Source organism: Carcharhinus amblyrhynchos, chromosome 4 (genome assembly GCF_965287045.1).
Source record: "Carcharhinus amblyrhynchos chromosome 4, sCarAmb.v2.hapA, whole genome shotgun sequence".
In the NCBI taxonomy this organism is placed as follows: Eukaryota; Metazoa; Chordata; class Chondrichthyes; order Carcharhiniformes; family Carcharhinidae; genus Carcharhinus; species Carcharhinus amblyrhynchos.
In genome coordinates this window covers 140,092,742-140,236,920 of record NC_137327.1, presented here as the reverse complement: position 1 = coordinate 140,236,920, position 144,179 = coordinate 140,092,742, and the positions used below count along the sequence as shown (strand labels likewise).

The 144,179-nt window shown below is 44.5% G+C and overlaps 2 protein-coding genes across 5 annotated transcripts; both read left to right on the top strand.

Moving 5' to 3' along the window:
• The first annotated feature begins 11,154 nt into the window (after positions 1-11,154).
• On the top strand, positions 11,155-27,137 carry ccdc160 (coiled-coil domain containing 160). The gene is made up of 2 exons (XM_080187976.1): positions 11,155-11,252; positions 25,682-27,137. Exon 2 carries the CDS (start codon positions 25,694-25,696, stop codon positions 26,660-26,662), a length of 969 nt encoding a protein of 322 aa, XP_080044102.1. The 5' UTR covers positions 11,155-11,252; positions 25,682-25,693; the 3' UTR covers positions 26,663-27,137.
• Positions 27,138-47,846: 20,709 nt separating this feature from the next.
• Positions 47,847-141,446, top strand: phf6 (PHD finger protein 6). 4 transcript variants are annotated; one of them, XM_080187973.1, is made up of 14 exons: positions 47,847-47,909; positions 48,255-48,387; positions 66,698-66,854; positions 69,465-69,566; positions 85,597-85,730; positions 85,842-85,888; positions 89,898-90,058; positions 112,334-112,477; positions 114,183-114,287; positions 114,961-115,094; positions 128,606-128,714; positions 129,959-130,027; positions 130,114-130,182; positions 139,320-141,446. In XM_080187973.1, exons 3-12 carry the CDS (start codon positions 66,717-66,719, stop codon positions 129,974-129,976), a joined length of 1,092 nt encoding a protein of 363 aa, XP_080044099.1. In that variant the 5' UTR covers positions 47,847-47,909; positions 48,255-48,387; positions 66,698-66,716; the 3' UTR covers positions 129,977-130,027; positions 130,114-130,182; positions 139,320-141,446. The 4 variants fall into 4 exon arrangements, with proteins under 4 accessions (XP_080044099.1, XP_080044100.1, XP_080044098.1 ...); XM_080187974.1 differs by lacking the exon at positions 130,114-130,182; XM_080187972.1 differs by lacking the exon at positions 139,320-141,446 and having other exon boundaries at positions 130,114-133,077.
• Positions 141,447-144,179: the final 2,733 nt, after the last annotated feature.

Below are 144,179 nucleotides of genomic sequence, written 5' to 3'. Positions count from 1 at the left end.
CCTCATAAATCTTTTCTGCGCTCTTTCAAGGGAAGGTCAGGGGACATGGAGTTGGGGGTAGGGTGTTAGCGTGGATAGAGGATTGGTTGTCAAATAGGAGGCAGAGAGTGGGGGTCAATGGGTGCTATTCGGATTGGCGGTTGGTGACTAGTGGGGTGCCCCAGGTGTCGGTGCTGGGGCCTCAGCTATTTACCATTTATATAGATGATCTGGAGGAGGGAACCGAGTGTAGGGTGTCGAAATTTGCTGATGACACCAAGATTGGGGGAAAGGCAAATTGTGCGGAGGGTGTGGAGAGTCTGCAGAAGGATCTAGATAGGCTGGGCGAATGGGCCAGGAAATGGCAAATGGAATTTAATGTTGGCAAGTGTGAGGTGGTCCACTTTGGTAGGAATAATGGTAGGAAGGACTATTACTTACGTGGCGAAAAACTGCAGCAGGCGACAGTGCAGAGGGACCTCGGGGTCCTTGTGCATGAGTCGCAAAAACCCAGCTTGCAGGTGCAGCAGGTGGTCAGGAAGGCGAATGGGATGCTGGCCTTCATAGCGAGGGGGATTGAATATAAAAGTAGGGAGGTCTTGCTGCAGCTGTATAGGGCATTGGTGAGGCCGCAGCTGGAGTACTGTGTGCAGTTTTGGGCGCCGCACCTGCGCAAGGATATTTTGGCCCTGGAGGGAGTGCAGAGGAGGTTTACTAGGCTGATACCGGAGTTGAGGGGGTTGAGCTATGAGGAGAGGCTGAATAAACTAGGCTTGTACTCGCTAGAGTTTAGAAGAATGAGGGGAGATCTCATTGAGACGTATAAGATGATGAATGGGATGGATAGGATAGAGGTGGAGAGACTCTTCCCGCTCAAAAAAGACAGTAGGACTAGGGGGCACAGCCTCAAGATAAAGGGGAGGCGGTTTAGAACGGAGTTGAGGAGGAACTTCTTCACTCAAAGGGTGGTGAATCTCTGGAATTCTCTGCCCGTTGAAGTGGTGGAGGCTGCCTCGCTAAATATTTTTAAGAAGCGGGTTGATGGGTTTTTGATAAGAGAGGGGATTAAGGGTTATGGGGAGAGGGCGGGAAAGTGGAACTGAGCCACAACAGATCAGCCATGATCTTATTGAATGGCGGGGCAGGCTCGAAGGGCTAGATGGCCTACTCCTGCTCCTATTTCTTATGTTCTTATGTTCTTATGTTTTCCATAATGGGATGACCAGAACCGCGCTCAGTATTCCAAGTCTGGCCTTACCAATGTCCTGTAAAACTTTAATAAGGCGTCCCAACTCTTGCATTCAATATTCTGACCAATGAAACCAAGCATGCTCAATGCCTTTTTCACCACTCTTTCCACCTGTGACTCCACTTTCAAGGAGCTATGAACATGTACTCTTGGATCTCTTTACTCTACAACTCTCCCCAAAGCCCTATCATGAACTGAATAAGTCCTGCCCTGATTCAATCGACCAAAATTAATCACTTCACATTTATCTAAATTAAACTCCATCTGCCATTCGCCAGCCCACTGGCCCAATTGATCAAGATCCCGTTGTAATTGAAGATGACCTTCTTCACTGTCCACTATGCCACCAATCTTGGTATCATCTGCAAACTTACTAACCATGCCTCCTATATTCTCATCCAAATCATTAATATAAATGACAAATAACAGTGGACCCAACACTGATCCCTGAGGCACACCACTGGTCACAGGCCTCCACTTTGAAAAATAGCCCTCTACAACCACCTTCTGGCTTCTGTTATCAAGATGTGGACGTGCCGGCGTTGGACTGGGGTAAACACAGTAAAAAGTCTGACAACACCAGGTTTTAGTCCAACCGATTTATTTGATAGTCAAATAAATCGGTTGGACTAAAACCTGGTGCTGTCAGACTTTATTCTGTTATCAAGCCAATTTTATATCCATTTAGATACCTCACCCTGGATTCTGTGAGATTTAACCTTATGCAACAACCTATCATGCGGTACCTTGTAAAAGACCTTGCTAAAGTCCATGCGGAGAATATCAACTGCACTGCCCTCATCTACCTTCTTGGTTACCCCTTCAAAAAACTCAATCAAATTTGTGAAACATGATTTTCCACTCACAATGCCATGCTGACTGTCTCTAATCAGTCCTTGCTTCTCTAAATGTTTGTTGATTCTGCCTCTCAAAATACTTTCCAACAACTTAGAAAGGGTCCTGAGGGATAGGATTTATGACCATTTGAAAAGATACAGCTTAATCCGGGATAGTCAGCACGGTTTTGTGAGGGGTAAGCCCTGCCTCACAAATTTGTTTGAATTCTTTGAGGACGTAACTAAGTGTGTAGATGAAGGTAGAACAGTTGATGTCGTATACATGGATTTTAGTAAGGGGTTTAATAAGGTTCCCCATGGTAGGCTCATGAAGAAAGTAAGGAGGTGTGGGATTGAAGGAAATTTGGTCGACTGGATAAGTAACTGACTGTCTCATAGGAAAAAGTCTGACAACACCAGGTTTTAGTCCAACCTATTTATTTGATAATATTCTCACAAGCTTTCGAGGGGTTACCCTCTTCGTCAGGTGAATGGAGAGTTCTGGCCTCAGACAGGGCCTCAGCAGACGGTCTCAACAGGGATCTTGGGTTCATGTCGCACTATCTGTAACCCCCGTGACTTGCCTGGGTTTGCAAAACCTCACTTACTGTACTGTCTGGAGACAATACACATCTCTTTAAACTGTGATCAGTGCTCCTACCACTCACATTATCAGCCACTTCAGGTCTTGAACAGCAGGTTAGGTGTAAGGATTCGCATTTTAATCAGTAATCTCTAAACTGTCTGTGCTTTATATGCTCTGTCTGAGGCCAGAACTCTCCATTCACCTGACGAAGAGGGTAACCCCTCGAAAGCTTGTGAGAATATTATCAAATAAATAGGTTGGACTAAAACCTGGTGTTGTCAGACTTTTTACTGTGTTTACACCAGTCCAACGCCGGCATACCCACATCATGTCTCATAGGAGACAGAGGGTGGTGGTGGAAGGAAAATTTTCAGACTGGAGGCCAGTTACCAGCGATGTACCACAGGGATCAGTGCTGAGTCCTCTGCTATTTGTGATTTTTATCAATGACTTGGAAGAGGGGGCTGAAGGGTGGGTTAGTAAATTTGCTGATGGCACCAAGATTGGTGCAGTAGTGGATGAGGTAGGGGGCTCTTGCAGGCTGCAAAGAGACATTGACAGGATGCAGAGCTGGGCCGAAAAGTGGCAGATGGAGTTTAACCCTGATAAGTGCGAGGTGATTCATTTTGGTAGGACAAACTTGAATGCGGATTACAGGGTCAAAGGCAGGGTTCTGAGGAATGTGGAGGAACAGAGAGATCTTGGGGTTCATATTCTCAGATCTCTGAAGGTTGCCACTCAAGTGGATAGAGCCGTGAAGAAGGCTTATAGTGTGTTAGTGTTTATTAACAGGAGGTTTGAGTTTAAGAGCTGTGGGCTTATGCTGCAACTGTACTGGATGTTGGTGAGGCCATATTTGGAATATTGTGTTCAGTTCTGGTCACCTCACTATAAGAAGGATGTGGAAGCATTGGAGAGAGTGCAGAGGAGATTTACCAGGATGCTGCCTGGTTTGGAGGGTAGGTCTTATGAGCAAAGGTTGAGGGAGCTGGGGCTTTTCTCTTTAGAGCGGAGGAGGATGAAAGCGACTTAACAGAGGTTTATAAGATGATGAGAGGGATTGATAGAGTGGACGTTCAGAGACTATTTCCTCGAGTGGATGTAGCTGTTACTGGGGGGCATAACTATAAGGTTCATGGTGGGAGATATAGGAGGGATGTTCGAGGAAGATTCTTTACTCAGAGAGTGGTTGGGGTGTGGAATGCACTGCCTGCTGTGATCGTGGAGTTGGGCACTTTAGGAACTTTCAAGCAGTTATTGGATAGGCACATGGAGCACACCAGAATGAAAGGGAATTGGACAGCTTGATTTTGAGTTTGGACATAGCTCAGCACAACATCTAGGGCTGAAGGGTCTGTACTGTGTTGTACTGTTCTATGTTCTAATTTACCCGCCACAGATGTGACGCTTACCAGCCTGTAGTCCCCAGGCTTTTTCCTGCAGCCCTTTTTAAACAAAGGCACAACATTTGCCACCCACCAATCTTCAGGCACCGCAGATGTAACTATTGATGATTCAAATATCTCTACTAGGGGACCTGCAATTTCCTCCCTAGTCTCCCACAATGTTCTGCAATACACTTCATTAGGTTCCAGGGATTTATCTACCTTGATGCACTTTAAGACTTCCAGCACCTCTTCCTCTGTAGCACGCACACTCCTCAAGACATCACTATTTATTTCCACAAGTTCCCTAACATCTATGTTTTTCTCAACAGTAAATATTGATGAGAAATATTCATTTTGGATCTCATCTATCTCTTGTGGATCTGAACACATAGGTCACCTTGTTGATCCTTCCTTAAGAGGCCCTACTCTCTCCCTTATTACTCTTTTGGCCTTTATGTATTTGTAGAAGCTCTCTGGATTCTCCTTTGCCTTATCTGCCAGAACAATCTTGGTCCCTTTTCTGCCCTCCTGATTTCTCCCTTAACTCTATTCCTACACACCCTATACTCTTTAAGGGACCCACTTGATCCCAGCTGCTCATGCATGTCATGTGCTCCCCTCTTCTTCTTGGCCAGGGCCTCAATATCCCGAGTGATCCAGGGTTCCCTACTTCTGCCAGCCTTCCCCTTCACTCTAAGAGGAATGGGCTTACCCTGAACCTTGGTTATCACACTTTTGAAAGCCTCCCACTCACCAGATGTCCCTTTGCCCTCCCACAGAATCCTCCAATTAACTTTTGAAAGTTAACATAAAAAACATAAGAAATAGGAGCAGGAGTAGGCCATCTAGCCCTTCGAGCCTGCCCCGCCATTCAATAAGATCATGGCTGATCTGAAGTGGATCAGTTCCACTTTCCCGCTTTCTCCCCATAACCCTTAATTCCCCTGTCTATCAGAAACCTATCTACCCATGACTGAAATATTTTCAGCGAGGTAGCCTCCACCACTTCAACGGGCAGAGAATTCCAGAGATTCACCACCCTTTGAGTGAAGAAGTTCCTCCTCAACTCCGATCTAAACTGCAACCTCCCCCCACCCACCTGCTTATTTTGAGGCTGTGTCCTCTAGTCCTGCTGTCCTTTCTAAGCGGGAAGAATCTCTCTACCTCTACCCTATCTATCCCCTTCATTATCTTATATGTTTCTATAAGAAGTTTGATGAGGACTTGTCTGTTGAGGTAGTATGGGCAGAGATTAGAAATAGAGGAGAGGTCACCCTGTTGGGAGTCTTTTATAGACCTCCTAAAAGTTCTAGAAAGGTTGAGGAAAGGATTGCGGAGACGATCCTGGTTAGGAGTGAAAGTAATAGGGTAATTGTTATGGGGGACTTTAACTTTACTAATATTGATTGGAATTGCTATAGCTCTAGCTCGTTAGAGGGGTCAGTTTTTGTACAAAGCGTGCAGGAAGGTTTTTTGACTCAGTATGTAGATAGGCCAACTAGAGGTGAGGCTATATTGGATTTGGTGCTGGGAAATGAGCCAGACCAGGTGCTAGACTTGGAAGTTGGTGTGCATTTTGGTGATAGTGACCACAATTCGGTTACGTTCACCTTAGTGATGGAAAGGGATAGGCATGAACCTCGGGTCAGTAGTTTCAGCTGGGGGAAGGGTAATTATGAGGCTATTAGGAGAGAATTAGGAAGCATAGGTTGGACTAGGAGATTACAGGGACTGGGAACGTCCGAAATGTGGAGTTTTTTCAAGGAGCAGCTACTGCGAGTCCGTGATAGGTATGTCCCTGTCAGGCAAGGAGGATTTGGTAGGGCTAGGGAACCGTGGTGCACTAAAAAAGTTGATTCGTTGGTTAAAAAGAAAAAGGAGGCTTATGTTCGGATGAGACTTGAGGGCTCAGGTAGTGCACTAGAAAGCTTTAGATTGGCTAGGAGGGAGTTAGAACATAGAACATAGAACACTACAGCACAAACAGGCCCTTCAGCCCACGAGTTGCGCCGATCACATCAAACCTACCAACGTACAGACCTATCTATAACCCTCAATCTCATAAAACCCCATATACTCATCCAGAAGTCTTTTAAAAGACCCCAGCGAGTTCGCCTCCACCACCACTGACGGCAGCCGATTCCATTCACTCACCACCCTCTGAGTGAAAAACTTACCCCTAACATCACTTCTGTACTTTCCTCCCCGCACCTTAAACCTGTGTCCTCTCGTAGCGACCATTTCAACCCGGAGAAATAGCCTCTGAGAATCCACCCTATCTATTCCTCTCAACATTTTATAAACTTCTATCAGGTCGCCTCTCAACCTTCGTCTCTCCAGGGAAAAGAGACCCAGTTCCCTCAACCTAACTTCATAAGGCATGCCTCCCAGTCCAGGCAACATCCTTGTAAATCTCCTCTGTACCCTTTCAATAGCTTCTACGTCTTTCCTATAGTGAGGCGACCAGAACTGCGCACAGTACTCCAAATGAGGCCTGACAAGGGTCTTATAAAGTTGCAGCATTACCTCCCGACTCCTAAACTCAATCCCTCGATTAATGAAGGCCAGTACACCATACGCCTTCTTGACCACCTCCTCCACCTGCGAGGCCGATTTAAGAGTCCTGTGGACCCGGACCCCAAGATCCTTCTGCTCCTCAACACTACTCAGACTTCTGCCCTTGATAGTGTACTCGTTCATCCCGTTGGTTCTGCCAAAATGGACGACTACACATTTATCCGCGTTGAAGTCCATCTGCCACTTCTCCGCCCAGTCCTGCATCCTATTTATGTCCTGCTGCAACTTTTGCCATCCTTCCAGACCATCCACAACACCACCGACCTTCGTGTCATCAGCGAACTTACTTACCCATCCCTCCACTTCCTCATCCAGGTCATTTATGAAAATGACAAACAACAAGGGTCCCAGAACAGATCCTTGAGGCACTCCGCTGGTGACTGACCTCCATTCAGAAAAAGCCCCATCCACAACCACTCTCTGCCTTCTGCAGGCAAGCCAGTTCTGAATCCACAAGGCCAAAGGCCCTTGGATCCCTTGGAGTTGAAGAGTGAGTTAAGAAGGGCTAAAAGAGGACATGAGAAGACTTTGGCTGATAGGATTAAGGAGAATCCTAAGGCGTTCTATAGGTATGTCAAGAACAGAAGGTTGGTTAGGGCAAGATTAGGGCCAGTTACAAACAGTAGAGGGAAGTTGTGTGTGGAACCGGAAGAGATTGGAGAGGCATTGAACCAATACTTCTCTTCGGTGTTCACGCAGGGGGAAATGAATATAGCTGAGGAGGACACTGGGTTGCAGGGGTGTAAAATAGACAGTATTGCAGTTGATAAGGGGGATGTGCTGGATATTCTAGAGGGTTTGAAAATAGATAAGTCTCCTGGTCCGGATGGGATTTACCCTAAGATTCTCTGGGAGGCAAGAGAGGTGATTGCAGAGCCTCTGGCTCTGATCTTCAGGTCATCGTTGGCCTCTGGTATAGTACCGGAAGATTGGAGGTTAGCGAATGTTGTCCCATTGTTTAAGAAGGGGAACAGAGACTTCCCTGGGAATTATAGACCGGTGAGTCTCACTTCTGTTGTGGGCAAGGTTTTAGAAAAAATTATTAGGGATAGGATTTATAGTTATTTAGAGAGTAATGAATTGATTGGAGATAGTCAGCATGGTTTTGTGGCGGGTAGGTCGTGCCTTACTAACCTTATTGAGTTTTTTGAAAAAGTGACCAAAGAGGTGGATGGGGGTAAGGCAGTTGACCTGGTATATATGGATTTTAGTAAGGCGTTTGATAAGGTTCACCACGGTAGGCTTCTGCAGAAAATGCAGATGTATGGGATTGAGGGTAATCTAGGAAATTGGATCAGGAATTGGCTAGCAGATAGGAGATAGAGGGTGGTGGTTGATGGTAAATATTCGTCATGGAGTTCGGTTACGAGTGGTGTGCCTCAGGGATCTGTTTTGGGGCCACTGCTGTTTGTAATTTTTATTAATGATCTGGATGAGGGTATAGTTGGGTGGATTAGTAAGTTTGCTGATGACACCAAAGTCGGAGGTGTGGTAGATTGTGAGGAAGGGTGTCATAGTTTGCAGGGAGACTTAGACAGGTTGCAGAGCTGGGCCGCGAGGTGGCGGATGGAGTTTAATGTGGAGAAGTGTGAGGTAATTCACTTTGGTAGGAATAACGGATGTGTCGAGTATAGGGCTAACGGGAGGACTCTGAATAGTGTGGATGAACAGAGGGATCTAGGTGTATGTGTACATAGATCCCTGAAAGTTGGGAATCAAGTAGATAAGGTTGTTAAGAAGGCATACGGTGTCTTGGTGCTTATTGGTAGGGGGATTGAATTTAGGAGTCGCAGCGTCATGTTGCAACTGTACACAACTCTGGTGCGGCCGCACTTGGAGTACTGTGTGCAGTTCTGGTCCCCACATTACAGGAAGGATGTGGAGGCTTTGGAGAGGGTGCAGAGGAGGTTTACCAGGATGTTGCCTGGTATGGAGGGGAGGTCCTATGAGGAGAGACTGAGGGATTTGGGGTTGTTTTCGCTAGAAAGAAGGCGGCTAAGAGGGGATCTTATTGAAACATATAAGATGATTAGAGGTTTAGATAGGGTGGACAGTGATAGCCTTTTTCCTCAGATGGAGAAAGCTAGCACGAGGGGGCATGGCTTTAAATTAAGGGGTGGTAGTTATAGGACGGATGTCAGGGGTAGGTTCTTTACCCAGAGGGTGGTGAGGGATTGGAATGCCCTGCCTGCTGCGGTTGTAAATGCGCCTAGTTTGGGGGCGTTTAAGAGATCCGTGGATAGGTTTATGGACGAAAAGGGATTGGTTTAGATTAGTGGGTCATTGTTTTTTAACTGGTCGGCGCAACATCGTGGGCCGAAGGGCCTGTTCTGCGCTGTAATGTTCTATGTTCTATGTCCTAAGATTCCCCCCTCAGCCTTCTAAACTCCAACGAGTACAGACCCAGTCTATTCAGTCTCTCTTCATAGGCCAACCCCCTCATCTCTGGTATCAGCCTGGTGAACCTTCTCTGCACTCCCTCCAAGGCCAATATATCTTTCCGCAAGTGCGGCGACCAAAACTGCACACAGGCAAGTTCCTGCCTGATACCATCAAAATTGGCCTTGCCCCAATTTAGAATATTAACTTTTGGGCCAGACCTATCATTCTCCATAGCTATCTTAAAACTAATGGAATTATGGTCACTGGTCCCAAAGTGATCCCTCACTAACACTTCTGTCACTTGTGTTCCTTATTTCCCAAGAGGAGGTCAAGTTTTAGCCTCTCTCCAGTTGAGTATCCACATAGTGAATGAGAAATTCCTCCTGAATACGCTCAACAATTTTTCTCCAACCAACCCTCTACTATTATGGCTGTTCCAGTCAATGTTGGGCAAGTTAAAATCCCCGACTATTACCATCCTACTTTTCTTGGAGCTATCTGTAATCTCCTTGCATATTTGTTCCTCAATTTGCCGCTGTATTGGAACATCATTCATGGATGTTAATGTTTGGACAATATCATGGCTTTATTTTGTTGTTTGTAATTGATGAAAGTTATTGCTACTTGCCTTATTATATATTAACTTTATTCTTGAATAAACTTTGATAAAATCTTCCTTTTGTCACTTGAATCATACCTGGAGTGAAACATCTTATGCTTACCCATGCCAAAATTCAAAGCGGAAAACTTATGGTCTAGGCTGACTTCACAAAACATTTGGAGTTTCTGACCTGCATTACAATACCAGGTATGACTCCAATCAGCAGAAAGTTTTCTCCCCAATTCTGATTGACTCCAGTTTTGCTCGGGCTCCTCGGTACCACACTCAGTCAAATGGTGCCTTGGTGTCAAAGGCCGTCACTCTCACCTCACCTCTGGAGTTCAACTCTTTTGTCCATGTTTAAACCAAAGTTGTAATGAGGTCAGGAGCTGAGTGATCCGGGATGAACCCAAACTAAGGGTGCTATTTTACAATCTCGCTCGGGCGAGGCCTATAAAATTCTGCCTGAAGCCAACAAAAAATTCTGTTCTGCAAGCCTCGCCCGTCCCAATTCCAGGGTGGGCAAGTTGATAAAATTCCAGCCTGTGTTGATCTGTATGTTGGGGCATACCCCTTTAAGAGAACAGGTAGAGATGACCTCACCAGCCTTTTGCTGACTGTCCTAGAGAACAGATGTGTTAATAAACAGCTCCAGTTAGTATATTTCCACTGACATTGTGGTCTTTTATATCAGATCTCAAAGGTAATAAGTGTCAGTGGGCAGGTTATTGCTGAATTAGAGCTGGCTTTTGGCTCAGAGTAAAGGGTGCTATCCTCTCCATAAGACCTAAATAAAAGCAAAATACTGCAAATGTGAGCTAAAAACATCAACTGCCAGAGATATTCAAGACCTTAGCAACACTGTTTCACAGTGATTAGCACTGCTGCCTCACAGTGCCAGGGACCCGGGTTCAATTGTGGCCTTGGGTCACTGTCTGTGCTGAGTTTGCACATTCTCCCCATGTATGTGTGGGTTTCCTCCGGGTGCTCCGGTTTCCTTCCACAGTCCAAAAGATACGCAGCTTAGGTGGATTTGTCAAGCTGAATTGCCCGAGTGTCGGGGGACTAGCAGGGTAAGTACTTGAGGTCCAAAAAGGAAAATGCTGGAAAATCTCAGCAGGTGTGGCAGCATCTATAAGGAGAAAGAAGACTGGTGTTTCGAGTCCAAAGCTGTCTAAATATATGAGGTTGGGTCTGGGTGGGATTGTTGTTGGTGTAGGCTCCATGGGCTGAATAGTCTCTTTTCTGGACCGTTGATTTTCTGATCTCCAATACAACTTTTCATCTGAATTAAAAAGTCGCCGGGTTTTATTGTGTTAATGCTGTATAATGTCCATTCCCTGATTGACGAGGATGAGACTCGAACCTACGGCGCTGGGCTTCTAACCCAGCATCTTAACCACTCACCTACTATAATCAATGACGTCATGCACCACCCAATTGTACAAAAGAATCACAATCGCCCTGTCTCTCTGCGCATGGAAGTTGGTTGTGGTCATCTCCATGGTACCTGAGGCGAGAACTTCCGGAGCAACCGAAGGGAAGCGCCGAGCGAGCTGAGGTCTCTGTGTATTTAATCTTCATGTTGGACGGGGATCAATTCCCACCAAGTTACTTGAGGAGGTTGTACAGAACATTAAAATCTCGGAGCCAGGTTGGTCTGATGGGTGGGAGATGAAATTTAATGGCCAGAATTACGAAATGTTTATTTTGGCTGGGAGAATGTGGAGAGAGAATGGTTCAGAAAGGGTCATGATTCTCAGGGAAGCAGAAGAACCTGTTTCATCCCGAGAATAGTGGAAAAGGAGGGACCAAAAGAGGACACAGTTATGGTCAGTGGAGAAAAAGCACTCAGACTGAATGTGACCAAAAGTAAAGCATTGATAGAACCATAGAAAATTACAGCTCAGAAACAGGCCTTTTGGCCCTTCTTGTCTGTGCGGAACCATTTTCTGCCTAGTCCCACTGACCCGCACTTGAACCAAATCCCTCCACACCCCTCTCATCCATGAACCCGTCCAAGATTTTATGTTAAAAGTGACCCTACATTTACCACTTTATCCAGCAGCTCATTCCACATTCCCACCACTCTCTGTGTGAAGAATCCCCCCTAAAATAAGAACATAAGAAATAGGAGCAGGAGTCGGCCATCTAGCCCTTTGGGCCTGCCCCGCCATTCAATAAGATCATGGCTGATCTGAAGTGGATCAGTTCCACTTTCCCGCTTTCTCCCCATAACCCTTAATTCCCCTGTCTATCAAAAACCTGTCTACCTGTGACTTAAATATATTTAGCGAGGTAGCCTCCACCACTTCAACGGGCAGAGAACTCGAGATTCACCACCCTTTGAGTGAAGAAGTTCCTCCTCAACTCTGTTCTAAACTGCCCCCCCTTTATCTTGAGGCTGTGCCCTCTAGTCCTGCTGTCCTTTCTGAGCAGGAAGAATCTCTCTTCCCATCCATCCCTTTCATTATCTTATACTTCTCTATAAGATCCCCCCTCATCCTTCTAAACTCCAGTGAGTACAGACCCAGTCTATTTAGTCTCTCTTTGTTGTCTAACCGCCTCATCTCCGGTATCAGCCTAATGAACCTCCTCTGCACTCCCTCCAAGGCCAAAATATCCTTGCGCAAGTGTGGCAACCAAAACTGCACACAGTACTCCAGCTGCGGCCTCACCAGTGCCCTGTACAGTTGCAGCAAGACCTCCCTACTTTTATATTCTATCCCCTTCGCTATAAAGGCCAGCAACCCATTTGCCTTCCTGATCACCTGCTGCACCTGCAGGCTGGGTTTTTGCGATTCATGCACAAGGACCCCCAGGTCCCTCTGCACCGTAGCATGCTGCAGCTTTTCTCCCTTTAAATAGTAATCCCTCCTACTATTATTCCTGCCAAAGTGGATAACCTCGCACTTGCTAACATTGTACTCCATCTGCCAGGTCCTCGCCCACTCGCTCAGCCTATCCAGATCCCTCTGCAGACTTTCCACACCCTCTGCACAATTTGCTTTTCCACTCATCTTTGTGTCATCAGCAAATTTCGTCACCCTACACTCAGCCCCCTCCTCAAGATCATCTATATAAATGGTAAATAGCTGAGGCCCCAGCACTGATCCCTGCAGCACTCCACTAGTCACCAACCGCCAATCCGAATAGCACCCATTGATGCTTACTCTTTGCCTCCTATTAGACAACCAATCCTCAATCCACGCTAACACCTTACCCTAACTCCATGCCCCCTAACCTTCTGAAGCAACCTTTTGTGCGGCACCTTATCAAACGCCTTTTGAAAATCGAGGAAATACCACATCCACTGGTTCCCCTCTGTCTACCGCACTACTCACATCCTCATAAAAATCCAATAAATTCGTCAAACACAGCTTCCCCTTCACGAATCCGTGCTGCGTCTGCTCTATCAAACCATTCTTTTCTAGGTGCCTCGCTATTTCTTCTTTGATGACAGATTCAAGCATTTTTCCAACTACAGACGTTAAACTAACCGGCCTATAATTCCCTGCCTTTTGCGTGCTACCTTTTTTGAACAGCGGCGTAACATTAGCCGTTTTCCAATCTTCCGGCATTTCCCCGGAATCCAGCAAAGTTTGGTAAATAATCACTGAGGCATCTACTATCACCTCTGCCATTTCCTTCAGAACGCTGGGATGCATTCCATCCGGTCCTGGCGACTTGTCCACCATCAGTTCCGTTAGTCTGTCCAGCACTACCTCTCTAGTGACAGTAATCGCATTCAGGCCCTCAGCTCCTGCCATCCTTCTATCTTTAATATCCGGCAAACTATTCGCGTCCTCCTCCGTGAAGACCGAGGCAAAAAACTTATTTAAGGCCTGCGCCATTTCCTCATCTCCCACCACTAAATCCCCCCCTCTCATCCTCTAAGGGTCCAACATTCACTCTAGCCAGCCTCCTCTTCTTTATATATTTGTAAAAACTCTTACTGTCCTTTCTTATATTTAGTGCTAGTTTAGCTTCATAGTCTATCCTTCCTTTCTTTATCAACTTCTTAGTCATATTCTCTTTAAACTTTTCTCCTTTCACCCTTAACCCATGCCCTCTGGTTTTTTTTCTCCCCTAGCCTCAGTGGAAAAAGCCTGCTTGCATTCACTCTATCTATACCCAGCAAAATCTCATACACCTCTATCAAATCTCCCCTCGTTCTTCTTCGCTCCAGGGAATAAAATCCTAACCTATTCAATCTCTCTCTGTAACTCAGCTTCTCAAATCCCAGCAACATCCTCGTGAATCTTCTCTGCACTCTTTCAACCTTATTTACATCCTTCCTGTAACCAAGTGACCAAAACTGTACACAGTACTCTAAATTCAGCCTCACCAATGCCTCATATAACCTTACCAGAACACTCCAACTTTTATACTCGATACTCTGATTTATAAAGGCCAACGATATTGCCATTACTGAATATCCCACTGTTAACACTGAGGGCGTGGAGAGGGGAGCAAGGTTATCATTGATCAGAAACTAAACTGGATGAGCCATGTAAATACTGTGGCTACAAGAGCTAGTAACAGGCTCAGAATTCTGCAGTGATAAACTTGCCTCCTGATGCTCCAAAACCTGCCCACCATCTATGAGGCACAAGTCGGGAGTGTAATGGGATACTTTCCACGTGCTTGGATGAGCCCCCTATTATTTGTCATTTACATAAATTACATTGATGACTATGTGGGGGAGATAGGATTAGTAAGTTTGCCGATGACACAAAGGTTGGCTGTTAACAGTGAGGTTGAGTGTCGTGGGTGACAAGATGTAGACAGAATGGTCAAATGGCAAATGGAATTTAACCCTGTTAAGTGTGAAATGATCACTTTGGAAGCAGGAATTTAACAAGAAAGTATGCAATGACATATTCTGTGAAACAAACAGACCTGGCATGATTGTTCATAGACTCTGAAGGCAGATGGGCATGTTAGTCAGGTGGTGAAAAGGGCATATGGGACACTTGCCTTCATCAACTGAGGCATAAATTACAAGAGTTGTATAGCACTTTGGTGAGGCCACAACTGAAGTACTGTGTGCATTTCTAGTTGCCACATTATAGAAGGATGTGATTGCACTGGGGATGCAGAGGAGATTCACCAGGATGTTGCCTGGCATGGAACATAAATATGGAGAAAGGTTGGATAGGCTTGGGTTTTTTTTTGTTGGAGCAGAGAAGATCAAGGGGTGACCTGATTGAGGTGCACAAGACTGAGAAATAGACAGAGTGAATAGGGAGCAGCTGTTCCCCTTAGTTAAAGGATCAGTCATGAAGGGACATGGGTTTGGGGTGAGGGGCAGGAGGTTTAGGGGAGTTGTGAAGAAAAACCTTTTTACCCAGAGGGTGGTGACGGTCTGGAATGCAATGCCTGGGAGGATGGTGGAGGCGAGAAGCCTCATATCCTTTAAAAATCGCCTGGATGGGTACTTGGCACATCATAACATTCAGGGCTATGGGCCAAGTGCTGGAAGATAGGATTAGGTGGGAGTTCAGATGTTTCTCATGTGTTGATGCAGACTCGATGGGCCGAAGGGCCTCATCTGCACTCTGATTTTGAGTGCAGCTCCAACAACACTCAAAACTTTACAGCATCGAGGACAAATCAGTCTGCTTGATTGACATTCCTTCACAAACATTCAATCCCTCCACCACCCATGTAGAATGGCAGTACTCATCATCCTGACTTGTAAATATATCACCGTTTTTCACTGTCAGTGGTTCAAAACTCTCTCTAATAGCATTTGACTATAGCAGTTCTAGAAGGCAGCTCACTACCACCTTCTTAAGGATAATTGGAGATGGGCAATAAATGCTGGCCTAGCCACTGACGCATGTATCCCATGATTCTTTTGGGGAGCAGGGTGGAAAAGAGATATGGCATCTCGCACTAGGGGAAACAGTTTTAAAAATGAAGGGCCTTCATTGAAGACAGATGAGGAATCTCTTTGAGGGCTAATTTAGTCTTTAGAATTCTCTTCCCCAAAGAGAAGCAGGCGACGGTGCAGAGGGACCTCGGGGTCCTTGTGCATGAGTCGCAAAAACCCAGCTTGCAGGTGCAGCAGGTGGTCAGGAAGGTGAATGGGATGCTGGCCTTCATAGCGAGGGGGATTGAATATAAAAGTAGGGAGGTCTTGCTGCAGCTGTATAGGGCATTGGTGAGGCCGCAGCTGGAGTACTGTGTGCAGTTTTGGTTGCCGTACTTACGCAAGGATATTTTGGCCTTGGAGGGAGTGCAGAGGAGGTTTACTAGGCTGATACCGGAGTTGAGGGGGTTGAGCTATGAGGAGAGGCTGAATAAACTAGGCTTGTACTCGTTAGAGTTTAGAAGAATGAGGGGAGATCTCATTGAGACGTATAAGATGATGAATGGGATGGATAGGATAGAGGTGGAGAGACTCTTCCCGCTCAAAAAAGACAGTAGGACTAGGGGGCACAGCCTCAAGATAAAGGGGGGGCGGTTTAGAACGGAGTTGAGGAGGAACTTCTTCACTCAAAAGGTGGTGAATCTCTGGAATTCTCTGCCCGTTGAAGCGGTGGAGGCTGCCTCGCTAAATATTTTTAAGACGCGGTTTGATGGGTTTTTGATAAGAGAGGGGATTAAGGGTTATGGGGAGAGGGCGGGAAGGTGGAACTGAGCCGCGACAGATCAGCCATGATCTTATTGAATGGCGGGGCAGGCTCGAAGGGCTAGATGGCCTACTCCTCCTATTTCTTATGTTCTTATGTTCAAAGAGCAGTGAAAGAGAGATCTGAGATAGGAAGAGAGGGAGACTCCAAGAGGCTGGAATTGGGAGGGGGGCAGGGTTGGGAGGAGGGAAAGAATTTGAGGTTTGGGGTGGTGAGCGAGAGAGACTTGGTGGGGGGGAGAATGCGGGTAGGGCATGGGGGCGGGTGGAGAGAAGCAATCTGGGATGAGGTTAGGGTGGGAGAGGTTCCGCGGCTAGGGTGGGAGAGGTTCTAAGGAGATTGATGGGGGGTGGGGAGGAGAGATTCCAAGGGGTGCAGTTCTGAGGAGAGAAGAGTTATTTTCACAGGACCTTACAAGTCCACAGCATAGAACAGGGCCTTTAGCCCATCATACCCACACTAGTTAAAAATAACCACCTAACTGTTCTGATCCCATTTGCCATCATTTGGTGCGTAGCCTTAGAACATAGAACATTACAGCGCAGAACAGGCCCTTCGGCCCACGATGTTGCGCCGACCAGTTACAAAACAATGACCCACTAACCTAAACCAATCCCTTCTCGTCCATAAACCTATCCACGGATCTCTTAAACGCCCCCAAACTAGGCGCATTTACAACTGCAGCAGGCAGGGCATTCCAATCCCTCACCACCCTCTGGGTAAAGAACCTACCCCTGACATCTGTCCTATAACTACCACCCCTTAATTTTAAAGCCATGCCCCCTCGTGCTAGATTTCTCCATCAGAGGAAAAAGGCTATCACTATCCACCCTGTCTACACCTCTCATCATCTTATATGTTTCAATAAGATCCCCTCTTAGCCGCCTTCTTTCCAGCGAAAACAACCCCAAATCCCTCAGCCTCTCCTCATAGGACCTCCCCTCCATACCAGGCAACATCCTGGTAAACCTCCTCTGCACCCTCTCCAAAGCCTCCACATCCTTCCTATAATGCGGGGACCAGAACTGCACACAGTACTCCAAGTGCGGCCGCACCAGAGTTGTGTACAGTTGCAACATGACGCTGCGACTCCTAAATTCAATCCCCCTATCAATAAACGCCAAGACACCGTATGCCTTCTTAACAACCTTATCTACTTGACTCCCAACTTTCAGGGATCTATGTACACATACACCTAGATCCCTCTGTTCATCCACACTATTCAAAGTCCTCCCGTTAGCCCTATACTCGACACATCTGTTATTCCGACCAAAGTGAATTACCTCACACTTCTCCACATTAAACTCCATCCTTGTATGACTTGGTATCATAAGCACACATCTAAATATTTCTTAAATATTATGAGGGTCTCTGCCTCCACCAGCCTTTCAGACAGTGAGTTCCAGACTCCCACCACCCTCTGGATGAAAAAGCTTTTACACTCATCCCCTTCAAACCTCTTGTATGGCCCTAGTCATTGATCCCTCCACCAACGGGAAAAATTTCTTTCTATCTACTCTATCTATAAGAACATAAGAAATAGGAGCAGGAGTAGGCCATCCAGCCCCTCGAGCCTGCCCCGCCATTCAATAAGATCATGCCTGATCTGTCCTGGCTCAGTTCCACTTTCCCACCTTCTCCCCATAACCCTTAATCTGTCGTTGGAACTGAGCCACGACAGATCAGCCATGATCTTACTGAATGGCGGGGCAGGCTCGAGGGGCTAGATGGCCTACTCCTGCTCCTATTTCTTATGTTCTTAATCCCCTTGCCTATCAAAAACCTATCTACCCGCGTCTTAAATATATTTAGCGAGGCAGCCTCCACCACTTCAACAGGCAGAGAATTCCAGAGATTCACCACCCTTTGAGTGAAGAAGTTCCTCCTCAACTCCATTCTAAACCCCCCCCACTTGATCTTGAGGCTGTGCCCTCTAGTCCTACTGTCCTTTCTGAGTGGGAAGATCCTCTCCACCTCTATCCTATCCATCCCATTCATCATCTTGTATGTCTCAATGAGATCTCCCCTCGTTCTTCTAAACTCTAACGAGTACAAGCCTAGTTTATTCAGCCTCTCCTCATGGTTCAACCCCCTCAACTTCGGTGTCAGCCTAGTAAACCTCCTCTGCACTCCCTCCAAGGCCAAAATATCTTTGCGCCGGTGCGGCGCCCAAAACTGCACACAGTACCCCAGCTGCGGCCTCACCAATGCCCTATACAGCTGCAGCAAGACCTCCCTACTTTTATATTCAATCCCCCTCGCTATGAAGGCCAGCATCCCATTTGCCTTCCTGACCACCTGCTGCACCTGTAGGCTGGGTTTTTGCGACTCATGCACAAGGACCCCGAGGTCCCTCTGCACCATCGCATGCTGTAGTTTTTCGCCATGTAAGTAATAGTCCTTCTTACTATTATTCCTACCAAAGTGGACAACCTCACATTTGCCAACATTAAATTCCATTTGCCAGTTCCTGGCCCATTCGCCCAGCCTATCTAGATCCTTCTGCAGACTCTCCACACCCTCCGCACAATTTGCCTTTCCACCAATCTTGGTGTCATCAGCAAATTTCGACACCATACACTCGGTTCCCTCCTCCAGATCATCTGTATAAATGGTAAATAGCTGAGGCCCCAGCACCGACACCTGGGGCACCCCACTAGTCACCAACCGCCAATCCGAATAGCACCCATTGACACCCACTCTCTGCCTTCTATTTGACAGCCAATCCTCTATCCATGCTAACACCCTACCCCTAACTCCATGCCCCCTGACCTTCTGTAATAACCTCTTGTGAGGCACCTTGTGAAACGCCTTCTGAAAATCGAGAAACACCACATCCACCGGCTCTCCTTTATCCACCGCCCTAGACACATCCTCGTAGAACTCTAATAAATTCGTCAGACACGACTTCCCCTTAACGAAACCGTGCTGCATCTGCTCTACCAAACAATTCTCCTCAAGATGCCTTGCTATTTTCTCCTTGATCACGGACTCTAACATTTTACCCACAACAGACGTTAAACTAACCAGCCTATAATTCCCTGCCTTTTGCCTGCCACCCTTCTTAAACAACAGCGTAACATTAGCCATTTTCCAATCTTCCGGCACTTCCCCGGAATCCAGCGACGTTTGGAAAATAATCACCAAGGCCTCCACTATCACCTCCGCCATTTCTTTCAGGACCCTTGGATGCATTCCATCCGGTCCTGGGGACTTGTCCACAATCAGTCCCTCCAGTCTGTCGAGCACTGTAACAATAATGTCATTCAGGCCCTCCACTCCTACCATCTTTCCATTGCTAACACCCGGTTCATGATCTGTTGTCCTTTCAGTATCTTGTCTGCTTTCTTGCATCTTTGCAGAAACTTGATGTCTGTGTCGATATGCGCAATCTTCTTGGAGATCCTCTCCACTTGTAACCGCCAGTTTGCAGTGTCGATGGTAGCCATGATGTGGAGATGCCAGCATTGGACTGAGGTAAACTCAGTTACAAGTCTCACAACACCAGGCTAAAATCCAACAGGTTTATTTGGTAGCACAAGCTTTTGGAGTCTCGCTGTTTCTTCAGGTGAGTGAGGAGTTCTATTCACAAACAGGGCATATATAGACACAAACTCAATTTTCAAGATAATGGTTGGAATGCGAGTCTTTACAGGTAATGCAGTCTTAAAGGTACAGATAAAGTGAGTGGAGAGAGTGCCAAGCTGTAGTTAAAGAGGTGTGTATTGTCTACAGCCAGGACAGTTAGTGAGATTTTGCAAGCCCAGACAAGTCATGGGGGTTACAGATAGTGTGGCATGATCTGGTCGAGGCCGCCCTCATGTGCGGAACTTGGCTATTAGTTTCTGCTCACCAATTTTGCGTTGTGTGTTGTGAAGTCTGCCTTGGAGAACACTTACCGGAAGATTAGGGGCTGAATGCCCGTGACTGCTGAAGAAATGAACACTCCTGCCTGGTGATTGTCAAGCAGTGTTCATTTATCCGTTGTCGTACCATCTGCATGGTCTCCCCCATGTGCCATGCCTCAGGACACCCCTTCCTGCAGCGTATCAGGTAGTCAACATTGGCTGAGTCACAAGAGCATGTACCATGTTCCTGGTGGATGGTATTCTTACATGAGATGATGGCATCTATGTCGATGATCCAAGTTCTGCACACATGAAGACAGCTCCAACCGGGATCTTGGATTCATGTCACACTATCTGTAACCCCATCAACTTGCCTGGGCTTGCAAAATCTCACCTAACTGTCTTGGCTAAAGACAATACGCACCTCTTTAATCTGTGCTTAACTCTCTGTCCACTCATATTGTCTGTACCTCTTAAGACTTGATTCCAACCATTATCTTCTAAGTTGAGTTTGTCTCTATATATGCCCTGTTTGTGAACACAACTCCTCACTCACCTGAAGAAAAACAAACTCTAAAAGCTTGTACTACCAAATAAACCTGTTGGACTTCAACCTGGTGCTGTGAGACTTCTTACTGTCAAGAGGATTACAGGGAAAGATCAAACAGAGAAACAAAGCATACAATAGGCACAAAGAACTAAACAGTGCAAATACCCTAGTCTCTTCAATACCCTCTTTTGAACCAGGTCTTCTTTGTAATCTCAGGATCGTGGGAGGATTTTCTTCCCTTGTTTTTGGTGGGTAAGAATGACAAGAGTTGGAGAATTGAATGGGAAATCCAAAATTCAATTTGATGATCAGCCATGATCAAAATGAATGGCAGAGCAGGCTTGAAGGACTGAATGGCCTACCCTTCATCTAGTTTCTGTTTGTTTATAAAATGGTTTTTACACTGATTTCACAATTCAATTGTGCCCACCCAGGCTTGTGATGTAATGTGGTTCCTGCCATATAATGACTTGATGGTAGGAAACAGAGGTTGAAGGTTGTTTCTTAGACTGGAAGCCTGTGACTAGTGGTGTGCCTCAGGGGTTGGCGATGGGATCCTTATTATTTGTTATTTATATTAATGATTTGGATGTGAATGTACAAGGCACGGTTAGTAAGTTTGCGATGACATGAAATTAGGAGGTATCGTTGATCGTGAAGAAGATTAACAAAAATTGTAGGGAGATCTTGATCGGTTAGGGAAGTGGGCTGAGGATTGGCAAATGGATTTCAATACAGATAAGTGTGAGGAGTTGCATTTTGGAAAGTCAAACCCAAGGTAGGACTTATGCAATGAATGGTAGGGCTCTGGGGACAGTTGAGGAACAGAGGGAGCTAGAAGTGTAAGTACATCAAAAGACATTAGTAAACTGAAAAGAGTACAAAGGTTTACGAGAACGTAGATGGGTGGGTCAGTAAGTTTGCAGACCACACAAAAATAGGTGGAGTTGTGGATAGTGTAGAAGATTGTCAAAGAATACAGCGGGATATAGATCAGCTGCAGACATGGGCAGAGAAATGGCAGATAGTTTAATCTGGGCTAGTGTGAGGTGTTGCATTTTGGGAGATCAAATCTTGAAGGTAGGTATACAATTAATGGTTGGACCCTGAACAGCATTGATGTACAGAGGGATCTTGGGGTTCAGGTTCATAGCTCCCTGACAATGGCCATACAAGTCAAAAGTGTGGTCAAGAAAGCATAAGGCATGCTTGCCTTTATCGTAGAATCTACAGTGCAGAAGGAGGCTATTCAGCCCATCGAGTCTGCACCAACCATAATCCCACCCAGGTCTTATCCCCATAATCCCATGCATTTTTACCCTAGCTAGTCCCCCTGTCTTAAGGAACAATTTAGCTTGGCCAATCCATCTAACCTGCATATCTTTGGACTATTGGAGGAAACCAGAGGAAACCCATGCAGTTACAGGAAGAATGTGCAAACTACTCGCAGACAGTGACCCAAGGCCACAACTGAACCCGGGTCCCTGGTGCTGAGAGGCAGCAGTGCTAACCACTGTGCCACGCATTATTGGTCAGGGCATTGAATAAAAGTCAGGATGTAATGCTGCAGCTTTATAAAATTTTGGTTAGGCCGCACTTGCATTCAATTCTGGTTACTATGTTAGAGGAAGGATGTGGAGGCTTTGGAAAGGGTGCAAAAGAGGTTTACCAGGATGCTGCCTGGTTTGGAGGGAATGAGCTATAAGGAGAGGCTGGACAAATTAGTTGATTTCTTGGGAGTGACAGAGGCTGAGGGGAGACCTGATTGAAGTCTATAAAATTGAGAGGCGTAGATAAGGTTGACAGTCAGGATCTTTTTTCCAGAGTTGAAATGTCTTATGCTAGGAGGCATGCGCTGATGGTGAGAGGGGGAAAGCTCAAAGGAGATGTGAGGGGCAAGTTTTTTTACATAGAGTAGTAGGTTTCTGGAATGCGCTGCCAGGGGTGGTGGTGGAGGCATATATGGTAGGGGTGTTTAACAGGCTTTTAGATCAGCACATGAACATGCAAGGAATAGAGTGGAACAAGGGCAGGCAGAAGGGATTAGTTTAATTTGGCATCATGTTTGACACAACATTGTGGGCCGAAGGGCCTGTTCCTGCGCTGAACTGTTCTATGTTGCTGAACTAGTGAGCTTGAGTTGTAGGGAGAGCTTGGCCAGGCTAGGACTTCATTCTTTGGAAGGTAGGAGAACGAGGGGTAACCTTACTGAGGTGTATAAAATCATCCATGTTGATAGCATGAATGCTCCTAGTTTTTTCCTCAGGGATGGGGAATTGAAAACTAGAGGGATAGGTTTAAGTTGAGAGGGCAAAGATTTAAAAGGAACTTCACACAGAGGATGGTGCATGTATGGAATCAGTTGCCAGGAGTGGCACGGTGGCAGTGGTTAGCACAACTGCCTCACAGCATCAGGGACCCAGGTTCGATTCCTGGCTTGGGTCTGTGTGGAGTTTGCACATTCTCTCCATGTCTGCATGGGTTTCCTCCCACAGTCTGAAAGACACGCTCGTTAGGTGCATCGACCCGAACAGGCGTTAGAATGTGGCGACCAGGGGAATTTCACAGTAACTTCTTTGCAATGTTTAATGTAAGCCTTACTTGTGACTAATAAGTAAACTTTACATTAACTTTAGAAAATGATTGAGGCAGGTGCAATAGCAACGTTAAAGCGTTTAGGAAAGTACATGGATGAGAAAGGATTAGAGGGATATGGGCCAAACGCGGGCAATTCAGACTAATTGGTAGGGCACCATGGTTGGCATGGATTGGTTGGGCTTAAGGGTCTGTTTCACAGGTACCTAAGAACATAGGAATTGGAGCTGAAATAGGTAAATTCAGCCCTTCGAGCCTGCTCCGCCATTTAATCAGATCATGGCCGATCTCTCCCTGGTCTGAAATCCACCTCCCCACCTGTTCCCCATATCCCCTTATCATTTTTTTTTATTAGAAATAAATCTTTCTTGAAACCATTCAACAATTCAGACTCCACGCACTATGGAGCAGCGAGTTCGACAAATTCACCACTCTCTGCAAGAAATAGTTTCTTCTCGTCTCAGTTTTAAATCTACCGCCTTGCAACCTATACCTGTAACCCCCTGTTCGAGATTGCCCCAAAAGGGGAAACATTTGTCTACATTTACTTTATCAATCCCTTTAAAAATTTTATATACCTCGATCAGATCCTCCGTCATCCATCTAAATTCCAGTGAGTACAGGCCCAATCTGTTTAATCTCTCTTCGTACGTCAACTGTTTCACCTCTGGAATCAATCTGGTGAACCTCCTCTGAACTGCCTCTAATGCCACCACATCCTTCCTCAAATAAAGAAACCAAAAGTGGACACAATACCCAGGTGTGATCTCACCAATATCCTGTACAATTGCAGCAACACTTCTCTATATACTCCAATCCCTTTGCAATAAATGCCAATATCCCATTAGCCTTTTTTATTATGTGCTGTACCTGCATATCGACTTTCTGCGATTCATGAACACAGACACCCTCTGCCTGGATGCATTTTGAATCTGCTTTTCATTGAGGTAATAATTTGCCCCTCTCTTTTTTCTGCCAAAATGGATAACCTTTCACTTATCCACATTAAACACCATCTGCCAAATTTTAGGCCATTTTCCTAGCCTATATCTATCCATCTTTAAAATCTTTATATCCTCTTCACTGCCTGCTTTCCCAGCTATTTTAGTATCATTCACAAATGTTGCTATGTTACACTCTGTCCATGCTTGAAGATCATTTATAAAGTTTGTAAATAGTTGAGCTCCAAGGACTGACCCCTGCAGCACCCCGCCAGTTACATTTTGCAAGCCAGAAACAGACCCATTTATTCCTCTGCATTAATGACAGTTTTTGGAAAATCTTCATTATTCTCTGCTGTGAAGACAGAGGCATAATATAGCTTAGTGCCTGCACCATCTGTGTTCCCCATTAATACTTCACCAGCGCAGTTCTCTAAAGGGCCAATATTTACTTTAGCTACTCTTTATATACTTAGGAAGCTTTTGGTTTCTGTGTTTGTTTTCTGCTAGTTTCCTTTGATAGTTCATGTGGGCAGCATGGTGGCACAGTGGTCAGCACTGCTGTTTCACAGCACCAGGGTCTTGGGTTCGATTCCTGGCTTGGGTCACTGTCTGTGTGGAGTTTGCACATTCTCCCTGTGTTTACATGGGTTTCCTCCGGGAGCTTCAGTTTCTTCCCACATTCTGAAAGACTTGCTGGTCAGGTGCGTAGACCTGAGCAGGCGCTGGACTGTGGCGACGAGGGGAATTTCACAATAACTTCATTGCAGCTTTACTTGTGACTAATATTAAAAACTTTATTTATTAATTAATTAGCTCTTTTGATTCAATTTTTCGTAGCCTTTTGCTGAACCTTAAAATTCTCCCAATTCTTCATTTTAGCAGGAGATTTTGCAGTTTGCTATTCCCTAGATTTTGCCTTTATGTCCTCTTTGACTTCTCTTGCCATAGAATGTTTTGTTTGTTTGTTTGTTTGTTTACCCCATTATACCACCTTTTAAATATAATTAGCAGGTGTCTCCACTGTAGCAATCCTTATGTAGAAAGATTGCCTTGCCCACCCAACCCCCAGCAGCGTAACATCATATTGGCGCAGTTCACAGCGGGTTTTTAAAAAAATGCACAACTGCTGAACAGCCCGCCAGGGACGTACAGGTGAATACAGCCTAAGCAGAGAGAGAGTCATGCCCAGGCAGTGCCAGATGGGAGGAAGTGGGGGCTGGGTAGTGCCTGGGGATCATGTCCTTGGGCTGACGTGATGTCGTGGGATCCGACTCCTTGATGCTTTTTAATGACATGTCAAAAAACAGGTGGGAAAACCTGTCGGTGGAGCCAGTATGCTACACTGATTTTGTTGCCTGAGTTGATACTTAATCGAAGAATGAGAAAGTTGTGCCCCATATTTCCCTGTGGCTGTCGATGTTTGCAGCTCATCAACCTATTGAATCTGCACTCATCATTTCAAAATACTGACAAATAACATATGGTTGCTTTTATTTATTTAATAGAAATTTTGAGAGATGGAAGAGAAGCATTGGGTTCAAGAGTTATTTCCTCCACATTTCAGTGTGCATGACCTTATTGGGGTGGATGTTACTTTGGAGCCTGTGCTAATTTCAGAACACTTTGCAGCCAGGAGAGCCAAAAGAATTGAAAATCTTTACCAGCAGAAAATGAAGAATTTTCAACAAGAACAGAAACTGAGAAGAAAAGCCTCTATTTCAGGACTGATCATATCTGAAGCAGTTCCTCAAGCTTCCATCAAAAAACTGGAATCACAAGGCTATAGTCACAGTCAAGTTGGTGAATGTAACTCAGACAGTTCAAAGAAAAGTACTGAGAATAGTGATGGAGTGGAAAAGCAGCATCTGTGGAACAATGAGGAACTAACAGTTTTATGTGAAACAAAGTGTAGAAAGGCCTTTGAGCAACAAAATTTAAAAGCACAACTGGCACTGGCATATTTGCAGGCAGCAGAGTTGAAGGCAAACAGCAAGAAACTCGTATTGTGTCTAGAAAAGAAAGAGACTGAACTCAGTAAGATCAGAATAGAATTACAGAACAGAACCTTCTATCTTGGACATATTACTCAAGAGAACTTCAAAAAAGACTTGAAGATTCAAAGTCTTAAAAAAGATTTGCAGGAAAAAGTACTGACTACATGTAACCTGAGCGCTCAGTTGCAACGGAGCAGGCTGGAAACCCAGGATTTATGTCTACGAAAGAAGAATCTCTGCTCTGATTTGAAGCAGCTGGCATTACAGCAGCAGCTAGAAATAAGCCGTATGGTGGAGAGATTGAAAGGGCAATCAAGCTTAGAACTGAAGAAATTGCAAACAGAATTGAACACAGTGAAGACTGAACTGAACGAGGAAAAATATCAACATGCTCAAAACAAGAAAGCCCTGGAGTTGTTGCACAAACATTTCTCTCGTTCACCGTCCTTGGGCCCAGTTGAAGACATTAAAATTGATTTTCTCAATAAGTGACATGACTCTATCACTTGGTTCCAGTGTAGATTCTATTTATCAGCAATAATTGGTTCTTGGAATTTAAATTCTTATTGGTTCCCTGTCGGTTATGTAGCACAAGTTGTTTTACTTATTCTCATTTTTAGTTATAAAGTACAGATCAAAATCCATCTTTCTGGAGTTATTCTTAGGCTATTTCTGCTTTTACAATAGTTGTTGTGATAGAATGTTACAGTGCAGAAAGAGCTCATTTGCCCAATCCAATCTGCGTTGGGTGCAAATATCAAAGAACAGCTTTGAAGTTCCTTTTGAATCTCTTTGTTTAACTGGATATTCATAGAATCACCAGAATCCCTGCACTATACTGACTAACAAGAACAGGCCCTATCCCCGTAACCACATGTATTTACCCTGTTAGTCCCTCTGACACTAAGGGGCAATTTTTTTGCACAGCCAATCCACCTAAGCTGCACATCTTTGGACTGAAATATTGTAGAGTGGAACAGAAAGATTTTTAATTTTGTACCAGATGAAAAATAAATGAATTAAACTAAAGATGATACCTTTTTGTACGTTAAAGATAATTTCTATGGGTTTAGCTGCACATTAATAGCAAATAATTTAAACTTGAAAATTTCAGTGTATTTTGAGTCTCTCCTGTCTCCTAACCTGGCCAATTATCTCCACAACTCTTGATCATCAATAAAGTAATGGAAGGGGTCATCAACAGCACTATCAAGTGGTAATTGCTTAGCAATAAACTGCTCATAGTCACTTAGTTTGGGTTCCGTCAGGTTTACTCAGCTCCTGAATTTATTGGAGTTCTATGAGGATGTGTCTAGGGCGGTGGATAGAGGAGAGCTGGTGGATGTGGTGTTTCTTGATTTTCAGAAGGCGTTTGACAAGGTGCCTCACAAGAGGTTATTACAGAAGGTCAGGGGGCATGGAGTTGGGGGTAGGGTGTTAGCATGGATAGAGGATTGGCTGTCAAATAGGAGGCAGAGAGTGGGGGTCAATGGGTGCTATTCGGATTGGCAGTTGGTGACTAGTGGAGTGCCCCAGGGGCTGGTGCTGGGGCCTCAGCTATTTACCATTTATATAGATGATCTGGAGGAGGGAACCGAGTGTATGGTGTCGAAATTTGCTAATGACACCAAGATTGGTGGAACGGCAAGTTGTGCGGAGGGGTGTGGAGAGTCTGCAGAAGGATCTAGATAGGCTGGGCGAATGGGCCAGGAACTGGCAAATGGAATTTAATGTTGGCAAATGTGAGGTTGTCCACTTTGGTAGGAATAATGGTAGGAAGGACTATTACTTACGTGGCGAAAAACTGCAGCAGGCGACGGTGCAGAGGGACGTCGGGGTCCTTGTGCATGAGTCGCAAAAACCCAGCCTGCAGGTGCAGCAGGTGGTCAGGAAGGCAAATGGGATACTGGCCTTCAGAGCGAGGGGGATTGAATATAAAAGTAGGGAGGTCTTGCTGCAGCTGTATAGGGCACTGGTGAGGCCGCAGCTGGAGTACTGTGTGCAGTTTCAGTCGCCGCACTTACGCAAGGATATTTTGGCCTTGGAGGGAGTGCAGAGGAGGTTTACTAGGCTGATTCCGGAGTTGAGGGGGTTGAACTATGAGAGGCTGAATAAACGAGGCTTGTACTCGTTAGGGTTTAGAAGAATGAGGGGAGATCTCATTGAGACATAGAAGATGATGAATGGGATGGATAGGATAGAGGTGGAGAGGCTCTTCCCGCTCAAAGGACAAAGAACAACCCAGCACGGGAAACAGGCCCTTCGGCCCAACGAGCCCGTGCCACCGCATCACCCTACACCTATTCTACCCTGCATGTCTACGAATGGAACCCTTAACTTAGCCAGATTCAGGGGAGAATAGTGTCAATTTGGTAAAACCAATCAGCCTAAGAGCACATCTTTGGGGTGTGGGAGGAAACCCACACAACCACAGGGAGAATGCACAAACTCCCATAGACACAGGCCCAAATCCATGTATCCGCACAGCTAGCAGTGCTAGTCACCGAGCTGTTGCGGCGCCCGTCTACCGGTCCAGGATCAAGCACACACACCGACACGAAGTACTAGGCCACTCCCGGAACCTCCAAGAGCAGCCCACGCACGACCCACTGTGTGCATGCCCCTCGTTTGACACGAGGTGGACCTCCACCTGTGGAATAAAAAGACAAAAACATTAATCTTACAAGCCTGCCTTTCCAGTGTCTCCCGAGGTTCTAACCTTATTTAATAGCCCCTACCATAACCCTCCGTCCTCGTTTCACTCATGTGTCTGTCTAACTGAACCTTAAACAAGTCCAACGTTCCTGCCTCCACCACCCTACTCGGTAGCGCGTTCCATACCCCCACAACTCTCTGCGTAAAGAACCTTCCTCTCACTTCCAAATTATACCTCTCCCCCCTCACCCTTAAATCATGACCTCTTGTGTTTGTACCCAGTCTAGGGAGCAGTCTCTCACTATTGACTCTATCTATTCCCTTCAGTATCTTATATACCTCTATCATGTCCCCCCTCAATCTCCGTCTTTCCAAGGAGAATAGTCCCAGTTTCTCCAACCTTTCCTCGTAACCCAGTCCCCCCATGCCAGGCAACATCCTGGTAAACCTCCTCTGAACCCTCTCCAGAGACTCCACGTCCTTCTGGTAGTAAGGTGACCAGAACTGGACGCAGTACTCCAAATGCGGTCTAACCAACGTTCTATACAACTGAAGCATTAGACGGCAGCTTTTATACTCTATACCCCTTCCTATAAAGGCTAACATTCCATACGCCTTCCTAACAACCTTCTCAACTTGTGACGCAACCTTCATGGATTTGTGAACCTGCACTCTCAGGTCCCTCTGTATGTCTATACTCCTAATCGGTCTACCTTTTATCACATAGCTCCTCTCTGCATTATTCCTTCCAAAATGCATCACCTCGCATTTGTCAGGATTAAATTCCATCTGCCACCTATCTGCCCAATGCACCAACCTATCTATATCCTGTTGTATCACCTGACAATCCAGTTCAGTACCCGCCAACCCTGCCATCTTGGTGTCATCAGCAAACTTGCTGATCACACCACCTACGCTCTCTTCCAAGTCATTTATGTATACTACAAAGAGGAGAGGTCCTAGTACTGAGCCCTGCGGCACACCACTGGTCACTGGCCTCCAGCCCGACAAGGTCCCCTCCACAACTACCCTCTGTCTCCTATTACCCAGCCAGTTCTCAATCCACCTAGCTACCTGGCCTCGTATCCCATGCGCCTTAACCTTTTCTACCAGCCTACCATGAGGGACTTTGTCAAACGCCTTACTGAAATCCATATAGATGACATCAATGGCTCTCCCATCGTCAACTGTTTTTGTCACCTCCTCAAAGAATTCCACCAGATTCGTAAGGCAAGACCTCTCTCTAACAAAGCCATGTTGCGTATCCCTAATCAGATCGCAACGCTCCAAATGCTCATACATCCTACCCCTAAGTACTTTTTCCATTAATTTACCTACCACCAATGTCAAACTTACCGGTCTATAATTTCCAGGGTTATCCCTACTACCTTTTTTGAACAGCGGTACCACATTTGTTACCCTCCAGTCCTCTGGGACCTCACCTGTGTCCAAAGAACAGTAGGACGAGAGGGCACAGCCTCAAGATAAAGGGGGGGGAGATTTAGAACGGAGTTGAGGAGGAACTTCTTCACTCAAAGGGTGGTGAATCTCTGGAATTCTCTGCCCGTTGAAGTGGTGGAGGCTGCCTCGCTAAATATTTTTAAGACGCGGGTTGATAGGTTTTTGATAGGCATGGGGATTAAGGGTTATGGGGAGAGGGCGGGAATGTGGAACTGAGACACGACAGATCAGCCATGATCTTATTGAATGGCGGGGCAGGCTTGAGGGGCTAGATGGCCTACTCCTGCTCCTATTTCTTATGTTCTTATGTTCTGACCTCAGTACAACCTTGGTTCTCTGCTCGTCGACACTACCAAGAGTCCTTCCGTTAGCCCTACATTCTGTGCTCCTGATACTCTTACCAGAGTGAATCGCCTCACACTTTTCCGCATTAAACGCCATTTGCCACCGCTCAGCCCAGCTCTGCAGCTTATCTATGTCCCTCTGCAAACTGTAACATCCATCCTCACTGTCTACAACTCCTCCAACTTTGGTGTCGTCAACAAATTTACTAACCCATCCTTCTACACCCTCATCTAGGTCATTTATAAAAATGACAAACAGCAGTGGCCCCAAAACAGATCCTTGAGGTACACCACTTGTAACTGAACTCCAGCTTGAATATTTCCCATCAACCACCACCCTCTGTCTTCTATCAGCTAGCCAATTCCTGATCCAAACTGCTAAATCACCCTCAATCCCATGCATCTGCATTTTCTGCAGTAGCCTACCATGGGGAACCTTATCAAACGCTTTGCTAAAATCCATATACACCACGTCAACTGCCTTACCCTTATCCACCTCTTTGGTCACCTTTTCAAAAAACTCAATAAGGTTTGTGAGAACATAATAAGAACATAAGAAATAGGAGCAGGAGTAGGCCATCTAGCCCCTCGAGCCTGCCCCGCCATTCAATAAGATCATGGCTGATCTGAAGTGGCTCAGTTCCACTTTCCCGCTTTCTCCCCATAACCCTTAATCCCCTTGCCTACCAAAAACCTATCTACCCCCATCTTAAATATATTTAGCGAGGTAGCCTCCACCATTTCAACGGGCAGAGAATTCCAGAGATTCACCACCCTTTGAGTGAAGAAATTCCTCCTCAACTCCGTTCTAAACTGCACCCCCCCCCTTATCTTGAGGCTGTGCCCTCTAGTCCTGCTGTCCTTTCTGAGCAAGAAGAACCTCTCCACCTCTACCCTATCCATCCCCTTCATTCTCTTATACATCTCAATAAGATCCCCCGTCATCCTTCTAAACTCCAACGAGTCCAAGCCCAGTCTACTCAGCCTCTCTTCATAGTTCAACCCCCTCAACTCTGGTATCAGCCTAGTGAACCTCCTCTGCACTCCCTCCAAGGCCAAAATATCCTTGCATAAGTACGGCGACCAAAACTGCACACAGTACTCCAGCTGCGGCCTCACCAGTGCCCTGTACAGTTGCAGCAAGACCTCCCTACTTTTATATTCAATCCGCCTCGCTATGAAGGCCAGCATCCCATTTGCCTTCCTGATCACCTGCTGCACCTAGGTTGGGTTTTTGCGATTCATGCACAAGGACCCCCAAGTCCCTCTGCACCGTAGCATGCTGCAGCTTTTTGCCCTTGAAATAGTAGTCCCTCCTACTATTATTCCTGCTAAAGTGGATAACCTCACACTTGCCAACATTGTATTCCATCTGCCAGGTCCTCGCCCACTCGCTCAGCCTATCTAGATCCCTCTGCAGACTTTCTACACCCTCCGCACAATTTGCTTTTCCACTTATCTTTGTGAGGCACGACATACCCTTCACAAAACCGTGTTGACTATCCCTAATCAATTTATTTCTCCCTAGATGATTATAAATCCTATCTCTTATAATTCTTCCTAAAACTTTACCCACAACAGAAGTAAGGCTCACTGGTCTATTATTCCCAGGATGGTCTCTACTCCCCTTCTTGAACAAGGGGACACCATTTGCTATCCTCCACTCTTCCAGCACTATACCTGTAGCCAATGACGAAGATCAAAGCCAAAGGCTCTGCAATCTCCTCCTGAGCCTCTCAGAGAATCCTAGAGTAAATCACATCCGGCCCAGGGGACTTATCTATTTTCATACTCTCAAGGATTGCTAACACCTCCTCATGTACCTCAATCCCATCTAGTCTAAAAGCCTGTATCTCAATATTCTCCTTGACTACATTGACTTTTTCCTGCGTGAATACTGACGAAAAATATTCATTTAGTGCCTCTCCTATCTCTTCAGGCTCCATGCACAACTTCCCACTACTGTCCCTGACTGGTCCTAATCTTGTCCTAACCAATCTTTTATTCTTGACATACCTATAGAAAGCTTTACGGTTCTCCTTGATCCTACCCGCCAAAGTCTTCTCATGTCCTCTTCTAGCTCTTCTTAACTCTCTCTTTAGCTCCTTCCTGGCTAATTTGTAACTCTCCAGTGCCCTAACTGAGCTTTCACATCTCATCTTGACATAAGCCTCCTTCTTCCTCTTTTCCAGAGAATCAACTTCCTTCGTACACCACGGTTCCCTCACTTGACCACTTCCTCCCTGTGTGACAGGTACAGATTTATCAAGGACTCGCAGTAGCTGCTCCTTGAACAAGCTCCACATTTCAGTTGTTCCCAGCCCCTGCAGTTTCCTACTCCAACCTATGTATCCTAAATCTTGCCTCGCTCCAGGGAATAAAGTCATAACCTATTCAACCTTTCTCTTAACTCAGTTTGTCAAGTCCCAGCAACATCCTTGTAAACCTTCTCTGCGCTCTTTCAACCTTTATTAATATCCTTCCTGAAATTAGGTGACCAAAACTGCACACAATACTCTAAATTCGGCCTCACCAATTGATGAAGGTCCTGTTGCAATTCGAGATGACCTTCTTCATTGTCCACTATGCCATGAATCTTGGTGTCATCTGCAAACTTACTAACTGTGTCTCTTAAATTCTCATCCAAATCATTAATGTAAATGATGGTCACAGGCCTCCATTTTGAAAAACAACCCTTGACAACCACCCTCTGTCTTCTGTAATTACCCCAGTCCAACGCCGGCACATCCACATCATGACATCTGTGATCAAGCCAATTTTATATCCATTTGGCTACCTCACCCTGGATCCTTTGAGATTTAACCTTGTGCAACAACCTACCATGTGGTACCTTGTCAAAGGCCTTGCTAAAGTCCACGTAGACAACATCAGCTGCACTGTCATCATCTACTTTCTTAGTTACCCCTTCAAAAAACTCAATCAAATTTGCGAGACATGATTTTCCACTCATAAAGCCATGCTGACTGTCCCTAATCAGTCCTTGCCTCTCTAAATGCCTGTAGGTCCTGTGCCTCAAAATACTTTTCAACAATTTACCCACTATAGATGTGAGGCTCATCAGCCTGTAGTTCCCAGGCTTTTCCCTGCAGCCCTTTTTAAACAAAGGCATGACATTTGCTATCTTCCAATCTTCAGGCACCTTACCTGTGACTATCAATGATTCAGATATCTCTGCTAGGGGACCCAAAATTTCCTCCCTGTCCTCCCTGTGTCCTGGTTTATGGTTCATCAGGTCCTGGGGATTTATCTACCTTGATGGGCTTTAAGACTTCCAGACCTCCTCCTCCTGTTAAATGTACACTCTTCAAGACATCACGATTTATTTTCCCAAGTTCTGTAAGATCCATGTTTTTCTCAACAGTGAATACAGATGAGAAATATTCATTTAGGATCTCACTCATCTCTTATGGATCTGCACATAGATTACTTTGTTCCTTAAGAGGTCCTACTCTCTCCCAAGTTACTCTTTTGCCCTTTATGTATTTGTATAAGCTCTTTGGATTCTCCTTTGCTTTATCTGCCAAAACAATCTCGTATCCTGATTTTTGCCCTCCTTATTTCTCTCTTAACTCTACTTCTACACCCTCTATACTCTTCAAGGGATCCACTTGATCCCAGTCACCTCTTTACGTAATGTGCCTCCTTCTTCTTCTTGACCAGGGCCTCAATATCCCAAGTCATAAGAACATAATAAGAACATAAGAAATAGGAACAGGAGTAGGCCATCTAGCCCCTCGAGCCTGCCCCGCCATTCAATAAGATCATGACTGATCTGTCGTGGCTCAGTTCCACATTCCCGCCCTCTCCCCATAACCCTTAATCCCCTTGCCTATCAAAAACCTATCAACCCACATCTTAAAAATATTGAGCGAGGCAGCCTCCACCACTTCAACGGGCAGAGAATTCTAGAGATTCACCACCTTTTGAGTGAAGAAGTTCCTCCTCAACTCCGCTCTAAACCGCCCCCCCTTTATCCTGAGGCTATGCCCTCTAGTCCTACTGTCCTTTCTGAGCGGGAAGAGCCTCTCCACCTCTATCCTATCCATCCCATTCAACATCTTATACGTCTCAATGAGATCTCCCCTCATTCTTCTAAACTCTAATGAGTACAAGCCTAGTTTAATCAGCCTCTCCTCATAGTTCAACCCCCTCAACTCTGGAATCAGCCGAAGTCATCCGGGGTTCCCTATTTTTGCCAGCCTTGCCCTTCACTCTAAGAGGAATGGGCTTACCCTGAACCCTGGTTAACACACTTCTGAAAGCCTCCCACTTACCAGACATCCCTTTACCTTCCCACAGAATCCCCCAATTAACTGTTGAAAGTTCCTGCCTGATACCATTAAAATTGGCCTTGCCCCAATTTAGAATATTAACTTTTGGGCCAGACCTATCATTCTCCATAGCTATCTTAAAACTAATGGAATTATGGTCACTGGTCCCAAAGTGATCCCTCACTAACACTTCTGTCACTTGCCCTTCCTTATTTCCCAAGAGGAGGTCAGGTTTTGCCCCCCTCTCTGGTCGGGCCATCCACGTACTGAATGAGAAATTCCTCCTGAATACTCTCAACAAATTTCTCTCCATCCAACCCTCGAATACTATGGCTGTCCCAGTCAATGTTGGGAAAGTTAAAATCCCTATTACTATCCGATTTTTCTTGGAGCTATCTGTCATCTCCTTAAATATTTTGCTCCTCAATTTCCTGCCGACTATTTGGGGACCTATAGTATAACCCTATCAAAGTGACTTCCCCCTCCGTATTTCTCAGTTCAACCCATATATACTTAGTCGGCGAACCCTCAGCTATATCCCCTTTCAGTGCTGCTGTGATGTTTTCCTTAATCAAATAAGGATCCTGAGTAGAGGGGGTGAAAGTGAGGGGGACATAGATGGGGACTGCAATGCACAGCATTGTGGGGGTGGGGCGGAGCAGGGTTTGAAATGCGTATACTTTAATGCGAGGAGTATTCGCAATAAAGTGGATGAACTTGCAGCGTGGACCAGTACCTGGAACTTTGATGTTGTGGCCATTTCAGAGACGTGGATAGAGCAGGGTCAGGAATGGATGTTGCAGGTCCCGGGGTACAAATGCTTTAGTCGGAGTAGAGAAGGAGGTAGAAGGGCGGGAGGGGTAGCATTATTGGTCAAGGATTGTATCACAGTGTCAGAGAGGAAGTTTGATGAGGACTTGTCTGTTGAGGTAGTATGGGCAGAGATTAGAAATAGAGGAGAGGTCACCCTGTTGGGAGTCTTTTATAGACCTCCTAAAAGTTCTAGAGAGGTTGAGGAAAGGATTGCGGAGACGATCCTGGTTAGGAGTGAAAGTAATAGGGTAATTGTTATGGGGGACTTTAACTTTACTAATATTGATTGGAATTGCTATAGCTCTAGCTCATTAGAGGGGTCAGTTTTTGTACAAAGCGTGCAGGAAGGTTTTTTGACTCAGTATGTAGATAGGCCAACTAGAGGTGAGGCTATATTGGATTTGGTGCTGGGAAATGAGCCAGACCAGGTGCTAGACTTGGAAGTTGGGGTGCATTTTGGTGATAGTGACCACAATTCAGTTACGTTCACCTTAGTGATGGAAAGGGATAGGCATGAACCTCAGGCCAGTAGTTTTAGCTGGGGGAAGGGTAATTATGAGGCCATTAGGAGAGAATTAGGAAGCATAGGTTGGACTAGGAGATTACAGGGACTGGGAACGTCCGAAATGTGGAGTTTTTTCAAGGATCAGCTACTGCGAGTCTGTGATAGGTATGTCCCTGTCAGGCAAGGAGGAATTGGTAGGGCTAGGGAACCGTGGTGCACTAAAAAAGTTGATTCGTTGGTTAAAAAGAAAAAGGAGGCTTATGTTCGGATGAGACTTGAGGGCTCGGGTAGTGCACTAGAAAACTTTAGATTGGCTAGGAGGGAGTTGAAGAGTGAGTTAAGAAGGGCTAAAAGAGGACACGAGAAGACTTTGGCTGATAGGATTAAGGAGAATCCTAAGGCGTTCTAATAGGTATGTCAAGAACAGAAGGTTGGTTAGGGCAAGATTAGGGCCAGTTATAGACAGCAGAGGGAAGTTATGTGTGGAACCGGAAGAGATTGGAGAGGCATTGAACCAATATTTCTCTTTGGTGTTCACGCAGGGGGACAAGAATATAGCTGAGGAGGACACTGGGTTGCAGGGGAGTAGAATAGACAGTATTACAGTTGATAAGGAGGATGTGCTGGATATTCTTGAGGGATTGAAGATAGATAAGTCCCCTGGTCCGGATGGGATTTACCCTAGGATTCTCTGGGAGGCAAGAGAAGTGATTGCAGAGCCTCTGGCTCTGATCTTCAGGTCGTCGTTGGCCTCTGGTATAGTACCGGAAGATTGGAGGTTAGCAAATGTTGTCCCATTGTTTAAGAAGGGGAACAGAGACTTCCCTGGGAATTATAGACCGGTGAGTCTCACTTCTGTTGTGGGCAAGGTTTTAGAAAAAATTATTAGGGATAGGATTTATAGTTATTTGGAGAGTAATGAATTGATTGGAGATAGTCAGCATGGTTTTGTAGCGGGTAGGTCGTGCCTTACTAACCTTATTGAGTTTTTTGAAAAAGTGACCAAAGAGGTGGATGGGGGTAAGGCAGTTGACGTGGTATATATGGATTTTAGTAAGGCGTTTGATAAGGTTCACCACGGTAGGCTTCTGCAGAAAATGCAGATGTATGGGATTGAGGGTAATCTAGGAAATTGGATCAGGAATTGGCTAGCAGATAGGAGACAGAGGGTGGTGGTTGATGGTAAATATTCGTCATGGAGTTCGGTTACGAGTGGTGTGCCTCAGGGATCTGTTTTGGGGCCACTGCTGTTTGTAATTTTTATTAATGATCTGGATGAGGGTATAGTTGGGTGGATTAGTAAATTTGCTGATGACACCAAAGTCGGAGGTGTGGTAGATTGTGAGGAAGGGTGTCATAGTTTGCAGGAAGACTTGGACAGGTTGCAGAGCTGGGCTGAGAGGTGGCGGATGGAGTTTAATGCGGAGAAGTGTGAGGTAATTCACTTTGGTAGGAATAACAGATGTGTTGAGTATAGGGCTAATGGGAGGACTTTGAATAGTGTGGATGAACAGAGGGATCTAGGTGTATGTGTACATAGATCCCTGAAAGTTAGGAATCAAGTAGATAGGGTTGTTAAGAAGGCATACGGTGTCTTGGCGTTTATTGGTAGGGGGATTGAATTTAGGAGTCGCAGCGTTATGTTGCAACTGTACACAACTCTGGTGCGGCCGCACTTGGAGTACTGTGTGCAGTTCTGGTCCCCACATTACAGGAAGGATGTGGAGGCTTTGGAGAGGGTGCAGAGGAGGTTTACCAGGATGTTGCCTGGTATGGAGGGGAGGTCCTATGAGGAGAGACTGAGGGATTTGGGGTTGTTTTCGCTGGAAAGAAGGCGGCTAAGAGGGGATCTTATTGAAACATATAAGATGATTAGAGGTTTAGATAGGGTGGACAGTGATAGCCTTTTTCCTTGGATGGAGAAAGCTAGCACGAGGGGGCATGGCTTTAAATTAAGGGGGGGTAGTTATAGGACGGATGTCAGGGGTAGGTTCTTTACCCAGAGGGTGGTGAGGGATTGGAATGCCCTGCCTGCTGCGGTTGTAAATGCACCTAGTTTGGGGGCGTTTAAGAGATCCGTGGATAGGTTTATGGATGAAAAGGGATTGGTTTAGGTTAGAGGGTCATTGTTTTTTTTTAACTGGTCGGCGCAACATCGTGGGCCAAAGGGCCTGTTCTGCGCTGTAATGTTCTATGTTCTAAAAGTGCAACTCCCCATCCTCTCTTATCTCCTCTTCTATCTTTGCTATAGCATCTGTACCCTGGAACATGAGCTGTCAGTCCTGTCCCTTCCTTGGCCATGTTACTGTAATTGCTACAATATCCCAGTCCCATGTACCCATCCACGCCCTCAGTTTATCTGCCTTGCCCGTCAGGCCTCTTGCACTGAAACAAATGCAGTTTAATCTGGACTTCCCTTGCTCGCTGTCTTGCTACTGCCTGATCTGTCTGGTACTAGGATTACTGACACTGCCTTTACTAATTAATGTGCTCTCTTTAACTTCTGTGCTGTCCTCAAACTTCTCTTTTGTCTCCCTACTGCTTTGGGTCCCACCCCTCCTGCCAAACTAATTTAAACCCTCCCGAGTGGCTCTGGCAAATCTCCCCAGCAAGATGTTTGTCCTTTCCAGTTCATGTGTAACCCGTCCCTCTTGAACAGGTCAGCCTTTCCCCAGAAGAGATCCCAGTGATCCAAAAACCTAAATCACTGGCCCCTGCACCAGCTCTCAAGCCATGCATTCATCTGCCTAATCTTCCTATTTCTACTCTCACTAGCACATAGCACTGGTAGTAGTCCAGAAATTACTACCTTTGAGGTCCTGCACTTTAGCCTTCTGCCAAGTTTGCTATATTCACGCTTCAGGACCTCATCCCTTTTCCTGTCTATGTCTTTGATACCAATATGTCCAACAACTTCTGGCTGCTCATCCTCCCACATAAGAATATCTTGCAATCGCTCAGAGACATCCTTGACTCTGGCACCAGGGAGGCAACACACCATCCTGGAGTCTCGATTGCGGCCACAGAAACGCCTGCCTGTGCCTCTAACTAGCGAAACTTGTAAATGTGAGGTCATCCATTTTGGTAGGAATAACAGCAAAATGGATTATTATTTAAATGGTAAAAAATTGCAATATGCTGCTTTGCAGAGGGGCCTGGGTGACCTTGTGTATGAATCACAAAATGTTGGTATGCAGGTACAGCAGGTAATTAAGCAGACAGATGGAATTTTATCCTTCATTGCTCGAGGGATGGAGTTTAAAAACAGCGAGGTTATGTTGCAGCTGTATAAGGCACTGGTGAGGCCACACCTGGAGTACCCTGTACAGTTTTGGTCTCCTTATTTGAGAAAGGATATACTGGCACTGGAGGGGGTGCAGAGGAGATTCACTAGGTTGATTCTGGAATTGAGAGGGTTGGCGTATGAGAAGAGACTGGGGCTATAATCATTGAGATTCAAAAGAATGAGGGGAGATCTTTGAGAAACATATAAGATTTTGAAGGGAATAGATAAGATAGAAACAGGGATATTGTTTCCACTGGCAGGTGAAACTAGAACTAGGGGCATGATCTCAAAATAAGAGGGAGTACAAATAACAAAAAGAATTACAGCACAGGAACAGACCCTTCGGCCTGCCAAGCCTGTACTGACCACGCTGCCCGACTTAACTAAAACTCCCTACCCTTCCGGAAACCACATCCCTCTATTCCCATCCTATTCATGCACTTGTCAGGATGCCCCTTAAAAGTCACTACCGTATCCGCTTCCATTACCTCCCCTGGCAACAAGTTCCAGCCACTATTCTCTGTGTAAAAAATCTGCCTCGAATATTTCCTTTAAACCTTGCTCCTCGCACTTTAAACCTGTGCCCCCTAGTAATCGACTCTTCCACCCTGGGAAGAAGCTTCTGACTATCCACTCTGTCCATGCCTCTCATATTCTTGTAGACTTCTATCAGGTCTCCCCTCAACCTCCGTTGCTCCAGTGAGAACAAACCAAGTTTCTTCAACCTCTCCTCATAGCAAATGCCCTCCATTTCAGGCAACATCCTGGTAAATCTCTTCTGTACCCTCTCCAAAGCCTCCACATCCTCTGGTCATGTGGTGACCAGAATTAAACACTACATTCCAACAGCAGCCTAAGGTTCTATAAAGCGTCAACATGACTTGCCAATTTTTAAACTCAATACCCCGGCCGATGAAGGCAAGCATGCCGTATGCCTTCTTGACTACTTTCTCCACCTGCGTTGCCACTTGTAGTGACCTGTGTACTTGTACACCCAGATCCTTTTGCCTGTCAATACTCTTTAAGGATTCCACCATTTACTGTATATTTTCTATCTGTATTAGACCTTCCAAAATGCATTACCTCACATTTGTCCAGATTAAACTCTATCTGCCATCTCTCCGCCCAAGTCTCCAACTGATCTATATCCTGCTGCATCCTCCGATGGTCCTCATCGCTATCTGTAAATCCACCAACCTTTGTGTCGTCCGCAAACTTACTAATCAATCCAATTACATTTTCCTCCAAGTTATTTATATATATATATTACAAACAGCAAAGATCCCAATTGGAACACCAATTGTCATGACTTCTTTGACTGAGCCAGTTCTGTATCCACCTTGCCAGTTCACTTCTGATCACATGCGACTTTGCCTTCTGTACCAGTCTGCCATAAGAGACCTTGTCAAAGGCCTTACTGAAGTCCATGTGGACAACGTCCACTGCCCTACCCATATCAATCATGTTCGTCACTTTCTCGAAAAACTCGATCAAGTTCGTGAGACACGACCTCCCCTTCACAAAACCATGTTGCCTTTCACTAATACATCCACTTATTTCCAAGTGGGAATAATTCCTTTCTCGAAGAATCCTCTTCAATAATTTCCCTACCACTGTTTCAGTTACAAGTGGTGTACCTCAAGGATCTGTTTTGGGGCCACTGCTGTTTGTCATTTTTATAAATGACCTAGATGAGGGTGTAGAAGGATGGATTAGTAAATTTGCTGACGACACCAAAGTTGGAGGAGTTGTAGACAGTGAGGATGGATGTTACAGTTTGCAGAGGGACATGGATAAGCTGCAGAGCTGGGCCGAGAGGTGGCAGATGGAGTTTAATATGGAAAAGTGTGAGGTGATTCACCTTGGTAAGAGTAACAGGAGTACAGAATATAGGGCTAATGGAAGGACTCTTAGTCGTGTTGACGAGCAGAGAGATCTCGGGGTACATGTGCATAGATCCCTGAAAGTTGGCACCCAGGTTGATAAGGTTGTTAAGAAGGCGTACGGTGTGTTAGCTTTTATTGGTAGAGGGATTGAATTTTGGAGCCATGAGGTCATGTTGCAACTGTACAAAACTCTGGTGCGGCCGCACTTGGAGTATTGTGTACAGTTCTGGTCGCCGCATTTATAAGAAAGATGTGGAGGCATTGGAAAGGGTGCAGAGGAGGTTTACCAGGATGTTGCTGAGAAGGTCTTAAGTGGAAAGGCTGAGGGACTTGAGGTTATTTTCATTGGAGAGAAGAAGGTTACGAGGTGACCTGATTGAGGCATACAAGATGATCAAAGGATTGGATAGGGTGGACAGTGAGAGCCTTTTACCTCGGATGGTGATGGCTAACCCGAGGGGACATAGCTTTAAATTAAGGGGTGGTAATTATAGGACTGATGTCAGAGGTAGGTTCTTTACTCAGGGTAGTTAGGGCGTGGAATGCCCTGCCTGCAGCAGTTGTGGACTCGCCAACTTTAAGGGCGTTCAAATGGTCAGTGGATAGGCATATGGATAACATTGGAATAGTTTAGGTTAGAGGGTCATTAGATTGGTTCCACTGGTCAGCACAACATCGAGGGCCGAAGGGCCTGTACTGCGCTGTAATGTTCTATGTTCTACTGACGTAAGGCTCGCTGGCTTGTAATTACCTGCGTTATTCTTGCTACTCTTCTTAAACAAAGGAACAACATTGTCTATTCTCCAATCCTCTGGGACCTTCCCTGTAACCAAAGATTTCTCTCAAAGCCCCAGCAATTTCCTCCCTTGCCTCTCTCAGTATTCTGGAGTATATCCCATCCGGCCCTGGGGATTTGTCTACCTTAAATGTTTCTCAAGAACCCCATTCCCTCCTTTTTGATCTCAACATGACTCAAACTATCTACACATCCTTTCCCACACTCATCATCTTTGACGTGAAGTACTCATTTAATACCTCATCCATTTCCTCTGGCTCCGCGCATTGATTCCCTCCCTTATCCTTGAGTGGGCCAACCCTCTCCCTGGCTACCCTCTTGCTGTTTATATACGTATAAAAAGCCTTGGGATTTTCCTTAATCCTGCTGGCCAATGCTTTTTCATGATTCCTTTTCTCCCTTCTTACTCCTTGCTTAAGTTTCTTTCTACTTCCCTTGTATTCCATACTTGCTTCGTGTGTTCCCAGCCTCCTAGCTTTCACAAATGCTTCCTTTTTCTCTTTGACTAGGCTCACAAGATCTCTCGTTATCCCAAGGTTCCCAAAACTTGCCATACTTATCCTTCATCCTTACAGGAATGTGCCGGTGATGAATCCCTATCAACTTACACTTGAAAGCCTCCCACATATCAGATGTTGATTTGCTCTCAAACATCTGCCCCCAATCTACATTCTTCACTTCCTGCCTAATGTTGTTATAATTAGCTTTCCCCCAATCTAGCACCTTAACTTGAGGACTACACTTATCCTTATCCATCAGTACCTTAAAGCTTACTGAATTGTGGTCAATGTTCCCAAACTGCTCCCCTACTGAAACATCGACCACCTGGCCAGGCTCATTGCTCAATACCAGGTCCAGTATGATCCCTTCCCTAGTTGAACTATCTACACACTGTTTCAGGAAGCGCTCCTGGATACTCCTTACAAAGTAGTTAGGACTGAGTTGAGGAGGAACTTCTTCATCCAAAGGGTTGTGAATCTGTGGAATTCCCTGTCTAATGAAGCAGTTGAGGCTATCTCATTGAATATTTTTTACGCAAAGATAGATTTTTGAACAGTAAAGGGACTAAGGGTTATGGTGAGCGGGCGGGTAAGTGGAGCTGAGTCCATGAAAAGATCAGCCATGATCTTATTGAATGGCGCAGCAGGCTCAAGGGACCAGATGACCTACTCCTGCTCCTAATTCTTATGTTCTCCTGGTGAGCGAATGGCCAACTCCTAATTTGTATGTTTGTATGTAGAAAGGAAGAGTGATAGAAAAACACTTTTTAACCATGAAGCCCAGCTTCCTAGAATGCTGATTAAAAAAAATCTGGTTGAGTCAACTCAGCTTAAGATGATTTAATTTGAATATGAAGCTAAGATAGATGAATATCAATCTAGAATGTTAATTTCTGAAGTATTATTACTTTAGATCAGCCATGATCTTGTTGTATGGTGCAGTAGGCTTGAGAGGCTAGATGGCCTACTCCTGCCCTTATTTCTTATGTTCTTTGAAAACTTAAGTTTGTACTCATTTGCAACTGAACCTGTATTATGGAGTTTAACCCTGAGTAAATACAAATTCTGAGGCAGGTGCTACTCAAAGACAAGACCATAGTTTCCTCTGTTACATTACTAATTTTTCTGTCATGTTGAGGAGGAATAATGCACCAAATGCAGAAGGATTCCAAAGTGTAAAATTGAATGCAGTGTTGGTGTAGGGAGAAGGAAATGTTAGAATGCAGTGAAATCCTATCACATATAACATTTCAGTAAATACTGAATGTCTATCATTTTCATGGAATCACAGAATTGTTGCAGCACAGTCGGAGGCCATTCTTTGAAATAACGTAACTATCTAGTGTTTTACCTTGTCCACATGCCACGGAGACTATTCACATTTCCCAGCTAAGAGAGATGACATACAAACTAGAAGCAGAAGGATAAGAACATAAGAAATAGGAGCAGGAGTAGGCCATCTGGCCCTTCGAGCCTGCCCCGCCATTCAATAAGATCATGGCTGATCTGTCGTGGCTCAGTTCCACATTCCCGCCCTCTCCCCATAACCCTTAATCCCCTCTCTTATCAAAAACCCATCAACCCGCGTCTTAAATATATTTAGCGAGGCAGCCTCCACCACTTCAACGGGCAGAGAATTCCAGAGATTCACCACCCTTTGAGTGAAGAAGTTCCTCCTCAACTCCATTCTAAACCACCCCCCCTTTATCTTGAGGCTGTGCCCCCTAGTCCTACTGTCTTTTTTGAGCGGGAAGAGTCTCTCCACCTCTATCCTATCCATCCCATTCATCATCTTATACGTCTCAATGAGATCTCCCTCATTCTTCTAAACTCCAACGAGTACAAGCCTAGTTTATTCAGCCTCTCCTCATAGCTCAACCCTCTCAACTCCGGTATCAGCCTAGTAAACCTCCTCTGCACTCCCTCCAAGGCCAAAATATCTTTGCGCAGGTGCGGCGCCCAAAACTGCACACAGTACTCCAGCTGCGGCCTCACCAATGCCCTATACAGCTGCAGCAAGACCTCCCTACTTTTATATTCAATCCCCCTCGCTATGAAGGCCAGCATCCCATTTACCTTCCTGACCACCTGCTGCACCTGCAAGCTGGGTTTTTGCGACTCATGCACAGGGACCCCGAGGTCCCTCTGCACCGTCGCCTGCTGCAGTTTTTCGCCACGTAAGTAATAGTCCTTCCTACCATTATTCCTACCAAAGTGGACCACCTCACACTTGCCAACATTAAATTCCATTTGCCATTTCCTGGCCCATTCGCCCAGCCTATCTAGATCCTTCTGCAGACTCTCCACACCCTCCGCACAATTTGCCGTTCCCCCAATCTTGGTGTCATCAGCAAATTTCGACACCCTACACTCGGTTCCCTCCTCCAGATCATCTATATACATGGTAAAAAGCTGAGGCCCCAGCACCGACCCCTGGGGCACTCCACTAGTCACCATCCGCCAATTCGAATAGCACCCATTGACCCCCACTCTCTGCCTCCTATTTGACAACCAATCCTCTATCCACGCTAACACCCTACCCCCAACTCCATGTCCCTCGACCTTCTGCAATAACCTCTTGTGAGGTACTTTGTCAAACGCCTTCTGAAAATCCAGAAAGACCACATCCACCGGCTCTCCTCTATCCACCGCCCTAGACACATCCTCATAGAACTCCAGTAAATTTGTCAGACACGACTTCCCTTTAATGAAACCGTGTTGCGTCCGCTCTATCAAGCAATTGCCTTCAAGATGCCTCGCAATTTCCTCCTTAATGACGGATTCCTACATTTTACCTACCAGACGTTAAACTAACCGGCCTATATTTCCCCGCCTTTTGCCTGGCACCCTTCTTAAACAACGGCGTAACATTAGCCGTTTTCCAATCTTCCGGCACTTCCCCGGATCTTGGGGTCCGGGTCCACAGGGCTCTTAAGTCGGCCTCGCAGGTGGAGGATGTGGTCAAGAAGGCGTATGGTGTACTGGCCTTCATTAATCGAGGGATTGAGTTTAGGAATCGGGAGGTAATGCTGCAACTTTATAAGACCCTAGTCAGGCCTCATTTGGAGTACTGTGCGCAGTTCTGGTCGCCTCACTATAGGAAGGACGTAGAAGCTATTGAAAGGGCACAGAGGAGATTTACAAGGCTGTTGCCTGGACTGGGAGGCATGCCTTATGAAGTTAGGTTGAGGGAGCTGGGACTCTTCTCCCTGGAGAGACGAAGGTTGTGAGGCAACCTGATAGAAGTTTATAAAATGTTGAGAGGAATAGATAGGGTGGATTCTCAGAGGCTATTTCCCCGTGTTGAAATGGTCGCTACGAGAGGACACAGATTTAAGGTGCGGGGAGGAAAATACAGAAGTGATGCTAGGGGTAAGTTTTTCACTCAGAGGGTGGTGAGTGAATGGAATCGGCTGCCGTCAGTGGTGGTGGAGGCGAACTCGCTGGGGTCTTTTAAAAGACTTCTGGATGAGTATATGGGGTTTAATGGGATTGGGGGTTATAGATAGGTCTATAGATTGGTAGGTGTTGATGTGATCGGCGCAACTCGTGGGCCGAAGGGCCTGTTTGTGCTGTAGTGTTCTATGTTCTATAAGTCAGCCATTCGGTCCTTTGAGCCTGCTTCACCATTCATTTTCATCATGGTTGATCATCAAATTCGATATTCTGATCCTCCCTTCTTCCCATATCTCTTAATCCCTATAGCTACTGGGGCTAAATCTAATTTCCTCTTGAAATCAGACTATGTTTTGGCATCAACTACATTCTGTGGTAGTGAATTCCTAAACCACCCTCTGGGTGAAGAAATTTTTCCTCACCTTAGCTCTAAAAGGTTTACCCCTTATCCTCAAACTATGACCCCTAGTTCTGGGATCCGCTGCCATTCGGAATATTCTTTCTGAATCTACCCTGTCTGACCCTATTAGACTTTTATAAGTTTCTATGACATCCGCTCTCACTCTTCTCATCTTCAGTGAATATAATCCTCACCATCTTAGTTTCTCTTCATATGACATCCCAGGAATCAACCTGGTAAACTTGCGTTGTACTCCATCTATATCAAGGGCATCCTTTCTCGTAAGGACACGAAAACGGCACACAATATTGCAGATGTGGCCTCACCAATGCTACACAATTGCAGCAAAACATCCCATTCCAATACTCAAATCCTCTCAGTATCAGGGCCAGCATACCATTTGCCTTCTTTACTGCCTGCTATACCTGCGCACTTACTTTCAGCAGCTGATACATGAGGACTCCAAGGTCTCGTTGAGTTTATCTCAAGATAAAAGGGGGGTGGTTTAGAACGGAGTTGAGGAGGAACTTCTTCACTCAAAGGGTGGTGAATCTCTGGAATTCTCTGCCCGTTGAAGTGGTGGAGGCTGCCTCGCTAAATATTTTTAAGACGCGGGTTGATGGGTTTTTGATAAGAGAGGGGATTAAGGGTTATGGGGAGAGGGCGGGAAAGTGGAACTGAGCAGCCACAGATCAGCCATGATCTTATTGAATGGCGGGGCAGGCTCGAAGGGCTAGATGGCCTACTCCTGCTCCTATTTCTTATGTTCTTATCCACCTCTCTCAATTTACATCCATTCAAATAATAATGTCTTTCTATTATTGCTACCAAAGTGGGTAACCTCACACATAAGAACATAAGAAATAGGAGCAGGAGTAGGCCATCCAGCCCTTCGAGCCTGCCCCGCCATTCAATAAGATCACCGTTTTGGTGTCCTTATGAGACAGGATGCCCTTGATATAGATGGAGTACATCTGCCATGCGTATGCCCATGCACTTACCCTGTCCAAATCACACTGAAGCATCTTGATATCCTCCTCACAGCTCACCCTCCCACCCACTTCTGTATCATATGCAAATTTAGAGATAATATATTCAGTTCCCTCTTCCAGATCATTAATATATAATGTGAACAATTGGGGCTCCGAGCTCAGATCTCTGTGAAGCCCCACTGGTCACTGATTTCCAATCTGAAAAAGACCCATTTCTGCCAACCCATACCTGTGCATGTGCAGCGCGGTTTTGGCCAATCAGGAGAGTTTGCCGGTGCGTGGGACGTCGTGACGTCAGGGGAGCGCGAGCAGCGTGGTGACGTCAGTGCAGCGCGCAGGCCGCGCAGTGACGTCAGTGGAGCGCGCGGACAGGCGCGGGGCCTGTGTCCGGCAGCGGAGGGAGCGGCTCTCTGGTAGGTAACGTAAGCCGGGCAGGTCCCTCATCTCAGGCCTGGACAAAGCACGCAGCCCCGGCCGTGTACCGTTCCTTCCTTCCGAGCTTCGGCCTACCGCTGGCTAGAGCTCCCTCCCATTTCCTTTTCTGTGAGCGGCAGCCGCTGTGAAGCCGCACGCGGCCCGGAGCCCCGAGTCTTTATTCATCTATCGTCCCGCTGTGGCTCTTCATTCAGGTCCTCCATCTGCTCTCAACAACGCCTCATCCAGGCAGTGCTCACATTGGAGGCCTTTCGTCCCATCCTGTTGGTGCTATCTCTTTGCTGGATACGTCTTATTAATGTTAAGCTGTGTTCTTTCCCCAGAGTCCACACGTTGCTTCTCAAATCTATGTTATTGTTAGCGCCCAGTTGCTTCTTCCAGCACCCTCCTGCCACAGTCTACGCTCCTGTAACCTGACGGTCACCCAGATCTCTGCTGCCTGGCTCTCAATGCAGGGTAAGTCCAATTCATTCTATGCTCTCTGAACTATATTGGCTCCTAGTAAAACAACATTTCAACTTTTAAAATTCTCATCCTTGTTTTCAAATCTCTACATTGCCTCACACTCCTCTCTGTAATCTAACTGAACCCCATCAACCTGAGATCTCTGTACTTCTCTCATTCTGGTGATTCAGCATTCCTGATATTAATTGATCCAGTATGGTTATGCCTTCAGTTACAGGATCCTAAACTCTGCAATCCTTCTCTAAATTTTTCCAAAATAGTGTTCATCTTTTTCTGTTGTGCGTAGCCTATTATTGCACTGTGCAGTACTTTATGGATTGCTGTGTGGTCTGATACATCTGAGGGCCTTGTACATCAGAGAGAACATGGTCTTTTCTCCTCTCAAATACTCCTGAAAAATCACTATTTTTTGTTTAAGTTTTTATATTAGTGCATTACTTAAATTAACACTGCAATGAAGTTACTGTAAAAATCCCTTAGTCGCCACCCTCCAGCACCAGCGCAGGTACATTGAGGGTCAATTTAGCATGGTCAGTCCACCTAACCAGCACGCCTTTCAGACTGGGAGGAAACTGGAGCACCCGGAGGAAACCCACACAGACATGGAGAATGTCTGTGTGGAGTTTGCACAATGACCCAGACTGGGAATCAAACCTGTGTCCCTGGCACTGAAAGGCAGCAGTGCTAACCAGTGTGCTGCCTTTGCTCATTTGCTCCAGCATCTCCTTAAGTGACTTTGTATGTTTCTGGATTGCAATCCCGTGAAAATCCTCAAGAACTTTTACTACGTTAATTTACCACATGAAGAGAAAGTTGAATTGTCACACATTCATGTGCCTTCTGAATGTTACTTTTGAATCTGCTTCCTCTTTCAGGCAGTACGTTCCGAATGATCATAACTCATTATGGAAAAAATATTTGTGTTGACCCAGGTTCTTTGGTAAATTCCCATAAATCTGTGTGGTTATTATGTTAAAGATGCAATATAAGTAGTGAATATATATCATATATGTAACTGTACTATCCAATTCTCCCAGTATATCATGCTTTTCTCAGACCATAAAATATAGGGGCAAAATTTGGCTTTTCAGCCCATTGCATCTGCTCCACCATTCAATCATGGCTGTTATGATTCTCATCCCTATTCTCCTGGCTTCCACAGCCCTCTGTGTTGATGAGTTCCACAGATTCACTACCTTCTGGCTGAAGAAATTCCTCCCCATCCTCTCTACGTCCGTTCTACCTAGGCAGAGGGATCTGGGTACACAGGTCACTAAAAGTGCAACACAGGTGAAGATAGTCAAGAAGGCAATGGCATGCTTGCCTTCATCGGCCGGAACATTGAGTTTAAAAATTGGCAAGTCATGTTACAGCTTTATAGAACTTGAGTTAGGCCGCACTGGTTAATTCTGGTCACCGCACAATCAGAAGGATGTGGAGCCTTTGGACAGGGTATAGAAAAGAGCTACCAGGATGTTGCCTAGTATGGAGAGCATTAGCTATGAGGAGAGGTTGAAGAAACTTGGTTTGTTCTCACTGGAACGACAGAGGCTGAGGGGCGACCTGATAGAAGTCTACAAGATTGAGGGACATGGACAGAGTGGATAGTCAGAAGCTTTTCCCCAGGGTGGAAGAGTCAATTACTAGGGGCCGTAGGTTTAAGATACGAAGGACAAGATTTAAAGAAGATGTATGAGGAAAGTTTTTTTTTACCCACAGTCTGGTGGGTGCCTGGAACTCGCTACCGGGGAAGGTAGTGGAAGCAGATACAATGGTGACTTTTAAGGGGCGTCATGACAAATACATGAATAGGATGGGAATGAAGTTAAATATCCAGAAGGACCAGATTGTTTGGAGGGACCGACAGGAAGCTAAGGGAGGTGGTGTTGCTCTGATATTTAAGGATGACGTCAGGGCGGTAGTGAAAGATGATATGGATTCCATGGAGAAAAAAAAAGGTTGAATACGTTTGGGTAGAAATTAGAAATAGTAAGGAGAAAAGGTTACTGATAGGCGTAGTCTATAGGCCACCAAGTAATGACATCATGGTGGAGCAAGAAATAAACAAAGGAATAACTGATGCATGTGAAAATAGTACAGCAATTGTCATGGGGGATTTTAATCTACATATCAATTGGTTCAACCAGGTTGGTTAAGACAGCCTTAAGGAGGAGTTCATAGAATGTGTCCGTGATAGGTTCCATTACATACTGATCAGGGAAGCTATGAGGGAGCAAGCTATCCTAGATCTGGTCCTATGTACTGAGACAGGAATAATTAATGACTTTGCAGTTACGGATCTGCTAGAAAGAAGCAATCACAGTGTGGTTAAATTTAAAATACAGATGGAGTGTGAGAAAGTAAAATCCAATACTGATGTCTTATGTTTAAACAAAGGAGACTACAAAGGAATGAGGGAGGAATTGGCTAAGGTAGACTGGAGCAAAAACTTTATGGTGGGACAATTGAGGAACAGTGGAGGACTTTCAAGGTGCTCTTTGACAGTGCTCAGCAAAAGTATATACCAGTAATAAGGAAGGAATGCAGAAAAAGAGATAATCAGCCATGGATATCTAAGGAAATAGAGGGTATCAAAATGAAAGAAAATGCATACAAAATGGCAAAGATTAGTGGAACCTAGAGGATTGGGAAATCTTTAAAGGTCAACAGAAAGCCACAACAAAAAGCTATTAAAAAAAGTAAGATGGATTATGAGAGTAAACTAGCTCAGAATATAAAAACATAGCAAAAATTTCTACAAATATATAAAACGAGAAAGTGTGGTCCTTTAGAGGATGAGAAGGTGGATGAAATAACTGGAAATGAGAAAACATAAGAACATAAGAAATAGGAGCAGGAGTAGGCCATCTAGCCCTTCGAGCCTGCCCCGCCATTCAATAAGATCATGGCTGATCTGAGGTATTGAATGGGTATTTTGTGTCAGTCTTCAAAAGATGCCAAGAATTGATGACAGGAAGGCTCTGGCAAGTGACAACCTAGAAGCTATCATTATTATGAAAGAGATAGTGTTGGGCAGGCTAATGGGCTAAAGTAGATAAGTCTCTTGGCCCTGATGGAATGCATCCCAGGGTACTAAAAGAGATAGCGGGAGAAATAGCAAATGAACGACTGATTCAGAGGGGGGATGGGAACCTGAACTGTAGCTCCAGTGTACAGGAGGATGAGAATAGGGAGGTCATGGATAAGGTTTCTAGGTCACAGCAGTGTATTGGCAGGCGGGAGGGTAGTTTGAAGTGCGTATACTTTAATGCGAGAAGCATACGCAATAACGTGGACGAACTTGCAGCCTGGATTGGTGCCTGGGACTTCGATGTTGTGGCCATTACAGAGACATGGATAGAGCAGGGACAGGAATGGTTGTTGCAGGTTCCGGGGTTCAGTGTTTCAGTCAGAGCAGAGAAGGTGGTAGAAGAGGGGGAGGTGTGGCGTTGTTAGTCAAGGACAGTGGCAGAAAGGACGTTTGATGTGGACCTATCTATTGAGGTAGTATGGGCTGAGATGAGAAACAGGAAAGGAGAGATCACACTATTGGGAGTTTTTTATAGGCCTCAAAAGTTCCAGAGATGTAGAGGAAAGGATTGCAAAGATGATCCTGGATAGGTGCAAAAGTAACAGGGTAGTTGTTACGGGGGACTTTAACTTTACAAATATCGATTGGAAAAGCTATAGTTCAAGCACGTTAGAGGGCTCAGTTTTTATCCAATATGTGCAGGAAGGTTTCATGACACAGTATGTAGATAGGCCAACAAGAGGTGAGGCTACATTGGATTTGGTACTGGGTAATGAACCAGACCAGGTATTAGACTTGAAGGTAGGCGAGCACTTTGGTGATAGTGATCACAATTCAGTTATGTTTACCTTAGTGATGGAAAGGGATAGGCATGTGCCGAAGGGCAGAAGTTATAGCTAGGGGAAAGGTAATTATGAAGCTATTAGGCGAGATTTAGGATACATAGGGTGGAGTAGGAAACTGCAGGGGCTGGGAACATCTGAAATGTGGAGCTTATTCAAGGAGCAGCTACTGCGAGTCCTTGATAAATATGTACCTGTCAGGCAGGGAGGAAGTGGTCAAGCGAGGGAACTGTGGTGCACTAAGGAAGTTGAATCTCTGGTGAAGAGGAAGAAGGAGTCTTATGTCAAGATGAGACGTGAAGGCTCGGTTAGGGCACTGGAGAGTTATAAATTAGCCAGGAAGGAGCTAAAGAGAGAGTTAAGAAGAGCTAGAAGAGGACATGAGAAGACTTTGCCGGATAGGATCAAGGAAAATCCTAAGGCTTTCTACAGGTATGTCAAGAATAAAAGATTGGTTAGGGCAAGATTAGGGCCAGTCAGAGACAGCAGTGGGAAGTTGTGCGTGGAGCTTGAAGAGATAGGAGAGGCATTAAGTGAATATTTTTCGTCAGTATTCACGCAGGAAAAAGTCAATGTAGTCGAGGAGAATACTGCGATACCAGGTAGTAGACTAGACGGGATTGAGGTACATAAGGAGGTGGTGTTGGCAATTCTTAAGAGTGTGAAAATAGCTAAGTCCCCTGGACCGGATGGGATTTACCCTAGGATTCTCTGGGAGGCTAGGGAGGAGATTGCAGAGCCTTTGGCTTTGATCTTCATGTCGTCATTGGCTTCAGGTATAGTGCCGGAAGACTGGAGGATAGCAAATGTTGTCCCCTTGTTCAAGAAGGGGAGTAGAGACCATCCTGGGAATTATAGACCAGTGAGCCTTACTTCTGTTGTGGGCAAAGTTTTGGGAAGAATTATAAGGGATAGGATTTATAATCATCTCGAGAGAAATAAATTCATTAGGGATAGTCAACACTGTTTTGTGAAGGGTAGGTCGTGCCTCACAAACCTTATCGAGTTTTTTGAAAAGGTGACCAAGGAGATGGATAAGGGTAAGGCAGTTGACGTGGTGTATGTGGATTTTAGCAAAGCGTTTGATAAGGTTCCCCATGGTAGGCTGCAGAAAATGCAGATGCATGGGATTGAGGGTGATTTAGCAGTTTGGATCAGGAATTGGCTAGCTGATAGAAGACAGAGGGTGGTGGTTGATGGGAAATATTCAACCTGGAGTTCAGTTACAAGTGGTGTACCTCAGGGATCTGTTTTGGTGCCACTGCTTTTTGTCATTTTTATAAATGACCTAGATGAGGATGTAGAAGGATGGGTTAGTAAATTTGCTGACGACACCAAAGTTGGAGTTGTAGACAGTGAGGATGGATGTTACAGTTTGCAGAAGGACATGGATAAGCTGCAGAGCTGGGCTGAGAGGTGGCAGATGGCGTTTAATGTGGAAAAGTGTGAGGTGATTCACTTTGGTAAGAGTAAACAGGAGTACAGAATACAGGGCTAATGGAAGGACTCTTAGTAGTGTTGACGAGCAGAGAGATCTCGGGGTTCATGTGCAGAGCTTCCTGAAAGTTGGCACCCAGGTTGATAAGGTTGTTAAGAAGGTGTACGGTGTGTTAGCTTTTATTGGTAGAGGGATTGAATTTCGGAGCCATGAGGTCATGTTGCAACTGTACGAAACTCTGGTGCGGCCGCACTTGGAGTATTATGTACAGTTCTGGTCGCCGCATTTATAAAAAAAGATGTGGAGGCATTGGAAAGGGTGCAGAGGAGGTTTACCAGGATGTTGCCTGGTATAGTGGGAAGGTCTTGTGAGCAAAGGCTGAGGGACTTGAGGTTATTTTCATTGGAGAGAAGAAGGTTAAGAGGTGACCTGATTGAGGCATACAAGATGATCAAAGGATTGGATAGGGTGGACAGTGAGAGCCTTTTACCTCGGATGGTGATGGCTAACACAAGGGGTCATAGCTTTAAATTAAGGGATGGTAATTATAGGACGGATGTTAGAGGTAGGTTCTTTACTCAGAGGGTAGTAAGGTCATGGAATGCCCTGCCTGCAGCAGTTATGGACTCGCCAACTTTAAGGGCTTTCAAATGGTCAGTGGGTAGGCATATGGATGTCATTGGAATAGTTTAGGTTAGAGGGTCATTAGATTGGTTCCGCTGGTCGGCGCAACATCTAGGGCCGAAGGGCCTATACTGCGCTGTGATGTTCTGTGTTCTATGGTAATTTACTAAAATGCTCTGTACTCTGGGATGGTACCCTCGCATTGGAAAACAGCAAATGTGACACCACTGTTTAAAAAGAGGTAGACAAAAGGTGGGTAAGTATAGGCTGGTTAACTTAATTCTATAGCAGGGAAAATGCTTGAATTTATCATCATAGAACATAGGAAACTACAGCACAAACAGGCCCTTCAGCCCAAAGTTGCGCTGATCATATCCCTACCTATAACCCTCAATCCCATTAAATCCCATGTACTTATCCAGAAGTCCCTTAAAAGACCCCAACGCGTTCACCACCACCGACGGCAGCCGATTCCACTCGCCCACCACCACCCTCTGAGTGAAAAACTTACCCCTGACATCTCCTCTGTACCTGCTCCCCAGCACTTTAAACCTGTGTCCTCGCGTAGCGACCATTTCAGCCCTGGGAAATAGGTCTGAGAATCCACCCGTTCTATACCCCTCAACATCTTTTAAACCTCTATCAGGTCACTTCTCATCCTTCGTGTCTCCAGGGAGAAAAGACTGAGCTCCCTCAACCTATCTCCATAAGGCACGCCACCCAATCCAGGCAACATCCTTGTAAATCTCCTCTGCACCCTTTCAATAGCTTCCACATCTTTCTTGCAGTGAGGCGACCAGAACTGCACACAGTATTCCAAGTGGGGTCTGACTAGGATCTTACAAAGCTGTAGCGTTATCTCCCGACTCCTAAACTCAGTTCCCCGATTGATGAAGGCTAGTAAACCATACGCCTTCTTGACCACATCCTCCACCTGTGAGGCTGATTTTGATAGGCAAGGGGATTAAGGATTACGGGGAGAGGGCGGGAATGTGGAATTGAGCCACGACAGATCAGCCATGATCTTATTGAATGGCGGGGCAGGCTCGAGGGGCTAGATGGCCTACTCCTGCTCCTATTTCTTATGTTCTTATTTAAGAGTCCTGTGGTCCCAGACCCCAAGGTCCTTCTGGTCCTCAACAGTGCTAAGAGTCTTACCCTTGATATTGTACTACTTCATCCCATTGGACCTGCCAAAATGGACCACTACACATTTATCCACGTTGAAGTCCATCTGCCACTTATCCGCGCAGTCTTGCACCCTATCTATGTCACGCTGCAACTTCTGACATCCCTCCAGACTATCCACAACACCACCAACCTTCGTGTCGTCAGCAAACTTACCAACCCATCCCTCCACTTCCTCATCCTGGTCATTTTTGAAATTTACAAACAGCGAGGGTCCCACAACAGATCCCTGGGGCACTCCACTGGTGACTGACCTCCATGCAGAAAAAGACCCATCAAGGAAGAAATAGTGATATATCTGGATATATGTTGTCCCATTAGTAAGACGCAGCATGGGTTCAAGAAGGACAGGTCATGTTTGACTAATTTGGTGGAATTCTTTGAGAACATTACATGTGCAGTGGACAAAGAGGAATCTATGGATGTGGTGAATCTGTATTTCCAGAAGGCATTTGACAAGGTGCTGCAACAAAGACTGCTGCATAAGATAAAGGTGCACGGTGTTACGAGTTATTTATTCGTATGGATAGAGGATTGGTTAACTAACAGAAAGCAAAGAGTGGGGGTAAATGGGTGTTTTATGGATAGAGGATTGGTTAACTAACAGAAAGCAAAGAGTGGGGGTAAATGGGTGTTTTTCTGGTTGGCGATCAGTGACAGGCAGTGTGCTCAGGAACCAGTGTTGGGACTGCAATTGTTTATGATTTACATAGATGATTTGGAGTTGGGGACCACGTGTAGTGTGTCAAAGTTCGCAGATTCTCGAATTTGTCAGGGGGATGGGAAAACAAGCTGTAGTTCAGAACCAGTGTTAAGTGTAGTGAGGTACTGAGGAGAGTATCAAGGTCGCAGGAATGTACCGGCAGACAGGAAGGTGGGTTGAAGTGTGTCTACTTCACTGCAAGGAGCATCCGGAATAAGGTAGGTGAACTTGGAGCGTGGATTGGTACTTGGGATTACGATGTTGTGGCCATTACAGAGACATGGTTAGAACAGAGACAGGAACAGTTGTTGGAAGTACCGGGGTATAGATGTTTCAGTAAGCGTACGGAAGGTGGTAAAAGAGGTGGAGGAGTAGCATTGTTAATCAAGGATAGTTTAAAGGCTGCTGGAAGGCAGCTTGAGGGGGATCTGCCTCCTGACTAATATGGTCTGAAGTTAGAAATAGGAAAGAAGTGGTCACGTTGTTAGGAGTTTTCTATAGGCCCCCAAATAGTGATAGAGATGTGGAGGAAAAAATTGCAAAGCAGATTATGGATAGGTGTGGAGGTCACAGGAGTAGCTGTCATGGGTAACTTTAACTTTACAAATTTTGATTGGAACCTTTATAGGTTGAATAGTTCGAATGGGGCAGTTTTTGTACAGTGTGTGCAGGAGGGTTTCCTGACACAATATGTGGATAAGCCGACAAGAGGTGGGGCCACATTGGACTTGGTACTGGGTAATGAACTGAGCCAAGTGTTAGATTTGTTGCGGGACAGTTGACATGATTTTTGCTGCGTGCCAAATTCAGGAGAAGTGTCAGGAGCAGAATCGCAAGCTCGACACAATCTTTGTTGACTTCGCAAAAGCCTTCGACACTGTCAGCCGACAAGCCCTGTGGAGGATCACGTTAAAGTTTGGCTTCCCCCCCGGCAAATTCATTCAGATGGTACGCCAGTTCCATGATGGCCAGAGTACTGGATGGCGGAGAATTCCTTGATGCATTCGCAGTCACCAATAGCGTCAAACAGGGCTGTGTGCTCGCACCCACACTGTTCAGCATGATGTTTACTGCCATGCTGAATGATGCCTTCCAGAACAGTGTTGCTGGAATTAGCCTCAAGTACGGAGTGGATGGGAAGCTCTTCAACCTGAGGAGACTTCGAGCTATTACCAAAGTGAAGGAGTTGTTGTTGGTTCATTGTCGTCGATGAGGACCACGACACCATTAGTCATTTTGAGGCTGGATGTGATGTTCCTGAAGATGACAGATCAGGGCAATTGGGGCACAGAATGTCCTGGCACATACTGAGCAGACTTGTGTAGGCACTGTAATTGTTGCGCTGGTGGCTCTGGACTTGCATAGCCCGGGCTTAAGTTGTGCTTCAGCAATACACTTTGCTTCGTAAGCTTGACAGCCCTTGTGGATGAGGCAATGCCAGGTAGGGCAGTTTTGTGCCAGGTAGTCATGTCTGTCAAGCAACTTCAGGGAGGCCTCAAGTGTGTCTTTGTAATGTTTCTTCTGTCGTTCATGCGAGCGTCTTCCAGCAGAGAGTTACCCAAAAAGAAGCTGTTTGGCTATACACTTGTCTGGCATATGGATGACATAACCTGCCCACCGGGTCTGCGCTTTCATCAGCAGTGTGGTAGGCTTGCTCTAGAGAGAAATTCAGCGTCTGGTACTTTGTCTTACCATCTAATGCGCAATATTCTGTCAAGACAAGTCATGCGGAAAATGATTGAGCTGTCTTGCATGCCTTCGATACACAGTCCACGTTTCACAGGCGTACAGGAGGGTAGTGAGTACCATGACGCTGGCGACCTTCCGTTTCGTTGCTGGGCTGATTCCTCGACATTCCCATACAGTGGAGCGCAGTCTACCGAAAGCAGAACTTGCCTTTGCTATTCTGCAGTTAACTCCTGTATCAATAGTCACTGCTTGGGAAAGGGTGTTGCCAAGATAAGTGAACTGGTCCACTGCCTGTAGTTTCTGCCCTTTGATTATGGGTTCTGCGTACAGTGCGTGAGGAGCAGGCTGGTGCATGACTTCAGTGTTTTTAATGTTGATGGTGAGTCCAAAGTTGTCACAAGCCGTGGAAAATTTGTCCATACTGACTTGTATCTCTGGCTCTGAGCCAGTATGCAGGGCGCAGTCATCGGCAAAGAGGAAGTCTCTCAGAACAGTCTCCTTCACTTCGGTAATTGCTTGAAATCTCAGGTTGAAGAGCTTCCCATCCACTCTACTTGAGGCTGATTCCAGCAGCACTGTCCTGGAAGGCATTATTCAGCATGGCAGTAAAAATCATGCTGAACAGTGTGGGTGCGAGCACACAGCCCTGTTTGATGCCGTTGGTGATTGGGAATGCCTCCGAGGATTCTCCGCCATCCAGTACTCTGGCCATCATGGAACTGGTGTACCATCTGAATGAATCTGGGGGGGGGGGCGTGGGGAAAGCAGCCGATCTTCGACATGATCCTCCACAGGTCTTAGAAACATAGAAAAACTACAGCACAATACAGGCCCTTCAGCCCATAAAGTTGGCAAAGATATCCCTACCTTAGAGATTACTAGGCTTACCTATAACCCTCGATCTTACTAAATTCCATGTACTTATCTACAAGTCTCTAAAAGACCCTATCGAATCCGCCTTCACCACCGTTGTTGGCAGCCCATTCCACACACCCACCACTCAGTGAAAAACTTACCCCTGACATTTCCTCTGTACCTACTCCCTGTATGCTGCAATTTTTTAACATTTAAATGACAGTCCATTTTGCTGTTATTATTATCAAAGGCTTTCGCGGGGTCAACAAAGGTTGTGTGGAGCTCGCGATTCTGCCCCTGATATTCCCCCATACTTTCTTCTTCTTGAGTCTACCATGGGGAACTTTATCAAACGCCTCACTAAAATCCACGTATATGACATCAAAAGCTGTACCTTTATCGACATACTTAGTTACCTCCTCAGAGAATTCAATCAAATTTGTGAGGCAGGACTTAACCCTCACGAAACCGTGCTGACTATCCTGGATTAAACTGCATCTTTCCAAATAGTCATAAATCCTGTCCTTTAGGATCCTTTCCATTAACTTATCGACTACCGAAGTAAGCCTAACTGGCCTATAATTACCAGGGTCATTTCTATTTCCTTTCTTGAAGAGAGGAACAACATTCGCCACTCTCCAGTCTTCTGGCACAATCCCCATGTAAGAAGTCTCACAACACTGGGTTGTAAGACTTCTTACAGTGTTTACCGGAGTTGAGGGGGTTGAGCTATGAGGAGAGGCTGAATAAACTAGGCTTGTACTCGTTGGAATTTAGAAGAATGAGGGGAGATCTCATTGAGACGTATAAGATGATGAATGGGATGGATAGGATAGAGGTGGAGAGACTCTTCCCGCTCAAAAAAGACAGTAGGACTAGGGGGCACAGCCTCCAGATAAAGGGGGGGCGTTTTAGAACGGAGTTGAGGAGGAACTTCTTCACTCAAAGGGTGGTGAATCTCTGGAATTCTCTACCCGTTGAAGTGGTGGAGGCTGCCTCGCTAAATATTTTCAAGAAGCGGGTTGATGGGTTTTTGATAAGAGAGGAGAATAAGGGTTATGGGCAGAGGGCCGGAAAGTGGAACTGAGCCACGACAGATCAGCTATGATCTCATTGAATGGCGGGGCAGGCTCGAAGGGCTAGATGGCCTACTCCTGCTCCTATTTCTTATGTTCTTACCCCCGTCCAACACGACATCTCCACATCATGACAATCCCTGTGGACAGTGAGGACCCAAAGATCAAAACTAAAGGCTCTGCAATCTCATCTCTTGCCTCCCAAAGTATCCTAAGATGGATCCCATCTGGCCCAGGGGACTTAACGACCCTCAGGTTTTTCAAAACTGCTCATACATCTTCCCTCAGAACATCTAGCTTCTCCGTCCTATCAGCCTGTATCACACACTCATCCTCAGAAACGTGGCCCGTCTCCTTAGTGAGCACTGAAGAAAAGTATTCGTTCAATGCCTCACCTATCTCTTCTGACTCCATGCACAAATTCCCACTACTATCCTTGACCAGCCCTAACCTCACCCTGGTCATTCTTTTATTTCTCACAAAAGAGTAAAAAGCCTTCGGGTTTTCTTTTATCCGACCCGCCAAGGACTTCTCATGCCCCCTCCTAGCTCTCCTAAGACCTTTCTTTAACTCATTCCTTGCTACCTTGTAACCCTCAAGCAACCCAACTGAAACTTTTTTTTTCATTCTTAAGAACATAAGAAGTAGGAGCAGGAGTAGGCCATCTGGCCCTTCGAGCCTGCCCCGCCATTCAATAAGATCATGGCTGATCTGTCGTGGCTCAGTTCCACTTTCCGGCCCTCTCCCCATAACCCTTAATCCCCTCTCTTATCAAAAACCCATCAACCCGCTTCTTGAAAATATTTAGCGAGGCAGCCTCCACCACTTCAACGGGTAGAGAATTCCAGAGATTCACCACCCTTTGAGTGAAGAAGTTCCTCCTCAACTCCGTTCTAAAACGCCCCCCCTTTATCTTGAGGCTGTGCCTCCTAGTCCTAGTGTCTTTTTTGAGCGGGAAGAGTCTCTCCACCTCTATCCTATCCATCCCATTCATCATCTTATACGTCTCAATGAGATCTCCCCTCATTCTTCTAAACTCCAACGAGTACAAGCCTAGTTTATTCAGCCTCTCCTCATAGCTCAACCCCCTCAACTCCGGTATCAGCCTAGTAAACCTCCTCTGCACTCCCTCCAAGGCCAAAATATCTTTGCGCAGGTGCGGTGCCCAAAACTGCACACAGTACTCCAGTACACAGTGCATACACTTCCTTTTTCCTCTTAACAAGACGTTCAACCTCCTTTGTGAACCATGGTTCCCTCCCTCGGCCATTTCCTCCCTGCCTGCCAGGGTCAATACCAATCAAGGACACGCAGTAGTTGTTCCTTGAAAAAGCTCCACTTTTCATTTGTGCCCAACATACCTAACAGTTTCTGCACCGATCTTATGCTTATTTTCAGTGGCTGATGCACGAGGACTCCAAGGTCTCATTGAGCACCCATCTCTCTCAATTTTCACTCATTCAAGTAGTAATGTGTCTTCCTATTATTGCTACCAAAGTGAATAACCTCCTATTTATCCACACGATACTGCATCTGACATGCACATACCCACACACTCAGCCTGTTCAAATCATGCTGAAGCATCTCTGCATTCTCCTCACAACTCACCCTCCCACTCAACTTTGTATCATCTGCAGATTTGGAGATAATACATTCAGTTACTCCTCCCAGATCATTGATATATATTGTGAACAGTTTGGGTCCTCGCACAGATTCCTACGGACGCCCACTCGTCAATGATTGCAAATCAGAAAAAGACCCATTTAAGCCAACTCTTTGCTTCATATCTGCTAACCATCTTTCTATCCATCTCAAGACATTACCTGCCATCCCATGTGCTTTAACTTTGCAGAGTAGTCTGTTATGAGTCCTTGATAAAAGCTCTTTGAAAGTCTAAATAAATCACATCCACTGGTTCTCCTCAGTCAACTCTTTAAAAAAAATTTCCAGTAAATTCATCAAACATGATTTCCTTTTTGTAAATCCATGCTGACTGTCTCATTATACCACTGTTCCAAATGCTGAGTTATGAAATCTTTTGATAATACACTCTAGCAACTTTCCCAGTACCACTGTTAGGCTCACTGGTCTATGGTTCCCTGTTTTCTCTCTACCTCTCTTTTTGAACAGCGAGCTTATATTAGCTACCCTCCAATCTGTAGGAACTATTCCAGAGACCAAAGAATTTTAGAAAATAACCACCAACAGATCTCATTTCCAGGGCCACTTCCTTAAGTACTCTGGGATGAAGATGATCGGAACCTGGAGATTTATCCATCTTCAATCCCATCAATTTCCTCCAAAACCATTTCTCTACTAATGCTGATTTCCTTCAGCTCCTGACGAAAACTTGTTTCTCTCAGTACTTCTGGCACATTGCTTCAGTCTTAGAACATAAGAAATAGGAGCAGGAGTAGGCCATCTAGCCCTTCGAGCCTGCCCCGCCATTCAATAAGATCATGGCTGATCTGTCGTGGCTCAGTTCCACTCTCCCGCCCTCTTTCTATAACCCTTAATCCCCTTGCTTATCAAAAACCCATCAACCCGCGCCTTAAAAATATTTAGCGAGGCAGCCTCCACCACTTCAACGGGCAGAGAATTCCAGAGATTCACCACCCTTTGAGTGAAGAAGTTCCTCCTCAACTCTGTTCTAAACCTCCCCCCTTTATCTTGAGGCTGTGCCCCCTAGTCCTACTGTCCTTTCTGAGCGGGAAGAGTCTCTCCACCTCTATCCTATCCATCCCATTCATCATCTTATATGTCTCAATGAGATCTCCCCTCATTCTTCTAAACTCTAACGAGTACAAGCCTAGTTTATTCAGCCTCTCCTCATAGCTCAACCCCCTCAACTCTGGCATCAGCCTAGTAAACCTCCTCTGCGCTCCCTCCAAGGCCAAAATATCCTTGCGCAAGTGCGGCAACCAAAACTGCACACAGTACTCCAGCTGCGGCCTCACCAGTGCCCTATACAGCTGCAGCAAGACCTCCCTACTTTTATATTCAATCCCCCTCGCTCTGAAGGCCAGCATCCCATTCACCTTCCTGACCACCTGCTGCACCTGCAGACTGGGTTTTTGCGACTCATGCACAAGGACCCCAAGGTCCCTCTGCACCGTCGCCTGCTGCAGTTTTTCGCCACGTAAGTAATAGTCCTTCCTACCATTATTCCTACCAAAGTGGACCACCTCGCACTTGCCAACATTAAATTCCATTTGCCAGTTCCTGGTCCATTCGCCCAGCCTATCTAGATCCTTCTGCAGACTCTCCACACCCTCCGCACAATTTGCCATTCCACCAATCTTGGTGTCATCAGCAAATTTCGACACCCTACACTCGGTTCCCTCCTCCAGATCATCTATATAAATGGTAAATAGCTGAGGCCCCAGCACCGACCCCTGGGGCACTCCACTAGTCACCAACCGCCAATCTGAATAGCACCCATTGACCCCCACTCTCTGCCTCCTATTAGACAGCCAATCCTCTATCCACGCTTCATAAAGGAAGACATGAATAAAGTACAAATTTAATTCCTGTGCCTTTTTTATTCCCTGTTATGAATTTTCCCATTTCTGACTGTAAGGGACCTACATTAATTTTGCAGTCAGTTTTTATGTTTCCCACTAATTTACTTTGATACTGTATTTTTTTCCCTCAGTCAATCCCTTGGTCTACCTTTGCTGTATTTTAAACTACTCCCAATCCTCAGGCCTATTGCATTTTCTTGCCAATTTGTATGCTGCTTTGAATCTGAAACTATCTCTAAATTCCCTTGGAAGCCTTGGGTTTCATCACAATTCCCTTGCCGCTCTTGCGCTAAACAGGAATGAACAACTTTATCTATTCGTTCTTTAAATACCTGCCATTGCCTGTCCACTGTCTTTCCTTTCAGTAATATTCCCCAATCCATCATGGCCAATTCATGCCCCATACCATCGTAGTTACCTTTATTGAGATTCAGGACCCTGATCTGAGAATCAACTACATCATTATCTACAGAAAATGCTGTAAAATCTCAGCAGGTCTGACAGTATCTTTGGGGAGAGAATAGTGCCAACATTTTGAGTCTAGATGTCCTTCATCAGAGCAATGGATGATGAAGGGTCATCTAGACTCAATGTTAGCTCTATTCGCTCCCCACAGATGCTGTCAGACCTATTGAGATTTTATAGCATTTTCTGTTTTTGTTTCAGATTCCAGCATCCACAGTATTTTGCTTTTACATCATTATCCTCCGTGACACAGAATTTTACCACATTATGGTCACTCGTTCCCAAGGGTTCTCTCACAACTAGATTGCCAAGTAACCTTTTCTCATTGCACAGCACCCAGTCCAAGATGGCCTGCTCCCTTGTTGGTTCCTCAGAAAACCATCCTGTACGCACTCCAGAAATTCCTCCTCTATTGTGAGTAATTTGACTTTCCCAATCTATATGCAGATTGATGTCTCCCATAATCACAGATGTTCCTTTAACACGTGTCTCTGATTTCCTGTCTAATGCTTTTCCCAACATTGGCCTACAGTTTGGTGGTCTGTGTACCACCCCTACCAATATTTTTTGCCCCTTGTTGTTTCTTAATTCAGCCCATACAGATTCCACATCATCTATACTAATATCTTTCCTTGGTATTGTTTGAATATCATCTTTAATCAACAATGCAACTCCATTATCTTTTCCCTCATGTGTGTCTTGTTAAACACTGAATAACACTGAATAACACTGGACTCTCAGAGGCTATTTCCCCGGTTTGAAATGGTCGCTACGAGAGGACACAGATTTAAGGTGCGGGGAGGGAGGTTCAGAAGTGATGTTAGGGGTAAGTTTTTCACTCAGAGGGTGGTGAGTGAATGGAATCGGCTGCCGTCAGTGGTGGTGGAGGCGAACTCGCTGGGGTCTTTTAAAAGACTTCTGGATGAGTATATGGGGTTTAATGAGATTGAGGGTTATAGATAGGTCTGTAGGTTGGTAGGTGATGTGGTCGGCACAACTTGTGGGCCGAAGGGCCTGTTTGTGCTGTAGTGTTCTATGTTCTATGTTCTATGTTCTAACCCTCTGTTTATTTCCCGTCCTTGCTCACCTTGGAGCCAAGTCTCTGGAATGCCACCTATATTATCCCCCTTTACATCCTGTCTGTGCAACGAATTCACCCGTTTTGTTTCAAATGCTCCGAGCATTCAGGTACCAAACCTTAAGGTGGCACTTTTAACTTTTTTCCTCTTACTATTTTTTACTCGGTTCTTATCTGACCCTGACTCTTGATTTCTCTGCCTAGCACTTTCCTTATTCTCCTTACTTTCTTTTCCTCTTGTTCTTAATTCCCCCTGCTCTGAATCCTTGCAAAGGTGCCCATCCCTCTGCCATATTAGTTTAAATCCTCCCCAACCACACTCGCAAATGCTCCCAGGTGTAACCCGTCCAGTTGTTCATGTTGCACCTTCCCCAGAACTAGTCCTAATGCACTAGGACTCTGAAACTCTTCTCCTCGCACCATCTTTTCAGTCACATAATTATCCTAAGCTGGCACAGTGGTTAACACCGCTGCCTCACAGCACCAGGGATCCAGGTTCGATTTGTGGCTTGGGCCACTGTTTGTGTGAAGTTTGCAAGTTCTCCCCGTGTCTGTGTGGCTTTCCTCCAGATACTGTGGTTTCCTCCCAGAGATGTGTAGGTTAGGTGGATTGGCCCTGCTAAATTGCCCCTCAGTGTCAGGGGGACTAGCTAGGGTAAAGGTATGGGGTTGTGGGGATAGAGTCTGGATAGGATTGTGGACAGTGCAGACTTGATGGGCTGAATGGTCTCCTTCTGCACTGTAGGAATCTATGCTGTTTCTACTCTGACTAGCACATGGCACAAGTAATAATCTTGAGATCACTACCTTTGACGTCATACTTTTCAGCTTGCTTCCTAGCTCCCTATATTCTGCTTTTTTCACTTGTGTCAAGTGGTTTTGTTTGCGTGTTAATAAAATCTCTGATTTTCTTGCAAGAGCCTGTGCTCCACCTACTGGGCGGCGTGACTTAATATTTAGATTTTATTGCAAGATGCAATGCAGTCTGAAGTAAAATTGAACAGAGAGAAATTAATCAAACCTCAAAGTATCTCTCTGGAAAAAGGGGACTGATGTAAGCAACGTAAGCAAAGCTGGATGGATTGCAGACATGATTATAGATTTAAGTCATTACATTGCCTGAGGTTTTCAGAGATGGTGCATTCAACAGGTTGGTAGCAGTTCTAAAAACCAATTTCCATGGAGTGTTCCAATTGCTGATTGATATTTAAAACAGCAATCTGAGGGCATGTGCCCCACTCCAGTGTGACTTTATAGTTTCTCTTGTTTGTTTTATTTGTAGCTTACTTAAGTGTTATATCTAGATTCTATATTTGAAAGTATTGATTGCAGGTGTACACAATGTTTTCATTGTCATTATCTGCAATACCTGAGTGGACATCAAACCAATCATATATTAAATATTTGTGTTTTCCTGTTATGCCAAAAATTCGTGATGACCCTGATAACATCATTTCATGGAGTGTGCAGGCATTTTAAAAAGATAGCAGTCATTTGAAAGTAGGACTTAAATTGCTTGGTATTTTATGTGTTCAGATATGCAAAAAGAAAAAATTTTGTGCATTGTACACATAGGGACATCACTGCAAGTTTCAATAAGAAAATGACAAAACATAATAACATTTTGTCATGATCGTTTTGAGTGCAAAGAATTCCTCCATTTTTTTAAAATTAGGCGATTAACACAATATTCTAATAACTCAAAATGGCTTTACAACTATAAATATGTTCAATACTTTTGCCTATCCATTTCAATAATTCACTGTTTATAAATTTTGAAAATTTCAGTTTGAGGTCAATTTGCACGATGGCGACAGATTCCAAGGGGAAGAAGAGGGGTTCAAGACAACCAAAATGTGCTTTCTGTAAACTTAATAAAGAGGAGCATTGCGGCCAGTTGTTAGTAGCCCAAAGCCAGAAGATGGCAGCACATCACAAATGTATGGTAAGTGAAAAGAAGCAGGAATCATATGGAGCCTTAGCTCGTTGGGTTGGAAAGGATGCATCTTTCTATCTTAACATTCCTCTGATTTCTTACTTGAAATTTAGGATTTGCTAAAGTGATTGGTTGGTGCTGGTCCTTTCAGTGAGCATCAGAGAATGACCAAGATTCAGTCATAACATAAGAAATAGGAACAGGAGTAGGCCATCTAGCCCTTCAAGCCTGCCCCGCCATTCAGTAAGATCATGGCTGATCTGTCGTGGCTCAGTTCCACTTTCCAGCCCTCTCCCCATAACCCTTAATCCCCTCGCTTATCATCAACCCACATCTTAAAAATATTTAGCGAGGCAGCCTCCACCACTTCAACGGGCAGAGAATTCCAGAGATTCACCACTCTTTGAGTGAAGAAGTTCCTCTTCAACTGTGTTCTAAACCGCCCCCCTTTATCTTGAGGCTGTGCCCCCTAGTCCTGCTGTCCTTTCTGAGCGGGAAGAGTCTCTCCACCTCTATCCTATCCATCCCATTCATCATCTTATATGTCTCAATGAGATCTCCCCTCATTCTTCTAAACTCTAACGAGTACAAGCCTAGTTTATTCAGCCTCTCCTCATAGCTCAATCCCCTCAACTCCGGCATCAGCCTAGTAAACCTCCTCTGCACTCCCTCCAAGGCCAAAATATTCTTGCGTAAGTGCGGCGACCAAAACTGCACACAGTACTCCAGCTGCGGCCTCACCAATGCCCTATACAGCTGCAGCAAGACCTCCCTACTTTTATATTCAATCCCCCTCGCTCTGAAGGCCAGCATCCCATTCGCCTTCCTGACCACCTGCTGCACCTGCAGACTGGGTTTTTGCGACTCATGCACAAGGACCCCGAGGTCCCTCTGCACCGTCGCCTGCTGCAGTTTTTCTTCATGCTTGAATCCAGGTTGTGTCTGATGAAGAGAATCCAGACTTGAAATGTTAGCTCAGACCTGCTAAGACTTTCTGTTTGTCTTTGCATAGGAATATGTGTATGATGGTTAGTACTGCTGCCTCTCAGTGCCAGGGACCCGGGTTCAATTCCAGCCTCAGGTGACTGTGTAGAGCTTGCACATTCTCCCTGTGTCTGCATGGGTCTCTTCTGGGTGCTCTGGTTTCCCTCCACAGTGCCAAGATGTACGGATTAGGTTGATTGGCCATGCTAAATTACCCTGTCATGTTGGGATGTCAACCCAGGGTGATCAGCAAGGTAAATACATGGGGTTACAGGTATAGAGCCTGGGTGGGACTGTTGTTTGTGTAGAGACAAATAAACTAGAAACAGAAGTAGGCCATTCAGCCTTTTGAGCCTGTTCTGTCATCCATTTTGATCATGGCTGATCATCGAATTCAATGCCCTGATTTCGCCTTCCTTCCTCCCGTACCCCTTGGTCCCTTTAGCCCCAGGAGCTACATTTAATTTCTTCTTGAAATCAGACAATGTTTTGGCCTCCAGTCTATGGTAGTGAATACTATACTATCACCACCCTTTGGGTGAAGAAATTTCTCCTCACCTCAGTTCTAAAAGGTTTACTCCTTATCCTCAAACTATGAGCCCTAGTTCTGGAATCCCCCACCAGTGGGAACATTTTTTCTGAATCTACCCTGTCTAACCCTGTTAGAATTTTATAAGTTTCTATGAGATTTCCTCTTGCTCTTCTAAACTCCAGGAATCGACCTTGTAAACCTTCACTGTATTTCGTCCATAGCAAGCACATCCTTCCTCAGATAAGGATACCAAAACTGCACACTACTCCAGATGTGGCCTCATCAATGTGCTATGCAATTGCAGCAAAACATCCCATCCCTATACTCAAATCCCTCGCCGTGAAGGCCAACGTATCATTTGCTGTCTTTAATGCCTGTTGTACCTGCATGCTTACTTTCAGTGACTGATGCACAATGACTCCAAGGTCTCGTTGAATACCCACCTCTCTCAATTTACACCGATTCAAGTAATACTCCATCTTTCTATTATTGTTACTAAAGTGGATAACCTCACATTTATCCACATTATGCTGTCTCTGCTATGCAGATGCCCACACACTCAGCCTGTCCAAATCATACTGAAGCATCTCTGCATCGTCCTCACAGTTCCCCTCACCACCTACCTTTGTATCATCTGCAAATTTGGAAATAATATATTCAGTCCCCTCTTCCAGATCATTAATATATAATGTGAACAGTTGGAGTCCTAGACAGATCCCTGCGGAATCCCACTCGTCACTGACTCCAGTCAGAAAAATTGCCTCCTGTACTATAGGGATTCTATGGTATTGCATATGGTATTTATTTAATGTGCTAGGGAAACAGCAGAAAGAAGTGTGGGTCATCTGCATGGATTAGTCACGAGCTATCCCTTTATACTGAGTGACTTCCACCTGGTCCAGTTTCCCTCCATTACTTCCGTTAGCAAATTCTCTTCTTCCACTCACCAGGAGTTCCTTGAATTTGGCCCAAACGCTACCTGGACCTCTCATCCATGTGTTAGATTTGAAGATGTGTTGAGCAGTCAAACATGTTCTCAGCAAGCTGTACGTGTGAAATTTGTCCTGCAAACAGACGGATGGTACTTTTCTTCCTATTTCTAGTTGTTTTCTTCTGCTCTGGTGACCTCACACTCTGAAAACGAAACTCTTGGCGGTTTCTTGCTTGAAGATATCAAGAAGGAAATAAAAAGGGGAAACAAGCTGGTAAGTCACTTTCATAATTATTGAGGCATTCTTGAGTAAATTTTGAGACTTGTTTGCAAAGTAGTTGCAATTTCTGTTAAATATTTAGCTAGACAAGTCTCCTGGCCCTGATGGAATGCATCCCAAGGTACTAAAAGAGATGGTAGGGGAAATAGCAAATGCACATATGGTAATTTACTAAAATTCACTGGACTCTGAGATCGTTTCTGCAGATTGGAAAACAGCAAATCTGATGCCAGTGTTTTAAAAAAAGAGGTAGACAAAAGGCAATTAACTATAGGCCGGTTTGCTAAACTTGTGTTATGGGGAAAAATGCTTGAATCTATCAGCAAGGAAGAAATAGCGTGACATCTGGATAGAAATAGTCCCATTGGGCAGATGCAGCATGGGTTCATGAAAGGCAGGTCATGTTTGACTAATTTCCTGGAGTTCTTTGAGGGCAGAAAGCAGAGAATAGTCGTAGATGGGTCTTTTTCTGCATGGAGGTCGGTCACCAGTGGAGTGCTCCAGTGATCTGTTCTGGGACCCTTGCTGTTTGTAATTTTCTTAAATGACCTGGATGAGGAAGTGGTGGGGTGGGTTGGTAAGTTTGCCGACGACATGAAGGTTGGTGGTGTTGTGGATAGTCTGGAGGGATGTCAGAAGTTGCAGCGAGACATAGATAAGATGCAAGACTGGGCAGAGAAGTGGCAGATAGACTTCAACGTGGATAAATGTTTCGTGGTCCATTTTGGCAGGTCCAATGGGATGAAAGAGAATAATATCAAGGGTAGGACTCTTAGCAGTGTAGAGGATCAGAAGGACCTTGGGGTCCGGGTCCATAGGACTCTTAAATTGGCCTCACAGGTGGAGGATGTGGTCAAGAAGGCGTATGGTGTACTGGCCTTCATTAATCGAGGGATTGAGTTTAGGAGTCAGGAGATAATGCTGCAGCTGTATAAGACCCTTGTCAGACCCCACTTGGAGTACTGTGTGCAGTTTTGGTTGCCTCACTACAAGAAGGATGTGGAAGCTATTGAAAGGGCGCAGAGATTTACAAGGATGTTGCCTGGATTGGATGGCATGCCTTATGAGGATAGGTTGAGGGAGCTCGGTCTTTTCTCCTTGGAGAGACGAAGGTTGAGGGGTAACCTGGTAGAGGTTTATAAGATGTTGGGAGGTATAGATAGGGTGGATTCTCGGAGGCTACTTCCCAGGGCTGAAATGGTCACTACGAGAGGACACAGGTTTAAGGTGCTGGGGAGTAGGTACAGAGGAGATGTCAGGGTAAGTTTTTCACTGAGGGTGGTGGTGGATGAGTGGAATCGGCTGCCATTGGTGGTGGTGGAGGTGAACTCGCTGGGGTCTTTTAAGAGACTTCTGGATGAGTACATGGGATTTAATGGGATTGAGGGTTATAGATAGGCCTGGTAGGTAGGGATATGATCAGCGCAACTTGTGGACCAAAGGGCCTGTTTGTGCTGTAATGTTCTATGTTCGTTATGAGCACGGGGGAGCCACAAGGAACCAGTGGATGTGGTGTGTCTAGATTTCCAGAAGGCATTTGACAAGGTGCCACACCAAAGGCTGCTGCATAAGATAAAGGTGCATGGTGTTACTGGTGATGTATTAGCACGGAGAGAGGATTGGTTAACTTACAGAAAGCAAAGAGTGAGGATTAATGGGTTTTTTTCTGGTAATCAGTGATTAGTGGTGTGCCTCGGATCGCAATTGTTCATAGTGTGCAGAGAACACAAAGTCTGCAAAGGCATATAGATAGTTTAAGTCAGTGGACAAGGATCCGGCAGAGTCATTCCAACATGGGAACAGGCCTTTAGGTCCTACTTGTCCATGCTGCCCATTTTTTTAATCACTAAGCCCCTCATTATTTTATAGATCTCAATAGGATCACCCCTTAATCTCCCACACCCCAGGAAAAAAGTTCCAGCCTCTCATTATAACCATCAAGTTCCAGTCGCATCCTAGTACATCTTTTTTGTCCTCTTTCTAGGTTAATAATATTCTTTCCATAATGGGGTGACCAGAACTGTGCTCAGTATTCCAAGTGTGGCTATACTAATATCTTGTACAACTTCTTCAAGACAATCCAACTCTTATATTCAATGTTCTGATCAATGAAACTAAGCATGCCGAATGCTGCCTTCACCACTCTGTCCACCTGTGACTCCACTTTGAAGGATCTATGAAACTGTACTCCTAGATCTCTTTGTTCTGTAACTTTCCCCAACTCCCTACCATTAACTGAGTAAGTCCTGCTCTGGTTTGTTCTACCAAAGTGCATTACCTTGCATTTATTTAAATTAAAATCCACTTACCGTTCATCAGCCCACCTGCTCAATTGATCAAGATCCTGTTGCAATTCCAGATAACCACCTTCATTATCCACTATACCACCAATCTTGGTGTCGTCTGCAAACTTAATCATCCCTCCTATATTCTCAATGAAATCATTAATGTCAATGACAACAGTGGACCCAGCACCGATCCCTGAGGCACACCGCTGGTCACGGGCCTCCAGTTTGAAAAGCAACCCTCTGCAACCAGCCTCTGTCTTCTGTCTTCAAGCCAATTTTGTATCCATTTAGCTACTTCACCCTGAATTCTGTCAGATTTAACCTTGTACAACAACCGACCATGCGGTATCTTGTCAAAGGTCTTGTTAAAGTCAATGTAGACGACATCAATTGCACTGACCTCACCTACCTTCTTAGTTACCCCTTCAAAAAACTTAATCAAATTTGAAATATGATTTTCCACTCTCAAAGCCACGTTGACTGTCCCTAATCAGTCCTTGCCTCTCTAGATGCCTGTAGATCCTGTCTGTCGGAATATCTTTGAACAACTTACCCACGACAGGTGTTAGGCTTGTCAGCTTGTAGTTCCCAAGACCTTCCCTGCAGCCCTTTTTAAACAAAGGCACCACATTTGCCACCCTCCAATCTTAAGGCACCTTATCTGTTGCTGTCAATGATTCAAATATCTCTGCTTGAGGACCTGCAATTTCCTCTCTAGCTTCCCACAACATCCTGGGATACACTTCATCAGATCCCAGGGATTTATCTACCTTGATGCGCTTTAAGACTTCCAGTACCTCCTCTGCAATATGTACATTTCTCAAGACATCACTATTTATTTCTTCAAGTTCTGTAACATCCGTGCCTTCCTCAACAGTGAATACTGACGAGAAATATTCGTTTAGGATCTCATCCATCTCTTGTGGATACGCACACACAGATCATCTTGTTAATCCTTATAGAACATTACAGCGCAGTACAGGCCCTTCAGCCCTCAATGTTGTGCCGACCAGTGGAACCAATCCAATGACCCTCCAATCTAAACTATTCCAATGTTATCCATATGCCTGTCCACTGACCATTTGAATGCCCTTAAAGTTGGTGAGTCCACAACTGCTGCAGGCAGGGCATTCCACGACCATACTACCCTCTGAGTAAAGAACCTACCTCTGACATCCATCCTATAATTCCCACCCCTTAATTTAAAGCTATGTCCCCTTGTGTTAGCCATCACCATCCGAGGTAAAAGGCTCTCACTGTCCACCCTATCCAATCCTTTGACCATCTTGTATGCCTCAATCAGGTCACCTCGTAACCTTCTTCTCTCCAATGAAAATAACCTCAAGTCCCTCAGCCTTTCCTCTTAAGACCTTCCCACCATACCAGGCAACATCCTGGTAAACCACCTCTGCACCCTTTCCAATGCCTCCACATCTTTCTTATAATGCGGCGACCAGAACTGTACGCAGTACTCCAGGTGCAGCCGCACCAGAGTTTTGTACGGTTGTAACATGACCTCACGGCTCCGAAATTCAATCCCTCTACCAATAAAAGCTAACACACCGTACGCCTCCTTATCAACCTGGGTGCCAACTTTCAGGGAGTTATGCACATGTACACCGAGATCTCTCTGCTCGTCAACACTACTAAGAGTCCTTCCATTAGCCCTATATTTTGTACTCCTGTTATTCTTACCAAAGTGAATCACCTCACACTTTTCCATATTAAACTCCATCTGCCACCTCTCGGCCCAGCTCTGCAGCTTATCCATGTCCCTCTGCAAACTGTAACATCCATCCTCACCATCTACAACGTGCAGACCCAACTCTCCCTTGTTGCTCTTTTGCCCTTTATATAGTTGTAGTAGAAGCTTTTCGGATTCGCCTTTACCTTATCTGCCAAAGCAATCTCGTGTCCCTTTTTTGCCCTTCTGATTTCTCTCTCAACTCTACTCCTACATCCTCTATAATCTTCAAGGAATCCACTTGATCCTAACTGCCTTTGCATGTTATGTGCTTCTTTATTCTTCTTGGCCAAGGCCCCAATATCCCGAGTCATCCAGGGTTTCCTACTTCTGCCAGCCTTGCCCTTCACTCTAAGAGGAATGGGCTTACCCTGAGCCCTGGTTAACGTACTTTCGAAAGCCTCCCACTTACTAGCCGCCCTGTTGTGTGCCAACAGACCCCAATCAACTTTTGAAAGTTCCTGTCTAATGCCATCAAAATTGGCCTTCCCCAGTTTAGAATTTTAACTTTTGGCCCAGACCTATCATTCTATCATCTATTTACATAGATGATTTGGAGTTGGGGACCAAGTGTAGTGTGTCAAAATTCGCAAATGACACAAAGATGGGTGGCAGAGCAAAGTGTGCAGAGGACACAAAATCTGCAAAAGGATATAGATAGTCTAAGTGAGTGGGTGAGAATCTGGCAGATGGAATATGATGTTGGTAAATGTGAGGTCATCCGTTTTGGTAGAAATAACAGCAAAATGGACTATTTAAATGGTAAAAAATTGCAGCATGCTGCTGTGCAGAGGGACCTGGGTGTCCTTGTGCAGGAATCTCAAGGAGTTGGTTTGCAAGTGGAGCAGGTAATTAAAAAGGCAAATGGAATTTTAGAACCTAGAACAGTGCAGCACAGTACAGGCCCTTTGGCCCTCAATGTTGTGCCAAGCTATGTCCCAACCCGAGATCAGGTTATCCCCTCCCTGTCATTCTGGTGTGCTCCATGTGCCTATCCAATAACCGTTTGAAAGTTCCTAAAGTGTCCGACTCCACTATCACAGCAGGCGGTGCATTCCACACCCCAACCACTCTGAGTAAAGAATCTACCTCGGACATCCCTCCTATATCTCCCACCATGAACCGTGTAGTTATACCCCCCAGTAACAGCTACATCCACCCGAGAAAATAGTCTCTGCACGTCCACTCTATCTATCCCCTTCATCATTTTATAGATTTCAGTTATGTCGCCTCTCATCCTCCTCTGTTCTAAAGAGCTCCCTCAATCTTTCCTCATAAGACCTACCCTCCAAACCAGGTAGCGTCCTGGTAAATCTCCTCTGCACTCTCTCCAGTGCTTCCACATCCTTATAGTGAGGTGATCAGAATATTCCAAATGTGGTCTCACCAATGTCCAGTTTAGTTGCATCATATTCATAGCCTTCAGATCTTCAACTCACTCCTAAATCTACTCTCGCTTATTTTGAGGCCATGCCTCTTCATTCTAGTTTCACCTGCCAGTGGAAACAACTTCTCTGCTTCTTTCTTATCTATTCCTTTCATAATTCTATATGTTTCTATAAGATCTCTCCTCATTCTTCTGAATTCCAATGAGCATAGCCCAGTCTACTCAGTTTCTCATAAGCCAACCTTCTCAACTCTGGAATCAACCTAGTGAATCTCCTCTGCACCCCCTCCAGTGCCAGTATATCCTTTCTCAAGTAAGGAGACCAAAACTGTACACAGTACTCCAGGTTTGGCCTCACCAGCACCTTGTACAGCTGCAACCTAACTTAGAACATAGAACATTACAGCACAGTACAGGCCCTTCAGTCCCCAACGTTGTGCCGAGCTATGTTCAGTCCCAAAATCAAGCTATCCCCTCCCTATCATTCTGGAGTGCTCCATGTGCCTATCCAATAACTGCATGAAAGTTCCTAAAGTGTCCGACTTCACTATCACAGCAGGCAATGCATTCCACACCCCAACTGCTGAATGAAGAATCTTCCTTGGACGTTCTCCTATATCTCCCCCCATGAACCTCATAGTTATGCTCCCTAGTAACAGCTACATCCACCCGAGGAAATAATCTCTGCACGTCCACTCTATCAATCCTTCTCGTCTTCTTATAAACCTCTATTAAGTTGCCTCTCATCATCCTCCGCTCCAGAGAGAAAAGCCCCAGCTCCCTCAACCTTTCCTCATAAGACCTACCCTCCAAACCAGGCAGCATCCTTGCAAATGTGAGGTTATCCACCTTGGTAGAAATAATAGTAGGAGAGATTATTATTTAAAGGGTGAAAAGCTGCAGCATGCTACAGTGCAGAGGGACCTGGGGGTCCTTGTGCACGAATCACAAAAACTCAGTCTGCAGGTGCAGCAGGTGATCAAGAAGGCGAATGGAATGTTGGCCTTTATAGCGAGGGGGATAGAATATAAAAGCAGGGAGGTCTTGCTGCAACTGTACAGGGCACTGGTGAGTCTGCAACTGGAGTATTGTGTGCAGTTTTGATCCCTGTATTTGCGAAACGATATATTGGCCTTGGAGGGAGTACAGAGAAGGTTCACCAGGCAGATACTGGAGATTAGGGGGTTAGTTTATGAGGAGAGATTGAATAGAGTGGGTTTGTACTCGTTGGAGTTTGAAGGCTGAGGGGGATCTTATAGAGACTTACAAGATAATGAAGGGGCTAGATAGGGTAGAGGTAGAGAGATTCTTCCTGCTTAGAAAGAATAGCAGAACGAGAGGGCACGGCCTCAAAATAACCGGGGTGGGGGGGGGTTGCAGTTTAGAATGGAGTTGAGGAGGAACTTCTTCACTCAAAGGGTGGTGAATCTCTGGAATTCTCTGCCTGTTGAAGTGGTGGAGGCTACCTCGCTAAATATTTTTAAGACGTGGGTTGATGGGTTTTTGATAAGAGAGGGGATTAAGGGGGCGGGAATATGGAACTGAGCCACGACAGATCAGCCATGATCTTATTGAATGGCGGGGCAGGCTCATAGGGCTAGATGGCCTACTCCTGCTCCTATTTCTTATGTTCTTATTGAAGTGGTGGAGACTACCTCGCTGAATATATTTAATTCATGGGTGGATAGATTTCTGATAGGCAAGGGAATTAAGGGTTATGGGGAGAAAGCGGGAAAGTGGAACTGATTCACCTCAGATCAGCCATGGGCAGGCTCGAAGGGCTAGATGGCCAACTCTGCTCCTATTTCTTATGTTCTTATCCTGGTAAATCGCCTCTGCATTCTGCCCAATGCTTCCACGTCCTCCTTATTGTGAAGTGACCAGAACTGAACATAATATTCCAAATGTGGTCTCACCAGCGTCCAGTATAGTTGCAGCATAACCCTACGGCTCTTAAACTCAAATCCCCTGTTAATAAACACAAGCACACTATAAGCCTTCTTCACGGCTGTATCCATTTGAGTGGCAACCTTCAGAGATCTGTGGATATGAACCCCAAGATCTCTCTGTTGCTCCACATTCCTTAGAACCCTGCCGTTGACCCTGTAATCTGCGTTCAAGTTTGTCCTACCAAAATGAATCACCTCACACTTAACAGGGTTAAACTCCATCTCCAACAAAATAGAACCTAAATACTGCCTTTTGAGATTCAACAGCGTTGTTGAATCCCCCACTATCAACATTTTGGAGGTTACTATTAGCCAGGAAATTAATTGGACTAGCCATATAAATACTTTGGTTACAAGAGCAGATCAGAGGCTAAGAATCGTGTGCCAAGTAACTATTCTCCTGCCTCCCCAAAGCCTGTCCACCATCTACAAAGCACAAGTCAGACGTATGATTGAATACTTTTTAATTGCCTGGATGAGTGCAGCTCAAACAACACTCAAGAAGTTTGACAGAACAAAGCAGCCTGCTTGATTGGCAGCCCTTCCACAAACATTCATACCCTCCACTACTGACGTACAGTGGTAGCTGTGTGTACCACCTACAAAATGCACTGCAGGAATTCACCAAGGTTTCTAAGACAACAGCTTTCAAACCCAAAACGATTGCCATCTAGAAGAACAAGTGCAGCAGATACAAAGGAATACCATCACCTGCAAGTTCCCATCCAAGCCACTCACCATCCTGACTTGGAAATATATTGCCTTTCCTTCACTGTGGCTGGTCAACATCCTGTAAAACCTCTCTAATAGCACTGTGAATGTGCCTACCCACGTTGGCTGCAGTAGTTCAAGAGGTGAGCTCACCACCACCACTTCATATCAAACATGCCTACTGCTCTATCGCCTGCCAACACTTTGGAAAATCAGACTGCAAGACTTCTGCTCTCAGCTTATAAGCAAAAACTGAAATGGGAGAATCCTTTAAAGAAAGTTGTGCGATGTTAGTCTGAGGAATCGGATGATCTCGTACAGGATTGTTTAGAGTCTGTAGACTGGTTAGTATTTAAAGACTCTGCAACCAGTCTGGACAAGTACGCCACTACAGTACCCGACTTCATTCCTACATGTGTAGGAAACTATGCCAAAGCAGTAAATCCGTGTGTTCCCCAACCAGAAACCATGGATGAACAGGGATATCCACTGCTTGCTGAAGTCCAGCTCTGAGGCACTCAAGTCAGGCGACACTGGCTTATACAAGAAAATAAGAAGTCTCGACACCAGGTTAAAGTTCAGTAGGTTTATTTGTAGCAAATGCCACTGGCTTTCAGAACTAGCTGTCGCTTCGTCAGGTGGGTGGAAGTTCTGATCACAAACAGGGCATATAAGACCCTTGTCAGACCCCATTTGGAGTACTGTGTGTAGTTCTGGTTGCCTCACTACAAGAAGGATGTGGAAGCTATTGAGAGGGTGCAGAGGAGGTTTGCAAGGATGTTGCCTGGATTGGGAGGCATGACTTAAGTTGAGGGAGCTAGGGCTCCTCCCTGGAGAGACGAAGATTGAGAGGCGACCTGATAGAGGTTTATAAAATGTTGAGAGGTATACATAGGGTGGATTCTCGGAGGCTATTTCCCAGGGCTGAAATGGTCGCTATGAGAGGACACAGGTTTAAGGTGCTGAGGAGCAGGTACAGAGGAGATGTCAGGGGTAAGTTTTTTACGCAGGGTGGTGAGTGAGTGGAATCGGCTGCTGTTGGTGGTAGAAGCAAACTCGCTGGGGTCTTTTAAAAGACTTCTGGATGAGTACATGGAATTTAATGTATGGAGATGAGGGGGTTGGACTATGAAGAGAGACTAAGTAGACTGGGTCTGTACTCGTTGGAGTTTAGAAGGCTGAGGGGGGATCTTATACAGACTCACAAGATAATGAAGGGGATGAATAGGGTAGAGGTAGAGAGATTCTTCCCGCTTAGAAAGGATAGCAGGATTAGAGGGCACATCCTCAAGATAAGGGGGGGATGGGGGGGGGGGGGGCAGATGGGAGTTGAGGAGGAACTTCTTCACTCAAAGGGTGGTGAATCTCTGGAATTCTCTGCCTGTTGAAGTGATGGAGGCTACCTCGCTAAATATATTTAAGTCATGGGTAGATAGGTTTTTGATAGAGGAATTAAGGGTTATGGGGAGAAAGCAGGAAAGTGGAACTGATCCACTTCAGATCAGCCATGATCTTATTGAATGGCAGGGCAGGCACGAAGGGCTAGGTGGCCCACTCCTGCTCCTATTTCTTATGTTCTTATTTAATGGGATTGAGAGTTATAGATAGGCCTGGTAGGTATGGATATGATCAGTGCAACTTGTGGGCCGAAGGGCCTGTTTGTGCTGTAGTGTTCTATGTTCTATATAAAGACACAAACTTAATTTACATGAATAATGATTGGAATGTGTGTCTTTACAGCTAATCTTAAAGGTACGGACAACGTGAAGGGAGAGAGCATTAAGCACAGGTTAAAAAGATGTGTATTATTTCCAGACAGGAAAGTTACTTAGATTTTGCAAGTCCAGGCAAGTTGTGGGGGTTACAGATAATGTGACATGAACCCAAGATCCCGGTTGTGGCCGTCCTTGTGTGTGGAACTTGGCTATCAGTTTCTGCTCAGCAACTGCGCTGTCGTGTGTCGTGAAAGCCGCCTTGGAAAACGCTTACCTGAAGATCAGAAGCCAAATGCCTGTGACCGCTGAAGTGTTCCCCAACAGGAAGGGAACAGTCTTGCCTGGTGATTGTCAGGCGATGTTCATTCATCTGTTGTCGTAGCGCCTGCATGGTCTCCCCAATGTACCATGCCTTGGGACAGCTTTGTTTGAGATCCAACCCACTATAGTGGTGTCATCAGCAAACTTGAAATTCGAATTGGAAGGGAACTTGGCCGCACAGTCATAGGTGTGTAAGGAGTATAGTTGAGGGCTGAGAACATAGCTTTGTGGGGCACCAGTGTTGAGGATAATCTTCGAGGAAGTGTTGTTGCCTATCCTAACTGATTGTAGTCTGTGAGTTAGGACGTTCAGGATCCAGTTGCAGAGGGAGGTGCCGAGGCCCAGGCCTCAGAGTTTGGAGATGAATTTCATGGGAATAGTATTGTTGAAAGCTGAGCTGCAGTCAAAAAATAGGAGTCTGACATCGGTATCTTTGTTATCTAGATGTTCCAGGGTTGATTGCAGGGTCAGGGAAGTGGCATTTGCTGAGGACCTATTGCAGTGGTAGGCAAACTGTAGGGGGCCCAGGTAGTCCAAGAGGCAGGAATTGATTTGTGCCATGACTAAGCTTTTGAAGCACTTTGTAATGATGGATGTCAGAGCCATCAGCCGATAGTCATTAAGGCACGCTGCCTGGTTTTTCTTAGGTACCAGGATGATGATCGTTTTCTTGAAGCAGATAGGGACCTCAGATTGTTGTAAAGAGAGGTTGAAGATGTCTGTGAATATCCCAGCCAGCTGATCTGTGCAGGATCTGAGTGCACGTCTGGATATCCCATCCGGGCCAGTTCCTTTCCGTGGGTTGACCTTTGATAAGGCTGCTCTGACATCTGCGATGGTGACCCCAGATACATGTTCCTCTAGGGCTTCCAGGTGGTGGGCATGCTCTCGCTGACCTCTTGCTCGAATGCATTGAACTCATCAGGGAGGGGTGCGTTGGAGCCTGCGATTATACGTGCCTTCATCTTGTAGCCTGTTATGTCTTGCAGACCTTGCCGTAGTCACTGGGGGTCGGTGCGGCTAGCCTGGGACTCTAGTTTGGTCAGGTACTGTCTTTTGGCATCTTTGGATCTTCTTAAATCACATCTGGATTTCTTGTATAGGTCAGTGTCGTCTGACTTGAACATCTCAGACCTGGACTTCAGCAAGCAGTAGATTTTCCTATTCATCCATGTTTTTGGGTTGGGAACCACATGGATTTGCTGCTTTGGCATACAGTTTTCTACACACTTAATAATGAAGTCAGTTACTGTCGTGGGAGTAATATTGTTGAAGGCTGAGCTGTAGTCAATAAATAGGAGCCTGACATCGGTGTCCTTGTTATCTAGGTGTTCCAAGGTTGAGTGCAGGGCCAGGGAAATGGCATCTGCTGTGGACCTGTTGAGGCGGTCGGCAAACTGTAGTGAAGCCAGGTAGTCTAGGAGGCCAGTCGCAGAATTTTTAAATCCTGACCAGTCTACTGACTCCAAGCAGCCCTGTAGGAGATCATCCAATTCCTCAGAACAACATTGCATGACTCTCTTTGATGGATTCTCCTGTTTCATAAGAACATAAGAAATAGGAGCAGGAGTAGGCCATCTAGCCCTTCGAGCCTGCCCCGCCATTCAATAAGATCATGGCTGATCTGTCGCTGCTCAGTTCCACTTTCCCGCCCTCTCCCCATAACCCTTAATCCCCTCTCCTATCAAAAACCCATCAACCCGCGTCTTAAAAATATTTAGCGAGGCAGCCTCCACCACTTCAACGGGCAGAGAATATTTCAGGTTTTGCTTGTAAGCTGGCAGCAGGAGCGTAGCCTTGTAGTTTGATTTGCCAAAGTGTGGGCGGGCAATAGAGCAGTGGGCACGTTTGATATTTGTGTCACAGCAGTCTAGAATTTTTGGGCCTCTGGTAGAGCAGGAGACATGTTGGTGGTAACTTGGTAGTAAGCTTTGAGCTTAGCCTGGTTGAAGTCCCCAGCCACGATGAACAAGTCCTTGGGATGTTTTGTTTCAAGGCTATTCGTAGTGGTGTATACTTCATCCAGCGCGATCTTCACGTTCACATGGGGTGGAATGTAAACTGCCATCAGGATAACAGAGGTGAACTCCCTCAGAAGGTAGTAGCATTCTAGGTCTGGTGAGCAGAAGGTACAAGAGTTGGGAAATCTTGTTGCAGTTATATAAAACCTTGTTTCAGCTGCATTTGCAGTATTGCGTGCAGTTTTGGTCACCGTTATCAGAAGGACATGGAAGCTGTGGAGAGAGTGCAAAGAAGGTCACCAGGATGTTGTTTGTTCTTGTGTGTTGGCTCTGGAGAGGTTGAATAAATTGTTTTCACTGGAAAGCCAGAGGCTGACGGGAGACCTGATAGAGTTTTATAAAATTGAGAGGTATAGACAGGATGGATAGTCACAGATGTACAGGGAGGTTTTTCACGCAGTGTATGGTGGGTGCCTGGAACGTGCTGCCAGAGGTGGTGGTGGTGAAAGCAGGCACAACATTTTAGAGGTACGTGGATGGGTGAGGGAATAGAGAGATACGGATCAAGTAAGGGCATGATCGTCACAGGCTTAGAGGGCTGATGGGCCTGTTCCTGTGCTGTACTTTGTTCTTTGACCCTGACCATAATTGTATTGATGATTGAAAGTAGACTAATGGGTTGGTAATTGGCTATGTTAGATTTGTTCTGCTTAATGTGTACAGAACATACCTGGATAATTTTCCACATTGTTGGGCAGCTGTCAGTGTTGTATTTATACTGGAAAAGCTTGGCTCGGAGCGTGGCAAGCCCTCGAACAAATGTCTTCAGTGCTACTGCTGGATTGTTGTTGGGGCCCGTAATCTTTGCAGTATCTGGTGCCATCAGCTGTTTCTTGATATCATGTGGAATGAATCAGGTTGGCTGCAGATTGGCATTTGTGATGGTAGAGACCTCCAGATGAGGTCAAGTTGGATTATCCACTCGCCACTTCTGGCTAAAGATCGTTGTGAATGCCTTATCTTTTGCACTGATATGCTGGGCTCCTCCACCATTTACGAGGGCGTTATTTGTGGTGCCTTCCCCGCCAGTGAGTTGTTTGATTGTCCATTCACATCTGGATCACAACTTCAATCTGATCTGCTGGTTGTGGAATCACTTGGCTGTCAATACTTGTTGCTAATGCTGTTTGGCATGCAAGTAGTTCTGTGTTTTAACTTCACCAGGTTCACACTTCATTCTAAGTATGCCTACTGATGTTCCTGCACTCCTTGAATCAGGATTGATCCCCTGACTTGGTGGCAATGGTGGAGTGGGAGATCTGCCGGGCCATGAGGTTACACATTGTGGTTGAGTACAATTCTGGCGCTGCTGATGGCCCACAATGCTTCCTGGATGTCCAGCCTTGAGTTGTTGGGTCTGTTCAAGTCTATGCCATATAAGATGTTGGGGGGGGGGGGGGGGCATATCCTCAGTGTGAAGATGGGATTTTGTCTCCACGAGGACCATGTGGTAGTCACACCTACCAGTGCTGTCATGGACAGCTGTATCTGCAGCAGGCAGGTTGGTGAGGATGAGGTCAAGTATGTTTTTCCCTCTTGGTTCCCTTACCACTTGCCACAGTCCCATTTTAGTACGATTTGGCTAGTTTAGTCTGTAGTGGTACTACCGAACCACTCTTGGTAATAGACATAAGAACATAAGAAATAGGAGCAGGAGTAGGCCAACTAGCCCTTCGAGCCTGCCCCGCCATTCAATAAGATCATGGCTGATCTGTCGTGGCTCAGTTCCACATTCCCACCCTCTCCCCATAACCCTTAATCCCCTCTCTTATCAAAAACCCATCAACCCGCGTCTTAAAAATATTTAGCGAGGTAGTCTCCGCCACTTCAACGGGCAAAGAATTCCAGAGATTCACCACCCTTTGAGTGAAGAAGTTCCTCCTCAACTCTGTTCTAAACCGCCCCCCCTTTATCTTGAGGCTGTGCCCCCTAATCCTGCTATTCTTTCTGAGCGGGAAGAGTCTCTCCACCTCTATCCTATCCATCCCATTCATCATCTTATACGTCTCAATGAGATCTCCCCTCATTCTTCTAAACTCTAACGAGTACAAGCCTAATTTATTCAGCCTCTCCTCATAGCTCAACCCCCTCAACTCCGGCATCAGCCTAGTAAACTAGGCTGATAAACTAGTAAACTTACTAGTAAATTTACTAAATTTACTAGTAAACTAGTAAATTTACTAGTAAACTAAAATGTTAAAAATTTATGAGGTAGTTATAGGACGGATGTCAGGGGTAGGTTCTTTACCCAGAGGGTGGTGAGGGATTGGAATGCCCTGCCTGCTGCGGTTGTAAATGCGCCTAGTTTGGGGGCATTTAAGAGATCTATGGATAGGTTTATGGACGAAAAGGGATTGGTTTAGATTTGTGGGTCAGTGTTTTTTTTAAAAAAACTGGTCGGCGCAACATCGTGGGCCGAAGGGCCTGTTCTGCGCTGTAATGTTCTATGTTCTATGTTCTAAACCTCCTCTGCACTCCCTCCAAGGCCAAAATATCCTTGTGTAAGTACGGCGCCCAAAACTGAAGTCCCCCACCCAGAGTACGTTCTCTGCTGTTGCCTCTCTGTGCTTCTTCCAAATGATATTCAACATGGAGGAGCAGTGATTTATCAGCTGAAGTGGGTCAGTACATGGTAATAAGTAGGAAGTTTCTTTTCCAGGTTCTAATGTCATGAGACTTCATGGGGTATGGCATTGATGTTGAGAACACCCAGGTAACTCCCTTCCAACTGTAGACCACTCTGCTGGGTATTGCTGTCCCACAGGCAGGGATGGTGATGGCCGTGTCTGGCATATTGTTTGTAAGGTTTGATTCCGTGATTATGACTGTCAGGCAGTTTCTTGACTGATCTATGAGACGTCTCTCTCAATTTTAGCACAGGTCCCCAGATATTAGGAGGAAATGGCAGTTCTGACAGGGCTGGGTTAGCAGTTGTTGTTTTCAATGCTGAGGTGATGCCTGCTGGTCTCAGGTTTTATTTCTTTTTTAAATGACTTTGCAGTGGTCAGGTACAACTTGAGTGGCTTGCTGGGCTATATCAGGGGCATTTAAGAATCAACCAGATTTCTATGGATCATAGGCCAGGCCAGCTGAGGACAGCTGGTTTCCTTTCCTGAAGGACATTTGTGAACCAGATGGGTTTTTTATTATAAGACAGAGGAACAGAATTAGGCCACTCGGCCCATTGAGTCTGCTCTGCCATTCAATCATGGCTGATATTTTTCTTATCCCCGTTCTCCTGCTTTTTCCCCATAACCCCTGATCCCCTTATTAATCAAGATCCTAGCTATCTCTGTCTTAAAGACACTTAATGACCTAGCATCCACAGCTTCTGTGGCAAAGAGCTCCACAGATTCAGCACTCTCTGGCTGAAGAAACTCCGCCTTGCATATAATCAACAATGGTTTCACATTCATCATTCAACTTTTAATTCCAGCTGCCATTAAACTGAATCTCTGGATTGCAAATTCATTGACAATACCAGCAGTAGAGGGGGTGGGAGATTCAGTGCTGAGAGTCTGAGTTGGACTATTAGAGTTAGTGGTGAAACCAAGACCATTGTAGTTTTTACTAGATTGATAGCTGGAGGAGAAAGAGATCTGGAAATTAGGTTATCAGTCTGATTAGGGCTACAGCTGATGTAGCAGAACTGATGTTGTGTTGTAATTTCAGCCCCTGTTAGTTTGATGCAACACAGACTATCACATGAAGAATGATCACTTGGGAAGGAATCTCCACTTTCAGTGGCATCAGAAGAGGAGACTAGACTTACAAAATCTATGTTATGCTTACTATGTTTTCCTTTTTACTTGTTAGATTGAGAACCTTTTTTTGTCTGTAGATTTATTTGATTGTTGCAAATTAATACAATTTTCTTACCTTCCATAGAGCTGCTCTTGCTGTCACCGACCTGGAGCAACTATTGGATGTGATGTAAAAACTTGCCGTAGAACATATCATTATTATTGTGCAAAACTTGATAAAGCCCAGATTAAGGAAGACCCATCACAGGGAATTTATTTGTATGTACAGCACAGTTCTCATACTTATTTCAGATTTATTTGTAGACTGTTGTTTAACTATTTGAAGAGTTGAAATGCTGATCTGTACTTTTTAAATCCTTTTCTTGACAGGATTCTCTGTCAAAAACACAAAGAAGGTGCCGAGGATTCCAGTGAAGGTAACTGGCAAAGGGTGAATCAGTTCGATTCATGTCATTGTCAACTGCAATCCATTTCCTTTTCCTTTCTCTCATTTTCTGTAAGACCTTTCACTGCAATTGTCCAATCAGGCAGGGCTGTGTTGCAGACATGCATACTCGAACAGCCAAAGGACAATCTTTCTCCAAGGCAAGAATGGTCCGACTAGCTTCTGCTTAGAAACAGCAATAATACATTATTGTGAAGCGCCTCAGTATGTCAGTTTACCTGGTAAGTCTAGTGGTTAGGAGCCAGTGCTTTTGCCGCTGTGGCTTGTGTTCCATTCCTGCCAGAGAATTGTTCCTCAAATTCTAAACGCCCTCCCAACAGTGCTGTAGGTGTACCTACATTTGGGGACTGCAGCAATTCAAGAAGGAAGCTCACCGCCACCTTCTGAAGGGCACTAGCAATGGACAAAAAATGCTGGTCAGCATCCTGTAAATTAATTCTAATATAATTAGGTGCCAGGAAAATTTGTTTGCTGAGAGGGGTTGAAACTGAGTGCAGTATTTTAGACTGGCACCTATTAATACTAATATGGAGTTCTGGTCCTCTGGAGGATAGATCAAGCAAGAGTGGCTTGCAAAGGGAAGCATGAGAAACTTAATGACTTGTCAGTTCATGAAGCTTTCGGTGTCTTGGTGAACAGAAAAATTAGGACTGCTAGAAAATTCTTTAAACTAAACATGGGGCATGGGGTTTGGGGGTTCATGTGAGGGGAGATTTAAAAATTAAGGGAAAAGACAAGGCAATAATGCAAGATAGCAATGTGGCTAACGATAATCACAGTGTAGCAAATAGGGTAAAAGTAGAAAAAAAAACAGTAAACGGACAGAATTAAAGGCTTATTAACTGAGTGATTGCAGCATTCATAACAAGATGGATTGATTGAAAGCCATGACTTGGAGATATCGGCATTGGACTGGGGTAAACACAGTAAGAAGTCTCTTAACACCAGGTTAAAGTCCCAACAGGTTTATTTGGTAGCACAAGCCTCAAGCTTTTGGAGCACCTCCCCTTCAGGTGAGTGGGAATTGTTCACAAACAGGGCATATATAGACACAAACTCAATTACAAGATAATGGTTGGAATGCAAGCCTTTACAGGTAATCAAGTCTTAAAGGTACAGACAATGTGAGTGGAGAGAGGGTTAAGCCCAGGTTAAAGAGATGTGTATTGTCTCCAGCCAGGACAGTTAGTGAGTTTTTGCAAGCCCAGGCAAGTCGTGGGGGGTTACAGGTGGTGCAACATGAACCCAAGATCCCAGTTGAGGCCGTCCTCGTGTGCGAAGATCAGAGGCTGAATGACCGTGACTGCTGACGTGTTCCCCAACAGGAAGAGAACACTCATGCCTGGTGATTGTCGAGCGGTTTTCGTTCATCTGTTGTTATTGCATCTGCATGGTCTCCCCAATGTACGATACCACAGGACATTCTTTTCTGCTGCGTATCAGGTAGACAATGTTGGCCAAATTGCAAGAATATGTATCGTGTACCTAGTGGATGGTATTCTCACGTGAGATGATGGCATCCGTGTCAATGATCCGGCATGTCTTGCAGAGGTTGCTGTGGCAGGGTTTTGTGGTGTCGTGATCACTGTTCTCCTGAAGGCTGGGTAGTTTGCTGCAGACAATGGTCTGTTTGAGGTTGTGCGATTGTTTGAAGGCAAGAAGTGGGGGTGTGGGGATGGCCTTGGCGAGATGTTTGTCTTCATCGATGACGTGTTGAAGGCTCCAGGGAAGATGTAGTTCTCCGCTCTGGGAAAGTACTGGACGACAAAGGGTTTTCTGGCTGCCGTGTCCCATGTTCTGAGGAGGTCAGTGTGCTTTTTTGCTGTAGCTTGTTGGAACTGTCTCCAGCTATGTCGAAGGCACCCTGAAACCCGCTGTACGAAGAACACCCAACTTTTGTCACGACACGACTGACTTCCTACAGAAATTCAGTACACGTGGAGCAGTTGAACCAGGAGCACTTCTCGTCACGATGGATGTCTTGGCACTCTACACCAGCATCCCTTACAACGATGGCATTGCTGCAACTGTCTCAGTACTCAACGCTGACAACTGCCAATCTCCAGATGCAATTTTACAACTCATCCACTTAATCTGCATCTCAGTGTCTTCACCTTCTACAATGAGTTCTTCATCCAGACACACTGAACAAATTCATACCTCCATAAGCCATCTTCATGCACAGGTTTGAACAAGATCTCTTCACCGCACAGGACCTTCAACCGATGCAATACACTAGATACATCAATGACATTTTCTTCCTTTTAGACTCATGGCGGACAGTCACAAACAACTAAATGATGACATCAACAAGTTCCATCCCACCATCAGATTCGCCATGGACTATTCTCTGGAATCGGCTGCATTCTTGGACACGTGTGTTTCCAACAAGGACGGTCACCTCAGCACTTCACTGTACCACAAGCCCATAGATAACCTCATGATGCTTCACTTCTCCAGCTTCCACCCTAACCACATTAAAGAAACCACCCCCTACAGACAAGCCCTCTGTATACACAGGATCTACTCGGATGAGGAGGATCAGCCAGCACAATTAAGGATCCAGTGCATAGAACATAGAACATTACAGCGCAGAACAGGCCCTTCGGCCCACGATGTTGCACCCCAGATGTTCTCTCTTCCACCTTCTTCCTTCAGGAAAAAGATACAAAAGTCTGAGGTCACGTACCAATTGACTCGAGAACAGCTTCTTCCCTGTTGCTGCCAGACTTTTGAATGGACCTATCTTGTATTATGTTGATCTTTCTCTACTCCTTAGCTATGACTGTAATACTACATCCTGCACACTGTTGTTTCTTTGTCTATGAACAGTATGCTTTGTCAGTATAGCGCGCAAGAGGTAATACTTTTCACTGTATGTTAATACATGTGACAATAATAAATCAAATCATGGCCTCAAAATAAGGGGAAGCAGATTTAGGACTGAGGTAATGAGGAACTACTTCACCCAAAGGGTTGTGAATCTGTGGAATTCCCTGCCCAGTGAAGCAGTTGAGGCTACCTCATTGAATGTTTTAAAGGCAAGGACAGATAATTTTTGAAGAGTAAAGGAATTAAGGGTTATGGTGAGTGGGTGGGTAAGTGGAGCTGAGTCCACGAAAAAACCAGCCATGATCTTATTGAATGGCGGAGCAGCTGCAAGGGGCCAGATGGCCAATTCCTGCTCCTAGTTATGTTCTTATGACTCCACCCTAGCTAGGCCTCCTGACACTAAGGAGCAATTTAGCATGGCCAATCAATCTAACTCACGCATCTTTGGACTATGAGAGGAAACTGGAGCACCCGGAAGAAACCCACACAGACATGAGAGAATGTGCAAACTCCACACACAGCGACTGGAGCTGGGAATCGAAGCCAGGTGCCTGGCGCTGAGATTGCAGTGCTAACCACGAGGCCATCGTGCTGCTGTCCTTTTGTGAGAATGCTGCTTTTTTTGGGTAACTCTGGTGAGGAAGCAGCAAATCCCAAATTGCAGCAATATCTGTTCAACAATTTGTTGCAATTTTGGTCATTTAAAAGCAGTTAGTGCCACCAAAGCTAAGCAAGTTCAAGCCAGTACTCTGGTGGAGTAAAGTACAAATATAGCATATTGAAATTAAATAATAAATGGCTTAACATTCAATTATGGAAAATATTGTGATAGTGTATTGAAATGTAATGGGAACTGTAACTTGTCAGTTTGTAAATTTCTCTTCATGACAAGAGCATCCCATTAGAGAGCAGGGAGGAAGTTCCCAACGTTAAGCCTTTTGGAATGCTCACATGTCTGTGGCCTGGCAGAAGCTGCCAACTCTCCTCATTCATGGCATGAAACAGGCCAAGATAAAGGGACATGGTTACGATTATACAAGTTTATTCATGGCACCAGTTTGAGTTTTGCTATCTTTCAATAAAGGTTTAAAGTGCAAATTTGAAAACAAATCGAACCGTCTAATGTTGTCTGTTGATGCTGCTGACAGATGGGCTGCAAGGAAATCTGAGTGAACATTCCACAGGTTCTCGCAGAGGTACTCAAAGAGCACACAGAGAGAAGCGAAGAGCTCCAAACTCAAAAGATGAGTCAGATGATGCCATGTCTACATCGTCTCAAGGAAAAGATGAAACTAGTTGCAGTTCCTATGTGAGTAATGAAAATATATTGATTTTCATTAATTTTTTTATCTCTCTCCAAGACCCTATTTTCTCAACCTGGAAATGATTTAAAATTGATTTCTTTTCCTTCTTAATAAAGTGTGGACATGAGTTCCTGAACCTTTCAGTCATTTTGTGATGATGACATTCTACAAAACAAACGTTATTGTGAAATCCAAGCATAGAAATATGGCTAAAATCTCAAATTTAATCCATGTAACAAAAATTGGAGATGTGGCAGAAAATGAGTAAAGTTGATACCAATTGACTGCAACAGGACATAGACTAGGAGAATAGGCAGACAAGTGGCAGATGGAATTTAATGGAGAGGTGTTAGATCATGCATTTTGGCAGAAGAATGGAGAGTGGCAAAATAGACCTCATGGCACAGTTCTAAAGAGTCTTCTGGAACAGAGGGTATTGAACATAAGAACATAAGAAATAGGAGCAGGAGTAGGCCATCTAGCCCTTCGAGCCTGCCCCGCCATTCAATAAGATCATGGCTGATCTGTTGTGGCTGGAGGCTCATGTGCATCGATCTTGAAAGATGGCAGGACATATTGAGAGAGTAGTTAGCAAAACATAGAAGTTCTGAGCATAAAAGTAGGGAAGTCACGTTGAACTTCTATAAAACTCTTGTTAGGCCACACTAAAGTATTGTATCCAATTCTGGTCAACCACATTTTAGAAAGGTTGTGAAACTCCGTGAAAGGATGCAGAGGAAATTTACAAGAATGGTTCCAAGGATGATAGACTTCAGCTATGCAATTAGATCGGTGAAACTGAGTTATTGACAGAGGTGTACAAGATTATGACATGGTTGGATAAGGTCAGCTAAGAAAAGCTGTCCTATTAGGTGATTATACTGGGATCAAAGGGGGCACACAATATACATATCAATAAAAGTAGTTTTCCTAACACTGACCCTTCAGGAATACAAGTACCTGCCATCCTCCAGTCTGTAAAACAACCATTTGCCACAAAAGTGATAGGTGGATTCTGTCCATTTGCAGATGGGCAGCGTCTGCAGAGTTTGGTTTAACTATGAGCATCGGGAAGACAAATATCATGGTCCAGGATGTTGCCATGCTATGATGTATCAGCATTGACAATGTAACATAGGAGGTATTGATGGTTTCTCAATACTTAGGCCCATCACCAACAATCTAACGCTTCATGTTGATGTCAATACTAATTGCAAAAGCTGCAGCTGTTAAGTTCAAGTTGGGTAAGAAAATATGGAACTACAGCAACCTGACAGAATACCAAACTGAATCTGCCATGCTAGCATCCTTGGTGCATTCCTCTATAGTGTTTAGATCCTGGCAACATACGTTAGGCAGGTGAAAAGACTGAAAAGTTTCCAACTTCACTGTCTCAGACATATCTTCAGCATCTCCTCGCAGCATAAGATCACCAAGTCAGAAAATTTGATGGGGTGGCATGGTGACACAGTGGTTAGCACTGCTGCCTCACAGTGCCAGGGACCTGGGTTTGATTCCTGGCTTGCGTCACTGTCTGTGTGAAGTTTGCGCACACTCCCCATATCTGTGTGGATTTCCTCCAGTGCTCTGGTTTCCTCCCACAGTCTGAAAGATGTGTTGGTTAGGTTGATTGGCCATGCTAAATTCTCCCTCAGTGTACCCAAACAGGTGCCAGAGTGTGGCTGGTTTGGAGAGCTGGTGCAAGCACAATAGGCAAAATAAGTTCCTGCACGGTAAAAAAATTTTGAGACCATTAGGAACGTTATCCACTTTGGTGGCAAAAACAAGAAGGAAGATTATTATCTGAATGATGGCAGTTTAGGAAAAGGGGAAGTGCAGTGTGACCTGGGTGTCATGGTGGAATAGTTGCTGAAGGTTGGTATGAAGGAACAGCAGATGGTGAGGAAAACTAACGGCATGCTGGCCTTCATAGCAAGAGGATTTGAGTACAGAAGTAAAGATGTCTTGTTGCAGTTAACATGGCCTTGGTGAGATCAAACCTTGAGTATTGTGTGCACTTTTGGTCTCCTTGTCTGAGGAAGGACATTCTTGCTATTGAGGGAGTTCAGCAAAGTTCACCAGACTGATTCCCAGAATGGCGGGACTGACATATGAAGAAAGACTGGATTGACTAGGCTTGTACTCACTGGAATTAAGAAGAACGAGAGGGGATCTCATTGAAACATATAAAATCCTGATGGGACCGGACAGGCTAGATGCGGCATGAATGTTCCTGATGTTGGGGAAGTCCAAAACTGGGGATCACAGCCTAAGAATAAGGGGTAAGCCATTCAGAACCGAGATGAGGAAGACCTTGACTCAGTTGTGAACCTGTGGAATTGTCTACTACAGAAAGCTGTTGAGGCCAGTTTGTTCGATATGTTCAAGGGGGAGCTGGATGTGGCCCTTGTGACTAAAGGGATCAAAGGGTTTGGAAAGAAAGCGGGAGTGGGATCACAATATGATCAGCCGTGATCATATTGAATGGTGGTGCAGGCTCAAAAGGCCGAATGGCCTACTCCTGCGCTTATTTTCTGTGACCTCTGGAAGCTGACGATTTGGAAGGATGTTAGAAGGTGAGCAGAAACGAGAAGCTCACTGGCAAGAAGAAGGCCCCGTGAAGACAACCTGTGAATTGTGCATCTTCTTGGCCCACTGTCTCCATCTGAGCAGATGCAGTAGAGACTGCTCTACCATTGACCAGATGCTGCTCCACACTGAGTAGACTATCTCAGCACAAAGCATCTTAAAAGACTGAAGGCTGCCACAATCCATGACAGTTAGAAGAATTTTGATGAATTGCTTGCCCTTCTGGCACACTGCCCCTGGTTCCACTGCTTTATCTTGACGGCTCTCTTCAATTTTACATTTTTCTGTTCTTCCAATGGGACAGCAACTGTCCAGGCACACTCTCTCTCTCACACTCTCTCTCTCTCTCTCTCTCTGTCTCGCTCGCTCTCTCTCTCTCTTTCTCTCACTCTTCCCTCCATGTCTTCCCTTGGAGGGAGTGCAGAGGAGGTTTACTAGGCTGATACCGGAGTTGAGGGGGTTGAGCTATGAGGAGAGGCTGAATAAACTGGGCTTGTACTCGTTAGAGTTTAGAAGAATGAGGGGAGATCTCATTGAGACGTATAAGATGATGAATGGGATGGATAGGATAGAGGTGGAGAGACTCTTCCCGCTCAAAAAAGACAGTAGGACTAGGGGGCACAGCCTCAAGATAAAAGGGGGGGCGGTTTAGAACGGAGTTGAGGAGGAACTTCTTCACTCAAAGGGTGGTGAATCTCTGGAATTCTCTGCCTGTTGAAGTGGTGGAGGCTGCCTCGCTAAATATTTTTAAGACGCGGGTTGATGGGTTTTTGATAAGAGAGGGGATTAAGGGTTATGGGGAGAAAGCGGGAAAGTGGAACTGAGCAGCTACAGATCAGCCATGATCTTATTGAATGGCGGGGCAGGCTCGAAGGGCTAGATGGCCTACTCCTGCTCCTATTTCTTATTTTCTTATGTAACACATCCTTTCACTGCTACCTTCTGTCTTCTATGATCAAGCCAGTTCTGTATCCACCTTGCCAGCTCACTTCTGATCCCATGCACTTCACCTTCTGCACCAGTCTGCCATGAGGGACCTTGTCAAAGGCCTTCCTGAAGTCCATGTGGACAACATCCGCTGCCCTACCCTCGTCTGTCATCTTTGTCACTTCCTCGAAAACCTCGATCAAGTTTGTGAGACATGAGCTCCCCTTAACAAAACCATGTTGCCTCTTGGTAATACGTTCACTTATTTCCAAATGGGAGTAAATCCTGTCTTGAAGAATTCTCTCCAATCATTTCCCTACCACTGACTGAAGGCTCACTGGCCTGTAATTATCAGGATTATTCTTTCTATCCTTCTTAAACAAAGAAACAACATTGGCTGGTCTCCAATCCTCTGGGACCTCCTCTGTAGCCAGTGAGGATACAGAGATTTCTCTGAAAGCTCCAGCAGTGTCCTCCCTTGTCTCTTCAATATTTTGAGGTATATCTCATCAGTCCTTGGGGACTTGCCTCCTTAATGTTTCTCAGGAACCCCAATACCACCTTTTTGATCTCAACGTGACTCAAACTATCTGCACCTTTTCCCAGATTCCTTCTCTTTGGTGAATACTGACTCATTTAATACCTTGTCCGTTTCCTCTGGCTACACGCATAAGATTCCCTCCCCTGTCATCGAGTGGGCCAACCCTTTCTTTGGCAACCCTCTTGTTCTTTATATATGTATAAAAAGCCTTGGAATTTTCCTTAATCTTGCTTGCCAATGATATTTCATGACTCCTTTAGCCCTTCTTGATTAAGTTTCTTTCCACTTTCAAAACATAAGAAATAGGACCAGGAGTAGGCCATCTAGCCCTTCGAGCCTGCCCCGCCATTCAGTAAGATCATGGCTGATCTGAAGTGGCTCAGTTCCACTTTCCCGCTTTCTCCCCATAACCCTTAATCCCCTTGTCTACCAAAAACCTATCTACCCGCGTTTTAAATATATTTAGCGAGGTAGCCTCCACCACTTCAACGGGCAGAGAATTCCAGAGATTCACCACCCTTTGAGTGAAGAAGTTCCTCCTCAACTCTGTTCTAAACCGCCCCCCCTTATCTTGAGGCTGTGCCCTCTAGTCCTGCTGTCCTTTCTGAGTGGGAAGAACCTTGCCACCTCTACCCTATCCATCCCTTTCATCATCTTATACGTCTCAATAAGATCCCCCCTCATCCTTCTAAACTCTAATGAGCACAAGTCCAGTCTATTCAGCCTCTCCTCATAGCTCAACCCCCTCAACTCCGGTATCAGCCTAGTGAACCTCCTCTGCACTCCCTCCAGGGCCAAAATATCCTTGCGCAAGTGCGGCGACCAAAACTGCACTCAGTACTCCAGCTGCGGCCTCACCAGTGCCCTATACAGTTGCAGCAAGACCTCCCTACTTTTATATTCAATCCCCCTCGCTATGAAGGCCAGCATCCCATTTGCCTTCCTGACCACCTGCTGCACCTGCAGACTGGGTTTTTGCGACTCATGCACAAGGACCCCGAGGTCCCTCTGCACCGTCGCATGCTGCAGCTTTTCGCCCTGTAAGTAGTAGTCCTTCCTACTATTATTCCTACCAAAGTGGATAACCTCACACTTGCCAGCATTGTATTCCATCTGCCAGGTCCTCGCCCACTCGCTCAGCCTATCTCGGTCCCTCTGCAGACTTTCTACATCCTCCTCACAATTGCAAAAACCCAGCTTGCAGGTGCAGCAGGTGGTCAGGAAGGCGAATGGGATGCTGGCCTTCATAGCGAGGGGGATTGAATATAAAAGTAGGGAGGTCTTGCTGCAGCTGTATAGGGCATTGGTGAGGCCGCAGCTGGAGTACTGTGTGCAGTTTTGGGCGCCGCACCTGCGCAAGGATATTTTGGCCCTGGAGGGAGTGCAGAGGAGGTTTACTAGGCTGATACCGGAGTTGAGGGGATTGAGCTATGAGGAGAGGCTGAATAAACTAGGCTTGTACTCGTTAGAGTTTAGAAGAATGAGGGGAGATCTCATTGAGACGTATAAGATGATGAATGGGGTGGATAGGATAGAGGTGGAGAGACTCTTCCCGCTCAAAAAAGACAGTAGGACTAGGGGGCACAGCCTCAAGATAAAGGGGAGGCGGTTTAGAACGGAGTTGAGGAGGAACTTCTTCACTCAAAGGGTGGTGAATCTCTGGAATTCTCTGCCCGTTGAAGTGGTGGAGGCTGCCTCGCTAAATATTTTTAAGAAGCGGGTTGATGGGTTCTTGATAAGAGAGGGGATTAAGGGTTATGGGGAGAGGGCGGGAAAGTGGAACTGAGCCACAACAGATCAGCCATGATCTTATTGAATGGCGGGGCAGGCTCGAAGGGCTAGATGGCCTACTCCTGCTCCTATTTCTTATGTTCTTATTATGTTCTTATGTGTCATCAGCAAATTTCGACACCTTACACTCGGCTCCCTCCTGTAGATCATCTATATAAATGGTAAATAGCTGAGGCCCCAGCACCGATCCCTGGGGCGCTCCACTAGTCACCAACCGCCAATCCGAATAGCACCCATTGACACCCACTCTCTGCCTCCTATTTGACAGCCAATCCCCTATCCACGCTAACACCTTACCCCCAACTCCATGCCCCCTAACCTTGTGTAACAACCTTTTGTGCGGCACCTTATCAAACGCCTTCTGAAAATCTAGAAACACCATATCCACCGGTTCCCCTCTATCCACCGCACTAGACACATCCTCATAGAATTCCAATACATTCGTCAGACATGACTTCCCCTTAACGCATCCGTGCTGCGTCTGCTCTATCAAACAGTTCTTCTCAAGATGCCTTGCTATTTCCTCTTTGATGACGGATTCAAGCATTTTTCCTACAATAGACGTTAAACTAACCGGCCTATAATTCCCTGCCTTTTGTCTGCTACCCTTTTTAAACTGCAGCGTAACATTAGCCGTTTTCCAATATTCCGGCACTTCCCCGGAATCCAGTGAGGTTTGGAAAATAATCACCAAGGCATCCACTATCACCTCTGCCATTTCCTTCAGAACCCTTGGATGCATTCCATCCGGTCCTGGGGACTTGTCCACCATCAGTCCCTCTAGCCTGTCGAGCACTGCCTCTCTAGTAACAATGATCTCATTCAGGCCCTCCACTCCTACCATCTTTCCATCGTTAACACCCGGCAAACTATTCGCGTCCTCCTCCGTGAAGACCGAAGCAAAGAAGTTATTCAAGGCCTCAGCCATTTTCTCATCCCCCACCACTAAATCCCCCCCTCTCATCCTCTAAGGGTCCAACATTCACCCTAGCCAGCCTCCTCTTTATATATTTATAAAAACTCTTACTATCCTTCTTCATATTTAGCGCTAGCCTAGATTCATAGTGTATCCTTCCTTTCTTTATCAACCATTAGGAAGGGGAAAACACGGGTGATGGGGAGCACTCCGGTGGATGTCCCCCTTCAAAATAAGTACTCCGGCCTGAGTACTACTGGGGGGGACAGCTCATCTGAGGGAGGAAGCGATGGCCAGCTCTCTGGAGCTGAGCCAGTGAGCCAAAAAATCAAAAAGGGAAGCAGAAAGGTAGTATTAATAGGGGACTCCACAGTGAGGGGCGCGGACAGGCGTTTTTGTGGACGTAGAAGGGAGTCGCGGATGGTGGTTTGTCTCCCTGGGGCTGGGATCCAGGATGTCTCTGGGCGGGTCCCAGACATCCTGAAAGGGGAGGGTGAGGAACCGGAGGTAGTAGTACATATAGGTACGACTGATGTAGGTAAGAAGAGGGAGGCACTCGTGAAAAAGGACTATAGGGAACTGGGTAGGCAGCTGAGGAAGAGAAAAGCAAAGGTAGTAATCTCAGGATTGCTGCCTGTGCCAAGGGAGAATGAGGGAAGAAATGAAATGAGGTGGAGGGTGAATGCGTGGCTGAGGGACTGGTGTAGAGGGCAGGGATTTCGGTTCCTAGATCACTGGGACCTCTTTAGGGGTAGGTGGGACCTCTATAGTAGGGACGGGTGGCACTTAAATACCAGGGGGACTAGTATCTTGGCGGGAAGACTGGCTAAGGCTACTGGGGGGACTTTAAACTAGAAAGGATGGGGGGAGGGAACTGTGTTGGGGAAACTGGGACGGAGGAGGTTCGCTCCCAGGTAGGGGAGGACCGCAGGCAGTATGGGAGGGAGGTTAGACAGGTGGTGGAGATGGGAAATGCCCAGACTGAGGGGCTGAAGTGTATATATTTTAATGCAAGGAGTATAGTGAATAAGGTAGATGAGCTTAGGGCGTGGATAGCTGTTTGGGATTGTGATGTGGTGGCCATTACGGAGACTTGGATGTCTCAGGGACAGGACTGGGTACTTCAGGTGCCAGGCTTCAGGTGCTTCAGGAAGGACAGGGAGGGTGGCAGAAGGGGTGGTGGCGTGGCACTGTTGATCAGGGATAGTGTCATGGCTACAGAGAAAGAGGATGTCGTGGAGGGATTGTCTACAGAATCTCTGTGGGTGGAAGTTAGGAACAGCAAAGGGTCAAAAACTTTGCTGGGTGTAATCTATAGGCCGCCCAATAGTGACAGGGAAGTTGAAGTGAAAATAGGGAAACAGATTCTGGAGAGATGTTTTAATAACAGAGTTGTCGTGATGGGAGACTTCAATTTCCCAAACATCGACTGGAATATCCCTAGGGTAAGGGGTATAGATGGGGAGGAGTTTGTTAGGTGTGTTCAGGAGGGTTTCCTGACGCAGTATGTGGACAAGCCTACGAGGGGAGAGGCTGTACTTGACCTGGTACTGGCGAATGAACCAGGGCAGGTGATGGATCTTTCGGTAGGTGAGCATCTTGGAAATGGTGACCGTAATTCTATCTCCTTCACAATTGCGTTGGAACGAGATAGGATCAGGCAGGCTAGGAAGGTGTTTGTCTGGGGTAAGGGGAGATACGAAGAAGTCAGGAAGTTACTTGGACAAATAAACTGGAAGGAGGCGTTCTTAGGGAAAAGTACCGAAGGAAGGTGGCAGATATTCAAGGAATGTGTGTCTGGAGCTCTGAATGACAACGTTCCGATGAGACGAGGGGGTTTTGGTGGGTCGAGGGAACCGTGGTGCACAAAGGATGTGTTGAACCTAGTCAGGAAGAAAAGGAAGGTGTACAAGAGGTTCAGGGAATTAGGAGATGTTAAAGATCTTGAGGAGTATAAGGACTGTAGGAGGGAACTTAAAAGGGAAATTAGGAGAGCCAGAAGGGGTCATGAGAAGACCTTGGCGGGTAAGATTAAGGAGAATCCCAAGGCCTTCTATAAATATGTGAAAGGTAAAAGGATAAGAAGAGAAGGGATAGGACCTATAAAAGGTGAGGGGGGAAAGGTTTGTGTGGAACCAGAAGAAATGGCAGAGGTGCTTAACGAGTACTTCGCCTCAGTATTCACGGTGGAAGCCGATCTGGGAGATTTTGTTATGGATTTGCAGCAGATGGAAAGGATTGAGTACGTGAATATTAAGGAGGAGGATGTGTTGGAACTTTTGAATTCTATCAAGGTAGATAAGTCGCCGGGACCAGATGGGATGTACCCCAGGATACTGTGGGAGGCGAGGGAAGAGATTGCAGAGCCCCTGGCGATGATCTTTGCGTCGTCAATGGAGACGGGAGAGGTTCCAGAGGCTTGGAGGATTGCGGATGTAGTTCCTATTTTTAAGAAAGGGAACAGAGATAGCCCGGGAAATTACCGACCGGTGAGTCTGACCTCAGTGGTTGGTAAGCTGATGGAGAGGCTTCTGAGGGACAAGATTTACGAACATTTGGAGAGGTTTGACATGATCAGGAATAGTCAGCATGGATTTGTCAAGGGCAGGTCGTGCCTTACAAGCCTAGTTGAGTTCTTCGATAATGTGACTGAACACATTGACGAAGGAAGTGCCGTGGACGTAGTGTACATGGACTTCAGCAAGGCGTTTGATAAGGTCCCCCATGCAAGACTTCTTGAGAAGGTGAGAGGGCATGGGATCCAAGGGCCTTTGGCCTTGTGGATCCAGAACTGGCTTGCCTGCAGAAGGCAGAGAGTGGTTGTGGATGGGGCTTTTTCTGAATGGAGGTCAGTCACCAGCGGAGTGCCTCAAGGATCTGTTCTGGGACCCTTGTTGTTTGTCATTTTCATAAATGACCTGGATGAGGAAGTGGAGGGATGGGTAAGTAAGTTCGCTGATGACACGAAGGTCGGTGGTGTTGTGGATGATCTGGAAGGATGGCAAAAGTTGCAGCAGGACATAGATAGGATGCAGGACTGGGTGGAGAAGTGGCAGATGGACTTCAATGCGGATAAATGTGTAGTCGTCCATTTTGGCAGAACCAACGGGATGAACGAGTACACTATCAAGGGCAGAAGTCTGAGTAGTGTTGAGGAGCAGAAGGATCTTGGGGTCCGGGTCCACAGGACTCTTAAATCGGCCTCGCAGGTGGAGGAGGTGGTCAAGAAGGCGTATGGTGTACTGGCCTTTATTAATCGAGGGATTGAGTTTAGGACTCGGGAGGTAATGCTGGAACTTTATAAGACCCTTGTCAGGCCTCATTTGGAGTATTGTGCGCAGTTCTGGTCGCCTCACTATAGGAAAGATGTAGAAGCTATTGAAAGGGTGCAGAGGAGATTTACAAGGATGTTGCCTGGACTGGGAGGCATGCCTTATGAAGTTAGGTTGAGGGAGCTGGGACTCTTTTCCCTGGAGAGACGAAGGTTGAGAGGCGACCTGATAGAAGTTTACAAAATGTTGAGAGGAATGGATAGGGTGGACTCTCAGAGGCTATTTCCCCGGGTTGAAATGGTCGCTACGAGAGGACACAGATTTAAGGTGCGGGGAGGGAGGTTCAGAAGTGATGTTAGGGGTAAGTTTTTCACTCAGAGGGTGGTGAGTGAATGGAATCGGCTGCCGTCAGTGGTGGTGGAGGCGAACTCGCTGGGGTCTTTTAAAAGACTTCTGGATGAGTATATGGGGTTTAATGAGATTGAGGGTTATAGATAGGTCTGTAGGTTGGTAGGTGATGTGATCGGCGCAACTTGTGGGCCGAAGGGCCTGTTTGTGCTGTAGTGTTCTATGTTCTTCGTCATTCTTTGTTGATACTTAAATCTCTCCCAATCCTCTTCTCGCCCACTACTTTTAGTCACTCTAAATGCATCAGCTTTTAATTTAATACTCTCCTTTATCTCCTTCGTTATCCACAGCTGATTATCTCTTCTCCTACTATCCTTCTTTACCATCGGAATAAATTTCTGCTGAGCACCAAGAAAGATCTCCTTAAAGATCCTCCACCGTTCCTCAGCAGGCCTACCGACCAATCTGCACCCCTAATCTACATTTGCCAATTCCTCTCTCATCCTATCGTACTCCCCTCTGTTCAAACACAGGACACAGGTCCGGGATCCTACTTTCTCCTCCTCCATCTGCATCAGAAACTCCACCATACAATGATCGCTCTTCCCAAGAGGATCCCTCACAACAAGGTCCCTAATTCTACCTGCCTCATTATATAACACCATATCTAAGATAGCTCGCTCCCTCGTTGGCTCCAACACACACTGTTCAAGGAAACTACCCCGGCAGCATTCCAAGAACTCTTCCTCAAGCCCACCGCGTCAGCGTGGGTCGACCAATCAATATGTAGATTGAAATCCCCCATAATTATCGCTGTTCCATTCCTGCACGCAACATTTATTTGCGCGTTTATAGCCCACCCCACCTCTAGGTCATTATTTGGGGGCCTATAGACCACACCCACCAGTGTCTTCCTCCCCTTGCTGTTACTAATCTCTACCCACAACCATTCCACGTTCTGCTCTTTGGCGCCTATACCTTCCCTTACTACCACCACCACCGCGCCCCCCCCCCCCCCCCCACACTTTCCTTCCTAAACACTTGATACCCTGTATTTCCTTGTATTCCACACTTGCTTCATGTGTTCCCAGCTTCCTATCCATGACAAATGCTTCCTTTTTTCTCTTTGTCTAGGCTCACAATATCTCTCGTTATTCATGGTTCCCAAAACTTGCCACACTTTCCTTCATCCTTACAGGAATATGCTGATTCTGAGTCCCTATCAACTTGCACTTGAAAGCCTCCCACATGCCAGATGTTGATTTGCCCTCGAACATCTGCCCCCAATCTACGTTCTTCAGTTCCTGCTTAATATTGTTGTAACTAGCTTTTCTCCTGTTTAGCACCTTATCCATCAGTATTGTGGTCACTGTTCCCAAACTGCTCCCCTACTGAAACGTCGACCTGGCTGGGCTCATTCCCCAATACCGGGTCCTTCCCGAGTTGGACTATCTACATACTGTTTCAAGAAGCCCTCCTGGATGCTCCTTTCAAACTCTGCCCCATCCATACCCCTACCACGAAGTGAGTCCCAGTCAATATAGGGGAAGTTGGAGTTGCACTTGGAGTATTGTGTGCAGTTCTGGTCCCCACATTATAGGAAGGATGTGGAGGCTTTGGAGAGGGTGCAGAGGAGGTTTACCAGGATGTTGCCTGGTATGGAGGGGAGGTCCTATGAGGAGAGACTGAGGGATTTGAGGTTGTTTTCGTTAGAAAGAAGGCGGCTACGAGGGGACCTTTTTGAAACATATAAGATGATTAGAGGTTTAGATAGGGTGGACAGTGATAGCCTTTTTCCTCAGATGGAGAAAGCTAGCACGAGGGGGCATAGCTTTAAATTAAGGGGTGGTAGTTACAGGACGGATGTCAGGGGTAGGTTCTTTACCCAGAGGGTGGTGAGGGATTGGAATGCCCTGCCTGCTGCAGTTGTAAATGCGCCTAGTTTGGGGGCGTTTAAGAGATCCGTGGATAGGTTTATGGATGGTAAGGGTTTGGTTTAGGTTAGAGGGTCATTTTTTTTAACTGGTCGGCGCAACATCGTGGGCCGAAGGGCCTGTTCTGCGCTGTAATGTTCTATGTTCTAAGTTTAAAATCTCCCACCACAACAACCCTGCTACTTTTATACCTTGTCAAAGTCTGCCTGTATATCGTTTCCTCTATCTCCTGCTGGCTGATGGGCGGCCTATAATAAACTCCCAACATTGTGACTACCCCCTTCGTGTTCCTGAGCTCTACCCATATTGCCGTGCTGTATGAGCCCTCCGAGGCGTCCTCCCACAGTACAGCTGTGATACTCCCCTTAACCAGTAGTGCAACTCCCCCACTCCTTTTACATCCCCCTCTATCTGGCCTGAAATACCTGTCTCCTGGAATGTTAAACTGCCAATCCTGTACTTGCCTGTAATAGCAACAACATCATAGTTCCAAGTACTAACCCAAGCTCTAAGTTCATCTGCCTTATCTGCTATACTTCCACATTGAAACAAATCTACTTCAGTCCACCAGGCCCTCTTTGATTCGCAACCACACCTTGCCTGCTCTATCTGAGTCTTACTGGCCCTGCTGTCTGGTTCCCTTTCAGTTAGTTCCCACCCTTCAGCCAAACTAGTTCAAATCATCCTGTGACACTAGCAAACCTCCTGGCTAGAATATTTATGCCTTTCCAGTTTAGATGCAACCTGTCCTCCTTGTACAAGCCCCTGAAGAGACCCCAATGTCAAGATATCTGAAACCCTCCCTCATAAACCAGCTGTTGAGCTGCACTATCTTCCTATTCCTAGCCTCACTAGCACGTGGCACAGGGAGTAATCCTGAGATTACAACCCTAGAAGTCCTGCTTTTTAACTTTCTATCTAACTCCCTAAACTGTTGCTGCAGGACCTCATCTGCATGAACAAATTACTCCTCTGGACACTTCTGTATCTCTCCCCTCTTAGCTCAAATGCGCTCTAGTTTTAGATTCCCCTACCTTTGGGAAAAGATATTGACATCTAATTGATCTATGCCCCTCATTTTATCAACCTCTATAAGACCACTCCTCAGCCTTCTACGCTCCAGAGGAAAAAGTCCCTGTCTATCCAACCTCTCCTTTATAACTCAAACCATCAGGTCTCAGGAGCATCCTAGTAAATCTTTTCTGCACTCTTTCTAGTTTAATAATATCCTTTCTATAATAGGGTGACCAGAACTGTACACAGTGTTCCAAATGTGGCCGTACCAACGTCTTGTACAACTTCAATAAAACGTCCCAACTCTGTATTCAGTGTTCTGAACAATGAAACCAAGTGTGCTGAATGCCTTCTTCACCACTTTGTCCACCTGTGACTGCACCTTCAAGGAGTTATCTACCTGTATCCCTAGATCTCTCTGATCTATAACTCTCCCCAATGCCCTACCATTAACTCAGTAAGTTCTGCCTTGGTTCAATCTACCAAAATAAAGCACCTCACATTTATCTAAATTAAACTCCATCTGGCATTCATCAGCCCACTGGCCCAATTGATCAAGATCCTGTTGCAATCTGAGGTAACTTTCACTGTCCACTATGCCACCAATCTTGGTATCACCTGCAAACTTACTAACCATGCCTCCTATATTCTCATCCAAATCATTAAATGAAAAATATATAAATATATGTAAACAAAAGATAAAAGTCATAAATGAGAAATAATAGTGGACCCAGCAACCCTCTACAACCACCATCTGGCTTCTGTCATCAAGTTAACTTTTACATTTAGATACCTTGCCTGGATCCTGAGAGATTTAACCTCATGCAACAACCTACCATGTCAAAGGCCTTGCTAAAGTCCATGCCTGGTATGGTGGGGAGGTCCTATGAGGAGAGACTGAGGGATCTAGGGTTGTTTTCGTTGGAAAGAAGGCGGCTAAGAGGGGATCTTATCGAAACATATAAGATGATTAGAGGTTTAGATAGGGTGGATAGTGATAGCCTTTTTCCTCGGATGGAGGAAGCTAGCACGAGGGGGCATGGCTTTAAATTAAGGGGGGGTAGCTACAGGACGGATGTCAGGGGTAGGTTCTTTACCCAGCGGGTGGTGAGGGATTGGAATGCCCTGCCTGCTGCAGTTGTAAATGCGTCTAGTTTGGGGGCGTTTAAGAGATCTCTGGATAGGTTTATGGACGAAAAGGGATTGGTATAGGCTAGTGGGTCATTGTTTTTGTAACTGGTCGGCGCAACATCGTGGGCCGAAGGGCCTGTTCTGCGCTGTAATGTTCTATGTTCTATGTTCTATGCTTACAACACCAATTGCACTTCTCTTATCTATCTTCTTGGTTACCTCTTCAAAAAGCTCAATCAAATTTGTGAGACATGATTTTCCACTCACTAAGTCATGCTGACTGTTCCTGATCAGCCCTTGCGTCTCTAAATGCCTGCAGATCCTATCTCTCAAAATATCTTCCAACAACTTACCCACCACAGATGTAGAACAGAGGGATCTGGGAATACAGATGCATAATTCCCTAAAAGTGGCATCACAGGTAGATAGGGTCGTAAAGAGTGCTTTTGGAACATTGGCCTTGAGAAATCAAAGTATTGAGTATAAGAGTTGGAATGTTATGGTGAGATTTTATAAGACATTGGTGAGGCCAAATTTAGAGTATTGTGTGCAGTTTTGGGCACTAAATTACAGGAAGGATATTAATAAGGTTGAAAGAGTACAGAGAAGGTTTGCAAGGATGTGCCAGGACTTGAGAAACTGAGTTACAGAGAAAGGTTGAATATGTTCGGCCTTTATTTCCTGGAGCGTAGAAGAATGAGGGGAGATTTGATAGAGGTGTGTAAAATTATGATGGGTATAGTAAGAGTGAATGCAAGCAGGCTTCTTCCACTGAGGCTAGGGGAGAAAAAAAACTAGAGGACATGGGTGAAGGGAGATATGTTTAAAGGGAATATTTGGGGGGGAGTTCTTTGTACAGAGTGGTGGGAGTCTGGAATGAGCTGCCAGATGAAGTGGTAAATGTGGGCTCACTTTTAACATTTAAGAAAAACATGGACAGGTACATGGATGAGAGGGGTGTGGAGGGATATGGTGCACGTCAGTGGGACTAGGCAGAAAAATGGTTCAGCACAGCCAAGAAGGACCAAAAAGCCTATTTCTGTGCTGTAGTGTTCTATGGTTTCCGCCTTTTTATTTCTCAGTTCTATCCAGATAGACTCTGGCCGACTCAAGAACAACTTCCCTACTGCCATCAGAGTTTTGAATGGACCTACCTCGTATTAAGTTGATCGATCTTTACGTACTACCTATGACTGTTACAGAACTAAGAGATCTAAGGGTACAAGTTCATAGCTCCTTGAAAGTGGAGTCACAGGTGGACAGAATGATCAAGGCGGCATTTGGCATGCTTGGTTTCATTGGTCAGAACATTGAATATAGGACTTGGGATGTCTTGTTGAAGTTTTACAAGACATTGGTAAGGCCACACTTGGAATACTGTATGCAATCCTGGTCACCCTATTATAGAAAGGATATCATTAAACTAGAAAGGGTGCAAAAAAGATTTACAAGGATGCTACCAGTACTTGATGGATTCCGTTATAAGGAGAGGCTGGATAGACTAGGACTTTTTTTCCCTGGAGTGCAGGATGCTGAGAGGTGGTCTTACAGAGGTCTATAAAATAATGAAGGGCATAGATCAGCTTCATAGTCAATATCTTTTCCCGATGGTAGAGGAGTCTAAAACTAGAGGGCATAGGGTTAAGGTGAGAGGGGAGAGATACAAAAGTGTCCAAAGGGGCAATTTTTTCAGAGGGTGGTGAGTGCCTGGAACAAGCTGCCAGAGGCAGGTACAATTTTATCTTTTAAAAAGCATTTAGATAGTTACATGGATACGATGGGTATAGAGGGCCATGGGCCAAATGCGGGCAATTGGGATTAGCTTTGAGGTTTTAAACAAGGGTGGCGTGGACAAGTTGGGCCTAAGGGCCTGTTTCCATGCTGTAAATTTAAAGTCATGAAAGAGCAGAGAGACCTGGATGTATTTGTGCATAAGCTACTGAAGGTTGCAAGGCGGGTTGAGAGAGCACTCACAACATCAAGGCTGTATTACACGAGGCATTGAGTACACGAGCAAGGAGCTGAGAAATATATAAAGTAGAAGCAAGAGTAGGCCATTCAAGCCTGCTGTGCCATTCATTTTGATCATGGCTGATCATATTCAATATCCTGATCTTGCTTCCCCCTGCTGTCGATAAGTTTTGATCCCTTTAGCCCCAAACGTTATATCTTTATAATGAGCAATCTAATCACACAGTAGCCTCAACTACTGTGATACTGAATTTCACAGAATCACCATTCTGAGTGAAGAAATTTCAATTCACCTTCATCCTAAAAGGTGTTTACCCCTTATCCTCAAACCCTTAATTTTTGACTATCGTCAAGGTTCCAGACAACCATCTGGAACCTTGACGAAACCGTGTCGACTCAGTCCTATCATTTTACCGTGCACTTCCAAGTACTCCACGATCTGATCTTTAATAATGGACTCTAAAATCTTGCCACTGACTGAAGTCGGGCTAACCAGTCTATAATTTCCCATCTGCTGCCTTTCTCCCTTATTAAGCAATGTGCTAGTTAGTGCATTGGCCGTGCTAAATTCTCAGTATGACAAAGGGCAATCTGGAACAGGTAACAAATGGTTCCAGTGAGGGCAAGGGTTGTGGAGGAAAGAGCAGAATGTGGTAAGGGAAATAAGATGGGTGACTGCTTTGCTGAACACTTTCAGTCCACCTGCAAGCAGGCCCCAGACCTTCTTGTCCCTTGGGGCAGCACAGTGATTAACACTGCTGCCTTATAGCAGCAGGGACCCGGATCCAATTCCCGGCTTAGGTCACTGTCTGTGTGGAGTTTGCACTTTCTCCTTGCATGGGTTTCCTCCCACAGTTCAAAGATGTGTAGGTTAGGTGAATTCGCTGTGCTAAATTCTCTCTGCACCTGAACAGGCATCGGACTGTGGCGACTAGGGGATTTTCACAGTAACATTCCAAAAATGTGTGGGTTAGATTGATTGGGCGTGCTAAATTGGCTCTCGTGTCAAGGGATGAGTAGAGTAAATATGAGAGGTTACGGGACTAGGGTCTTGGTGGGATTATGGTCAGTCCAGGCTCAGTGGCCTCCTTCTGCACTGTAGGGATTCTGTGATTTTATTCTATGATATATAATGTGAACAGTTGGGGTTCGAGCACAATTCCTGCAGTACTCCAGTAGTCACTGACAGCCAGTTGGAAAAATACCCATTTATCTCCACTCTTAGCTTCTTATCCGCAAACCAGTTTTCGATCTATTTCAAGACACTATCCGCAATTCCACGCATTTTAACTTTCCATAGTAGTCTGCTTAGTGGAACCTTGTTAGCAGTCTTCTGAAAGTCTAAATAAACCACATTCACTTGTTTTCCTCGGTCAACTCTACTAGTGACGTCTTCAAAGAATTCCAATAGAATTGTCAAGCATAATTTCCCCTCTGTGAATCCATGCTGACTTTGTCTGATACCACTGTTTTCCAACTGCTGAGCTATAAGAACATAAGAAATAGGAGCAGGAGTAGGCCATCTAGCCCTTCGAGCCTGCCCTGCCATTCAGTAAGATCATGGCTGATCTGAAGTGGATCAGTTCCACTTTCCCGCTTTCTCCCCATCACCCTTAATTCCCTTGTCTATCAAAAACCTATCTGCCCGTGACTTAAATACATTTAGCGAGGTAGCCTCCATCACTTCAACGGGCAGAGAATTCCGGAGATTCACCAACCTTTGAGTGAAGAAGTTCCTCTTCAACTCTGATTTAAACTGCCCTCCCCTTTTACCTTGAGGCTGTGCCCTCTAGTCCTGCTATCCTTTCTAAGCGGGAAGAATCTCTCTACCTCGACCCTATCCATCGCCTTCATTATCTTATACGTCTCAATAAGGTCCCCCCTCATCCTTCTAAACTCCAACGAATACAGACCCAGTCTATTTAGTCTCTCTTCATAGTCCAACCCCCTCATCTCCGGTATCAGCCTAGTGAACCTCCTTTGTGCTCCCTCCAAGGCCAATATATCCTTTCACAAGTGCGGCGACCAAAACTGCACACAGTACTCCAGCTGCGGCCTCACTAGTACCCTGTACAGTTGCAGCAAGACCTCCCTGCTTTTATATTCTGTCCCCCTCGCTATAAAGGCCTACATTCCATTCGCCTTCTTGATCACCTGCTGCACCTGCAGACTGGGTTTTTGCGACTTGTGCACAAGGGCCCCCAGGTCCCTCTGCACCGTAGCATGCTGCGGCTTTTCGCCTTTTAAATAATAATCCCTCCTACTATTGTTTCTGCCACAGTGGATAACCTCACACTTGCTAACATTATACTCCATCTGCCAGGTCCTCGCCCACTCGCTCAGCCTATCTAGATTGCTCTGCAGACTTTCCACACACCTACACAATTTGCTTTTCCATTCATCTTCGTGTCATCAGCAAATTTCGTCACCCTACACAGCCCCCTTCTCCAGATCATCTGTATAAATGGTAAATAGCTGAGGCCCCAGCACCGATCCCTGCGGCACTCCACTAGTCACCAACCGCCAATCAAAATAGCACCCATTGATACCAACTCTCTGCTTCCTTTTAGACAGCCAATCCTCTATCCACTCTAACAGCTTACCCCCAACTCTGTGCACCCTAACCTTCTGTAGCACCCTTTTGTGAGGCGCCTTATCAAACGCCTTTTGGAAATCCAGAAACACCACATCCACCGGTTCCCCTCTGTCTACCGCACTAGTCACATCCTCATAGAAATCCAATAAATTCGTCAAACACGACTTCCCCTTAACAAATCCGTGCTGCGTCTGCTCTATCAAACCATTCTTTTCTAGGTGCCTCGCTATTTCCTCTTTGATGACAGATTCTAGCATTTTTCCAACTACAGACGTTAAACTAACCGGCCTTTAATTCTCTGCCTTTTGTCTGCTACCTTTTTTAAACAGCGGTGTAACATTAGCCGTTTTCCAATCTTCCGGCACTTCCCCGGAATCCAGCGAATTTTGGTAAATAATTACTAAGGCATCCACTATCACCTCTGCCATTTCTTTCAGAACCCTGGGATGCGCTCCATCCGGTCCTGGGGACTTGTCCACCTTCAGTCCCATTAGTCTGTCAAGCACTACCTCTCTAGTGACAGTAATTGCATTCAGGCCCTCAACTCCTACCATCTTTCTATCTAAGATCTGGCAAACTGTTTGTGTCGTCCTCCGTGAAGACCGAGGCAAAAAACTTATTTAAGGCCTCAGCCATTTCCTCATCTCTCACCGCTAAATCCCCCCTCTCATCCTCTCAGGGTCTAACATTCACTCTAGCCAGCCTTCTGTTTATATATTTGTAAAACCTTTTAGTGTCCTTTTTTATATTTAAAGCTAGTTTAGCTTCATAACCTATCTTTCCTTTCTTTATCACCTTAGTCATTTTTTGATTTTTACATTTTTCACAATCTTCTAATCGCCCACTAGTTTTAGCCACTCTGAACATATCAGCTTTTAATTTAATACTCTCCTTTATTTCATTAGATAACCACGGCTGGTTATCCCTTCTCCTACAGTCCTTCTTTACCATCGGAATATATTTCTGCTGAGTACTGAAAAAGATCTCCTTAAAAATCCTCCACTGTTCCTCAGCCGTCCTGCCAACCAATCTGCGTCCCCAATCTACATTTGCCAATTCCTCTCTCATCCTATCGTACTCCCCTCTGTTCAAACAGAGAACACAGGTTTGGGACCCTACTTTCTCATCCTCCATTTGCATCAAAAATTCAACCATACTATGATCACTCATCCCAAGAGGATCCCTCACAAGAAGATCTCTAATTCTACCTGCCTCGTTACACAACACCACATCTAAGATAGCTCGCTCCGTCGTAGGTTCCGTCACATACTGTTCATGGAAACTATCCCGACAGCATTCCAAGATCTTTTCCTCAAGCCCACCGTGTCCGACTTGGGTCATCCAATCAATATGCAGATTAAAATCCCCCATAATTATCGCCGTTCAGTTTCTGCACGCATCATTTATTTGCTTCTTTATAGCCCTCCCCGCCTCTTAGTTATTATTTGGGGGCCTATAGACCACACCCACCAGCGTCTTCCTCCCCTTACTATTCCTTATCTCTACCCACAACGATTCCACGTTTTGCTCTTTGGAGCCTATATCTTCTCTTACTACCGCCCTGATATTATCCTTAATTAACAGAGCTACCTCACCCCCTTTTTCCTCCCGTCTATCCTGTAGTTCCCTCTTTTCTCTCTACCTTCCTTTCTGAATAGCAGGTTTACATTAGCTACCCTCCGCTGTATGGGAATCATCACAGAGTCCAAAGAATTCTGGAAAATGACCACCAGTGTACCTACTATTTCCAGGGACCCTTCCTTAAGTACTCTGGAATGAAGATTATCAGGCCTTGGAGATGTATCCACCTTCAATCCCATCAATTTCCCTAAAACCATTTTTCTACTGATACTGATTCATTTCAACTCCTCACTAAAATTTGCTTCTTTCAGAACTTCTGGTACATTATATTCATGTCCTCCTTTGGGAAGACAGGAGCAAAGTACGGATTTAGTTCCTCTGCTATTTTTTTGTTCCCCATTATAAATTTTCCCATTTCTGACTGTAAGGGGCCTAAGGTTAAGTTGAACTTTTTACAAAATATTAAATAAAAGTAAATTACTGCGGATGCTGGAATCTGAAACCAAAAGAGAAAACGCTGGAAAATCTCAGCAGGTCACATGTCCACATATCTGCCCTTGGCTTGCTGCAATGTTCCAGTGAACCTCAGTGCAAACTGGAGGAAGAGCATCTTATCTTCCGACTAGGCACTTTACAGCCTTCCGGTCTCAAAATCAAATTCAACAACTTCAGATGATTTGCTCTATCCCACCTCGACCCCTTTGTTTTCATTCTATTTTAATTTTTTACGATTCTCTACCATTTATTTCTTTATTGTCTTTCCTCATTCCTCCCCCCATCTTCATTTTAGCTTCTCTGCCTTTTGGTCATTCACACCCTCTATTCTTTCTGTGGACAGACATTAACAGTCATTTTCCCTGGTTTCTGTGGCTGTAGCTCTTCTTTCATTCCCTCCCCCTGCAGTATAAATATCTCCCACTTTCTATGCCTTTTAGCTTTGACGAAGGGTCATCTGGACTTAATGTCAGCTCTTTCCTCTCCTTACAGATGCTGCCAGACCTGCTAAAATTTCCCAGCATTTTCTCTTTTGGTAATGAGAGACAATGATTTGTCTTCACCTTAGGGTATTGCATCCAGTTCTGGGTGCTGCACTTCAGCAAAGATGTGAAGGCATTTGAAGGTGCAGATAAAAGTCACAATAATGGTCCCAGGCTTGAGGAACTTCAGCTATTAAAAGATTGGAAAATTTGGGACTGATTTCCTTGAAGAAAAAAGGGCTGGATACGATTTGATAGAAGTATTCAAAATCCTGAATGGTTTGACAGAGTAGATAGGAAGAAACTTTCCACGTGTAAAAGGATTGCGAACCATGGGGCACAGATTTTAAGTAATTAGTAAAAGAAGTGGTGACATAGGGAAAGACTTTTTCATACAATGTGTGGTTAGTCTGGAATGCACTATCAGAGTACGGTGGAGGTACATTCAGTCAAAGCATTCAGGAGAGAATTAGACTTATCTGAAAAGGAAAAATGTTCAGGGTTACAGGGTGACGATGGAAGAATGATACTTGGTGAATTGCACATGTGATGAGCTGGTGCAGGGACAGTGAGCTGAATGGCCTCATTCTGCCTTATAACCATTTAGTGATTCTGTAATATTTCTTGTCTTTATGATGTTGTAAATGATTCTTGCCTTTGTTTTTACTTTGTGTGTACATTCACCTTTGTAGAGGGAACGGTCTCCTCATTGCAGCAGTCCCACAATTACAGGACCAAAGTGTGGGTTCTGTCATGCTGGTGATGAAGAAAATGAAAGCAGAGGAAAACTCCACACGTCAAATGCTAAAAAAGTTGCAGCCCATTACAAATGCATGGTAAGTGCATTGAATAGTGTTCAAAACACTTGGGAATAGGCATTACCAATATATTTTATTCAGTCTGATGTATTTTGGGCCAGTTTTTACATCTAAACATCAGAGTTCCTCTGTCCTATTTGTCATGTTTGTCGTACATCATCGTTTTCATATCATTATTTTGTGTAAACCGTGTTAAGTGAACAATGTGGCATAATACATCTGTCCATGGCAGGAAACTCCCAAATGTTTTGAAATGGCTCAAAGACACATAATCCATCATGTTGAATCGCTGAGGGCACATCAAAGCAGGTCCCAGAGAAAACTCAGTGCATTGGGATCCCATCTGACATTTCTGGCTTCGTGGCTGTATAAGTAAGATCTCCAAATTAAATCACTGGAGCTCAAATTATTAAATATTATCCCAAAATGATATATTTAATGTTAGAAAACCCAATGTGGAATCCAAATCATTATGAATGATTATGTAGTGCTGGGAAATGGGAAAATCTGTATTTAAATTTTGCTGAGAAAATACATTTTATCGAAACCTTTCTTTTTGAACTCATCAGTACAATCGCAAGAATTTTCATGTTGGGGAAACAACTTCCTGCTGCATGAGAAGAGGATGCTGATTGGTTGGCAGATGGGCTTTGATTGGCAATGGTGTTGCGTGGAGAGTGCACCAGTTAATGGTGACTGATAGTTAACTGCCAATCATCGTTTGAAATTTAAATTGGGCAGCTTGACTCTGGTCAAGACATTACTGTATGAAATGAACCAGCAAAGGCCACTACTTTTTTCTTTAGCGAAGGAAACTGTGATGCATGTATGTGTTTTTTTTTTCTGTCTGCAAAAAACAGGGCGCTGTAAATGTAGCTTGAAGTACGTGCAAAAGAGCCACACTGACTCCGACTGACTATCTTAGTGTCAGTAGAATGTCCCTTTTGCTGTTTACAACAGGCAAGGTAGCGACCATACCCAACCAGCTTGTGCTTGTAAAGCTCAAAGCATTCCAACGTTAGATCTAATTCCACGATTGAACAATATTTGCTAAGTTGGGGCATGAATGAGCCAAATAGGTTTTTACAATCGCCCCGATCTCCCGCAGCTCGCATGCACCCCCTCCATCTCTGCCTTACTGTCCAGCAAGAGGAAAACCAGCATTCTAGCTTGATCAGATGGTGGTTAGGTTTTGAGTCCATCAATGTACTGAACTGCATTTGTCTCATAATACTGTTCTGATTCCACCCATTTGATGTGACTTCGATAGAATCATAGAATCCCTACTGTGCAGAAGGCAGCCATTTGGCTCATCAAGTTCATACTGACCACAATCCCACCCAGGCCTATTCCCACAACAGCACATTTACTCTGCTAATCCCCTGACACTAGGGTCAATTTAGCATGAGCAGTCAGTCTAACCTGCACATCTTTGCAGATCTTTTGCATTTCACCACAGATCTTAAAGATTCTATATTTTTCCAACTCCTCACTTTGCAGTGACTTTGCCACTTTGTGTTATAATAAATCTATATTTCTTGTCATAAATTTTCAGACCTTTTGAACTTTGGCCCCTCTCATCCCTAACTTAAACAAAAAAGGAATCTGTGAAACCTGGTCCTGTCTCTTCTGACAAAATCTTTAGTTAAAACTTTAAGTAAACTTTAGTTACAAATAGCTGTATGCGGCACAATATTTTAATAAAGCTTGTTTTTAATTCTAGCTATTTTCTTCTGGTACTGTCCAACTTACAAATTCATCTAGAAAAGATTTTGGCGATTTTGATATTAAAACAGTCATTCAAGAAATCAAAAGGGGAAAAAGAATGGTTCGTATCCTAATTCAATTTGTGCAAAATTTGCGATGCGAATTAATACTCTGAATGGTGCCATTGTTTCTGTTCAGTCAATGTTTTAGATATAATTGTGATCAAATCAGAATGTTGACCATTTAGTGTATGATGTACTTTATTGACTGGGGGACAGTTTGACTTGAGGCAAAGTATAAGCTCTGCTTATTTATCCTGAGTGGATCTTAAACTTCTTAATACTTGCATTGTGATATTGAGAATGAGCGTAGAACAGTTAAAGCACAGAAGACTCATTGTGACTGTGCTGGCTTGTAGAAGTAGCTGTTAATCTGATTGCCTTACTGTTTCTTCATAACCCTGCAAAAGTTTCCTCTTCATTTATCTAATCAAAATGTTTTGCTTCCAATATACTTCAGCATTATGCACAGTTTATTAAATTATAGAATAACAATGTACACAATTCATGCTAGCAATTCAACGTGCATGAAATTTTTATCGTTACTGTGCTCGGGTAGTGTAGTGTTCCACAATGTGGGCTCTTTCACTGTTTAACTGTTTATTGGGCTTTATTTTTTTGAGCTGTCGAAGAAATGGGGGAGAAACCTGGCATTCTTTCTTTTGTAGTGGATAGCGCTTGGATAAGCAATGTTTTATTTTTCTAAATGTGAATAACTTGTTTGTAAAATTTCAGAAATGTACATTATGCAGTCAAATAGGTGCAACTATTGGCTGTGAAATTAAAGCTTGCATCAAGACTTATCATTACCACTGTGCAGTTGAAGATAGAGCCAAATTCATTGAGAACCTTGATCGAGGGATCTACAGGTACTGAACTCTACTAATGGTTATTTATCCGTTTTATTTCCCCATTTTAATCTTATTAAGGTGTATACTTTCCTCCTTTTGTGTGACGTATAAGCATCCATTTTGACTATCCCAACATCATAGATATCAGCCTTGCACCAATTTGTGATATCAAACAGCTGAAGGCACCAGATACAGCAAAGACTGTAGTCCCTTATTAAAACGGACTGTGGAACCAAGAAATTGTGTTCCAGAATTAGCAATAAAAAACATTGTAAGTGTGTTTACAAATATACAAGAAGGAAGAGAGTAGCTGAAGTAAAAATTGGTCCCTTTAGAAGAAGAAACAGGACAAATTAGTATGGGGAATGAGGAAATGGCAGGGGTATTGAGCAAATATTTTGCCTAGCTTCACCATAGAAGTCATGAGTTGCGTACAAAAATTAGAAGGCAACCAAAATGCGAGAAGAAAATAAGGTATTAATATCACTAGGGAACAAGTCCTGTGGCAATATGAGGGAATAAAATCCAGCAAGTCCTAAAGATAGATGGCCTACGTGCCAGGATTTTAAAAGTGATAGCTACATAGTTAATTGTTCTGGTTATGATTTTCCAAATTTCCCTAGATTCTGGAATGGTCCCAGCAAACGTAACACTGCTATTCAAGAAAGGAGGGAGAGAGAAAACAAACTACAGGCCTGTTAGAGTCTCAAAAAAGTTAGTATGCAGTCAGCAAGTAATTAAGAAGGCTAATGGAATGTTGACCTTTAATGCAAATGGGTTGGAGTATCAAAGTAGGAAAGGCTTGCTGCAACTGTACAGGGCATTGGTGAGACCACACCCTAAAGTACTGTGTCCAGCTTTGCCCACCTTAAGTGCATAGTTGTGTTGAAGGCAGTTCAGAGAGAGGGCATTGTTGAATTGGAGGCAGCTGAGAGAAATTTAACTTGGCTGATTCTTGGAATGAAGTGGTTGGCTTTAGAGGAATGGTTGAGTACGTTAGGCCTACACCCATTGAAGTTTAGAAGTATTAGGGGTGATCTTATTGAAACATAGGCTTCTAAGTAGGCTTGTTGGGAAGGGGATGTTTCCCCTCATGGAAGAATCTAGAATTAGGGGGACACAGTTTCAAAATAAGTGGTGTCCCATTTAAGCTCATAAACTGTCCTGCTTTTTAGCCTTCTGCCCAGTCTACGAAGGCCACGTTTACCCCCATGCCTGTGATTAGCTTTAACTCCAAAATGCAAGTGTGGGACTCCAGTATCTCACCCTGAAACTGAATTTTGAATTCTATTATGCTATGATCACTGTCCCTCAGAGGATCCTTTAACTATGAAGTCATTAATTAATCCCTGCTCATTACCCAGTACCAAGTCTAGAATAACTTGCTCTCTGGTTGGTTCCACAACATATTGCTCCAAGAAACAAATCTCTAGTACATTCATTGAGCTTATCCTTGAGGCTGTCTTTTCCAATTAGATTAATCCAATCTATGTGCATTTTAATTCACCCATGATTATCGCTGTACCTTTCTTACAAGTTCCCTGTATTTCCTAGTTGATACTGTGTCTCACTGCGAAACTACTGTTGGGGACCTATAGAATTCACCTACCAGGGACTTCTTTCCTTTGCTATTTCTTATTTTTACCCAGACTGATTGTACATCTTGATATCAAATGTTTATATCACTTCTCGCTACAGCACTGATCCCATCCTTCATGAGCAAAACTACACCACATCCTTTTTCTTTCTGTTTATCCTTCTGAAACATTGAGTACTGTTTGATATTTAATTCCCCCACCTGGTCTCCTTGTAACCATGTCTCAGCAATTGCTACCAAATCAAACCCCCTTTGTCTCTATTTGTGCTGTGGATCGCCCTGCCCCACCCCACCCCACCCCAAATCCTATCTACAGTCCTAATTATGCGACTCACCAGGACTCTGGTTCAAGCATGATTTAGGCAAAGACCGTCCTATTTGAACAGTTCCATCATTCTCCAGTACAGGAGCAGTGTCCCATGAATTTGAAACCATTTCTCCCACACCAATCTTTGAACCGCACATTTACCTCTGATCTTATTGATCCTGTGCCAATTAACTTGTGGCTCAGGTAATAACCTGGAGATGGTTACCTTTTTAGTTCTGCTTTTCAATTTGGCCCCTAGCTGCTCATGTTCCGTCAGCAGAACCTCTATCCTTAGAACATAGAACAGTACAGCACATTACAGGCCCTTTAGCCCTTGATGTTGTGCCAAGCTTTGTCCAAAACCAAAATCAAGCTATCCCACTCCCTATCATTCTGGCGTGCTCCATGTGCCTATCCAATAACTGCTTGAAAGTGCCTGAAGTGTCTGACTTCATTGTCACAGCAGGCAGTTCATTCCACACTCCAACCACTCTGAGTAAAGAACCTACCTCAGATATCCCTCCTATACCATGAACCTTATAGTTATGCCCCCTAATAACAGCTACATCCACCTGAGGAAATAGTCTCTGAACATCCACTCTATCTATCCCCCTCATTATCTTATAAACCTCTATTAAGTTGCCTCTCATCCTCCTCCAGTCTGAAGAGAATTGCCCTAGCTCCCTCAGCCTTTCCTCATAAGACCTACCGTCCAAACCAGGCAGCATCCTCATAAATCTCCTCTGCACTCTCTCCAATGCTTCCACATCCTCCTTATAATGAGGTGATCAGAACTGCACACAATATTCCAAATGTGGTCTCACCAAGGTCCTCCTTGTATCTATAGAACATTACAGTGCAGTACAGGCCCTTCGGCCCTTGATGTTGCACTGACCAGTAGAATGAATCTAATGACCGTCTAACCTAAACTATTCCAATATTATCAATATGTCTATCCAATGACTGTTTGAACATCCTTAAAAGTTGGCGAGTCCACAACTGCTGCAAGCAGGGCATTCCACGCCCTTGCTACCCTCTGAGTAAAGAACCTACCTCTGACATCCGTCCTATCTTTATCACCCCTCAATTTAAAGCTACGTCCCCTCATGTTAGCTATCACCACCCGAGGAAAAAGGCTGTCACTGTCGACCCTATCTAATCCTCTGATCATCTTGTATGCCTCAATTAGGTCACCTCTTAACCTTCTTCTCTCTAACGAAAACAACCTCAAGTCCCTCAGCCTTTCCTCATAAGACCTTCCCACCATACCAGGCAACATCCTGGTAAACCTCCTCTGCACCCTTTCCAATGCTTCCACATCTTTTTTATAATGCGGCGACCCAGAACTGTACGTAATATTCCAAGCGCAGCCACACCAGAGTTTTCTACAGTTGCAACATGATCTCATGGCTCCGAAATTCAATCCCTCTACCAATAAACGCTAACACGCCGTACGCCTGCTTAACAACCTTATCAACCTGGGTGCCAACTTTCAGGGATCTATGCACGTGTGCATCGAGATCTCTCTGCTCGTCGACACTACCAAGAGTCCTTCCATTAGCCCTATATTCTGTAATCCTGTTACTCTTTCTAAAGTGAATCCCTCACACTTTTCTGCATTAAACTCCATTTGCCACCTCACAGCTGAGCTCTGCAGCTTATCTGTGTCCCTCTGCAAACTGACTCTGTCATTGGTACCTATGTGGGCCATGACAACCGGATCACTCCTCTCCCAGTCCAAGTTCCTCTGAACCCTGGCACCAGGTAGGCAACACAACCCACAGACTCAAGATCTAGACTACTATGCAAAGTTATTTGATTTTGATTTGATTTATTATCACGTACGAACATGTGTGAAAAGTTTTGTTTTTTGTGTGCTATACGGACAAAGCGTACCATTCATAAAGAAGGAAAGGAGAGAGTGCAGAATGTAGTGTTATACACTGAGTTGTAAAGAAAGATCAACTTAATGTGAGGTACGTCCTTTCAAAAGTCTGATGACAGCAGGGGAGAAGTTGTTTTTGAATCAGTTGGTACATGATCTCAGACTTTAGTATCTTTTTCTTGATGGAAGAAAGAATGTCTGGGGTGATGGGGTCTTTGATTATGCTGACCGCTTTTCTGAAGCAGCGGGAAGTATAGGCAGTGTCAATGAATGGGAGGCTGGTTTAAGTGATAGCATGGGCATCATTCATGACCCTTTGCGGTTTCTTGAAAGCTCTTGGGATTGCAGATAATCTCTTGAGATGGCTAGAAAGCTGGTTAGCAGATAGGAAGCAAAGAGTTGATGAAATGGATCTTTTTCTGATTGGCAGTCGGTGAATAGTGGGGTTCTGCAGGGATCTGTACTAGGATCCCAACTATTCACATTAATATATTAATGATTTGAAGAGAGAACTAAATATATTATCTCCAAATTTGCGGATGATACAAAATTGGGTGAGAGGATGAGCTGTGAGGAGGATGCAGAGATGCTTCAGCATGATTTGGACAGCCTGAATGTGGGCATAGGCATGGCAGATGCCATGTAATGTGGATAAATGTGAGGTTATGCACTTTGGTAGCAATAATGGGAAGACAGATTATTACTTGAGTAGGTGTAAACTGAGAAAGGTAAATCCTCAGTGAGACCTTGGTGTCCTCATGTATCAATTGCTGAAAGTAAGCATTGCAGGTACAGCAGGCAGTGAAGAAGACAAATGGTATGTTGGCCTTGATAGCAAGAAGATTTAAGTATAGGGATGTTTTGTTGCAATTGTACAGGACATTGGTGAGGCCACACCTGGAGCATTGTGTGCAGTTTTGGTGTCCTTAACTGAGGAACGATGCCCTTGCTATAGAGGGGGTACAGCAAAGGTTTACCAGGCTGATTCCTCAGGTGGCAGGTTTGTACATGAGAGACAAAGTTGGTTAGGACTAAATTAAGTAGCGTTTAGAAGAGTGAGAGGGGATCTCATAGAAACTGGTAAAATTCTAACAGGATTAGACTGAGTAGATTCAAAAAGAATGCCCCTGATGCTGGGGGAATCCAGAATGGGGGATCATAGTTTGAAGATAAGGGGTAAACCATTTAGAACTGGGGTGAGGAGAAATTTCTTCACCCAGAGGGTGGTGAATGTGTGGAATTCACTACCACCGAGTGTAGTTGAAGCCAAAACATTGTCTGATGTCAAGAGGAAGTTATAGTTCTAGAGGCTAAAGAGATCAAGGGATATGGGGGGGAAGGGGGGGCATCAGGATATTGAATTGGTTGGTCAGCCAGGACCAAAATGAATGACAGAAACTAGAAGCAGGAGTAAGCCTGCTCTATGTATCTTATGATTCTGGTTACAGAGAACAGTGTTTATGCCTCTATCTATACTGTTCCTGATGACAACTACATTTCTCATCTCTTCCCCCACTTAAATGGTTCCCTGTACCACTGTGCTGTGATCATCCTTTCATAAGAACATAAGAAATAGGAGCAGGAGTAGGCCATCTAGCCCTTCGAGCCTGCCCCGCCATTCAATAAGATCATGGCTGATCTGTTGTGGCTCAGTTCCACTTTCCCGCCCTCTCCCCATAACCCTTAATCCCCCCTCTTATCAAAAACCCATCAACCCGCGTCTTAAAAATATCGAGCGAGGCAGCCTCCACCACTTCAACGGGCAGAGAATTCCAGAGATTCACCACCCTTTGAGTGAAGAAGTTCCTCCTCAACTCTGTTCTAAACCGCCCCCCCTTTATCTTGAGGCTGTGCCCCCTAGTCCTACTGTCTTTTTTGAGCGGGAAGAGTCTCTCCACCTCTATCCTATCCATCCCATTCATCATCTTATACATCTCAATGAGATCTCCCCTCATTCTTCTAAACTCTAACGAGTACAAGCCTAGTTTATTCAGCCTCTCCTCATAGCTCAACCCCCTCAACTCCGGTATCAGCCTAGTAAACCTCCTCTGCGCTCACTCCAAGGCCAAAATATCTTTGCGCAGGTGCGGCGCCCAAAACTGCAGCTGTGGCCTCACCAATGCCCTATACAGCTGCAGCAAGACCTCCCTACTTTTATATTCAATCCCCCTCGCTATGAAGGCCAGCATCCCATTTACCTTCCTGACCACCTGCTGCACCTGCAAGCTGGGTTTTTGCGACTCATGCACAAGGACCCCTAGGTCCCTCTGCACCGTCGCCTGCTGCAGTTTTTCGCCACGTAAGTAATAATCCTTCCTACCATTATTCCTACCAAAGTGGACCACCTCACACTTGCCAACATTAAATTCCATTTGCCATTTCCTGGCCCATTCGCCCAGCCTATCTAGATCCTTCTGCAGACTCTCCACACCCTCCGCACAATTTGCCGTTCCCCCAATCTTGGTGTCATCAGCAAATTTTGACACCCTACACTCGGTTCCCTCCTCCAGATCATCTATATAAATGGTAAAAAGCTGAGGCCCCAGCACCGACCCCTGGGGCACTCCACTAGTCACCATCCGCCAATCCGAATAGCACCCGTTGACCCCCACTCTCTGCCTCCTATTTGACAACCAATCCTCTATCCACGCTAACACCCTACCCCCAACTCCATGTCCCTCGACCTTCTGCAATAACCTCTTGTGAGGTACTTTGTCAAACGCCTTCTGAAAATCGAGAAAGACCACATCCACCGGCTCTCCTCTATCCACCGCCCTAGACACATCCTCATAGAACTCCAGTAAATTTGTCAGACACGACTTCCCTTTAATGAAACTGTGCTGCGTCTGCTCTATCAAGTAATTCCCTTCAAGATGCCTTGCAATTTCCTCCTTAATGACAGATTCTAACATTTTACCTACCACAGACGTTAAACTAACCGGCCTATAATTCCCCGCCTTTTGCCTGGCACCCTTCTTAAACAACGGCGTAACATTAGCCGTTTTCCAATCATCCGGCACTTCCCCGGAATCCAGCGACGTCTGGAAAATAACCACCAAGGCATCCACTATCACCTCCGCCATTTCTTTCTCATCCTCCCTACAGTCCCTGCTCTCGTCCACACAGGAAGCAAGAATCTCAAACCTGTTGGACAAGGACAATGGTTGAGGCTTGTGCAACCTACTTCCTAGATCACTCTACCTGCCTCACACTCAAGTCACACCACCCTGTCTCTGGCCATTGGACGTTACATTAACGTTCTTTAATGTAAAGGGTGTGACTACCTCCTGAAACAGAGACCAGGTATCTTTCCCCCCTCCGTGAAGTGTCACAGTGTTTGAGGCTCAGACTGCAGTTCATCAAATGTGATCCAGAGTTTCTCAAGAAACCAATATTTGCTACAGATGTGTTCACTCGGAACCCACAATGGGGGCCAGCAGTTCCCACGTAATGCAGGAACAGCACACCACTTTCCCTCCTGTCTTATTTAATTTGTTTTTGTTTAAACTAATAACTGGTTTTTAGTTTCTTGATCTGTCAAATATTTCTCCTTCTTACCTTCAGTTACTCCATGGAACTGTGATGTTGTGGCAATTGTGGAGATTTGGGTGAGGGAAGGGCAGGACTGGCAGTTTAGCATTCCGGGCTTTAGATGTTTCAGGTGAGATAGAAAGGGTGACAAAAGAGGTGGGGTGTTGCTTTCCTGACCAGGGCGAATGTCACAGCTATACAGAAGGACACCTTGGTGGGATCATTTGGTGAGACCAAATGGGTAGAACTCAGGAACAGGAGTGGTGCAATCACATGATTGGGGTTGTACTACAGACCTCTCAACAGTCAACATGAAGTGGAGGAACTGATTTGTTATCGGAGAATGTAAAAACAACAGGATTGTTGTGATGGATGATTTTAACTTCCTCAATATAGACTGATCCTACCTGCTTAAGACATGACATGCATAGACAGCTGGGATCAAGTGAATCCCTTGAAGAGTATAGGGGGTGTAGGAGTTGAGTTAAGAGAGAAATCAGGAGGGCAAAAAGGGACACAAGATTGTTTTGGCAGATGAGGCAAAGGATAATTCAGAGAGCTTCTATAAGTACATAAAGGGCCAAAGAGTAACAAGGGAGAGAGTAGGGCCTCTTGCAGATCAATAAGGTCATCTATGTGCAGATTCACAAGAAATGGTGAGATCCTAAATGAATATTTCTCATCAGTATTTACTGTTGAGAAAAGCATAGATGTTAGGAAACTTGGGGAAATAAATAATGATATCTCGAGGAGTGTACATATTACAGAGAAGGAGGTGTTGGAAGTCTTAAAGTGCATCAAGGTAGATAAATCCCCGGGACCTGATGAAGTGTATCCCGGGGGACATTGTGAGAGGCTAGGGAGGAAATTGCGGGTCCCCTAGCAGAAATATTTGAATCATCGATAGTCGTAGGTGAGGTGCCTGTAGATTGGAGAGTGGCCTTTGTTTAAAAAGGGCTGCACGGAAAAGCCTGGGAACTACAGGCCAGTGAGCCTCACATCTGTGGTTGGTAAGTTGTTGGAAGGTATTTTGAGAGACAGGATCTACAGGCATTTAGAGACGCAAGGACTGATTAGGGACAGTCAGCGTGGCTTTGTGAGCGGAAAATCATGTCTCATAAATTTGTTTGAAGGGGTAACCAAGATGATAAATGAGGGCAGTGCAGTCGATGTTGTCTACATGGACTTTAGCAAGGCAAGGTACTGCATGGTAGGTTGTTGCATGAGGTTAAATCTCACGGAATCCAGGGTGAGGTATCTAAATGGATACAAAATTGACTTCTCGACAGAAGCCAGAGGGTCGTTTTTTCAAATTAGAGGTCTGTAACCAGTGGTGTGCCTCAGAGATCAGTGCTGAGTCCATTGTTATTTGTCATTTATATTAATGATTTGGATGAGAATATAGGGGGCATGGTTAGTAAGTTTGCAGATGATGCCAAGATTGATGGCATAGTGGACAGTGAAGATTCTCTCCGATTGCAACAGGATCTTGCTCAATTGGGCCAATGGACTGATGAATGGCAGATGGAGTTTAATTTCGATAAGTGTGAGGCGATGCATTTTGGTAGTTTGAACCAGGGCAAGGCTTACTCAGTTAATGGTAGGGCATTGGGAACAGTTACAGAACAAAGAAATCTCCGAGCAGTGTTTATTGCTCCTTGAAAGTGGAGTCACAGCTGGATAGAATGGTGAAGAAGGCATTCGGCATGCTTGGTTTCATTGGTCAGAACATTGAATACAAGAGTTGGGATATCTTGTTAAAGTTGTACAAGACATTGTTATGGCCGCACTTGGAACACTGTGTGCAGTTCGGGTCACCCTATTATAGAAAGGATATTATTAAACTAGAAAGACTGCAGAAAAGATTTACTAGGATGCTACTGGGACTTGATGGTTTGAGTTATAAGGAGAGGCTGGATAGACTGGGACTTGTTTGTCTGGAGCGTAGAAGGCTGAGGGGTGATCTTATAGAGATCTATAAAACAATGAGAGGCACACATCAGCTAGATAGTCATCTGGATAGATACATGAATAGGCAGGAATAGAAGGATACGGACCACATTGGGGCAAGAAAATATTACAATAGAGAGGCATCTACGTCGATATCGTCTTGGTGGGCCAAAGGAACAGTTCATGTGCTGTGCACTTTTGTTCTTGATCTGAAAGCAACTTGGACTAGGTAATTCAAATTAGTAGTTACTTACCAATGAAATTACTGTTTTCCTGTCACACCACTCCTGATTGCTTTGCTTTTCAAAGTCTTACTGCCCAGTAGCTGTATTCCTCACAGGTCTGGCTGTCTCTGCTCCCACAAAGTGAGCAAAGGCCCCAAGCCTCGTGCTGTGTTTATGCAGTACCCCAGTCGATGTGTCCCTTGCAGATCCAGCTGTCTTTGCTCCTAGAGGACATCTACAGTGGCTCTAGATGTGGCAAACTCCGCACAGACAGTGACATAAGCCGGGAATCGAACCCTGGCTCTGTGAGGCAGCAGTACTAACCACCATGCCGCCCCTGAGTTTGCCTCTTGGTTTACTTTCTATCTTTTTAGCCTCCTTTACAGGATTCTGAATTTACCCCAGTCTTCAGTTCTATCACTGACTTTTGTCTCTTTGTGTGCTTTTTCTTAATACTCTCCTTCCTTGGTTAGCTATGGCTTGTTTATCCCTCTCTTAGAATCATTCCTCCTTACTGGGATATATTTTTTGCTGATTTGCAAATTACTTCTTTAAATGCTTGGCACTGCCTGCTTACTGTCTTTGCTGCTAATGTATCCACCCAGTCCTCTTTGGCGAATGCTATCCTCACTTCATTTATTTAAGTTAAACATGGTTGTTTTAGACACAAGTTTTTTACTCTCAAACTGTTTACTAAATTTTATCAAGTTGTGATAACTTCTGAGGATGGGAGGATACTGAGAAGTGAAGGGCCTCCACAGATCTGTGAAGGTTGCAGGACAGATTGATAATGTGCTTAACAAGGAATATGAAAATGTTCCTTTATTAGCCAAGGCATAGAATATAAGTTAGTTAGTCCCAAGTAGGCTCACATTAACATTGCAATGAAGTTACTGTGAAAATTCCTTGGTTACCACACTCCGGTACCTGTTCAGATACACTGAGGGAGAATTTAGCATGGTCAATGCACCTAACCTCACTTCCTTCCAACTGTGGGAGGAAACCGGAGCATCTGGAGGAAACCCACACAGCCACAGGGAGAATGTGTACACTTTACAAAGACAGTGTCCTGAGTGAGGAATCAAACCCAGGTCCCTGTCACTGAGGCAACAGTGCTAACCACTGTGCCATAAATTGAATACTGTGTCCAGTCTGCTCATCTCGTTATAGGAGGGATGTAATTGCACCAGAGAGAGTCCAGAGCAGAGGGTGCTGCCCTCATAATGAGATGAGGAAAAATATTTTCGGCCCAGAAGGCTTCAGAGCTCCCTGCCTGAAAGGATGGTAGAGGTAGAAACTCATTTAAAAGCTATCTAGATATGGGTGCCATAGCCTGAAAATCTACAGATTAAGCTCTCTGGATTAGGCTGGGGTAGCTTATTTTTTGACTGGTGCAGACATAGAACATAGAACACTACAGCACAAACAGGCCCTTCGGCCCACGAGTTGCGCCGATCACATCAACACCTACCAATCTATAGACCTATCTATAACCCTCAATCCCATTAAATCCCATATACTCATCCAGAAGTCTTTTAAAAGACCCCAGCGAGTTCGCCTCCACCACCACTGACGGCAGCCGATTCCATTCACTCACCACCCTCTGAGTGAAAAACTTACCCCTAACATCACTTCTGTACTTTCCCCCCCGCACCTTAAATCTGTGTCCTCTCGTAGCGACCATTTCAACCCGGGGAAATAGCCTCTGAGAATCCACCCTATCTATTCCTCTCAACATTTTATAAACTTCTATCAGGTCGCCTCTCAACCTTCGTCTCTCCAGGGAAAAGAGTCCCAGCTCCCTCAACCTAACTTCATAAGGCATGCCTCCCAGTCCAGGCAACATCCTTATAAATCTCCTCTGTACCCTTTCAATAGCTTCTACGTCTTTCCTATAGTGAGGCGACCAGAACTGCGCACAGTACTCCAAATGAGGCCTGACAAGGGTCTTATAAAGTTGCAGCATTACCTCCCGACTCCTAAACTCAATCCCTCGATTAATGAAGGCCAGTACACCATACGCCTTCTTGACCACCTCCTCCACCTGCGAGGCCGATTTAAGAGTCCTGTGGACCCGGACCCCAAGATCCTTCTGCTCTTCAACACTACTAAGACTCCTAAGACATGAGGGCAACAGTGGCATTCTTTAATGCTGCTGTACATTTTTCTTTGTTTTTTGAGTATAAGAGGGATGTGGATGGGAGTGGCAGTATGTGCACTGCTTCTTAGAAAGCCAGTGTGGACACACTGTGCCTTTTGTGCTGTAACAACTTTATAATTCCAGAAGTACAAGAGCAGCAGGCACATGGGAACACTATCAGTTGTAAGTTCCCTTCCAAGCCCCATACATCATACTGACTTGGAAATATATCGCCATTCCTTCACTGTCACTGGGTCAAAATCCCAGAACACTCTTCCTAACAGTACTGTGGGTGCGCCTACGTCACGTGGACTGCAGCAGTTTAAGGAAGCACCTTGCCACCACCTTCTGAAGGACGACGAAGGGCAGGCAACAAATTCTGGCCTAGCTGATGACATCCAAATCCCATAAAAGAATTTTTAGGAAAAGTTGGGTGCACGTTTCCAAGGAACACAAAATTAGCATGAAGGTACGGCAAGCAATTAGGCAAATGTTAGCCTTTATTACAGGGGTTTAGAGTACAACAATAAATGAGTTTTGCTGCAGTTGTACAGGGCTTGGGTGCAACCACTCTTGGAATCTGTTGTGGGGGCAGGGTGGGTGTCCTATGGTGAGAGGCTGAGAAAATTGAGCTTGTTCTCCAAAAGACAACAGTCACCTTTGACAGTGCAACAGTCTCAGTTCTGCATCAGAGTGCGTGCCATCCTGGGTTTTTGTTCAAGCTCTAAATGAAATTTGAATTGGGAACTTGGTTTAGCAGTTGAAAGTGCTATCGACTGAACCACAGCTGGAAGTAGTTTACTCAGCAACAGTTTGACCACGTTACAGCCTTGATCCAAACATGGGTAAAAGAGCTAAATTTCGAGGTCAGTACGTCTTCCTTTGCACTTCTCATTGATCAGAGACTTCACTGGGCCAGCTATCTAAACTCTGTGCTACAAGAGCACGTCAAAGGTTGAGAATTCCAAAGAGGATAACTCATCATCTGACTCTCTAAAGCCTGTCCACCATCTGCAAGGTACAAGTTAGATGTGTGATGGAATATATTTACCAGGATAAGTGCAATCCCAACAACACTTCAGCTTGACACTGCCAAGATGAAGCAGCCCACTTGATCAGTACCCTTCAACCACCTTAAACATTCACTCCCTCCACCAGAGGTAGCGATGTGTATCATGTACAAGATGCACTGTTAACTCATCAAGCCTCTTTCAACACATGGGCTGCAGTGATTCAAGAACACAGATCACCACAACCACCTGCTCAATTAGGGGACAGGGCGGTGGTATGTGTGTTTGATGATGTCTCCCATTGGTTGATGCTATATATTACTGTATTCCTGTTGGTCGCTGTCTTATCATGCGATGGTATAACTTGTACAAAATGGGTACCCATTGATTGGATTCCACCGGTTTATGTGAAAGGAGGAATAGGCGTGAAGGGCTGAATAGCTTATTGCTGTACCTATTTTCTGTCACATTGGCAGCCTCCTTTGCAGTCTTCTTCAGCAGCAGATTCTCTATCAAGCTCCCCAGAGAGTAACTTAGGTTTCTGAACCGTGAAAAACTGCAATAAATCAGGAAGGAAAAGATTTTAAAATGAGTGAAGGACAAAGTGAATATCAGAGGGGGGAAAAGACAGTAAGAGGATAAAGGAAGGTGCAGGATATGTTCTGCTTTGGCAGACTGTTTTGCATGCTCAGGAAAGCAGTAATTTTATATTGTATCATTTTCATTTGTTGGAATGGGAGTGTTTACACGTTTTTCTCAAAGTTCAGAATCCCTGGCTGAGATTTTATTTTATATTTAGTGCTTTTTTTTTTAAAACAATTTGCAATTCAAAAATTGAAATCCAAGTTTGAGATTTTTGAATGTTAAAATAGGTTTATTTGACAGGCTTTACTGTAAAAACCACAGTGGAAATGATGACCGAGATGAGGAGGATGAAGAAAGAGAAAGTGTCTCGCGGTGCGGCAGAGAGCAAGAAGCTGAGCGTGACCGAGAGGTACATGAGGATCATTGTGGCAGTGGTGGTGGAGGGAGGTGCCAGTGTATTTGACAAATATTTAAATGTTTGTATTTGGCAAAATAATCTCAATTTTTCTCTAGATGGAAACACCCTGTTTACATAGCCAAACAAGCTATTGTTTGTTGACTTATTGATGGAGGATTGTATTCCTCACCTTGTGATCCCATTATTGGTTTTTGCTTCTCATTAATACTTTCACACGTTCTTAGGATTTTTGTACAGATTCAGTATTGTTGGCATTACTTAGTCTTGATTGAATTTTACCCTTGATCTAACAGCGGGGAAGAGCTAAATGACAAAGTTTGGAACTAAGTTTGCCATCACCTTCATAGAAAGAGTTTCAGGTTTTTGCCATTCACTGAGTTAAAGCTCTTCCCTGTAACACTCTACTTCCTAGTCCTTGAACTGTCAACTAACAAAAAAGAGCAATACGGCACAGGAACAGGCCTTTTGGCTCACCAGGCCTGCACTGATGCACGGTTTCTATCCCTCTGTTTGCCTCCCATTCATGTGTTTATCGAGATACACCTTGACAGTTGCTAATGTGCCTGCTTCCACCACCTCCACTGGCAGTGCATTCCAGGCACCTGTTTCTGTGTGGAAAAACTTTCTCCGCACATCTCCCCTAAACTTGCCACCTTTCGCCTGAAACCTGTGTCCTCTTATAGTAACAAAACAGCTTTTCTTTGTCTATCTTATCTAAACCTGTCATTATAATGTAAACCTCTATCATATGAAATGTAGTTTAAAACATGCCTGTCCAGGCTGTTTCCAGAGGCTCACATGACAGTAAACCATACAAAGCAGCATGATTCTTGGTCTGTGCTTTAACTATTTACCACTTCATGTGCTGGGGTTTATCTCTAATCTTTGGACCAGGGAGTGTTAATTCCTGTAAAAAAAAACAACATATTTGTTTCTGATTACTATTCACTGGCCCTTGCTAGAAATGTAGGATTGATGAGTGCAGAGACTGAGCTGTCATGATGAGAGAAACGAAGGTGTTGTTTGAATACCTCTTGTTGCTCATGTCTGTTTATTAACATGGAGACTGGGGGTTTGGGTGAAATCCTGGAGCAGAATGTCCTGTTGGCACTTAATGGAGGAGTACATTAACAAGAGGGGAACAAAGACACAGGCATTCATATTTAATAGTGCTGAAAGCAGGTTAGCCAAGTTTAAAATCATAAAGTAATAGTCATTTTTTGTTTGTTCATTAGGTCTTAGAAGAGGTATAGAAAAATGCATTCAAATTCCTTCTGATTTAATGGATGCCTGAATCTCTAGAGGTAATATTGCATGTTGTATGGGTTGTCAGATAGATTGCAATGCAAATAACTTTGGCCAACTGTTTTTTTCCCTTTATGTTGAACAGAGAAATTAACGAAGCCTTGGATACAGGAAAGTGCCAAGAAAATGCCTGTGGACTAAGTGGATGAGGCTGGTATATTGTGCTCAAAACGCTAATGGGCTCGTGAGAAGCATAGAAATATCCAAAGATCTTTCAAGAAATCTTTTTGTTCTGTCAATATTCCTCCTCAGGAAGGGAGACAATGTAGTGAACTAGCACGGCTAATGTACCTGCTTTTTCTGATCAAGAGATTCCATGAAATGGATTATTTAGAATATCTTTTATTACAGCCGTTTGAATTGAAATAATTTGATTTGCTGAATCATGATTAGATAGTGCGAGCTGATCTGCTGATACTCCTTTGCATAATGAGGGCCATGAGAGGGAACAACACAAGGGTGTGCACTTTTGGGTGCACCTGGAACTCAACATCAAACAAGAGGAGTTTGAAAATAAAAACTCAAATTTAAATCTCCAATCCAATGACTAGAATAAGGTATTTTCACCACAAAGATCTTGATTAGTGGGCAGTCCTAAGCAAAATGCATTTACAGTTCCAACATAGTTCACAATGGATGAGTCCACGTAATGGGATGATTCAGATCTCCATACTGAAGGGTGATGATGCTCAGTAAAGCCAGGCACCGAGCTGGGCATGGATATGTCTCCCAGTTCCACAATTCCACTGCACCCCATCTGGGAACAACTGATGAAAATCTAGGATGCAGAGAGATGAGATGAGTCAGTTCCCAGGTGGTGGTGACCCTTCTTGAACAGCATGAGACTGACCCATGTTTTTACTTTAAGGCATAATGGAAGTTCTTCAGAAATGTACAACTGAGACTGCAATCTGTGCAATGGCCAGGGCCTAACTTGGTCAGCTAATTACAGCCTAGTCAAACATACTGGTGCAAATAGCATTGCCAATGAAATCATGGATTAGTTTAAGTGTTAAAGTCTGTATTAAATGTTTCAATGGAAATGAATGGCTTTGACTATTGCTAGATTTACATCAGTATATAAAGTATATTATTTCCATCTTAATTTCCTTCCTGTGATTGTGGTTTTCTTTGTAAAGGTTAGGCCTTCAGAATAAAAAATATTTTAGAATTAGGTTGTTGCTGATTAATAAATAGTGCTATTTATAGTCGGGTCCCTTCACACCTCACTTATCTAGATGTTAAAAGTAACTGCCAGGACAAAAAATTAAATTTAGGCAAGATGTTAGTCTGTCAGCAGTGGATGCACTGTCCTCCAGCCCTTTCTTCAATTTTTTTTGGTTTGAATAGCTAAACAAAATATTCATTTTATAATTATATATATTTTCTGTTGTGTTGTTTTGATGCCTAAATGTACCTGGTTATCAAATGCCCTAGTTTTTACATGTGCTCTAAAAGTTGCCCAGCTGAATGTTTTTACATGTTGGTTTTGCCAGCATCAGTATTTTAGGCCAAAACTTCTGGGCCTAAAGTAATTGCATTTCCTGTAAAATGCTTTAATTTCCCACAGGTTGCTTGTATTAATATTAGGCAATACTTCACCCATGGTTTGTTTTGCCCAATTCTGTTGTCTTGACTAAAATAGCTCAAAATATTGTATTTTGCTCTTTTTCAAAATAGTTGTATGTTATTCAAAAATCATGATAATTGCCTTTTCTTGCAAGTGCACTTATTCATGCATGGGATTTGGGCATTGCTGGCTGGGGCAGCATTTATTGCCCATCCCGAATTGCCCTCCATTTCAGAGAATGCCATCCTTACTTAGTCTGACCTGTATATAACCCCAGATCCACAGCAATGTGGTTGGCTCTCGAATGCCCTCTGAAATGGAGGGCAGTTAGTGATGGACAGTAAGGGCTGGCCCAGACAGCAATGCCCACATCCCATGAATGAATAAAGAGAAAGAAACGGCAGAAAATATAAATTCAGTGTGTGTAAAATGCGGCAATGGCAAAAATGGCATTAGCGCACAGACTGGATGTAGTATATTTTTTTTAAAAATCTGATTGTAAACATTGTGTTTTAAAAAATACGTTTCTAAAATGTTAAGGACCTGCTGCTTGTCAGAACAGATGTTCATGTGACAATGGGCAAACTGTGGGCTCCAAGTTAAGTGCAAATCTATGGAACAGATCACAATGAAAAGCCTTCAAAACTATTTGTCACTTAACTTCTTAAATTTTTTTTAGCCATTTTTGTTTTCCTTATTTCTGCAACACATTTAATGGCAATGCAGGTCAGGCTTGTTCATTGTTCTGGTTTGTACTATTAACCCCAAAAATTTTCATGCCCCAGTGAACCTGAGCTTTTCCCTTCTGTATCAGCTGATAAACAAAACTTTTGTTTTGCAAGTAGTACTGTTTATCTCCAATCAATTATTGTGTATTTTGCTGTCGTATCTGTTCGTATAACAGCCATTCCTTGTAACTTCTTAACACTCTGTCTGCACTCGAGGCACACAGACTTGAGGGGCTGAATGGCTGCCTCCTGTTCCCATATCTAAGAAGTATTTATTATATTGATAAAATATGGAAACCAAATGAAAGTAATGCTGCAATGTTGGAGACAGGAACTGAATTCCTTAACTTTTCTCATTCTCCAAGAACTCCAATTATACCACATTGCTGAGTTAGTTCAAATTTCTAACCCCAGACCTCACCAGCACTGGAAATGTTCGAAGTCTATATATGGATGCTTTTTACTCCTATTACCCAAATGTGAGAATCAAACTTCTGTTGCAAAGATTGTTTATTTGGATATTTAATGCCACTTGCAGTGGGTGTACTATATGTTAATGAGCATTTTGGTACCAGCCAGTGTTTTTTTTTCATAAGAGCTAGTGTAGATGATGGAAGGCTAGTGCGCTCAGTCGGTCAGTAAGTTAGATCCTTAATTAACAAGGGAGTTAACGCGTGTAGAAATATAGAAACTAGAAGCAGGAATAGGCCGTTTGGTCCTTTCAGCCTTTCCGTTATTCATTCCTGGTTGATCATCGAATTCAATATCCTGATTTCCCTCCACCCCCCCCCCCCCCCCCCCCCCATATCCCTTGATCCCTTTAGCCCCAAGAGATATATTTCTTTTTGAAATCATGCAACATTTTGCTTTCAGCTACCTTCTCTGGCAGTGAATTCCACACATTCACCACTGTGTGGGTGAAGAAATTTCTCCTCACCTCAGTTCTAAAAGGTTTATCCCTTATCCTCAAACTATGACCCCTAGTTCTGGACTCCCCCACCATTGGGAACATTCTTCATCTACCCTGTAAAATCATGTTAAAATTTTATAACTTTCTATGAGATCCCCTCACTCTTCTAAACTCCAGTGAATTTAATCCTAGCCAGTTTAGTGTCTCCTCATATGACAGACCTGCCATCCCAGAAATCAGCCTAGTAAACCTTTGCTATACCCCATCTATTGCAAAGACACCCTTCCTCAGTTAAGGACACCAAAACTAAACACAATGCTCCAGATGTGGCCTCACTAATGCCCTGTACAATTGCAGTAAAACATTCCCTATCCCTATACTCAAATCCTCTCGCTGTCAAGTACACATCATTTGCTGCCTTTACTGCCTGCTATACCTGCATGCTTATTTTCAGTGACTGATGCAAGGTCCAAGGTCTCATTGAGTATCCGCCCCCCCTCAATTTACACCCATTCAAGTAACAATCTGTCTTCCTAGAATTGCTACCAAAGTGGGTAACATCACATTTTTTCACATTATACTGCATTTGCCATGCAGATGCTCATACATTCAGCCTGTCCAAATCATACTGAAGTATCTCTGCATCATCCTCATGGTTATCCTCCCACCTAATTTTGTATCATCTGCAAATTTGGAAATAATACATTCAGTTCCCTCTTCCAAATCATTAATATATAATGTGAACAGTTGGGACACGAGCACAAATCCCTGTGGAACTCCACTAGTCACCAACTGCCAATCAGAAAAACACCCATTTATGCCAACTCTTTGCTTCCTATCTGCTAACCAGCTTTCTATCCATCTCAACATTACCTGCAATACCACGTACTTTAACTTTATTTAGTAGTCTTTTCTGTGAAACATTGTCAAAAGCTTTCTGAAAGTCTAAACAAACTACATCCTTTGGTTCTCCTCAGTCAACTCTACTAGTTACATCCTCAAAGAATTCCAATAGATCCATCAAGCCTGATTTCCCTTTTGTAAACCCATGTTGACTTTGTCTAATTATAACACTGCCTTCCAAATGTTGAGTTATGAACCCTTGATAATAAACTCTAGAAACTTGCCCAGTACTGATGTTGGAGCAGTATCATTGTTCCAGTGGATTCTGGAATCTGAAACAAAAGTAGAAAATGCTGGAAAATCTCTAAGTCTGACAGCATTTGTGGGGAGAGACTAGAGCCAATCTTTCAAGTCTGGATGAGCCTTTGTCAGAGCCAAGGGTGACTGAACATTGGCTCTATTCTCTCCCCACAGATATTAGACCTGCTGAGATTTTTCCAGCATTTTCTGTTTTCATGACTAGTTATCATTCCCTGTTTTCTCTCTACCTCCCTTTTTGAATAGTGGGCTTACATTAGCTAACCTTCAATCTGTCGGAACCAGTCCAGAGTCCAAAGAATTCTAGAAAATAACCACGAATGGATCTCTTATTTCCAGGACCATTTCCTTAAGACTCTGGGATGAAGATGATCTGGACTTGGAGATTTATCCACCTTCGATCCTATCAATTTCCCTAAAACCATTTCTCTACTAATGCTGATTTCCTTCAGCTCCTCACTAAAACTTGTTCCTCTCAGCACTTCTGTACCTCATATCTTCCTTTGTGAAGACTGAAGCAAAGTACAAATTTAATTCCTGAGCTATTTCTTTATTCCCTGTTATGAATTCTCCTGTTTCTGACTGTAAGGGGCCTTCATTCGTTTTTGTCAATCTTTTTCTCTTTACATATCAATAGAAACTGCTACAGTTAGTTTTTATGTTCCCTGCTAGCTTAGTTCCATACTCCATTTTTCCCTGAATGCCTTGATCATCCACTGCAGAATTTTAAACTGATCCTCAGGCCTATTGCTTTCTCTTGCCAATTTATATGCTTCTTCCTTGAATCTGACACTATCTCTAATTTCCATTGTAAGCCATGGTTTGGCCACAGTTCCCTTACTTCTCTTGCGCCAATGAAGAGTTGAAGGAAATCAGCTGGAGAAATGGTTTTTGGAAAATTGATGAGATTGAAGGTGGATAAATCTCCAGGTCCTGTTAATCTTCATCCCAGAGTATTTAAGGAAGTTGCCCTGGAAATAGTATGGACTGGGAAAGTCGGGAAAGAAGAGTTGAGGCCACAATTTGAAAAGCCATGATCTTATCAAATGACAGCAGGCTCAAGGGGCCAAATGGCCTGCCCCTAATTGGTATGTGAATTTGTAAGTTTCTCCCATGGATAGCTGAGGTAAGCAACACCCGAGGTTCCATTGTTGTTTTGAAAATTAACAGTAGAATTAAGGATAGTGTTGAAGTGGGAGATATGGCAGGAGCATGAGTTGTCTGTGTCCCAGGTTAAGGAGGAAGGTTACTATGTACTGGTCCCTTACTGGGTTTACACAGATGGATATTTAGTATTAACAGATTTGGGTGCAGAAGTATCGTCACCTTCAATTGCAGTCAAATACCTTTGATAGGATCATAGAATCATAAGGTGCAGAAGAGGCCCTTCGCCCCATCTAGAGCACACCAACACTTGAGAAACACCTGAACTCCCACCTAATCCCATCTGCCAGCACTTGGCCTCTCGCCCTGAATGTTACGATGTGCCAAGTGCTCGTCCAGATACTTGTTAAAGGATGTGAGGCATCCCACCTCCACCACCCTCGCAGGCAGCGCATCCCACACTGTCATCACCACCTGCGTTAAAATGTTTTTCTTCACACCCGCCCAAACCACCTGTCCCTCACCTTGAACCTATGTCCCCTTGTGATTTCAACTAAGGAGAACATCTGCTGCTTGTTCACTCTATCGATATGTTTGATAATCTTGTACACCTTGATCAGGTCACCCCGCAATCTTCTCTGTTCCAATGAAAATAACCCAAGTCTATTCAACTTTGCTTCATAATTTAAATGTTCCATCCCAGGCAGCATTCTGGTGAATCTTCTCTGCACCCCCTCCAGTGCAATCACATCCTTCCAACAATAATATACAGAACTGCACACAGTACTCTACCTGTGGCCTCACCAAAGTTCTATACAACTCCAGCATGACTTCCTTTTATAAGCTTTGCCTCAACTCATAAAGGCAAGTGTCCCATGTGCCTTTTTCACCACCATACTAACATGCCCTTCCGCTTTCAGAAATCTGTGGACAAATGCCAAGCTTCCTATTGTCTTACCATTCATTGAATACTTTCTTGTCAAATTGCATCTTTACCCCTCACTTTTCAGCGTTAAATTCCACCTGCCAGTTATCTGCCCATTTAACCATTCTGTCTATATTCTCTTGTAGTCCAATACACTTGATCTCACTGTGAATTACCCAACCAAACTAGATAGTGGAATGTGACCAATGCCAAAGAAGGAATCAATGCCTCCGGTAGGGAAAAATTCCAGAAATTAATGAAATCCCAACTACTATCTGATGATTTCCATATGGTACATTGAACCATTATCATTCAATTCAATGTCTACAGTCAACCTGATTTTCTTATGACCTGTGAGATTACTTGTGTGTATTTGCTTCTGGGTATTACATTATTCTGTCTAGATTGTGGGACAGGGGAGCAATCATTTGTATTCAGTTTTAGTTTTTCATTTTAAAACATTGTACTGTTCAAAGTGATATGCATATATATCACTAAATCTCAGTAAGATACAGTTGAAGAGATGCAGGTATAACTACAGTTTCTGTCTTTTGGTAGATGAAAAGGTCTGAGGCAATAAGCCTAATATGTCTTCACCAGGAATATTATGAATTAGGAGCGGTTGTTGGTGATTTTGGCCCCTCGAGCCTGTTCCATCATTCATTATGATCATCCAACTCAATAGCCTGATCCTCCTGCCCCCATATCCTTTGATACCCGTTGCCCCCCAAGGGCTATATCTAATTCCTTGAAAACATACAAATGTTTTGGCCTTAACTGCTTTCTGTGGTAGCGAATTCCACAGGCTCACCAATCTCGATCAAGAAATTTCTCCTCATCTATGTCCTAAAAGATTTACCCTGTATCCTTAGATTATAATCCCTGGTTCTGGACATTCCCACCATCAAGGATATCCTGCTTACAACTACCTGTCTGATTCTATTAGAATTTTACAGGTTTCTATAAGATCCCCGCTCATTCTAAACTCCAGCAAATGTAATCCTAACCGACTCAACTCCAATTTCCTGCCTGTTCACTGCCGCCTTTCAAATCCTTACTAATTAAAAATCTGGCCTCCTTAAATTTACTCAATGTCCCAGCATCTACCATGCTTGAAGTCGTGAATTTCACAGAAAGCTTCCTCTGAGCTCCGTGTCCAGATCAAAATATCAAATGTCATCACATTCTGTTCATACTGCACTAGTAATTGTTAGTGAATTCAATAGAATTTGTCCCACACAAACACAGGCTACAGCATTCCTCTTTTGTGGGTTAGTTTATCCTTCTGTTGACCATCTGCCTTCCAGATTACTGACTTGTTGATTAATATCTAAAAATGTATCTCCCTGACGCTGAGATGGACAGAAATTAAATGTTTAAAAGGCTTGAATATAGTGACTTGTGCAAAAATGCTTCAAAAGAATGTATAAAGTCAGTGACAATACTAACCAATTAGGGAAGCTTCAGGCCTCCCTCCTATTCACCTTGGCAAATGTGCTGTTCAAAATGTGGCTGGCTGGCTGCTCTTGGCCTGTTGACTGTATGATGTCCTAGATTGAGGGTTTCTGTCTCATACTCTGGCAAAAGGAGTTGAGAGAAGGCAGAATGTTCCAGTGTGATTGAAAATAATATTATGTTCATTGTTCATACAACAAGATAATATTCCAGCATTGCAGCAGGCCATTGGCCTCTACCATCGAATCATAAATAGCACAGTCTGCATTTTTCTCTGTGAGCCTTGTCCCACTTTCATGTGTCATCTTGATGTATTTTAATATTTCACTTTTTAAAGCAGCAATCTTATTCCTTTTGAAAATAACTCCAACTACAATGTTCCAATGAGTTAGTTCCACATTCCAGCCACCCTATATTAAGAATGTTCCTCCCCACCTCCCAAACACAACTTTATTTAAAGCTGTGGCCTCTTACGGCCTTGTTGACAAAGTGGAAATAGTCTATCGCTGGTTGCCTTTGAACCCTTTGTAATCCTGAAAACTCTTGTCAGGCTACTCCTTAACCTTCTCCATTCTGGAAAAAGATGTCTAGTTTCTCTAATTTCTCCGCGTTCTTGGCAATGTCTACAATGCGTCTTTTACATTGCTTGTATATCAATCATAGACTGGTCAAACCTACAGGCACAGCTCCAGCTGCAGTCTACTGTCTTGTTGAACACTGCATCCTCATTTGTGTCCAATAGACGCCAAACATTCTTTTACATGACTTATCTACTTGTGCTGCAGTTTTTATTGACCTGTGTATCTGGGAACAAAATGATCTCCGCTCCATTTCAAAAGCCTGCGATTTGAGGTGCAAAATCTTTTCCTACTAATCCCAAAGTAAATTACTTCACGTTTCTCGGTACTGAATTCTATCTGCTCGTACTGCTGTCTTATTTTCTGTCCTTGTGCATCCTTTCATAGTCATTGTCAAAATATGCGAGGTGTCATCTGCAAACTTTGATGCAATTCACTCGGTGTCAAGCCTGGGTTTCTTCCCAATGGCCCCACACAGCCATGAAATATCTTCCTTGATTGGGAGACCCTAAAATTTTATTTTTATCGATATGCAATCATCTCATTCCTTGTGGCCACATTCTCCTTCATTTTACTTGCCGTTATTGCCAAATTGTCTTTTATTAGGGGATCTTCTCAAATTTTTTTTGAAAAAATCTGTGAACTGCTTCCATTTAATTTCTTTTGAACTTGATTCACTTTTGTCTTTCCAAGTATTTACTATTTTCATTGTATTGTAGACACTCGTTACAAAATATTGAAGATTTTATTAACTGGCCTATTTTGCTGCTTTATTTACACCTTTGTGTCTGAAGGAAGGAAATGTATTTGTAATTCTGTCTAGAAGTAATACCAGTTTCCTTCTCTCTCCGATGGAACAGTGCCAAGTATCCACTCATTGTGCTGACAATGATATTGAGGAATCGCTGGCAAGAAATTGGCCTCCCATTATTCTACCATGTGATACTAATGGGGGCTACTGAGCCGAATACTATGGATTGTGATGTACACAGGGCTGAACGCATTAAATGAACCCTGATGTTTGGACTGTCATCTGGTAATTTTGCAACATTATTCAAACCACAGGATTTGTAATTTGAAACGATTGAAGGGAAATGATAAAAATATACAAAAGGAAAATTAGCATTAAATGAAATTGCTTAGTGACTGAACCTGTAGCTAACACAATTCAATCAAAAGATGAAATTTGTTTTGGGCTAAACATGATACAGATTCGTGGAAATTGTGTGCTTTGATTAACATTATCAGTGAAGCAGCAGTTGTCGCAATGTTTCCCTCTGTGAATGTCACCAGTCTGATTTCCTTATTTTTACTTATTGATGTGAAGCTGAGGGCCAATTTCAGCTAATAATGGAAGCCAGTTACTAGCAAAATGACAAATACCAATTGTATTTAGCAAACTACGGTATGAACTTATTTCATTTTTATTGCACTGTCAAAATTGGTAAATGTCCTGTTAAAACTGTTGATTTTTTTAATATTGGCTAGTTAAACAATCTGTTTGTGGAAATCCAAGGTTTATATTTAATGGACATATAAGTGCCTTAAATATGAAACAGGAAGATGTTGTGGTCAAATCCTCTGGTGAAGTCTGTTTTGTAATTGTCATTCCATTTGAATGGGGCAAATTTTCTGATTTTCTCTGGGGACTTACCTGTAGCAGTCTCTCTAGGCTGGAACAGTTAATAGGGAAAAGTATTTCCTGGCATTTGTTATTTTAATGGTCTTTTAATTGAAATCACTTCATTGGATGCAAATACCCCAGGTTTCCAAACAAACTCTGTGAATTTAGCCTGGATTACTGATTTCTTAAGAAACCTGGCTGAAGAAGGTTAGGTTGAGCAGGTATTGGCTGTCATGCTTTCTGATAAAGGAATGATAGGTCGGTGGTTGATACTGGACTGGTAACCCAAAGCCTAAACGAATAATCCAGAGAACAGGAATTGAAATTCCATCTGCAAAATTTGAATTCAGTTTCAGAATCGATAAAAGTGACAGTGAAGCTGTCGGTCTTAAAAACATTGATATCCTTTATGGAATGAAATCTGCCATCTTGACCTGGTCGAGACTGTGTGTGACTCCAGTCCATGCAAATGTGGTTGATTCTTAACTGCTTTGAAAGAGCCAAGCAAATTTAAATTGACTTAATATCAAACTACTACATACACTATTGCAGTGGTTCAATAATTGGGCATGCTGCTACCGCAGTACTGTTAGAATGGGCAATAAATGCTGACTTGTCAACAATGCCCCAGTTCTCGGAATCAAAATTTTAAAAACTAACAAAATATTGCTCCTGGACTTGGGAATAAATAACAAACAATTTGCTTCCATCTTTGGGCCAGGATGCATTTTGAATCAGGTTTTAATGTCAGGTGGTGATTCTGCATTTCTGTGTGTTTAAAGTGGCCCTTATAAGAGCTGTATTACCACAACAGTGTTCATCAATTGTTTTAAAGCTGCACTATTAAATAAGGAACAATATAAGTTTTGACATAATGCCTACACTGCAGTTTGTGATGATGTATATAGCCTGGTCACTCTTCAACCTATTTTACATCTCTATCTACTAGTCTCATTATGTTTGTCGAATTTTGCGTGTTTGGAAATGTTCACCTTTGTTCCTGAGACTTTGCTGTACAGCATCTGTATTCGCTGTAGGTCACAGATTTGGGAAAAGTTTAAATGAAACTTCATAATGTTTTTCCTGTGCAGTAAATAATGTTTAATAGTGATTCTGTTTGCATGCAATGAGGAATGCTTATTCAAAGTAAGGACTGAAATGTAAAATGTTCACTGATGTCGGGTATTGCAGCTTTGAATTCATGTGGAGATAAAATTGCCTTTATGACATTCGACACAAAACACCAGGAAGAAGTTGCCACATTCCCATTTTTTAATGTATTTAACGTTTTTACTTTCTAAGTATCATGGTGTTACTTTTTGTCTAAAACACTTAGTCATTGAATGTTTTTAATAAAAGTATATCTGCCTTAGATTTAAAGTTGTTTGTTCATCAATAGTATTACAGATTAACTGGATTTTCGTAATCAAGTCCTGTCAAAGTTGACCTTGGTTGTAACATTCATTAAGCACACTGAGTCAACACAGCATCTGGAGTGAGTTATGTGGCTAACCATCTGATTTTAAAACTAATCATTGATTTTTCCAGTCTTCCAGCTTGATTTACTCCAAAACTCTCCTACTCCACCCTGCATAAACCTCTAATTCTTCCAAAATTCTGCCTGCCATATCCTATCCTATAGCAAGTCATGCTCACCCATCATTCTTGTTGATGCATATTGGTTCCCAGTCCTCAATGCCTCCTGACTACATTACTGTAAAGGAAAAATACATGTTTCGTGTGTACCTCCTTCCCCCACCCCAAAAAAAACACTGCAGTTTATAGTATTTGCATCATCAAGTGAACTGAATTAGTTGGACGCTGATGACCAAGGGATTGGGAACTTGGGAAGTATTTGCTAGTGTTAGAACATAAGAAATAGGAGCAGGAGTAGGCCATCTAGCCCTTCGAGCCTGCCCCGCCATTCAGGAAGATCATGGCTGATCTGAAGCGGATCAGTTCCACTTACCTGCTTGCTCCCCATAACCGTTAATTCCCTTATCGATCAGAAATCTATCTACCCGTGACTGAAACATATTCAATGAGGTAGCCTCCACCACTTCAATGGGCAGAGAATTCCAGAGATTCACCACCTCTGAGAGAAGTAGTTCCTCAACTTTGTTCTAAACTACCCCCCCTCTTTATTTTGAGGCTGTGCCCTCTAGTTCCGGTTAACTTTCTAAGTGTAAAGAGTCTCTCTACCTCTACGCTGTCTAACCCCTTCATTATCTTATATGTCTCTATAAGATCCCCTCCCTCAGCCTTCTAAACTCCGAGTACAGACCCAATCTACTCAATCTCTCCTCATAAGTAACCCTGTCATCTCTGGTATCAGCCTGGTGAACCTTCTCTGTACTCCCTCCAAGGCCAATATATCCTTTCGCAAATAAGGTTGCTGAGGAGGGATTAAATTAATGTGGCAAGGAGGTGGGAAGTGGGGACAGAAACAAAAGACAGCAAAGGGAAAAGTGGGAGGCAGAGAAACCAAAGATAAAAATCAATAAGGGCCACATTACATCATATTCTAAGAAGGCAATAAATGCCAAAAAAACAAGCCTGAAGGCTCTGTTTCTCATTGTAAGGAGCTTTTGTAATAAGTTGGATGAATTAACTGTGTAGACAGTCATTAATGAATATGATATAACTGGGATCATGGAGACCTGGCTGCAGGGTGACCAGGGATGGGAACGCAACATCCAAAGGTATTCAATTTTCAGGGAAGATAGATGGAAAGAAAACAAGGTAGGGTAGCATTGCTGGTTAAAGAGATTAGCACAACAGTAAGAAAGGACATAAGCCTGGATGATGTGGAATCTGTATGGGTGGAGCTGTGGAACACCAAAGGACAAAAAACGCTAGTGGGAATTGTGTACAGACCACCAAATAGTATTTGTGAGATTGGAGATGGCACCAAGCAGGAAATTAGAGATGCGTGCAGTAAGGGTACAGCAGTTATGCTATAAACGGTTACAGCATGAAAGCAGGCTCTTCGGCCCAACTTGTCTATGCCACCTTTTTTGTTAAACCTCTAAGCTAATCCCAATTCCCTGCATTTAGCCCATATCCCTCTATACCCATCGTACTCATGTAACTAAATGTTTTTTAAAAGACAAAATCGTACCCACTTTTACTACCACCTCTGGTAGCTTGTTCCAGACACTCACCATCTGTGTGAAGAAATTGCCTCTCTTTTGTATCTCTCTCCTTAAACCTATGCCCTCGAGTTTTAGACTCCCCTACCTTTGGGAAAGGATATTGACTATCTAGCTGATCTGTGTGCCTTATTATAGACCTCTATGAGATCACCCCTCAGCCTCCTATGGTCCAGAGAAAGAAGTCCCAGTCTATCCAGCCTCTCCTTGTAACTCGATCCATCAAGTCCCAGTAGCATCCTAGTAAATCTTTTCTGCACTCTCTCTAGTTTGATAATATCCTTCCTATAATAGGGTGATCAGAATTGCACACGGTATTCCAAATGTAGTCTCACTAATATCTTGTACAACTTCAGGACGTCGCAACTCCTGTATTCATTTTCTGACCAATGAAACCAAGCATGCCGAATGCTTCTTCACCACTCTGTCCACCAGTGACTCCACTTTCAAGGAGCTATGAACATGTACCTCTAGATTTCTTTGTTCTGTAACTCTCCCCAACGCCCTACCATTAACTGAGTAAGTCCTGCCCTTGTTCAATCTACCAAAATTCATCACGTCTTATTTGTCTAAATTAAACTCCACCTGCCATTTGTCAGCCTATTGTCCCAATTGATCAAGATCCCATTGCAATTAGTGTGTCATTTGCAAACTTACTAACCTTGCCTCTTACATTCTTGTCCAAATCATTAATATAAATAACAAATAACAGTGGACCCAGCGCTGATCCCTGAGGCACACCAGTTTGAAAAACAAGTCTCTACAATGAAGGAAGCCAATTTTGTATCCATTTAGATACCTCACCCTGGATCCCGTAAGGGGAGGTCTTGCTGCGGCTGTATAGGGCATTAGTGAGGCCACAGCTGGAGTACTGTGTGCAGTTTTGGGCGCCGTACTTACGCAAGGATATTTTGGCCTTGGAGGGAGTGCAGAGGAGGTTTACT

Coding starts and splice junctions, on each gene's coding strand:
- ccdc160 (XM_080187976.1), top strand. CDS start 25,694: ATGGAAGAGAAGCATTGGGTTCAAGAGTTATTTCCTCCACATTTCAGT.
- phf6 (XM_080187974.1), top strand. CDS start 66,717: ATGGCGACAGATTCCAAGGGGAAGAAGAGGGGTTCAAGACAACCAAAA. Junction 66,855..69,464: donor CAGCACATCACAAATGTATG/GTAAGTGAAAAG, acceptor TCCTATTTCTAG/TTGTTTTCTTCTGCTCTGGT. Junction 69,567..85,596: donor TAAAAAGGGGAAACAAGCTG/GTAAGTCACTTT, acceptor TACCTTCCATAG/AGCTGCTCTTGCTGTCACCG.